Source organism: Lepus europaeus, chromosome 5 (assembly GCF_033115175.1).
Source record: "Lepus europaeus isolate LE1 chromosome 5, mLepTim1.pri, whole genome shotgun sequence".
Classification (NCBI taxonomy): domain Eukaryota; kingdom Metazoa; phylum Chordata; class Mammalia; order Lagomorpha; family Leporidae; genus Lepus; species Lepus europaeus.
Genome location: NC_084831.1, coordinates 31,946,292 through 32,057,586, shown reverse-complemented (window position 1 = coordinate 32,057,586; position 111,295 = coordinate 31,946,292). Strand labels below are relative to the sequence as shown.

The following is a 111,295-nucleotide window of genomic DNA, read 5'->3' as shown; positions in this document are numbered from 1 at the left end:
CTTTACCCACTATGCCACAGTGCTGGCCCTGTGGTGCGGTGTGTTCAGCCTCTGCTTGTCACTCCAGCATCCCATAGCAGAGTGCCAGTTCAGGTCCCAGCTGCCCTGCTTCTCATCCAGCTTCCTGCCAATGCACCTGGGAAAGCAGCAGATGATGGCCAAGGTACACCGACCACATGCCACCTATGCGGGAGACCAGGATGGAGTTCCTGGACTCTCATCAGCCTGGCCCAGCATTGGATGTTGTGTCCACCTGAGGAATAAACCTACAAATAGAAGATATTCTCTTTGCCTTTCAAATAAATTATTCTTAAAAAAAAAAATGAAAGAATAAGCTGATGGAGGGTGCTGAGCAAATGACAAGTCTGTTTACTGTGGTGAGCAAATGTAAAGGAAGACACATTGGAATCAGAGGGCCCAGTTAGGAGGCCTCCAAGTATGCAGGTGAGAGGCAATGGCTTGGACTAGGGTGGTAGTGTTACGGGCGCTACCCGTAACGGCGGCAGAGAAGATATCTTTAACCTCGGTTCTTGTCTTACATGGAAGAATCTCCAAGAGGACAAGCAGAGAGACTGAAAAGCAGGACTTTTTAGAGTCAAAGACCTCCAGCCAGAGTGGCATGGAGGGGGCTCGAAGAGAGGAAAAAGCCCGAAGTGCCCCTTGGCAATCGAGATTTTAAGCACAATTTTGATTGACATTCAGTTACAAGGCAGGGACAAAACTCATCAAAATACTTGATTTGCAATCCTTTTTCCTGTCTGGCTTGCTCAAGGTAAAACAAAGAGCCTGGGCAGGTGCTATGGCCCAGTAGGTTAATCCTCCACCTGCAGCACCAGCATCCCATGTGGGTGCCAGTTCTAGTCCCGGCTATTCGTCTTCCAATCCAGCTCTTGGCTATTGCCTGGGAAAGGGCCCCTGCATGGCTGTGGGAGACCCTGAAGAAGCTCCTGGCTTCAGACCAACGCAGCTCTGGCCATTTGGGGAGTGAACCAGAGGATGGAGGATCTGTAACTCTATCTCTCAAATAAATAAATAAAGCCTTAATTAAAAAAAAAGAGCCATCATCTTTTGCTAAAAGAAAGTGCTAACAGAGGGGCCAGTCTGTGGAGTCTAAAAATAGCCTCAGAACAGGTTGTTGGGGGCAGGTGCTGTGGTGCAGTGGGTTAATCTGGCATCAGCAGTACTGGCATCCCATATGAGTGCTGGCTTGAGTCCCAGCTGCTTCACTTCTGATCCAGCTCCCTGCCAATACACCTGGGAAAGCAGTGGAAGATGACAAAATCCTTGGGCCCCTGCACCAGGGAGGAGTCAGACCAGCTAGTGGGCAGTCAGGGTGGTCTTGGTGGAGGTTTAGGTTACAAAGTGCTTGCTTTCTCTGGAGGCTGTCTTTAGCAAGGTCAAAAGTGCTTGCCTGCCCACTCCTCCGAAGCTTCCAATCTTATCACGAGAATAGCAAGGGGGTGGTAGATTGCTTCTGAGCTCCCAGTTTACTGGAAAGCAAATTAGGTATCCCACCCTTCTGATGGTTCATTTTTATCCGGAGCAAGCAAGAGTAAAAGATTGCAAATCAGGTCTTTTGGTAGGTTTTGTCCCTGCCTTGTAACTGAATGTCCAGTTTATTTCTTCCCCAAAATTGTGCTTAAAAATCCCAGTACCACCAGCCCATTTGGGTTTTGTTTATCCTGGAGCCTCGCTCCATGCCACTCTGGCTGGAGGTCTGTGACTCTAATAAATCTTGCTTTTAAATCTCTGCTTGTCCACTTGGAAATTCTTCTTCCATGTGAGACAAAGAACCACGGTAATAATATTTTCCCCACTGCTGTTTCACCTGTAACACACCCACATGGGAGATCTGGAAGAAGCTCCTGGCTCCTAGCTCCTAGCTTCAGTCTGACCCAGCTCTGACCATTGCAGCCATTTGAGGGTGAACCAGCAGATGAAGATCTGCTCCCCCCATAACTCTTTCAAATAAATAAATGAATAAATCTTAAAAAACCACGGTGTTGGCAGGATTTGCCAAGGGAGAAAGGCTGAATTTGGAGGATCTAGACTGGCAGATGCTGCTGTAGGAGTGGTAAATATCCCCCATTTGATCTGAGTGCTAGAAATACCTCTCAGCCCTTCCCATGTCTTGTGTTGATTCTCTACTTATGGAGCATTCAAGGTCCCTTAATTGAGACCCTGGTTCCAAGTGCCAGAAACATCTCCAGAAGAATACTGCCCCAGCCCCAAGTAGGACTGAATACTTGGCATCCATTTCTTATGACTATGCTGTGAACCACACTTCCCTTCTCAGAAGAGAGGCAGGAAGAAGGGACCCCATCAGTTTCTACCACATTGCACACCCTAATGGGAGTGGCCAGCCTGCTTCCTCTTTTGTTAACTAGCTAATTTTACCTTCTCCTTCACAGGCTACTAAATCCACATTACTTCCCTGTTAAAAGAAATGTAATGGGGGCCAGTATGGTGGCATAGTGGGTAAAGCCACTGCCTTCAGTACCAGCATCCCATATGGACACCAGTTTGAAACCTGGCTGTTCCACTTCTGATTGATCCAGCTCTCTGCTGTGGCCTGGGAAAGCAGTGGAAGATGGCCCAAGTCCTTGGGCTCCTGCACCTGCATGGGAGACCCAGAGGAAACTTCTGGCTCTTGGCTTCAGATCAGCTCAGCTCCAGCTGATGCGGCCATTTGGCGAGTGAACCAGTGGATTAAAGATCTCTGTCTCGGCCTCTGCCTCTCTGTATCTCTGCCTTTCAAATAAATAAATAGATCTTTAAAAAACAATCTGTAATGGTCCTTTTCATTCATTACCTGACTTCAATCTACTCAAGGCCTTCTTCTTTCTCTCTTTTTAGAGCTTTATTATTTATTTATTTTGAAAGACAGAGTTACAGAGAGACATAGAGACAGAGGTCTTCCATCTGCTGGTTCACTCCCCAGGTGGCCGTTTTACTTCCCAGGTGGCCTCAATCGCCCGGAGCTGTGCTGATCTGAAGCTAGGAGCTTCTTCCAAGTCTCCCACGTGGGTGCAGGGGCCCAAGGACTCAGGCCATCTTCTACTGCTTTCCCTGGCCATAGCTGAGAGTTGGATCAGAAGAGGAGCAGCAAGGAATAGAACCAGCACCCATATGGGATGCTGGCGCTTAAGGCCAGGGCATTAACCCACTACACCACAGCGCCAGCCCCTGTCTCTCTCTTTTTAAAAATTTGTTTATTTGAAAGTCAGAGTTAAACAGAGAGAGAGAGCCTCCATCCACCAGTTCACTCCCCAAATGGCCACAATGGCCAGGGCTGGGCCAGGCCCAAAGCCAGGAGTCAGGAGCCTTCCTGGGGTCAGCCACATGTGTGCAGCAGCCCAAGCACTTGGGCCATCTTTGCACCGTCTTCACAGGCACATCAGCATGGATCTGGACCTGAAACAGAGCAGCTAGGACTCAAATCAGAGCCCACAAGAGACACTGGTGTCGCAGGAGTTGGCCACAACACCAGCCCAAGGCCACATTCTAACACTTTCCTTTGTAATATCCCAAAGGGTAACCAAGACAAGATGACTGCAATAAAATTTAGACAGCACAAAAACTGAGACATTGACTTCAAAAGACTGGCATGGCACAATAACTTCTCACCTAAACTGTCAGATAATGTATGTTGTTAACCCCCATCTATTCTGTTCACATCACGATGGATAAGGGTATAGAATCAAAATCAAAATAGAGTGAGTGTGGCTAAAAGCTAATTGCAGATGTTTTGCTTCTGTACATATTAGCTTTGCTTACTAAGAGCTAAGGGTGTATCTTGTGACACTATGTGGGTGCAAACTCCCAGGAACTAGGTTGACAGAAATGTGTCCTTCACTGTTATCTTACAACCATATCTTGGATCTGTTATTGGGTTTGTTATTGTTAAGTTATCTTACAACCATATTCTGGCTTTCCTCTTTATTGTTCATTGCATACCAAGGGTTTGGTTTGAAATTGTGAGCCCTAGTGGACAGAATACTATAAAAAGCTGTGTAACTCGCTGTTGGGGGCCGCACTCTGGTAAGGAGTGTTGGTCCCAATCAATTGCCTTGCCTCTCATTTGTCTCTCATTTTCAATAAAATTCATGTGTGACTGTCACTGATTTTTGTAATACTCTTATTTTAGCCAAAGAGTGGATACAACAAGAGCTGATTGGAAGAGGAGGTTAATGTGCCTTACCCTGGAGCCAATATCCATCCCTGAAGCTCTGCAAAGAGCCTGTGCATCCACCACCCTGAAACTCTGCTTGTTCCCTGGGCAAGCTACCCTGCACACCCCTGATGGTGCCACCAGGAGGAACACCTTCCGTTTCCTTATGGGCCAACTCAACGTCACTTCCTCTGCAGTCTTTCCTGGCCCTACCTTCTATTCATCCATCTGTTTTGGCACTTTTTACGCTGTACAGTGAAGTCTCATCTTACAAAGGGGTTGCATTTGATAGCTGGGGCATCACACAGAGATTCCAAGTGGTCAAAATCACCTTTGGAAATCCCTTTGGAAGATACCACGTGGGTGCTCCCTATATTGTCCCTTGTTGAACAGCATAGCCAGTGGATCTTCAACATGCTAACAATTTCTTGTTTCTACTTTATTTCAAATGACCATGACCACATTTATTGTGGCAAAAATGCACACACTACCATGTCTCCCTTTCTCTCCAACTCTGGAAAAATGCCTTGTGGAATCTGAAACCTGCTGTCATCTCCCGTAGGCCACCTTGCTCATCCTGCCTTCCTCCCTCACCAGGGTGAGGGTACACACAGAGTCGAGCACCTCCCTTCTTTTCTCCCTGCCGTGAGAGGACTCACACAAGGAGAATTCACCTAGTGTGAGATGATATGACTCCACCGTATTACAATTTCCCTGTTCTAAGTACTGGGGACAGATTCCCAGGGGTTATCACAATGCTTAGCACAGAGTAGGTATCAGTAAAAGCTGGATAAAATTAAATAATTTATGCCAGTCTCTTTTATGTCCACTCCCATTCTTGACCACCTTTGAGTAATTAGTGCAGAAGACTCCTGGGCTGCATGTTCGCTTTTTGCCAAGGACTGGCTACAGGCATGGCCCTCAAACAGCACTTTTCTGCTTTTTATTGTATCCAGTCCAGCTTCTGCAGCATGGACCTCAAAGGCCTGTGACTGACCATCCTCCCTTCCTCTTGCTCACATCCGTTGATTCCAGGCTAGCTCGCCTTTCCTATATGCTGATGGTCTCCAGCGTGCTGAGTGAGCATCACAATCCAAGAAACATTTCTAACCCCCAGGATTCCCCCCCAGTTCACCCCACTGCGCACACACATGTAGAAGCTGGGCCCTACTGCATGGAGAGCCAGTCCGTGCAGGGCAATTTCAATATAGCTCTCTAACTTTATTGGTATGCTGCCACACACAGAAGGGAGCCGGTGCTTCTCCGGAAGTGTGGAGTCCGTCACATTTCAGACGTAGACGTAAACCCCGATGTGAACAGAGGACTCTGGCAGTCTGAGCAGCTGCAGTAGGGCTCAGAGGAGCACTCCCTCTTCGTGGCAGGCTTCTGGGCAATGATCATCCCTTCCAGGTCCTTCACTTTGTTTTCCACCATCTGGAGTTTCTTCAAAATTTTCTCTTGAAGACCCAAGGATAGGAAGAAATTACTATTTTCTTTAAGTTGACCACTCCCTTCTGGGTTGGCTAGCAAAGCCTGAAAAAAATCTGAGCCCTTCTTGTAAAGCTGGTAGAGAGTGATGACAAACAACAGTATTTTCTAAAACGAAACAACAGAAATCGAGCATTACTTGTTTATCCATGTGAAATGCCGCAGTTTACTACAGAGGTAAGACAAAGCAGAGAACAGAACCGCAAAGGCAACAATACCCCTCATTTCCTATGCCAAGCCTTCCCTTTAACAAGGTAATTGCTAAATAAATGCTTATTATTTGCATTAAAGATAATAATCCATGCTTTTTTGCTGCAAGTTTGCCACATGCTGAGCCCTGTGCTAAAAGTTACTTTACCTATATATGACCTATTTTTGCAGGAAAGAAACTAGATAACCATTTATATACTTCCAATTTGAAACCTGACGTTAAGATCAGCAGAACTGGAATCCAGGAATTCTCCTTTCAAGTATACTTCTAAGACCCAACAGTTTGAAAAACTAGATTTCCAGGTTATTAAAAAATATTTTTTAAATACACTAGGACAGGTTACTACCAGGATAAGAAAAAAAAAATCTTTTCCCCTATTGTAATAACTAGTGCTGCTTATTAAATATTTATATGCTAAAGTTTATATGAGGGATCTTTACCAAAAATCCAAAGAAAATGGCTTATGAAACAATTATGCATGGATTTCAAAAATTTTTGTACCAAAAGAGAGTTATCTTTTCATTCCATGCTTTCACAAGCTTTTTGAAGTACCTTTGTATCTCTGGTTATGGTCAGGAAAACCTAGCAAGCTCACTTGAGATTAGGGAGCTGGAGCTGAGGTGTCACCTTCCAAGAGGTCTCTTGCTCTGGAGTACCACAGCGTGTGGCAACGGAGATTTAAGCCCCCCCCCCCACACCATTAATACTGTTATACTGCCTCTTTTTCTTGGCTAAGGTGACTGTGGGTTATCTGTCTACTTGAGTTTAAACTGGAATTCAGTAAAAGTTTGTTTTCTTGCCTTACGTTCTATTAGCTAATTGAAAGTTGTGTACATATAGGTAAATATGTTTCCTGTAGAGGATTTAAATCAGTTGGATTATGTTAAATGAGATTCTGGAGAACTGAATATGGAATCCTAAAAATTGGGTTCAGATCTCCATTTCTCCAGCTCTCAGAAACTGCATGAACTTGGGCAGGTGACAACCCCATAAAATGGAAACTGTCATCCCTGCTTTGTCTACTAGGCTGGCTTTAATAGGCTTAGAGATTACATGTGACCATGATTCCTAAACAATAGAAGCACATTAAAATAAGTGAATGCTACAAAATGATCCAACAATAACTTCTCTCTGTATTTGTCTTTAAGCAAACCATCTTTAAATCCTCTTTGATGTTCTCACTGAACCTCTGCACACCTCATTTTTCTCATTTGTCATGTGAAAATGATCTTGATCACATTATAAATAAGCTATTATTACTGGTGATTAAACAAAAGTATGTAAAATCCTAAATATTTCTCATAATCCAAGCCAGTTCAACTCCTGATTTAACAAGGTGTATCTTGTTAATACACAGTAATGAAAACATTGTGATATTTTAATAAATACAAGCCTCCTTATCAGTAATAGACCAATGGCCCCAAAGAGGATGGCCATAGCCAGGACCCCAGTTAAACCATAATGTCTATTGTACAAACACAGTATGTACTAAAAAGATGAGTAAGTGATCAAATAAATTTATGGGTAAAGCTCCCTTCTCAAATTATGGACTTGTTTGACCCATATTCTTATAGCAGGTAAGCCAAAGGCCATTGTGAGAAAGAGTATTCTTATTCAGAAAACCTAATTAGTAGAGGTTTTCAAGGACACCTGGTTTCAACCAACTTAAGAGACAAGGGTTTGCCCTTGCTCATCCTGCGTGATGTTAACACCAGTGGCAGAAAAATGGGAGACAATGAATACAATTTCAATATATAGATATCTAAATATCTCTAGAACAAAAGAGGATAACCTGAATTGACCGAACACTTCGTTTCCATAAGGAATATAATCCTATTGCCAACAAAGCCAAAAAGCAAATCCCCAGGATGACTTGCACAGCCGGAGCAAGATTATCTAGTATCCCCAAACTGTCTGTCTGAGGCGTACTAGTCTCTCCAAGAAAAATTGCTTGTAGCGAATTCCATATTGTGCTGAGAGAGAGAGAATCTAAGAGGTTGTCCCAGGTAAATGAAGGTGAAGATGGTGGCATTTTAATGAAACAGCAGCTCCAGGAATGACATGTGTAGAGGCTTCAGGAATCCAGTTGTGAGTTAGGGAGAGCGGCCTGGGAGCCCAGGTGGAGCCATTGTGAGCTGTGCTTTGTGATGTCACCATTTCAAAGGTCAGCTTGCTTCCTGTCACCCAGTGAACCTCCTCACTCAAGTCAACCAGGTGCAGAGCTCGGTTTTTCCACTCAACAGTCTCTGATCTCTGGCTAGTTCTAGCTGTAGCACAGCACTGTCCAGCAGAGCTTCCTGCAACGACGGCCGATCTCTGCTATCTGTTTTGTTCAATATGGCAGTCACTCGTCACTGGAAATGTGGCTAGTTTAGCAGAGAGGCTGAATTTTAATTTTAATGAAAGTCACATGTGGCTAATGGCTGACCTCTTGGATAACTAGATGTAAAACGTGTCCAACAATTCCACGAAATGGACAGTGGTTATTTTCACATGGCAAATGAAAAATCTGAGGTGCGCGGAGGTAGCCTGGAAATTTGTGGACAGTATTTTAAAAGGGTTTTCAAGAAGAGTGGTTTACTTGGTAAATGTGGAAGTAGGGATACTACCAGATCATCTTGTAGTATTCCCTTTGCATGCTACTGTTGAGAAATCGTGATCGTTGGGGAGGCTGTTCATATATTTGAGCCTCATTTTGTTTATCTACTTGTAGATGGGGATTCCACTTCCTTCACAAGCCTTGCATTATGCTATGATCTTCTAAGAACTTTGTAACCAGGAGCATGCTACGCTTGTAACCTCTATGACTATGACAGGCTATCAAGTTACTGACCAGTACTTACCAGCAAGGAGCTATGTATGATCTAGTCCCAAAAAGCTTTCATGAGAAAAAGATAGCTCGTATACAATGGGTCATATATAATTCAGATTGCTACTACAAACAGCTAGAATCCAGGAATTTTTCTAAGAGAAGGGGACAATAAAGAGGGAGAGAAAGGGTTAGGACAAGTAAAAAAAAAAAAAATATTGCCTGCTTCTGTAAGAGATGAAGACACCACAGACTCCAATCTGTTCATTCTGTTTGACTGAAAGATCAGAACAGAGAAGCCTGGGGAAGGAATAACTTCTTGGTACATGCAAGAGAGGAGTTGGGGGGAAAGGGGTCTGGAATGCTGTTGGAAATAGAGCAAAATGACCAGTGGCTGACTCAGCTAGAATTCTTTCTAGCAACAAATAAAAATTACTTAGCCAAGACTTAGCTAAGTTTGACTACAAGGCAAACATAGCTCAGAAACCACTGAAGAACGGTAGCCAGAAAGTTTTTGAAGGAAGGTAAGAGTTGCGACAATTGAATGATTTCCCAAGACTGCCTACACTACATTTGATAAGTTGAGGGACTACTTGGCATTTAGTACTCTCAAAGCACATAATACAATATCTGCAATTTCTGGCTTGTATGCTTTCCCTGACTGTTGTTAGGGCAGGAACCATGGCCAGTTTATTGACTATTGTACCCCTAGTGCTTGGCACATCATCAGCCTTCATATATTAAGTGAAAGCAAATACCTTTAGAAGCAAAACTATTCATCAAGTCTCTGTACTTGTTTGTATAAGATTAATTTGCGGGGCTGGCACTGTGGCATAGCAGGTAAAGCAGTGCCGGTATCCCATATGGGCACCGGTTTGAGTCCCGGTTGCTCCAGTTCCAATCCAGCTCTCTGCTATGGCCAGGGAAAGCAGTGGAGGATGGCCCAAGTCCTTGGGCCCCTGTACACGCATGGGAGACCTGGAAGAAGCTCCTGGCTCCTAGCTTTGGATCAGTGCAGCTCCGGCCGTTGTGGCTCTCTGGGGAGTGAACCAGCGGATGGGAGACCTCTCTCTCTGCTTCTCTGTAACTCTGCCTTTCAAATAAATACATCTTTAAAAAAAGAGATTAATTTGCACAAAGATGTCACATGTACACTTACGATCAACTATTATTTGTAACGCTGATGACCAAATATAAAGTATGATAAATCTTGAGTATAAGGTCCTTCTAAGATAATCTAGTCTAAATGCAACCCACTCATTTGACACCAGCCCTCCTACCTGGACACCTGAACACCTTGAATGATGAACTTAGAACTCACAGCAGTCAACTCACCACCTTTGATAGTTACCCATCCATCCATCACTGTCACTTGCATTCAACAGTCTTCTCCATCACAGCCTGTTAGGACTTACTGACTTATGTAAAATACACTTTTAAGCCTTCAATTGTTTTTTAAAGATTTATTTATTGAAAGTCAGTTAGAGGCCGGTGTCGTGGCTCAATAGGCTAATCCTCCGCCTTGCGGCGCTGGCACACCGGGTTCTAGTCCTGGTCGGGGCGCCGGATTCTGTCCCGGTTGCACTCTTCCAGTCCAGCTCTCTGCTGTGGCCAGGGAGTGCAGTGGAGGATGGCCCAAGTGCTTGGGCCCTGCACCCCATGGGAGACCAGGAGAAGAACCTGGCTCCTGCCTTCAGATCAGCGCGGTGCGCTGGCCGCAGCAGCCATTGGAGGGCGAACCAACCGCAAAGGAAGACCTTTCTCTCTGTCTCTCTCTCTCTCACTATCCACTCTGCCTGTCAAAAAATAAAAAAATTAAAAAAAAAGGCCGGCGCCGTGGCTTAACAGGCTAATCCTCCGCCTTGCGGCGCCGGCACACCAGCTTCTAGTCCCGGTTGGGGCGCCGGATTCTGTCCTGGTTGCCCTCTTCCAGGCCAGCTCTCTGCTATGGCCCGGGAAGGCAGTGGAGGATGGCCTAAGTCCTTGGGCCCTGCACCCCATGGGAGACCAGGAGAAGCACCTGGCTCCTGGCTTCGGATCAGCGCGATGCGCCGGCTGCAGCGGCCATTGGAGGGTGAACCAATGGCAAAAAGGAAGACCTTCCTCTCTCTCTCTCTCACTATCCACTCTGCCTGTCAAAAAAAAAAAAAAAAAAAAAAAAAAAAAGGTCAGAGAGAGAGATCTTCCAATGCTGGTTCACTCTCCAGATCGCTACCAATGGCTAGGGCTGGGCCAGGCCAAAGCCAGAGGCCAGGATCTTCTTCTAGGTCTCCCACATGGGTAGCAGGGGCCCAGGCACTTGGGCCATCTTCCACCGATTTCCCAGGCCATTAGTAAGGAGCTGGATTGGAAATGGAGCAGCTAGGACAAGAAACTGTGCCCATATGGGATGCTGGCACTGCAGGCAGCAGTTTATCCTGTTATGCCAGGGCCAGCCCATTCAATTGGTTCTTTATTGCCTTACAAGCAAAATCCACAATCTAAAACAGGGCTATAGGGCCCTAAAATACCTTGTCCCTGCTTACCCATTAAACTTCTTTCCCTTCCCTCAATTATTCTCCCAGCTCCAGCTTTGGCGATCTGGTTACTATCACTAATATTCCATGCACTACACCTCACCACACAGTCTTTGCCCCTAATTGGATTACCCTCTCTCTGTGTAACTTCTAGTGATTCTTCATGTTTCAGTTTAAACAGCACTTCCTTAAGGAAGCTTCTGCTGTGCTTTTTTAGGTTCCTAAGTCAGATTTTTTTTGGTAGCAATTTTACATGACTAAATCTTTCCAAGAGTTTCACGTCTGTCTTTTCTGCTAGACTCTATTCTCCATAACACAGGAAACTTGTTCACTTACCACTCAGGAGCAAGATCGGTGCTGAGTTAATAGCTGGCTTCTTGCTAATGACTCAGTATCCTTCCCGAGCCTTTGGCCTTCTAAACCTACCAAATACACACTGACCCGTACCTACCCATTACCGTTCTCAAGCCGGTTCTCATCTTCAAATGCAGAATCCGTTCCTGCAGGGTAGATCAAGCAGGTGAGAGCACGGCAGGCCACTCTTTGGAGCCCTACCTTCACATATTAAGGTACAATTCAGTGAGCAGGCATCACGGTCTACCTTGGGGAGGATAGAGCAACTTCTCATTTAGAAGTTTCTCTCAGAAAGGAAGCAAGCTGGACCTTTCCATAGGTTACATGTTACTCACAGAAACACTATGCACACTTTCCATCTGTTCTTAACATGGGATCTATGGCTGTGAGGTTGATCTGCATGACTCGGCTTCTACTTAACCCTTCAAACTTTATTTTCACAAACAATACATTGTTGTAAAATCTATTTATTTAAAAAGACGTGACAAAGGGTGAGACAGAGCGAGCTCTTCCATCTACTGGTTCACTCTCAAGTGCTGGCAACAGTGGGGCTAAGGTCAGGACAAAGCCAGGAGCTCCATCCAGGTATCCTACATGGGTGGCAGTAACTCAACACACTTGAGTCTTCAACTGCTGCCTCCCAGGGACATCAGGAGCAGCTGGAGTACCTGGGACTTGAATCAGGCATTCCAATATGGAATGTAGGTGTGGCAGGTGGTGGCTTAACCTGAATCTCTACTTGGTTTTACTACAGAGCAGTATCTCTGGTACTTCAAAGACCACCTAAACTTTTTTGTTCACATTCATTTCCCCCTCTATGATATTCTAGTAAGTAGAGATGGAAAAATAGGCTCTGTTCTTGTGTCTGCCAGCCAGGCCAAACATTGCATTTCTACCTCAAGTTCTTTGTCAAAGAGGATAGGGACAGTCTGTATTTCATGGCATTATGAAAATACAAGATAAATTTTATGTTAGTGCTAAAATGTGTAATCACCCTGAACTCTCACACCACTTCCTTCTTGGGCTTACATGTCATTTAGTGTCCCCAGAACTTTTCTGTACGAAGAATCTGGAGATCCTACTGAACCGCAGACCTTGGCGGTGGGTGTAGTGGCAGTGTGTTTAGGCACTGCCACCTGGGGTGTCTGTGTCCCTCACTGGAGTACCCCTATGCTTCTGACCCAGCTTCCTGCTACTGCATCATGGAAGGCAAAGCAGATGATGGCTCAAGTACTTCCTGGCTCCTGGTTTTGGCATGGCCCAGCCCTGGCTGTTGCTGGCATTTGGGACATGAACCAGCAGATGAAGATCTGTCTAACTGCCTTTCACATAAATGAAAACATATAGACACTTTTTTTGGCCAGTAGATCTGGAGTGGAGCTTGAAGTTCTGCATTAACAAGCTCCTAGGTGACACCCATACTGCTGATCCATTTCCAATATCCTGGGGCAAGTGTTCTGCTGGCAGTTCAGATGCTACCAGGAATATCTACATCCTGTATCAGGGTACTAGGTTCAAGTCCTAGCTCAGCTTCTAATTTCAGCTGTGAGTGTGCACCCTCTGAGGAAACAGGTGATAGTTCAAGTGGCTGGGTCCCTGCCACCTACATGAGATCACCCAGATTGAGTTCCTGACTTCTGGCTTTGGCCTGACCCAGCCCTAGCTGTTGTGGGCATTCGGGGAGTGAATCAGTGGACAGGAGACCACTATCTGTCACTGCCCCTCAAAGTAAATATTTATAATAAATATTTACAAAACCAAAACAAGGCTCTAAATTACCCAACCCCTCTGTTTACCTTATGTTAAAGTTCCACAATGGCTTAAGCAAATTTGGTAACTATCTCCCAAAGCGTCTAGACCTGTTAAGTCTGTAAGTATGTGTGTACTTAAACATCTGGTGAATGATCACGCCCTTGACAGTGCAACCTAGAAGCAAGTGATTTGGGATTGAGGGAAGACAGACTGGGGATGGAATATCCCTAGGATGGGTAACATAAAGATCCCTTCTCCGTTGTTTTCCACCCTCTCTAAGTACTCATGAAAATGAGGGAAATCACTGAAGCAAGAGAATTCTGTGGAAAATGCCAAGGCTACAAAAATAACCCTTGGTAAGCATGATTTGGTTAGTGGGCCGGCATCCCACGTGGTTTGAGTCCTGGCTGCTCCAGTTCCAATGTAGCTTCTCTGCTACAGCCTGGGAAACAGTAGAAGATGGCCCAAGTGCTTGGAAGAAGCTCCTGGCTCCCAACTTTGCATGGGTCCAGCTCTGGCTGTTCTGGCCATTTGGGTAAGTGAACCAGCAGATGGTAGACCCACCCCACCCCCACTCTCTCTGCCTTTCAAATAATAATAAATCTTTTTTTTTTTTTTTTAAAGATTTGCCTAGTAAGATAAGAAAAACTACAGGGATAAAACATGAATGCACACTACAAGAAATTACTAGTGCAATTTCAGTTTACATGTGGCATGAAAACTCAGTATGAGTAAACAAGAAATGGGTGAAAAATTGTAATTTATTGAAACTCAACTCAAAAAATATAAGATGCTGTAGTGTACAATATATTACACAAAGCACCCTCAGGCGCACATTCAAGTCAAGTAAGAACTCCATATCCCTTTCCCTAGCCCTCCCACCCTGGGACCTTAGTATTTGTTCCATATACAATCATGCACATGTAATTTGAAAAAGGAAGCCCCAGTATATTTTGATGTATTAATTAGCACCAAACAAGAGTACAGTTCCATTTCTTTTTTTAATAAACAAACAAACAAAAAACCCAATCAATAAACCAACTGGAGAGCTAATGGACTCAGCCAATACTGCTGACATAGATATTATACATTCATGTAAATACACAGCCTATTCTACCCTAAACAACAGTGGGGCTGGTTCTCAGCCTTTGTTCAAGTTGGCAATTGTCCCATGTTGCAATGTTAGAGCCAGTCTGTTTCTAAAACAAAATTGCTATTTAGGAACTTCCTACACAAAGCTCATCTGTTTTTTTTGCTGGAAATAAGTCTAAAATTGGTGTGGAAAACTTAGATCTTTCAAGGACAACCACTGGCCGAAGATAATGAAGCTGTTTTAAGGCAAGCTCTCCACAGTCTGTTAATGCTTTGTCCAAAACGACCCTCAGGTTCTCCAAGGAAGGAACTGTTGTGGTTTCAGCTACTATTAAAGGTGGGATTGCAGTCAGGTTCTCATGAATTGCAGAGTCACTGGAAGAATGAGGTATGTTAACATCAGGGTCATTGTCATTCACCAAATTATTTGCCATAACACTCCCTGTTAAGTCATTGCTGGGCTGTGAAGAATTACTTAATGTTAAGTGCTCTGAAGGCTCCCAGTCATCAAAATCATCTTCCTTCTCTTCACTTTCCTGAATAAATTTCAGAAACGAAGATTCAAATCCCATAGGCTTGTAAGTCTTCAAATCAAATGACCTGGGCTGTGAATGCTTCCTAAAATTCTCTTTTGGGACATGGGTTGCATTTTTTACAGTGTTTTCTTGCCCTGAATTATGCTGCCCAGTTTCTGAGTCTTTGATTCTTGGTAAAGGCAGGTGGAAACTTGCAAAGTAAGTCCCACTTTCAGTCCCACTGGGATTAGGTATGGAATTTTCTATTTTACAAGAAGGAGGCTGAACTATATTACATTGTTCCAAAGAAGTGGTTTCTGAACTATGGTTACATTTCAAAGTCCCCCTGTAGTGCAGAGTCTCTGCATCAAATACTGGTTTGCTTTCCGTACACCCTTTCTGACCGCCATCCTTTTCAGCTGGGTGAGAGGAGGAATCAGTGTTCTGGAAGGGTGTACTACTGTCACCTGGAGGGTGGCTGTGCTGTGTGTGCTCTGGTTCACAGCTTCTGCTGTCTTCTTTCTTTATACAGGGCTCTGATTCAGATGGGGGCTCCTCTTTAATTTTGGTACCATACTTAACACAGACAACGAGGTTTTCCATCTGTTGCTCTAAGTAGGCACTACTCATCTGATGGGTACGTTTGTAATGCCTCACTATGCTGCTCTCCAACTTCACCACAGATAAGCATCCCTGAACCATGCAAGGATACTGCGTGTGTTCAGACTGCTCTACACACATGTGCAGGGCTTCAGCTCTGGTCTTAAAGCTAATTGGAGCTTTCTTTTCTTTGATTAAGCCACACTTCTTAGCCTTAGTATTAAAAGATCTCCTGGTAGTCTGATGTTCATGCCCCTGAGTGTGAGCTGTTGGACACACTTTTTCACTCCTTAGCAGCCTTTCATTTGCTACTTTCTGACTTCTAAACAGATCATCGTAATAGTCCTTATGTCGGTAATACACGTGTTGTGAATAATTGCCATGATGGGTGAAAATCTGGCCGCAGCCATTAAGATCACAATGAATTTCATAATCTGAATGTATTTCCCCTTCAATATTATGCTGTTCCATCAAGTGGTGTTTCAGTTTGCTGAACGTATAGAAAACAGCAGGGCACTGGGGCTGGTTACAGGAAAACCTTGCAGCAGACTCAGCTTCAGAAAGTACTTTTGGCTCTGCAATATGATCAAGGTTATGAGAGTCACTACAGTGCTTAGCAAGAGCTTTGGAACACAGGAAGCGTTTGTTACATTCCTTATATTTGCAAGCAAATATCTTTTTACATTTTACAAGTTCCCTTTTGGTTCTTGCTTTGTCTTTCTCTAAACATAACTGTTCTTTGTTGTACTGATGTACAGTTCTGTAATGGCGAATCAAGCCTTTCAGATTGGTGAATGAGGAGTTGCAAGTTTTATGGATACAATGGAATGGTTTGTGGTATTTATTCAAAATATAGCATAGATTTCCTTTAGCAACAGTTCGCCTGCTACCTCTCCCTTCTCTTCCTTCTTGTTCTTCTCTGTGGCTGCCTATAGGTGATGAAATATCAGACGTTTTGCTTTCTGTTTCTTCACAAGATGACTCCAAATCTGTTTCTGAACTGCACTCATCCTTTTTGGAATGACAGTGTGGCTTCTCAGAATTACTGTTGGGATCAGCTCCAAGTTCTGCAGAACAATCACCTTTCAACCTGTCTACTGAGCATGGGCCTTCATGATCACACTTCTCATTATCTAACAGTTTGTGAGTTGCTCTGTCACTGCCAATCTGATGTTTATTTTTATAATGAATTCTAAGGTGTGTTTTCCTTGTAAATGACCTTTGGCAAATATGACACTGGAATGGGGAATACCGATGTTGGAACATAGTTAATTGAAGGACTTTTTCTTTTGAATAATTATGTTTTTTAAGATAATGCATTAACAAAGCCTCTCGGGTCACAAATTCGTATTTGCATCCTTGAAGCTCACAGAAAAAAGGCTTAGCTGCCAGCTGTGCAAGGTACTGACTTGGCACATTTTCATCTTGATTCTGAAAATTAAGGTCTGAGATAGTAGATGAAACCGACTGAAGAGACTTAGCACCACTGGATGGATACCCCTGCAACGACCCTGAGAAAGATCCATGTGTAATCGAGTTTTTCAAACTTAAATGTTTCAAGCGTAACAGAAGTTCTAACATGGTATCCTCTGTACATGGTCTTTTAGGTGCACAAATGGAGGGCTGTGAGGCATAACCTTGATGTTCTCGCTTACATTTAGTATGAATATTGTGATCCAGACCTTCATCTGGGGAGTCACTGTTTGTATCTGAGCTGGGTTTTGGTTCTGCTTCAAACTTTTCAGTTGTTTGGTTGTGTTCATTACCCAAACAGGGAAAGAGATCTTTTGTCTTTATCTTTTTGGGTTTGCAATGGTATGGATGGACCTTCCGGAGATGCTTTTGCATCCCTCTTGCATTTTTGTATGTGGAACCACATCCATCAAAACCACAGGTAAACTTAGTCCCATCAAAGCAAACTGCCACAGTGGAGCATTTTTCTTTTAAATTGGAGGGCACAAAGACTTTCTCATGAGATAATAATATATCCTGCATGGTTTCGGAGTGATCCAGTGTGTCAATTAGCTCTTCATTCATCGAAGCTGAAGAGCTGTGACTTAGCTGATCACTAGAATTACTGTCACTGTTTTCTTTCAGGTTGTCTGCAGTTTCTGTATCTGTCTGAGAATTAGCTGATCCTCCACAGAAAAGAAGATCCTCAGATAAATGTGGTTTATCAGTTTGGTCAAGTAGATTGGGCTGACTAACAGAATCTTGCTTTTCACCTGCTGCAGGCTCAAGTTTCACTGATTTCTTTAGGTCTCCATTTGAACTTTCAACATTATGCATTGAGAGGTGATTCTGGTATTCAATTTTGGAATAATAGAACTTTTTACAACCAAGAAAGTTGCATGTATAAGATGCATCCCTAAAGTGTTGTGCTTCATGGTGGTAAAGCTGTCCCAAGTCACTGAAAACAACATTACAGCCATTTAATTCACATTTATAACGCAGATCATCGTGTTTTTGTTTATGATTGAGTAGTTCATTCACTGATCCGAAACGAGCATAGCAATCTATAGATACACACATATAGGGCTGAGGCCCACAATGCACTTGCTCATGCTCTCGCAGGTGAAAAGCAGACATGAAATGTCGTCGACAATAAGTACACTTCTCTCTTCTGTTTTTCATAGCTAGGTAGTGCTTGGCATTTTCATCGTTATTTTGGTGTTCAGCTTTAAGATGCACACTTAAGTATTTAAACTGCTTAAACACACGGGAACAGTCTGTACCAGGACATGGGTATAAATCTCTGTCCTGCAGGTGGCAATCTTCTAATTTGCTGAATGTAACATATTCATGAGATTCTCCTTTGGCTTCTTCGTTCAGTGACTGATTTTGCTCCAGGGTTGCAGAGGGGCTCTTGGGACAAACACCCTTTTGAGAGCTTTTCAACAGTAATTTCTTTCTAGAGCGGTCCCTTCTGCTTGGTGGCATTTTAACATGCTCCATCACATGAGGAACAAATATTTCTTTCCTCTTGAATTTTTTAATACAAACTGGACAGGTATAAATTCCATCTTCCATATGCATCTTAGAATGATGAAGAATCCTGGCCTCTATACATTCCCGCTTACACAACAAACAGAAAAACTTATACTGAAGCCACCTCTGGTATCTTTCAGAAGAACCAATGGGCTTTTTGTCTCTTTTCTCCTTATGCTGATCTGTCAATTCTCTTCTTCTATATTGCTTATCTTCTTTACTTTCATCATAGTCACTGAGAAAGGACTCTAAAACATCCGTGTCATTAATAGACATTTCATAGCCACTTAAATCATCATCAGAATCTGAGGCTTCTTGTCCTAGGAGTTGGTGACAGTGTCGTTTTAAAGTTTTCCAGTCCCAAAATTCAGGATCAAAAGGCCAATGGGCTTTTAAAGCTAGTAAGAGCTCACATCGGAGAGAATTTGGAACTGGGGCATTTTCTTCATCAAATTTCTGATCTGGTTGCAAATACAATTCTTCCAACATATTAAATCCATCCAAACTGGGTTCAATTAAGAATTCTGTAAGCTGACAGGCTCGTCTGACTTCCAAATCTTCTGGTAAAAGACAGGAAATTGTTTTACAAACTGATGCCTTCATTTCCTCATCCTCACTTGATCTGAGTTGAAGAGCTCTGACACACAGTAAAATTGACACTCCAAGACCAGCATCCTGTGCCTGTAGGATACAGAGCAAAGAAATATTATCTTTTTCACATATAGAAAGACTTAAACATTTATACAAGACAAATGCATAAACAATAAATGCACATGAATTCAAAGGAATTCAGGATAAATAAGATCACTGAAAGATTTAAAAACAAAACAAAACACACACCCAATGGGGGCCAGCTCTGTGGCTTAGCAGGTAAAGCTATCAGAAAATCTCTCTACAGCAGTACCGTCTGAGGAAGTAGAAAACTATGAAAACTTGGTTGAATGGACAAAAGATTAGTGCATACAAAATAACATCTCAGAAATTGAATGGAATGTGAAAACTGGATCATACAGCAGTGTCGGCACTCTATCTTCATTATAGTGAAGTTCTCTGTTGTGCTCTTCCTTACAAATGATAATCTTATACCACATTATGTTATTAAATCAAGAGAATCATGGTTTAGACTCTGCTGTGAAGCAGGTGTAGGATCCTTACAGGTCACATACCTGTATGTGAAGGAGAAGGGACTAAACCAGACAAGGTAGTGTTTTCCAAAACAGTAATACCAAAATATGCTCCATCAAAAAAGGGCTCTTTGGAAAAATAAAATGGATTCAAAATAATTTCCTTTTCTTATACCTTTCACCTCAAAATATAATCACATCTATATTCAGCCTCTCATACTAATTTTAAAGTCTTGATAAAAACCATGGATTCGGCTGGTGCTGTGGCTCACTAGGCTAATCCTCTGCCTGCAGTGCCAGCACCCCAGGTTCTGGTCCCAGTTGGGGCGCTGGATTCTGTCCCGGTTGCTCCTCTTCCAGTCCAGCTCTCTGCTGTGGCCCAGGAGTGCAGTGGAGGATGGCCCAGGTCCTTGGGCCCTGCACCCGCATGGGAGACCAGGAGGAAGCACCTGGCTCCTGGCTTTGGATCAGCACACAGCGCTGGCCAATGCGGCTGCTTGGAGGGGTGAACCAATAGAAAAAGGAAGACTTTTTTCTCTGTCTCTCTCACTCACTAACTCTGCCTGTCCAAAAAAAAAAAAAAAAAAAAAGTTTTATTTCTCAGACATTAAAAAAAAAACCAACCGTGGATTCTTACAAGTCAGCCCTTCCACTTATGACTTTCTTGTCACTAAGTCAAAGTTTTAATAACTCTAAGCACCTTTTACTGAGCAGCTGGTTTAAGTTCTTTATTTGCAGAAAACTGAAGCCCAGAAAATAAAGAGGTACAATTACAAAGAATTCTCCATTATGCACTGTTACCTTCTGCAAGTAACCAAGTAGTACCCATATAGTATCTTCAGTATCATTAACTTTTCCACCAAAAAGGCTATGTGTCTAGTTGCTACTTATCTCCCAATATCCTTTCCCCACTTTGGGGGGAAAAAAAAATGGATTTTTAACTGGTTATAAGGTCACCTGCAATAATGACCATAACTCCTAGCCTCTCCTGTAGCTAGAAATAGCCACATGTATTTATGTATGTGTCTTGGGGACAATATGTGTCATAGTATGATCTGCTCTCCCCCTATCTTTTCCTTCTTGTTATCTGGAATTGAAAAATCACAGCTGGGATTGAAATAGGTCTTAGAACATACGTGAAAGCTATCTATTAATGGGAGAGAAAAGGAACTTGGGTAAGTGGAGTCACTGAAGCAATCTTGCTTGTCTACCTAGATTACAATACCATATGAAAGAGAGAGTAACATCTATTTACTTTAGGTTACAACTAGTGCAAGGTACCCATCATTCACAACAGAGCCAGATTCTAGCTGATATAGGCTAGATCACCTTTCTCAATTTGAAGGGGGTTCTACACTCACTACCCTTTTACCTACCAGTCTGTTTCTCTTCTACTCTTCAATTCTTACTCATTATTAAGTAAGGATTACAGCAGAAAATACTCTAGACTTGAATTCAAGAAAAATATTTCTAGTTCTACACATGGACAGCAAATTCTGTAATCTGTTTCAGAAACCCACTTCCCCTAGTCCTCTAGCTGCTTTCTTATTTTTTGTGGTTCCTTATGATAAGCACAATTTTAAAATAATCTCCGGCAACTCTCACATCTTTGCATAATTTCCTTTTCTTGAGTGTGGATAAAATTTGTAAATATAACATCCTTGTGATTATGTTAGGGACTTTGTGAGCCCTGGATAGAGTTCTCAATTGCTGGCTAAGCCTGATCCAGCCCTAGATGTTGTAAGTATTTAAGGAGTAAACTAGCAAATGGTAGTTTCTCTCTGCCTTTCAAATCATCTAAAATATTAAAAGAGTGAGAGAGAAAGTGCACGTGTCTGCTTAGAAGTGGATTTTCCAGAGTCTTTGATAACACCTTAGCCTGGGCAACACCTTGATTTTAGCCTTGAGATACTGTGATCTACAAAACCGAGCTAATGAAGGTAGCTGCTGTTTTAAGTGCTAAGTTTAATTTGTTACACAGCAACAGAAAGAGGTATAAAGAAAATTTTCTAAAGAAAAAGATTTATTTATTTAAAAGGTAGAGTTACAGAGAGAGGGAGAGTCAGAGAGATCTTCCATCTGCAGGTTCACACCACAAATGGCTGTAACAGCCAGGGTTGGGCTGGCCCAAAGCCAGGAGCCTGGGGTTCCATTCAAGTCATTTGTGTATACATACATACATACATACATACATACATATACAATATCGATCAGAGGCCCAGGTACTTGAGTCATCTTCCCTGCTTTCTCAGGCACATTAGCAAGGAGCTGGATAGGAAGTAGAGCAGCTACAACTTGAACCAGCACTTGTAGGGGATGTCAGGACAGCAGCATCACAGGCAGTGGCTTAATCTGCTGCACCACAACATGGCCCCAAAAGAAAATCTGTTATTTTTATTATTTTTTAAAGACACTTATTTGAAAGGCAGGGTTACAGAGAGGAGAGACACAGAGATCTTCTAGCTGCTGGGTCACTCCAAAAATGGCTGCAACAATCAGGACTGGACCAGGAGTCAGGAGCTTCCCCCAGTCTTCCATGTGCATTCAGGGACCCAGGGACTTGGGGCCATCTTCCTCTGCTTTTCCCAGGCAAATGAGCAGGGAGCTGGATCAGAAGTAAACAGCTGTGACTTGAACTGGCGCCCATATGGGATGCCACCACTGCAGCCTGTGGCTTAATCCACTGTGCCACAGCAACAGCCCCAGAAAACTTTTTAATAGCCAATTGTAAAATTATTTTTTTTTAAATCAGGAAGTTTCTGTAGTTACTTGAAAATGTTCTTTCTGTGGCTAGAAACACATTTATTCATAGTGATTAGAAATAACCTATTTTCTTTTTTTAAAATCAGTTGAAAGGCAGACAGAGACAGAGAGAGAGACAGACAGATCTTCTATCTGCTGGTTCACTCCCCAAATTCTTGCAATAGCCAAGTAGGGGTGAGGTCAAAGCCAGGAGCTTTGATCTCAATCTGGGTCTCCCATGTGGTGGCAAGGATCTAAGTGAGACATCACCTGCTGCCACCCAGGGTGGGCATTAGCAGGAAGCTGGAAACAGAAGCTGAGCCAGAACTGAAGCGTTCTCACACAGGATGCAGGCATCCCAAGCAGTGTTGTGACCACTGTGCCAAGATGACTGACTCTCATCTTCACTACAGAAAACTAGATCAAGATATTTGAAATAGAAGTACAGGATTTGAAAGGTTACTTTAAAGGGAGAAGGAAACAGAAACAAAGATAGATGTGTGCTTTGAACTTAGTATACACAATCCTTGGATGATGTGAAAAAAGTAACCCACAAAACACCAAACACACTATGAGCTCTTATAGATATGGACATATGAAAGGCTCGGTCACAAGCTGTTGCCAACACCAAAACAAAAACAGAGCACAGTGTAAGACTCACACCAGACACTGTAAGGCTGAACTCACAGAACAGTTTTATATGTGACACTTCATTTCCTTCCAGGAAATACACATTCCTTAAAAGTATCTAACTTGGCCGGAGCCGTGGCTTAACAGGCTAATCCTCTGCCTTGCGGCGCTGGCACACCCGGTTCTAGTCCCGGTCGGGGCGCCGGATTCTATCCCGGTTGCCCCTCTTCCAGGCCAGCTCTCTGCTATGGCCCGGGAAGGCAGTGGAGGATGGCCCAAGTGCTTGGGCCCTGCACCCACATGGGAGGCCAGGAGAAGCACCTGGCTCCTGGCTTCAGATCTGCGAGATGCGCCGGCCGCAGCGGCCATTGGAGGGTGAACCAACGGCAAAAAGGAAGACCTTTCTCTTTGTCTCTCTCTCACTATCCACTCTGTCAAAAAAAAAAAAAAAAGTATCTAACTTATTTCCTTTTTGTTTGTACAAAAGAATACAATTTGTAAACAGCTGATTCTGGAACTGTTCTATAACTCCAAAATCAAGAAAAGTTACTACTCCACCTCCAAGGAATACTGGTGAAAACACACTATTTCTGTTATAGTTATTATCATTAGTAAGCAAATATATGTGTATAAAATACAGAACTTTATTCTAGGAAAAGGAGTTATAGGTGACAGCCAAGAAACATCATCTTTCTTTCCCCGAGGGGAGATGGCCTATCGCTTCAACTCACTGTTTTTCATTAAGCAAAACTGGATTCCTAAGAAGTCACTCTGCAGAAATAGCTTGATACAGCCAATCCCATAATTTTATTAACTCCTATTTTCCCTTATCTTCAATGAGTAAATGGAAGTTATCTTTCCACTCATTTCTTCCCTCTGGCCACAATCAACATAGAAAACATATATTACTCACTTCAGTTTGTATAACTCTAATCAGGCAAAATAAATGCTGCTGTGTTTTAGCTATGACACCAAACTGACGACATCGCTCCAGAAAAGTATCTAAAGAAGGGTCGATTCTTCTTTGCAGTTTACTCCAAAAGAGTGTCAATTCCCTATTAAAAAAAATAGATTATGGTAAAACATTTAAAGCAACTGGTTATTTGCTGCCATACCCCATAATCCCATTTTTGGTTTGTGGAAGTGAGTTGATGGTAGAGAAAATAAAAACTAGAAGGAAAACGTTCTGTATTCACTACTGCTTTCTCTTAAACTCAAAATTGTTATGAATCCTCCCTGTAAATTCTCTAATTTCTTTATTAGATTTATTTATCTGGGAGGTAGAGCAACAGACAGAGAGAAAGTTCTTCCATTTGTTGGTTCACTCCCTAGATGGCTGCAATGGCCAAGGCTGGGCTGATCTGAAGCAGAGAGCCAGGAGCTCTTCTAGGTTTCCCACATGGGTGCAGGGGCCCAAGCTTTTGGGCCATTTTCTACTGCTTTCCCAGGCTATAAGCAAAAAGAGCAGAAGAGGAACAGCAGGGACACGAACTGGAGCCCATATGGGATGCCACACCACAGGTAGAGGATTAACCCACTATGCCATGGTGCTGGCCCCTAAAACACTGATATTTATAATATACTGAGAAGTAATCATACTTAACATAATTAATTTTCTTCATATTTCTCAAGTTAACTAGGGCTCTCAAAAGGAGAAATTCTTTAGTAGGTATAAACCTGCCTCAAAGATTCAAAAGGTCTATGATTAAAGTTTATAATATTTAATAATAGCAAGTTTGAGATATAACAAAAATTAACTGAAAACAGCTTTGGGGAAAGGTATTTGGTATAATGGTTAAGACGATGCTTGGGATGCTTGCTTCTCCTATTAAAGTGTCTCCTATGCAGTCCTGGCAGAGCTCCTAATTCAGCTTCCTGTTAAATATGCACTCTGGGAGATGGTGAGCTGGTTATGGGCTCAAATAGTTGAATCCCTGACACCCACGCGGGAAACCCAGAATGAGTTCATGGCTCCCAGTTTTGGACTGGCCCAGCTCCTGCTGTTGCGGGCATTTGGGCAGTAAAATGGGGTGGGAGATTTCTCTTTTCCTGCTTTTACAAAAATAAACAAGAAAACCTGACAACAATTAACATTTTAGGGGCAGCTCCTTGGCTTGGTGGTTAAGATATACCTACATCCCACTACTTCTGTGTGAACTGTTTGGAATAAGCTTATTTTTAACAATTATGAAGTGATGACGATTGTCCTTCCCCTTTACTAATTATAACTCTTACATAGGCCATCAAGAGGGAAATCCCTGTTAATTCTTTGCTGCAGGGGAAGCTCACTAATCCTAGAGCCGCTAATAGCTTTGGAAGAATGAATGGCACCTGACTGAAGAAGGGAAGAAAAAGTCCATGGGGTACTACAAAAGAGAAGTTGTATCAGGAATATTAAAAGAAAATATGTGAGTACCTTTTTTTTTAATTTTTTTTTTTTTTGACAGGCAGAGTGGACAGTGAAAGAGAGACAGAGAGAAAGGTCTTCCTTTGCCGTTGGTTCACCCTCCAATGGCCACCACAGATAGGCGCGCTGCGGCCAGCGCACCGCGCTGATCCGATGGCAGGAGCCAGGTGCTTCTCCTGGTCTCCCATGGGGTGCAGGGCCCAAGCACTTGGGCCATCCTCCTCTGCACTCCCTGGCCACAGCAGAGAGCTGGCCTGGAAGAGGGGCAACCGGGACAGGATCGGTGCCCCGACCGGGACTAGAACCAGGTGTGCCGGCGCCGCAAGGCGGAGGATTAGCCTAGTGAGCCATAGCGCCGGCCTGCATATGTGAGTACTTTTAAAAAACACATTCCATATGTGGTGCAATTTATTTTTTGCACTGAAAATGTAGCTCTAACTAGAAGATTCTTTTTCATTATGAACAAATAAATCAATATAACTCTAAAAAGAAAAATTAGGGGCTGGCGTTGTGGTGTACTGAGTTAAGCTGCCACCTGTGACACAGGCATCCCATAGGCACTGGTTGAAGTCCCAATCTAGCTCTGTGCTAGTGTGCCTGGGAAAGTAGTGGAGGATATAGCACAAGTGCCTTGGACCCCTGCCACTCACGTGGGTGACTGGGAAGAAGCTCCTGGCTTCACCCTAGCCAAGACTCAGCCCCAGCTGTTGCAGCCATTTGGGGAGTGAACCAGTGGATGGAAGATACCTCTCTCCGTAACACTGCCATTTAAAAAAATGATTTATTTGAAAGGCAGAGTTATACACAGGCAGAGAGTGGGAGGGAAGGTGGGGGAGAGAGGGACAAAAAGAGACAGATCTTCCATCCCTGGTTCGCTTCCCAAATGGTTGCTGCAATGACCAAAGCTGGGCCAATCTGAAGCCAGGAGTCAGGAGCCTCTCCTGGGTCTCCCATGAGGGTGCAGGGACCCAAGGACTTAGGTCATCTTCCACTGCTTTCCCAGGCCATCAGCAGAGAGCTGGATCAGCAGTGGAGCAGCTGGGACTGGAACTGGCACCCATATGGGATGCCTGCACCTCAGGTAGAGGTTTAACCTACTATGCCACCGCACTGGCTCCTGTCTCTCAATAAATAAAATAAATAAAAAAAGAAAAAGAAAAATCAAGAGTTTGCTCTTAACTAAATCTGTTTTAATGTTGTTAAAATCTCTGATCTCGGCCGGCGCCGTGGCTCACTAGGCTAATCCTCCGCCTTGCGGCACCGGCACACCAGGTTCTAGTCCCAGTCGGGGCACCGGATTCTGTCCCGGTTGCCCCTCTTCCAGGTCAGCTCTCTGCTGTGGCCAGGGAGTGCAGTGGAGGATGGCCCAAGTGCTTGGGCCCTGCACCCCATGGGAGACTAGGAGAAGCACCTGGCTCCTGGCTTCGGATCAGCGCGCTGCGCTGGCCGTTGGGTGAACCAACGGCAAAAGGAAGACCCTTCTCTCTGTCTCTCTCTCTCACTGTCCACTCTGCCTGTCAAAAAAATAAATTAATTAAAAAAACAAACAAACAAAAAAAACCTCTGATCTCTAGATCTTTCCCAATGGAAACAAATTTTCTAATTGATTTCTTCATAATTCTTTTTGCTTACCATCATCGCTTTTATTTCTTAACAAAATACCCACAATGATTATAGAAAATATATTTAAGTTTCAAGCCCACTATCTTCTTTCTCATGGGAGATACAACTTTGGCAAAGTGAACTGGGTAGTAAAAGACTGCAATCTGAATTTTGGTCTCTGTCAAAAAAACAAACGTATAGAAGCAAAGTACTAAATTACAAGACAAATGCACTGTACTTGAATTTTAGTTCTACCATTTTAGGCTCAAAACTGGGGATAATCTCAAGTATTCTCTGACCCCTGTGATACTCTACTGTCTCATCATATAATGAATATTAAGAGTACTGGGAGATAACTTACAATATTTCGATCTAAAAAAGCAAACAAAAAGAAATACAGGGGGCCGGTCCTGTGGCATAGCGGGTAAAGCCGCTGCCTGCAGTGCTGGAACCCATACAAGCGCCAGTTCAAGTCCCAGCTGCTCCACCTCCGATCCAGCTCTCTGCTGTAGCCTGGGAAAGCAGTGGAAGATGGCCCAAGTGCTTGGTCCCCTGTGCCCGTGTGGGAGACCCAGATGATGCTCCTGGCTCTTGGCTTTGGATTGGCATAGCTACGGCCACTGCGGCCATCTGGGAAGTGAACCAGCAGATGGAAGATTTCTCTCTGCCTTTCAAATAAATAAATCAATAAATCTTAAAAAAGTAAAAAAAAAAAAAAAAAAAATACAGTAACATATAAAACGGCAACAACAAACTATACAGACAGACACAGCTGCTCCGGAGAGAGCAAGGAAGACTGAAATTATAGGCTGCTTCTATAAACAAGGCACTTATTTCCAACTTCTAGCTACCCTTAGTTTTTTTTTTTTTTTTTGACAGGCAGAGTGGACAGTGAGAGAGAGAGAGACAGAGAGAAAGGTCTTCCTTTTTCTGTTGGTTCACCCTCCAATGGCCGCTGCGGTTGGCGCGATGCGGCTGGCGCACCGCGCTGATCCGATGGCAGGAGCCAGGTTCTTCTCCTGGTCTCCCATGGGGTGCAGGGCCCAAGGACTTGGGCCATCCTCCACTGCACTCCCTGGCCACAGCAGAGAGCTGGACTGGAAGAGGGGCATCCGGTGCCCCGACCGGGACTAGAACCCGGTGTGCCGGCGCCGCAAGGCGGAGGATTAGCCTAGTGAGCCGCGGCGCCGGCTAGTTTTTTTTGTTTTGTTTTTTTAAAGACTATTTATTTATATGAAAGGTGGAGTTACAGAGAGGCAGAGGCAGAGAGAGAGAGAGAGATATCTTCCATCTACTGGTTCACTTCTCAAATGGCTGCAACGGCCAGAGGTGGGCTGACCTGAAGCTAGAAGCCAGGAGCTTCTTCCAGGTCTCCCACGAGGGTGCAGGACCCAAGGATTTGGACCATCTTCTACTGCTCTCCCAGGCCATAGCAGAGAGCTGGATCGGAGGTGGAGCATCTGGGACTTGAACCGGTACCCATATGGGATGCTGGCATTGCAGGTAGAGGCTTTTACCTGCTACACCACAGCGCCAGTCCCTACCCTTAGTTTTTTTAAATACTTGGGACTCCTCACTCAAGACCATGCAAATCCAACACGTTCTTCAAATTAAAGCTCAAATACCAATTCTTCCTTCCTTTCTTAAATTCTTGGGTGTAATGAGCCCTTTTCTCTAATCTCTATAGCATTATCCATATAACTAATCTGATAGATATTGACAGAGTCTTGTATTTTTGAGGTTTCTCATATATCAGGTTTGTTTCTCTGGCCTAAACAGACCCAAAACTGTTAGAGCCACCCTATTTAACTTGATAGTTTTTATTAATGGGTTTCCAAATAAGAGGAGGGAGCAACTATCAGAATATACTAAAAAATGAAAAGGAAAACTTTCACAATGACACAATTTTATCTTTAACATGGGAGGCACACATTGGGAGTAAACAGAGAACCATCTGTATGATAAGCAAAAAGAATCTTTTACAGTTTGACTTGATTAAACCAATGATAATTTTAATTTAATGACTGCTCGGAGGCAAGATTATATGTTATCACTTAATTTGCCTAGACTTTAAATTTGAAAGAAAACAATGTCATACATAAATCTTAAGTACAATAGTATATGCTAACAAAGAGTATAAAAACTATACTTACCAGGAACAATATACACTTGCAGTCTGGAGCTGCTGGGTAAGGTAAGTTGTGCAAAGAACAAATGCTGTGTTATCCTGACCCTCAGATTCCAGATTACATATGATGTCTAGTACTTCTTTGCAGTCAACTTTCGCAATCTATTAAAAATAAGATGACTAAGTCAGAAAGAAAATGGTGACTTTCCTATAAACTTTGTTATATATGATATTTTTTATAGCATTTTCTATCTTTAATAACTGATGAGGTAAACATTAGAGATACATAATTTTCCTCTGAAGACTAATGACTACATCTTGTGGAATGAATAAACATTTCATATAAGAAAATATTGAAGAGAGAAGAGAACAGTCACTATATAAATATAGTTTTAATACAGCTTAAAGAGTTTTTGTATCATTTACAAAATATTGATGAACACTGCTACCATATAAATGAGTCAAAGTATGAGTAATAACCTCAGGCTACTTTCATTTTTAGTATGTCTATCTTTCTTTCTTGGGGCTGGCATTATGGCATAACAGGTAAAGCTGCTGTCTGTGGTGCGGGCATCCAACATGGGCATGGGTTCGAGTCCTGGCTGCTCTATTTCCAATCCAGCTCCCTGCTGATGGCCTGGGAAGAGTAGCAGAGGATGGTCCAACTATTTGGGTCCCTGCTGCCCATGTGAGAGACCTGGGTGGAGCTCCTGGCTTCAGTGCTGGCCACTGCAGCCATCTAGGGACTGTGCCACGCTGGATGGGAGGTCGGTCTTTCTAACTCCTGGTTACTCTATTTCAGATCCAGTTTCCTTCTACTGCAGGAAATGGGCAGCAGATGATGGCTCAAATACTTGGGCCCCTGCCAGCCATGTGGGAGATCTGCAGGGAATTACTAGTTCCTGACTTTTGCCTGGCCCAGTCCTTGCAGGCATTTAGGGAGTAAACAGACAGATGAGAAATCTGTCTCACACTCTGTCCTCCCCCTGTGGTACCAGCATCCCATATGGGCAGCGGTTCTAGTCCCAACTGCTCCACTTCTGACCCAGCTCTCTGATATGGCCTGAGAAAGCAGCAGAGATGGCCCAAGTGCTCGGGCCTCTGCCCCTGTGTGGGAGACCAGGAAGAAACTCCTGGTTCCTGGGTTTGGATTGGCTCAGCTCTGACCACTGCCACCCATTTGGGGAGTGAACCAGCAGATGGAAGACCCTTCTCTCTCTTCCTCTCACTGTCTGTAAACCTCTCTTGAATAAAAAAAAAAAAAAATTAAAACAACAACAACAACAAAACAAGTAGGGATAAGCCACGGAAAGGGGAGAGTAAAATGAGGAAAACATTCCAGAGAGGAAGAAAAATACAGTATTTCAATATAGCTAAGGATAATCCAGCCTTAAGGGAAGATGAACTTCTTTTTCTAGTATCTCAGTGCCTTCTGAGTCTACTATAAGGTTTACTGGTAATCACGTTCTTGCACTGCCCAGTGTAACTTTCTCTACCACCGTCTGAAATTAAGTTTAGCCTTAACTTTCTTTTTTTGATTTAAAGATTTATTTGAGAGGCAGAGCTACAGAGAGAGGTCTTCCATCTGCTGGTTCACTCTCCAAATGGCTGGAATGGCCGGAGCTGAGCTGATCTAAAGCCAGGAATCAGGAGCTTCTTCTGGGTTTCCCATGTGGGTGCAGCAGCCTAAGCACTTGGGCCATTTTCCACTGCCCTAGCCTTAACTTTCTCCAAATGTTATACATCCCCAGCAAGACCAAAATATTGACATTCTTTTAGTTAGCATTTACTCTTTTGTTATAATCTATTTTCCAAAAGATTTGGTAGGCAGAGACAAAAAGTGAAGAAGAGAGAGAGAGAGAGAGACAAAGAAAATGAATCTTCTAGTAGCTTACTCCTCAAATGTCCCCAACAGCCAGGTCTGAGCCAGCCCAAAGCCAGGACACAAGTACTTGGAGTCATCATCTGCTGCCTTCCCAGGCACATCAACAGGAAGCTGGGTTCAAAGTGGAGCATCTGGGACTTAGACCAGAACTCCATAACTGAGCTGATAAGGGAACATCTCTCTAGATTCATTTTACACTTTCACTTTATACTAGGTAAGACATCTGATTATTTTCATATGTAAAGAAACTGAAGCCAGAGCTTCTTTAAAGTCTGTTATCTGCCCTTCCTTGTGGACTCTTAATCCCTTGAAAACAGAAAACAGACTTTTAAAAATATTTATTTATTGGAAAAGCAGAGTTACAAGGAGAGGGTGGGAAAGACAGAGACCTTTCATTCCCAAATGACCACAACATCCAGGACCGGACCAGGCCAAAGCCAGGAGCCAGAAATTTGATCTTGGTCTCCCACATGAATGGCAAGGGTCTGAGCACTTGGACCATCTTCTGCTGCTTTCCTAGGCACATCGTCAGGGAGGTGGATCACGTGAAGCAGCCAAGATTCGAACTGGCACCCATATGGGATCCCAGCATTGCATGCAGCATCTTAATTCTCTGTGCCACAATGCTGACCCCAAAGATTTATTGATTTGAAAGGCAGAATGACAAAAGGAACAGGAAAGACAGGGAGACAGGGAGACAGGGAGAGAGGGAGAGAGAGAGAGAGAGAGCGCACAAGCGAGTGAGCGAGCTTCCATTTGCTGGTTCATTTTCCAAATGCTTGCAGCAACTGGGGCTGGGCTAAGCCAAAGCCAGGAACCCAGAAACTCATCCAGGTCTCCCACATGGGTAACAGGGACCCAAGTACTTGGGCCATTATGTGCTGCCTCCTAGGAGCATTAGCAGGAAGCTGAATAGGAAGTAGAGTTAACTGAGACTCAAACCTGCTCTACAATGCAAGATGCAGGCACCCCAAACAGCGTTGTTTTTTTCTTTTTTAATATTTTATTTATGTATTTGAGAGGTAGAGTTACAGTCAGAGAGAGAGACAGAGAGAAAGGTCTTCCTTCCATTGGTTCACTCCCCAAATAGCCGCAACGGCCAGAGCTGCACCGATCCGAAGTCAGGAGCCAGGTGTTTTTTCCTGGTCTCCCACGTGGGTGCAGGGTCCTAAGGACTTGGACCATCTTCCACTGCTTTCCCAGGCCACAGCAGAGAGCTGGATTGGAAGAGGAACAGCTGGGACTAGAACCGGTGCCCATATGGGATGCCGGTGCCATAGGCGGAGGATTAACTCACTGTGCCACGGCACTGGCACCCCAAACAGCAGTTTAATCTGCTGTGCCACAATGCCTACTCCTTTTATACTTTCATCTCCCTTAAGTGTCTGCCTCAGAATCTTCACATCAGAAATAAGCACACATCTGACATTTGTTTTGTTGAAGAGGATTTCGGCATTATGCTCTAAATATCTGTTCCTTCTTAAATATAAAAAAGATATGAAAAAGAAATAAAATTAAATAGCTAATATCACACTAAAAATCAAATCTATGCTAAGAAACTTCTCACCTGAAGTAAATTAAAATGAAGGTAACTGATGAGCTTTTGAGTTTCAAGGACTATCTAGGAATTTCCTTGTGTTGGATTGAAACCAACCAATTCTCTGTTTTCAAATATGATTTATATCCTGAGGATTTATACTGTATAGCTATTGAGACAAGTGTGGAATATATACACCAAATAATCAAGTATTAATTTACATCTGTCTTACACTAGATATAAATTCCATAAGGGCAAATTGTTTCTTTCATTATTGTATCTTCAGTGGCTACAACAGTGCCAGGCAAATAGGGAACATCAATAAATATTTCTTGGAGTGAGCGACAGCAAGATAAATCACTTAGTGGCCACAAAATGAATGGCAAGAAAAATACATGGACCAGGAGTCTGAAGAGATTAGTAATAATACAGATTGTAGTACATAAAGGAGACTTCAAAGAAAATTGCTCCCCAAGAGATTACCAGAGTCTAGATGAACAAGGTAGGGTGTGGTTATCTGATGTAACTGTAAAGCAGGATACCATTTAGCTGGCAGAGAATGGAAGGGAAAATTAAATAATATCAGAGCCTTAGGATAGAACTAAACTGCACACTATCTGGAAGACATCCTGAACAAGGGTTGTGCTGCTTTGCATGGCACAAAAACTGGTGCAGACTGACATTTAGGCAGCTCAGCAAGCCCTAAAGTTTGGCACGGGGCTCTTCCCCTCTAAAAAAGACAGACCTCTGGGGGGGAAAAAAAAAAAAACACACATGAAAGAGGAGACAGGAGGTATGGTACTTTTTGCTGATTTGCGTAAAGGTACCTTATAGGCTAATGGTAATAGAATGAAAGACACGGAATTTATCCATGGAGTTTTAGGTGGAAATTCAAGCATTTGTTATTGTTTTCATTTGACTACATACCCAAAAGAGATCCCTTGAGATCAGTATTTAGTTTGATTAACTTCTATTTATTAGATTTCTTCTAATTATAAAAACGTTCATGATATAAAAGTGAAAAATACTGATAACAGGGTGAATTTTCTTCTAGTATTATGTTTATACATATCTATAGCACATAATGGGTTCAATATGATACTGAAAATAATATATATTTTAATGAATGGAGGCATTTTGTTGGCTGAATATTTCTTCTTTACTAATAATGCTAATTGTATTTTTAACATTCCTATAGCTTTTCCTGGCACCCCTTTTTTTTTTTTTTTTTTTTTTTTGGACAGGCAGAGTGGACAGTGAGAGAGAGACAGAGAGAAAGGTCTTCCTTTACCGTTGGTTCACCCTCCAATGGCTGCTGCGGCCGGCACGCTGCAGCCGGCGCACCGCGCTGATCAGAAGCCAGGAGCCAGGTGCTTTTCCTCGTCTCCCATGTGGGGGCAGGGCCCAAGCACTTGGGCCATCCTCCACTGCACTCCCGTGCCATAGCAGAGAGCTGGCCTGGAAGAGGGGCAACCGGGATAGAATTCGGTACCCCGACCGGGACTAGAACCCGGTGTGCTGGCGCCACAGGCGGAGGATTAGCCTATTGAGCCATGGCGCCGGCCCCCATTACATCTTTCTGACAACCCTACAAAATTAAGTACACCATCGGTGTCCCCATTTACAAACAAAACCCATGGCACAGAAAAGTAATTTGCCAAGGGTTATACAGGGAGAAATGGGTCCAGGATCTACCTCAATCTCGTTCCAGATTCCATACTCTCAGCTACCATCTGTATTGAGATGTTATAAAAGCAGATTTGATAACACATTATGATTATATAAAAAAGAAACCCATATACTTTTTGATCCCCCCACCCTGCTGTGTGTTCACTGAAGGCAAGGAGTATGTTGATTGCTTATTTCTACGGGTAGTCAATGACATTTACTGAACTGAAACAGTGAATAGCACCAGCCAAGAACTTAAAATAAATCTTAAAAAAAAAAAAGAGAAGAATCTGAAAAAATATTCAGGATCATCCATTCTACACTCTCTTTTGACTTTCAGCGTCTTCCAAAACCCAAGTCGCTCTCTCACAGTTGTCCCTTCTCAAAATCTCTTTCATAACAAAAGTCTGATGAATTTAAGGATACTAAAGTATAAATCACACATAAACACAATCAATGGCATCTGAATTTATCAATGTTAAAAATGTTAGTATAAAGGCATGAGGTGCTAATGCCAGAAATTTGGGATGGCAAAGATTAAAACATATCATCTCATCCTCTGAATTCCAAATGTAATGGTTACATACCTTCCTGCCAGCCCTGGGTATGAATGAGGAATAAAAACAGAGTTGTATAAGAATCATACCTGAAAATCTCCTGAGGCAAGGTACTTAGAAACCCCGGGTGAAACATAACAAAAGTACACAGCTGAACACTCAGAAAAGTAAAAGAAATCACAAGGGGGGAACAGTGTGACTTGGAAATGGCCCTAACTTGCTCAATCACTGATAATTTCATTAAATAAGAGGCTAGGTATTTTTTGTTTGTTTTTTTAAAGATCTTATTTCTTTGAAAGGTAGAGTTACAGTCAGAGAGAAGGAGAGACAGAGAGAAATGTCTTCCATCTGCTGGTTCACTCCTCAAATGGCCCCAATGGCCTGTGCTGGGCCAATCCAAAGTCAGAAGCCAGAAGCTTCTTTCAGGTCTCCCACGTGGATGCAAGGGTCCAAGAACTTGGGCCATCTTCCACTGCTTTCCCAGGCCATAGCAGAGAGCTGGATTGGAAGAGGAACAGCTGGGACACGAATTGGTACCTAAATGTGATGCCAGCACTGTAGGCGGAGGCTTAGCCTACTATGCCACTATGTGGGCCCTGGGCAGGGTTTTTATGTCTTGAACAGAAGATAACAAAGCCTGGACCTGAGGACAGGAAGTTGGCACTGATGTTTTCCACAAAATGCTGGGACCCCCAAAGGGGTAAAAATTGAGAGACAGGGAAAACTACAAAAATGGGTAGACTCAGAAAGGCAACAGAAAACTCTTAGCGTGTGAATCTCAACCTTGATTCTGATGGGACAAGGACAATTTTGAAAATTTATAACCTTAGTTTAACATAACACTAAAATTCTCAGACATAAAGCACACTCTATTCTAATTTGTCCACAAAACTGAGCTCAGGGGCTAGCACTGAGGCACACTGGGTTAAGTCCCTACCTGCAACACCAGTATCCTATTATATGCATGCCAGTTCAAGTTCTGGCTGCTCAGCTTCTGATCCAGCTCTCTTTTAATGTGACAGGGAAAACGGCAGAGGATGGCCTTAGTGTCTGGACCCATGCCACCCATGTGAGGTCAGGATACAGTTCCAGGCTCCTGGCTTCGTCCTGGCCCAGCCCAAGCCATTGCAGCCATTTGGAGAGTGAACCAGCAGACGGAAATTGTTTTTCTGTCTCTCCCATATAAAATAAGTATAAAATAAATCTTAAAAAAAATCTTCATATAAAATAAATCTTAAAAACAAAGCCTGAGCTCAGGAGCAGGCAAAGTGGCGCAGTGGATTGAGCACTGCTTGGGGCACCTTCATCACATATCAAAGTGCCTGGTCCTCACAACTATAGACTTCCAATCCAGCTTCTGTTAATGTTCCTGTGAGGCAGCAGATGATGGCCAAAGTACTTGGCTTCCTGCTACCTAGGTGGGAAACCCAGATGGAGTTCCTGGTTCCTGCTTTTGGTCTGGCCTACTGCTGGCTCTTGCAAACATCTGGGGAGTAAATCAGTAGATAGAAGATCTTGCTCTGTCTCTCCCCCCTCTGTCACTATGACTTTCAAATAAAAATAAATCTTAAAAAGCAAAACAAAATAAAACTTAGGGGGTCAACACTGTAGTACAGTAAGCTAAGCTGCCACCTGTGATGCCAACATCCCACATCAGAGTGCTGGTGTGAGTTGGGTTGAGTGTTTGGCACAGCAGTTAAGGTGCCTGCATCCCATTTCAGAGTGTCTGTGTTTGAGCCTTAGCTCTGTTTCCAATTCCAGTTTCCTGCTAATACATACCACAGGAGACAACGTGCCATGGCTAAAGCACTTGAATTCTTGCCACCCACGTGGGAGCTCTGGCTGAGTTCCAGGCTCCTGGCTTTCACTGGCGCTGAACCAGAATTTGGGGAGTAAGCCAGCAGATGGAAGATTTCTGTCTCTCCTGTCTTTCAGATGAATAAAAACATTTAAATTCCTTGAGGTTTATGGCCTACCCATATAGCTTATCCTGAAGGTTACTCCATGTGAATTTGAGATTACATATCCAGCTGATGCTGAGTATCCTATAAATGTCTGTTGGTCTGTTGGCTTTAAAGTGTTCAAACCTTCCATTTCTTTGTCACTTCCATTTCTTTGTCTACCCATTATTGAAATTGCGTATTTAATAAGTATCCAACTATAATATTTATAGATTTTCCCCTTCAATTCTGTCAATTTATGTATTTTGGGCTCTATATCCCTCAGACTGGATAACCTCAACTCACCTGCTCCATTCAAGTCTGTTGTTTGTTTCTTTTGCTAATACCCATCTGATGAAGAACTTTTCTCATGAATTAACTTTAGTAATTGTATTCTAAAATTTCTATTTGGTTTGTATTTATAATTTCTTTTTTTTTTTTTTTGACAGGCAGAGTGGACAGTAGAGGGAGACAGAGAGAAAGGTCTTCCTTTTGCCGTTGGTTCACCTTCCAATGGCCGCCGCGGTAGGCGTGCTGCGGCCAGCGCACCGCACTGAGCCGATGGCAGGAGCCAGGTGCTTCTCCTGGTCTCCCATGGGGTGCAGGGCCCAAGCACTTGGGCCATCCTCCACTGCACAGCAGAGAGCTGGCATGGAAGAGGGGCAACCGGGACAGGATCGGTGCCCCGACCGGGACTAGAACCCGGTGTGCCGGCGCGGCAAGGCGGAGGATTAGCCTACTGAGCCGCGGCGCTGGCTGTATTTATAATTTCTACCTCTTTACTGGTATGCTCTATCTATTGACATGTTGTTCTCATACTGCTTAAAACTCTTCAGACATGTTTACTTTGGTTCTTCAAATATACAGTTTGACCTTATTATCTGTAGTCTGTATATGTGAATTAGCTGACTTACTAAGTCAACACACCATTTTTGTGATCATTCATGAACATACACTGAGTTGTGAAAAATTTGAGTCACCTGATGTGACATTACCAGCGGAAGTCAACAAGATGACATTCTACTTCAATTTCAGCTGTCACACTGTAAATAATGGTTCTTCAGTGCATTTTATTTAATGCCATGTTTTTCTCATTTCTATGCTTTTCGTTAGTGATCTTGCCACTTAAAACAGACTCCAAATGTACTGCTGAAGAGCTAATGTTCCTACATACATGACTATGATGCACTTTATATAGAAAACATGTGTTAGACAAGCTTTGTTCATGTATGAGTTATGGGCTCACGAGTTATGAGTTGTCCATCAGTTCAATAAATAAAGCAGCAATATACATCAAATAAGGTAGTTTTAACCAGAAATACACATAAAGTTCATATATGGATTGGTTGAAGGACAAAAGCTCACAATACTCTAATTCTGCATTTCTGTTGGAAGCAATGGTTCATTATTCACTAATTCAGGGTTTGCAGTCCAAGAACTGACTGCATTATAGTAACTTATCTAAATTCTTTATCCAGGAGCAGGCATCTGGCACAGCATTTAAGACACTGGGATGTCTGCTTCCCATATCAGAGTGCCTGAGTTCAAATCCCAGCTCCATTCCCAATTACAGTTTCCTAATACTCACCCTGGGAAGAAGGTGATGATGAAAGTATTTGGGTGCCTGTCACTCATGTGGGAGAACTAGAATGAGTTCCTGGGTCTCAGCTTCAGCCTAACTGGGAAGTGAACAAGCAGATGAGAATGCTGTCTGCCTATGTCTCTCTGCCTTTCAAACAAGCTTAAAAAAAAAAAAGTTCTGTGTCTACTGAATCCTGGGTGAGGGCTTCCTCAAAAAACGTTTCTACTGGCTGCTTTTTTTCCTGAGTAAGAATTATCATGTTTCTTGTATGATAGTGGGATTTTTTATTTTCTTTGGAGCAGCCGGGACATTAACCAGCATCCATATGGGATGCCAGTGCCACAGGTGGGGGCTTAGCCTACCATGCACAGCCCCATGATAACTGGATTCAAAGAAAAATTTATTTATTTGAGAGGCAGAACCATATAAAGACACAAACAGAGGAAGCATCTCCAAATGCCTGTAATAGTTGGAGTCAAAGACAGGAGCCATTAACTCAATTCTGGTCTCCCAAATGGCTGGCAGGAACTTAATTACTTGTGTTATCACTGCTCCCATCAGGGTTCACATTAGCAGAAAGGTGGAATCAGGTGCAGAGCTCAAACTTGGACCCATGCACATCAATACAAAATGTGGATTTCCCAAATAGCATATTAACCACAAGACTGAACACTCACTCAAATGACAATATTTTAACTAATATTAAGAATACTTCAATAACTTTGTGGAAAATGGAATTAAAAGACATTTATTTTGAAACCCATGCATAAGGCTCTTCAGAAAGTTCACGAAAATGTTATTATAAAAAAAATCTATGCATGGGTTTCAAAATTTTTTGCACCAAAATAATGTTATCTTTTGTCCATTTTCTCATGAACTTTTTGAAGTACCCTCATATATTAGGACAACTATAAAAACGAGATTTCACTCATTTCTCTATGGTTTGTTCTGTGACTTTTCTGGAACAATTCTTTTTTTTTTTTTAAGATTTATTTATTTGGGCCAGCACTGCAGCTCACTAGGCTAATCCTCCACCTGAGGCACCGGTAACTCCGGGTTCTAGTCCCGGTTGGGGCGCTGGATTCTGTCCCGGTTGCTCCTCTTCTAGTCCAGGCCCGAGAAGGCAGTGGAGGATGGCCCAAGTCCTTGGGCCCTGCACCCGCATAGGAGAACGGGAGGAAGCATCTGGCTCCTGGATTCGGATTGGCGCAGCGCGCCGGCCATGACGGCCATTTGGGGGTTGAACCAACGGAAGGAAGACCTTTCTCTCTGTGTCTCTAACTCTGCCTGTGAAAAAGCAAATTTTATTTATTTGAAAGTCAAAGTTACACAGAGAGAAAGAGGGGCAGAGAGACAGAGAGAGGGAGGGAGGGAGGGAGGGAGAGAAAGTCTTCCATCTGATGCTTTACTCCCCAACTGGCCGCAATGTCCAGAGCTGCACTGATCCGAAGTCAGGAGCCAGGAGCTTCTTGCTGGTCTCCCATGTGGGTTCAGGGGCCCAAGGACTTGGGCCATTTTCTACTGCTTTTCCAGGCCATAGCAGATAGTGGATCAGAAGTGGAGCAGCTGGGACTTGAACCGGCCCCGATATGGGATGCTGGCAATGCAAGCGGCAGCTTTACTTGCTACGGCACAGCAGTAACATCTGTATATTCATCAGGTGTGGTCACTGTAGTCTCTGCTCAGTTAGCTTAATGACTGGCGCTATATATATATACACACACACACACACACACACACACACAGACATTTCCTTAAATGCCTTGAACAGATAAGTCTTTCTGTTGAGATGCTCTGTGTGTGGTGGGGCATGCTTTCAATATTTAAGACAGTTTACAACTCTGCCTTGCCCTTACTCCTCCACTAAACCAGAGGTGAGGGATGAGGGCCTTTTTAGGCAGAGAGCTATACACGGAAACACCTTCTAAAGTCTCAAAAATAAGTCAGAGCTTTTGCAAAAATGGTATTCCACATCAGAGTGCTGGTTTGAGTCCTGGCTCTCAGCTTTCTTATACAGTTTCTGGCTAATGTGCATAGGAAGGCAGCAGAAGATAGCCAAAGTACCTGGGCCTTTGCCACCCACATGGGAGACCTGGATGGAGTTCCTGGCTCCTGCCTTTGGCCAGGCCCAGCTCTGGCTGCTGCGGCCATCAGGGAAGTAAACCAGTGGTTGGAAGATCTCTGTCTCTCCCTGCCTTTCAAATAAATGAATGAATCTTAAAAACAAAACAAATCAACAAAAAAATCAAAATTGCCTGTGGACAACTCAAATCCCAGTTTTTCCTTTTTTTTTGGTCAACATCTTATTAATCTAACTGGTGATATGCCTCCTCAGACAACTGTTATGTTAAATAATTACCAGTGATTATTTCTGACAAATATCCTGGGCAGACAGTTTCTGGCACAAGTGAGCTCTAAGTCAAACAAACAAAAGTCCTGATGATGGAGCTTTGGGGCAAGAACAAATAATTACAATTTTCTAGGAATGAACTTTTGGGGGAACTCCAAATCTATTTATTCTGCCTCCTCAGATAGCTGCTAGGTTGCTGTTTTACACAGGTAATATAGTTGCAATGCTGATCATTTTCAAGGGTACTGTGGGAGTTTTAGAAAAGAGGATGGGGGCCGGCGCCATGGCTCACTAGGCTAATCCTCCGCCTTGCGGCGCTGGCACACCGGGTTCTAGTCCCGGTCGGGGCACCGATCCTGTCCCGGTTGTCCCTCTTCCAGGCCAGCTCTCTGCTATGGCTAGGGAGTGCAGTGGAGGATGGCCCAAGTCCTTGGGCCCTGCACCCCATGGGAGACCAGGAGAAGCACCTGGCTCCTGCCATCGGATCAGCGCGGTGCGCCGGCCACAGCGCGCCTACAGCGGCGGCCATTGGAGGGTGAACCAACGGCAAAAGGAAGACCTTTCTGTCTCTCTCTCTCTCTCACTGTCCACTCTGTCAAAAATAAAAAAAAGAAAAAAAAAAAAAAAAAAAGAAAAGAGGATGGGAAGTAAGACAAGTTAAAATACCACCAAGCTCCCTGTTCTTACTGAGATTTTTTTTTTTTTTTTTTAAATAAAATCTCCTCAGGTTGTTGTAAGCTTTTCGTCATTCTAAAGAGTTCCAAAATGTTATTCTGATTCACTTCCTGGTTTCCAATAATGACTCAGAACTCTTAATTTCTATATCAAACCTCTCCCTAAGTCTCTTGCCCTTGTGTCTTGTCCATCTTTGTAGCCCTAGTGCCCAGCAAGTACTCCAGTGGATACATTTTGAAAGACTGTAAGGCATTTCTGTAGTATTTCCAACTATTACACATGAATCTAAACTTCTCTTAAAAGAAAATGTCTATCTTCAATATAAAAGAAAGGAAGGGAAACACCAATGGTGTAAAAGGAAGCCAGCTGGCATAAGAGAAGTTGGGTAGAGGCAGCATATTTTTCTGCTTAAGCTATCAATATAAGCGAGTCTTCTGCCAGTGTCATTAATGATATATACTGCCAATAACTTTCTAACAGATTTTGAAAAACTGAAATTGGTGTTTTATTTTTTCAAAAGTGAATCAAAAAAGATTTCAAGTTCTTCATATAACAGTCCTGACTTCCATGCTTGTAGAATGGAAAGGTGGGAGTTACAGTTAGCAAACTTACATTTCAAGTATCCTGGTCCTACTTTTAGAAAAAACATCAGATTCACAGACATCACATTAGTTTTTAAATGTCAGCCTTTGGGGCTAGCACTATGACAGTGGGTAAAGCCATTGCCTGCAGTGCCGACATCCCATATGGGTGCTAGTTCGACTCCCAGATTCTCCACTTCCATTCCAGCTCTCTGCTATGGCCTGGGAAAGCAGTGGAAGATGGCCCAACTCCTTGGGCCCCTACACCGATGTAGGAGATCGGGAGGAGGCTCCTGGCTCTTGGTTTTGGATAGGCACAGCTCTTCTCTCTCTCTCTCCTTCTCCCTCTCTGTCTGTGTAACTCTGACTTTCAAATAAATAAATCTTTAAAAAATAAAAGAAAATGTCAGCCTTCTTGGGGCCAGTGTTGTGGTGTGGTGTGGTAAGGTTATCACCTGTAATGCCAGCATCTCACACTGAGTGCCAGTTCATGTCCCTGCTGCTGCATTTCCAAATCATGGTTCCCTCATATAGGCCTGGGAAAAGCAGCGGAAGATGGCCCTCGTGTTTGGGTTCCTGCAACCCACACGGGGAAGCCAGATGAAGCTCATGGCTCTAGCCCAGATCAGCTCTGGCCGTTGCAGACATCTGGGAAATGAACCATTTTTCTGTCTCTCTCCCATTCTGTAACTCTGATTTTCAAATAAATGAATCTGACATGTCAGACCACAGATAAGCAATATATCTCACATGGATACTTGCACTTTTTTTTTTATTTTAGAAAAGATTTATTTATTTATTTGAAAGTTAGAGTTATGCAGAAAGAGAGAAGGAAAGAGAGGTCTTCCATTTGTTGGTTTACTCCCCAACTGGCTGCAATGGCCAGAGCTGAGCTGATCTGAAGCCAGGAGCCAGGAGCCTCCTCCGGGTCTCCCATGTATTTGGGCCATCTTCTACTGCTTTCCCAGGCCACAGCAGAGAGCTGATAGGAAGTGGAGCAGCCAGGACTCGAACTGGCGCCCATAAGGGATGCCGCCACTGCAGGCGGCGGCTTTACCCACTACGCCACAGTGCTGGCCCCTGCATGTTCCTTAAAGAAATAAATGGTCATTAATGCTTCTACATAAACTTTACTACTGTGTATCTGAGAGACGCCTAAAATGTCCTATGAATTCTTCAAAATGATGTCTCTGATTGACTCTCTATAATGACCCTACAGTGTAATTATATATATATATATACACCAAAATACTCATACATAATCCATTAAACTGTGACTAAAAGTTAAATCCAGATGCGTATTAACTCCTGGAAAGACATCTCTTCAAAGCTATTTTTAAAAAAACTCTGTTTTAGGAAATAAAATATTTAAACAGGCAAGTTGTCATACAGCCTTTCTACCATTTGTGTATTTCTTAAGCATGCATGTTACTACCTGTATGAGAACACAGTAAAAATATTAAATTGCAATTTTAATTAAATACTTTGTAGTTATTCCTTTTCAAAGATTCATCTTAATACTGATTCTTATTTAAGCTACAGCTGGAATTTCTAAGCTCTTGTTTACTTTTTCTTCTATTCCCAAACTGAATTCCCCTTGGGTCCCATTTCAATGTATTTGCTCTGTTTATCGTTTATTCCTAGTGACTGTGTAATTCCCAAAGGTGTTACACTAGTGAGTAAATTAGATCCTATTTGTCTTTCCTTTCTCCATCAAAAGAAAAAACAAGCCTTTGCTATTGTCTCTCAAACACATCAGGAACTGAATACAGAGGCTCTTCAGGAATCAAGACTAAACTGAATCCCTATCTCATCAGACAAGAGCTCTCATGACAGATATTTTGGCTCTTTAAAATAAATAAGTGCTTCATGCTTAAAACATTATTCTTCTTTCATATGTGGAAATTCTTATTCTTTACAAAAATATTCCCTTTAAGAAATATTCATTTGGAACACCAGGCCACTGTCAAATTTGTAAATTTCATAAAAAATTTCATCTCACTCAATTCTGTATTAATCAAGTATTAAAACCTTGAACCCCAGGATTCCAAGGAACTCTTCTACCTTCTAGACCTACATTTCTGAAAGGACTCACTCTTTATACATTGGGTTCTGAATCTGGGCTTTCAGATGACCTAGTTAATTAATCTTAATTGTATGTGTCTAGCTATACTTCCCCAGTAGAGGTTTCCCATTACAGACACCCGCTACTGGGAGACCCACAGGTGCCAACATACAAAGTATCTTTATTCCCAGCTGTTGCTGAAGCTAATTTAACTCTCCTCCTGAACTCAGCTGAAGTAGACAGTAAATGTGTAACTATGCAACCTCTGAACACATGATGACTTTAAACTCCAATTAAAGAACATTTAGTGATTCCATAGTACTTTCCCAAAGTAAACTAAGGATTTTCTTTAATTCTGTTGTCACGTGCAAAAGAAACTGTCACTAGATCAGAGACAAATGAAATTATGATGGTGTCAATGTCTCTTTTAAAATAAATGTGTTAAATGTTTTTACATTGATGTATTTAACAAATTAATCCCAATCATGATAAAAAATGTTTTAAATTATACTTGTATGTATATATAACTATGAATGCAGTGACTTACTTACTACCAATATATTCCAAGTCACAACACGGCTCATCAGTGCCTATCAAATAGAAATAAGTGGTACAGTGGGAAAAGGACTAGGCTGGCCAAGGAGCCAGGTGTCCTGCACTCTAGCCTGGACTTGTTATAAACAACCAGGAAAGATTACATATAAAATAATGCTGATTCTCTTCCCATATCCTCCCTATCCCTTCACTCCTTCTCTGTCATCTTAGTCAGTAACAGAACAACAGTTCTTCTAGTCTTCCAGGCTACAAGCCTTGGAAGCCTCTGCAAGGTATCTCTGTACATCCTTCTCTGCATTTGTCCTGTCAGCTAGTCCTCTTTGCTCTCCTCTTGCTCACTCCCAATCTCTCGTCCTAAACCTAATGTATACTACTCTCTCTCATGTTCCCAAAACATCACTTTAGTCATGCCACTTCCTACCTTCAAAGCCTTCCTAATTCCTACTGTATCAAATGTAAGCTCTAAATGCTCTACAGCTTCTTAGGTTTTCTTTTTGCCCCATCTAACAGATCTTTCTTCTTATAAGACTTCAATACCATTCTGTCTTGGCAGGGTATTCCCTAGTGGGCCCCTGCAAAATACACATTAATTTCTTTACCTATCAGTAAATCATCCTTTCTACCCATCCAAACTCCACCATTATTTCAAAGTTCAACTCGGGCCAGCGCTGTGGTGCAGTGGGTTAAAGCCCCGGTCTGCAGGGCCGGCATCCCATATGGACACTAATTTGAGTCCTGGCTGCTCCACCTCTGATCCAGCTCTCAGCTGTGGCCTAGGAAAGCAGTAGAAGCTGGCCGAAGTCCTTGGGCCCCTGCACCTGCATGACAGATGAGGAGGAAGCTCCTGGCTTCGTATCGGCATAGCTCTGGCTGTTGCAGCCATCTGGGGAGTGACCCAGCAGATGGAAGACCTCTCTCTCTCTCTGCCTCTGCCTCTCTGTAACTCTGCCTTTCGAATAAATAAATAAATAAATCTTTTAAAAAAAGAAAAGTTCAACTCAACAATTTTTCTGTCAAGTCTTATATGTCATACAACATGGATATTCTCTGTCCCTACAATTCTACTGAACTTAGAGGCAGCAGCATATACCTTAATACTTATTTTCCTATAACCATTTCTGGCAAAGAAGGTCATACACATTGTTCTGTATCTGCCAATGCCTAATACACTAGAAACAAAGCAGTTTTAAATAAAGGCTGAGAGATAAAAGGGAAAGTTTTGTTGTTATAGGATGAGGCGGTACTAAATTCAAGGCGTAGCATTTTTGCTGTTCCTTCTTTTTCTGGTACGTATCAGGTGCTGAGAACAGCCATTACTACATGTTAATCTGATTACATTTCCCAAACACATAATAATCCAGCTATTACTAGAGGTAAGCAGTATGTATCTCATTACCCTACTCAATAACTGCAAATAAATAAATTAGTATACAGGTTTATAGTTAGCCCCTCAAATTCTTTAAAAAATACGAACAGATTCATAGGAGGCTATCTCTATGTATAGAACTCTTCTGTCCAAATTTAGATTTCATCTCTGATCAATCTTGACTGCTTCTCCCTAGTTCTGTACCCTAGGCCTAAAGAATTCTTGCATCAAGGCCTCTATTTATAAATGACAGGAACTGTGTTTGATGCTTTAGTTATTTTCACTTTTGAACTACCCAGTTATCCTGTGAGATAAACTATCATTTTGCCCACTTTACGGATAAAGAATGAAGCTACCTGCCTAAGGCCATATGGGTACTAAATGCCAAGATTCAAGCCTACATATTCTGACTACTGCTTGTACTTCTCTAGACATTTTGTGAAAAAGCACACTTTGCCTATGTTCTCTGGCCAATCTAGTCTCGTAATAAACCAGCCAGCATGTTTCCTGACTTAAGAGTCACAAATGCGACTGCTTAAGTTTCCTCTCTTAGCAAACAAAACAAGAGAAACCCTTCTGTGAAAGAATTCTATTCTAATTAAGAACCAGAACTGGGGAAGAACCAGACACTCATAACAGAAGGTTTGGAAAAACTTAAATAAGAAGATGTGTGTGGCTGAGAATGATTTGTGCAAAGCAAAGCAAACTCTGGGTCCACCATTTAGTGGGTCAGTTATATAATCTGAGTCTCAGTTAATTGCTATCCTATTCGTAGGATTATTATAAGGATTAGATGCCAACAAATTTAAAACACATAGCACAGTGCTTAGAATAGGCAAGTGCTCAATAAATGTTTTCTATAACTATTTTTAAGGTTGAAGTGGGAAGTCTGAAAAGAAAGGCAGTGCTAATTATTTTATCCTTTGATTTCTCCATGGTAAGAACACCCAAAAAATTATTAGTGAGGCTGTGAGGCATAGCTTCAATCAATGGTTGGGGAAACTACCTACTCTTGCCCACCTTATAGGCAACAACTGGCTATTACATGGCTGTATCCTATATCAGGGGCTCCTCTGTATGGCCATTTCCCAACACACAGACAACCAGCATTCTGCAATTCTATCCACATACTCTCTGCCTACACAAACCCTTCACTTCAAATGATGACTAAATCTCAATGTGCAAAGGCTACATGGTTTCCCAGTGGGATGCTGCTAACCCAAAATCCTGGAATTAAGAGTTTGTGAGAACTTACAGACCAAAGTTGATACAAAGGAGAGGATACCAGGAGCCAGAATGGAATCACAAATTCCTAGAACCATTTTGGCTACTGAGAAGTATCTCAGATTTCAACAAAGAATCTGACTAAAGCTTCTCACAAAGGGTAGACATGACTCGGGCTAAGCAGGGTATCAGACATCTAGAACAATCACCCACTCAAGCATCAATCTATGATTCAATCAGCTACAGAAATCTGAATCCTAAAGCTATACTTAGTTTCACCATGGCCCACAATTTATAGAGAAAAATATGAACTGCAATTTTAGGATTCAAAAAGATCTCCATAGGCAGGCATTTTGATTTAACAGGTTAAGCCACCACTTGGAACTTCCGCATCACGTATCAGAGTGGTAAGTCCTGGCTCCTGCACTTACAATCCAGATTTCTGCTCATATATCACCGGAGGCAGCAGATGATGGCTCAAGTGCCTTGGGCCCCTACGGCACATGTGAGAAACCTGAAGGGAGTTCTGAGATTCTAGCTTCAGCCCAGCACAGCCCTGGCTGTTGTGGGCATTTGGAGAATGAACAAGCAGATGGAAGAGCTCTATCTCCACCACTGCCACCTGCCCTGCACCCTCAGCACTCTACCTTATGGCTGCCATGCTGCGCTGATCCGAAGCCAGGAGCCAGGTGCTTCCTCCCGATCTCCCATGCGGGTACAGGGCCCAAGGACTTGGGCCATCCTCCCCTGCCTTCCCGGGCCACAACAGAGAGCTGGACTGGAAGAGGAGCAACCAGGACAGAACCAACACCCCAACCAGGACTAGAATCCAGCGCCACAGGCGGAGGATTAGCCTCGTGAGCCACGGCGCCGGCCTATTTATTTTTTTAAAAAGATTTATTTACTTATTTGAAAGTCAGAGTTACAGAGAGAGAGAGAGAGAGAGAGAGAGGTCTTCCATCTGCCGGTTCACTCCCCAGTTGGCTGTAACTGCTGGAGCTGCACCGATCCGAAGCCAGGAGCCAGAAGCTTCTTCTAGGTCTCCCACGTGTTTGCAGGGGCCCAAGGATTTGGGCCATCTTCTACTGTTTTCCCAGACCATAGCAGAGAGCCTGGATTGGAAGTGGAGCAGCCAGGTCTTGAACTGGCACCCTTATGGGATGCCAGCACTTCAGGCCAGGGCGTTAACCCGTTGTGCCACAGCACCAGCCCCAGCGCTCTACCTTTTAAAAAAAAGAACTCCTGAGATTAGCTTTGTGGTGTAGCAGGTAAAGCTGCCAGCTGCAAAGCTGGTAACACATATGGACACTGGTTTGAGTACTGGCTGCTCCATTTCTGACCCAGCTCCCTGCTAATGGCCTGGGAAAAGCAGTGGAAGATAGCCCAAGATCCTGGCTCCTGGCTTCGGCCTGGCTCAACTCTGATCATTATACCTATCTGGGAATCAGTGGATGAAGCACTTTCTGTGTCTCCCCTTCGCTCTGTAAACTCTTCCAAATTAAATAAATAAATAAATAAATAAGTAAATCCTTAGGGAAAATAAAGCCCTCCAAGTGAAATTTTAAAATCTGCAAAGCATGAATGGAATGTTTCAGCTTTACATTCTGGTCATAATTTATGTAATGAAGCTAGAAATCCTTGTAAGAAAATATCAAGGGCTGGGGCTTAACTTTTTATTCATTCAATAAATGAGTACTGAGTGCCTACATGGCTAAGAGTTCTTCTAGAACGTAGAGATACAGCAATGAACACTGTGTTTCCATTCATACACAGTTTATAACTGGGTAGGAGGAAACAGAGAATAAGCACAAATAACACCCAGGGGAAGTAGTAACATGTGCTATGAAGTCATTTTAGGAGGCTTAATATCTGTAATAATTACAGAAGATATTTACTGAACAGAGGGTATAGCAGGAAGTAGGGCATTATTTTAGATGGGACAATGAGGAAGGTTTCACCTTGTGGAAGGACATTCTGGGCAGAGAAAATAGCAAGTATAAAACTCTAAGCAAAAATCGTACTTGGCTTGTTCTAAGGACAACAAAGGTGGCTGGAGAGCAGTGAGTATTAAGATATAGTAGCCCAGGATCATGGCACACAGAATAAAGATTTCAGGATTCATTCTGAGGAAGATGGAAAGCTGCTGGATGGTTTCAAGTAAAGGAGTGGAATGGTCTGACTTAAGTTTTACTGGGACTACTCTGGTTAGTTTTGAGGAGAAAAAAATATAGAGGCTGTAAGTGAGAGCAAGTATGTCAGTTCACAGGCTTCTGTATCCATCTTACATCCAAAGTCTAACACGGCATTTGCGATATGAACACTTCTGCACTCAGAAATGAGGGCAATATTCATTATTTTGTGTCTTTAATATTACTGGTAGTAAAACTCAGGTCTGAACCTCAGCTTAATCATCTTAACTTTGTAACCATGAATGTATTACTGAATCCGAACCTCTCTTTCCTCATTAATACAACGGAGTTACCTCAGAGTTGCTGTAAAGATTAAACATGACAAAGCACATAAAGTAGTTAGCACAGTGCATAAAACACAGTAAGGACTAAGAAAAAAAGTGGTAGTCAGTTATTCATTACCCCTTCTACCTCCAACACAGAGAACACAGTTGGAAGGCAACTGACTAAATAGACAACTCATAAAAACAAAATCCTAATACCAGGAGTAATAGTTATGTTATATGTTATATATAACATGTTATTAGCCACATAGGCAGAGACAATAATCAGGCAATAGCTATGAGCCTTGAGTTAGGAGGAGAGGTAGGGGCTGGAGAGAAAACATTTGGGATCGCACCACAGTAGGTATTGAAAAACCACGAGACAAAATGAGATCAATGAAGACAGAAAAAGAGGTAACCTATGGGTCAATGTTGTGCCCACCACCTACAATGCCAGAATCCTTTATCACAGGATCAGTTCAGTCCTGGCTGCCCCTCTTACAATCCAGCTCCCTGTTAATGTCAACTGGGAAGGCAGCAGAAGATGGCCCAAGTGTGTGGGTCCCTACCAATCACATGGGAAATCTGGCCTAGGTTCAGCTGCTGTGGCCATTTGGGGAGTGAACCAGCAGATGGAAGACCTTTCTCTCTCTCTCGGCCTCTGCCTCTCTGTAACTCTGCCTTTCAAATAAAAATACAACTTTTTTTTAAAAAAAATTTTTTTTAAATTTTTCTTTTTTTTGACAGGCAGAGTGGATAGTGAGTGAGAGAGAGAGAGAGAAAGGTCTTCCTTTTTGCCGTTGGTTCACCCTCCAATGGCCGCTGCGGCCAGCGCATCTCGCTGATCCAAAGCCAGGAGCCAGGTGCTTCTCCTGGTCTCCCATGCGGGTGCAGGGCCCAAGCACTTGGGCCATCCTCCACCGCACTCCCAGGCCATAGCAGAGAGCTGGCCTGGAAGAGGGGCAACCGGGATAGAATCCGGCGCCCCAACCGGGACTAGAACTCGGTGTGCTGGCGCCGCAAGGCGGAGGATTAGCCTGTTAAGCCACGGCGCCGGCCAAAAATACATCTTTAAAAAAGAAAAAGATGTGACCCAATGACAGAGTCATTGAATATTGTAATATTTATCAAAGAGCAAAATAGAAATGAAAAGGAGCTATCAGTGAAGAGTGAAGTAGACCCTAGAAACCAAGTGAAAAGCTTTGTCAAGGCAACAAACTGAAAGTTAACATAGGATTTAATGATCTAGTAGACTGACGGGGCAAATGTCATATTATAATGTCTTAGGGGAAAAAAGTCCAATAGTAAACGTGGCGGGGGCATTTGGTAGTACTAAGACATCACTTGGGATGCCCACATCACAAATTTGATTGCCTCGGTTCACATTTCAATTCTCTCTCTCTCTTTTTAAAGATTTATTTACTTATTTGAAAGAGTTACACAGAGAAAGGAGGAAAGGCAGAGAGAGAGAGAGGTCTTCCATCAGCTGGTTCACTCCCCAACTGGCTGGAATGGTTGGAGCTGCACCGATCCAAAGCCAGGAGCCAGGAGCTTTTCCAGGTCTCCCACATGGCTGCAGGGGTACAACGACTTTGGCCATTTTCTACTGCTTTCCCAGGCCATAGCAGAGTTGGATTGGAAGTGGAGCAGCTGGGACTTGAACCGGCACCCATATGGGAAGCCAGCACTGCAGGCATTGGCTTTACCCACTACATCACAGGCCAACCCTGTCCAATTCTCTCTTAATTCCAACTTCCTGCCGATAGGTATCGTGGAAGGCACCAGGTGATGGCTCTAGTACTTGGGTTCCTGCCATCCACACAGGAGACTCAGACTGAGTTCCCAGCTCCTAGCTTCAGCCTGGTCCAGCCTGACTGTTGGAGGCACTTAAGCAGTGAAACAGCAGACAGGATACCTCAGTCTGTTTCTCCCTCTCTTTAAAATAAATAAGTAAAAATTTTAAAGAATAGTAAATTTAGAAAATCCATTCAAGAAACAATACTGAGAAGGTTCTAAGAGAAACAGGACAGTAACTGGAAGAAGAAGCAGGCTGTACTACTGATGAAAGAAGTAACAGCTGTGGGAGGTTACAGAAATTACATAAATATAAGTGTTGTGGGATGGTTACAACAGAGAGGGAGAAATTGATGACACAGTAGAGAAAAGAGGAGCAGATAGAGATTTATGGATAACCAGGACACTGGTAGTTAAACAAGTACAATCAAGCAGAGGAAATAAGAGTGTATGCAAAGGAGAGATAATGATAATTCATGTATCAGTTCTCAATGGCAGGTGAGGGAATTAAAGGCTGATGATGAAATAAAACTAAAGCCTAGGCATTCCTAATTTTTTAAAATAATTTACTGAAACTATTAGAGAAAATTAGTTCCAACTTTTCTAAGAGAAATGATTCACGTTTAAAGAAGGTTACTGTCAGACTGATAAAATAGCTTTTTAAAAACTCAATCACTTTGTTATTTTCCATGGTATCCAGTTTTGGCTACTTAAACATTGGTCAAACTATAGTCCTGGGGTCTAAAGTCCTATACTTGCCTGCATACAGAGTTAAATGTATGATAGAGTAAGTTAGACTAAAACAAAGTGCCGCTCTCTTTAGCTTACCCCTTGACACCACTGTTAACAATTTCTGCACTTCTCAAACATAGTGAAATCATTAATCTAAGAAGAAAAAACAACTTTAAGGGGCCAGCACTGGGGCACAGCAGTTTAATATGCTGTTTGTGATGCCAGCATCCCCTTTGGGTCCATTTGTTTGAGTTCTGGCTGCTCCCTGCTGATGCACCTGAGAAAGCAGTAGAAGACTGTTCAAGTACTTGGGGCCCTGTCATCCATGTGGGAGACACAAATGGAGTTCTTCAGGCTTTGGCCTGGCACAGCCCAGCCATTGTAGCCATTTGAGGAATGAATATGTGGATTGAGGAATTCTTTCTTTCTCTGTCTCACTCTCTCTGCCTTTGTTTTCTTTTAAAGATTTATTTATTTATTTATTTGAAAGGCAGAGTTACAGAAAGAGAAGAGAGACAGAGAGAGAGAGATCTTCTATCCACTGGTTCATTCTCCGAATGGCCGCCAACGGCCAGGGCCAGGGCTGTTCTGGGCCGAAGCCAAGAGCCAGGAGCTTCTTCTAGATCTACCAGAAGGAACTCAGACAGTTGGCTCATCTACTGATGCTTTCGCATTAGCAATGAGCTGGCTCAGAAGTGTAGCAGCCAGGCCTCAAACTGGCACCTATATGGGATGTTGGCACTGGAGGCCACAGCCTAAGTCACTGTGTCACAGCACCTCCCCCTACTCTGCCTTTCAAATAAAATAAATCTTAAGAACAACTTTCACATTCAAAGACTTCACAACCTACCATTACTCAAATATGTAACATACATTTGTATATCCTTTAATTACCTGCTTTTCAAATCCTCTGATAAAACCTAACTTTATATTCAATCTATATAATAGATATATAACTGAAATTGTACATTTTGGTAGCCTAAAAAAAAAAAGGGTCTTAGTTTTCATTCAGATGGGAAAAAATAAGTCATAAAACATTATCAAAATCTGTTAATTTTCACAGCAGGCATGAATGGTTAACAGTTACTTACTTACCTCCTTAATAGCATCTTCATTAGGGAGCATGGAACATAAACATGTGATATAGGCTTGCTGAAAAGATGATACATTTGAAATTTCTTTAGATTCTGCACACAGTTTTGATAAAGCAGTAGCCTGGGGGATGCAGTTAGATTTCAATAAATGTTTTATTCGCATTTGCAGAAAGGAAGGTCCTTCTTGTGCAATCAATTTATTGACTAGAAAAAAGGAAAATTAAAATAGTTTGATAACATACCATATAACATGTCAGACTTTTTAAGATGAGTTTGATATCATTTCTTATTGATTTAATAAAAATTCAGTAGATATAAATGAGTTTATTCACACTCATACATGAGAGGAAAAGAAAGTAACTTTGCTAATGATTCCCCATATCAATTAGTAGTTTTATTTTGAACATCAAACCTTTTAATAAAACTGCCAACATTTTATATCAGAATAAATTATTTGACCTTCTCCTCTCTCTCTTTCTGATGAGAACAGTAAGGAAAGGTGAAATGAACTATAAGCATAACTGAAGTACATGAAGCATATAACCTATGTAATATAACTATCAATTGAACAGTTATTAAATACCAAATTTTAAGCTAAACTTTTTATATACCTCTCATTATTCTTCACACCACCACCAAGGCAAGTATTATTATCCCCAGTTTAAGGTTAGGAAAACTGATATTTGGAGAAGTTAGGTAACTTGCCAAGGATTCCAAAGCCAGTGGTGCTCTTTCCTCTAAATCAGGCATTTCTCAAAGTGTGTTCCACCGACCAAAAGACCTGAGAGATAGTCCTAGAAAAAAAAAGGATTCCTTGGTCAAATCTCTGAACAGTCCTGCAATAAATAAAACTGTTCACTTTCATTTAACTCTATGTTTCCCAAATTGATTTGACCAGAGAAACCTTTTACAGATATTATTAGTACCCTCTATAACATAAGTTCCTGGTTCAGTGCACACTTTGGAAAATGCTGCTTTGAACAGTAGTGAGTATTAAGCACCTAGCAGCAAATGTACAGTGCTTTGGATTTCTGAGTAACAGGTACAACATGTATGTGGTAACATTACTAGTATTACTTAAAAGAACATAGAAAGAATATTGCATGTCAAGCCAAGTGGTTGAGTTACCTAATTGCTTTAGGTGGTTGATCTAAAATATGGTTTCTCAGACTTGAAAGTGCCTTTTGAATCACCTGGGAAGCATATTAAAATGCAGATTCTGAGTCATTAGGTCTGGGATAGAAACCTTAGATTTTGCTTTCCTAAAAAGCTTCCCAGTAACACCCATGTTGCTAGGCCTGTAGGCCTATGAATATTTACAGATGTGGAACACCAATGATCTATGAATAAACCACTGGCCAAATTTTAACTATGTATCAGAATCAACTACAGAATTTTTAAAATAAATATTTATGTAGGTATACACACACACATATATATATAATCACAAATTTCAAAAGGTACACAAAAATGTATGCAGCTGACAGCTGTTTCATTGTAGCCTAACCTCAGTTCCCTATAGTTTCCCTCTCTGAGAAACTGCAACTGCTTCCAACTTCTTGTTTATCCTTCCAAAAATAATCTGAGTACAGAAAACATTTCTTTTCCCACTTAGTATACCGAACAAGTCATTCTGTCATCAGTACATTTAGAGCCAGCCCATTATTTTTAACAACTAAACAGTATTCCAGGAGGAGACACCAAGATAGCAGAATAGGGAGAGAGCTTACCGCTCCAGTCTAGGGGACCACAGTTAAAAAAAAAAAAGTGAAGAGAGTGTAACCTCAGGGAAGATTTAAGGAGAGAACAGCAGAGCAAACTCCACGCAAATTAGAGGGACACTTCAGATCTATGTGGAGGCTGTGGGCACACACGGTCCAAGACCCCAGGAGTCAAAAGCCTCAGCACCAGCTTTGGAGAGTGAGGTGAGACCAGACTGCAGCAGCCCAAGCCACTGGCGATAAAGCTGCAGGAAGATCCTGGTGTGAGTCTGGCTTGGAGCCCTGTGGGGGACAGTATACCTACCAACCTACATGGAATAAAAGGGGGACATATTTCTTTCTTCCTGATCACCCAGCACTGGTGTCCTCTAACTGAGGCTGGGTAGGCGCCATTTTGGACATACATTACAGCTATACCAGCTTGTGTCTGTTTGGGAGAATTGATGGGGGCTGGAAGCTCACAACTGTGGGAGTCTTGTGTGCTAGGTCTGTGGAAACACTGTGGCTGTGTGGGAGAGCACTGGGTGTGGCTGGGTCTCTGGGTAGTCACTGTGGGCGGCTCCACACACTCCAGGCTCCCTGATTCCCTGAGAGGGTCACTGCTTCAAGATGTGCTCACACCAAGGGCTGCACAGATCTTTTGTGTGATTCTTGTGCCAGCATGGATGTATACTGTATCCACTGGGGATAGCGCCCAGGCATTGGTCTCCATGGAGGAGAGGAGGTAAGTATGAGACTACCTCAAAGCTGAACAAACCTCCCCTCTGGAAAAAAAAAAAAAGAGAGATTTACCACGCCCAATTTGTGAGTCAACTTAGACACTCCCCTCACCCCGGAGCACTGAACAGAGCTCCCTGCCACATCCAGCACATGCCTCAGGGTATTCACTGAAAGAGCACACACTCCACTAAGTCACAGAGGCATAGTCCAAAGATAAAAGCCATCACAGGGGAAAAAAAAAATAACAAGTATTTCCACAAATGCCTAAAAATAAATGCAGCAATTCAAGAAACAACAATAAGGAAGACAACATGATGTCCTCAAAGAAACACAAAACTTCAATACTAAGATGTGAAAATAAAGAGATTGAAGAAATGCCAGAAATGGAATTAAAAAAATTGATCATAGGATTACAGTAATTAGAAGCAAATCCACGAACTAAAGAAATCCATACATAACAAGAAAGAAAAATTTTCTCATGAAATTGAGATTTTAAGAGAAATCAAAATGAAATATTGAAGAATTCAACAGAACAAATAAAGAATGTGGTGGAAAGCCTTAAGAGGTGACTCAGTGAGACAGAAGAAAGAATATCCAAGTTGGAAGACAAATCTCTGGAAATTTTACAGTCAGAACAAAAGAAAACTAAAAAACGGTGTTGGGGATCTAAGGGATACTATCAAATGACCAAACATACAGGTCTTAGGAGTTCCTGAAGGCATGGAAAGAAAGAATGGATTAGGAGGCCTTTTAGTGAAATAATTACAGAAAACTTCCCTAATTTGGAGAAAGGGGCATCCAAGTACAGAAAGCACATAGAACTAATAGACATGACCAGAAAAGCTCTTCACCATGACACACTGTAGTCAAACTCTCCACAGAAAACACAAAGAAAAGATTCTAAAATGTGTATGAGAGAAATGCCAGATTACTTTCAGAGGATCTCCAATTAAACATAGCTGACTTTTCTTCAGAAACCCTACAGGCTAGCAGAGAACAGCAAGATATATTCCAAGAGGAAAAAAACAAAACTGTCAACACGTAATACTGTACCCCGTAAAGCTCTCTTTTATGCATGAAGGTGGAATAAAGACCTTCCATAACAAACAAAAATTGAAAGAATTTGTCACCACTCGTCCAGCCTTACAAAAGATGCTTCAGGATGTGCTACACACGGAAACACAAGTCATCACTATGAAAGAAGGTGAAGGCAGAAAATTTCCCAGTAAAAGTACAAAAGAAATCCTAAGTAAATAATAGGAATATTTATGGAAAAACAGCAAGGCCATTGATATTACTTATCAATAGTCACCTTGAATGTAAACGACCTCAACTCTCCAGTTAAAAAATACAGACTGGGGTTGGTGCTGTGGCGCAGGTTAATCCTTCACCTATAGCACTGGCACCCGATATGGGCAAAGGTTCTAGTCCTGGCTGCTCCTCTTCTGATCCAGCTCTCTACTATGGCCTGGAAAAGCAGTAGAAGATGGCTCAAATACTTAGGCCCCTGCACCCACGTCAGAGACCTGGAAGAAGCTCGTGGCTCCTGGTCTTGGACCACCCCAGCTCTTACTGGTGGCGACCTTTTGGGGAGTGAACCAGCAGAGGAAAGACCTTTCTCTCTGTCTCTCCATCTCACTGTCTGTAACTCTACCTCTCAAATAAATAAATAAATAAAATCTTAAAAAAAAAATAGATTGAATGGATTAAAAAATAAGACCCATCTATTTTCTGCCCACAAGACACACATCTCACCAACAAAAATGCATGCAGACTGAAGGTGAAAGAATGGAAGAAGACATTCCATGCTAATAGAAACCAAAAGAGTTGATGTTGATGTAGCCATCCTAATATCAGACAAAACAGACTTTAATACAAAAACTGTTAAGAGACAAAGAAGGGCACTATGCAATGATTAAGGGATCAATTCAACAAAAATATGTGCCTATAATAAACATATACGCACCTAATTACAGGGCATCTGGCTATTTAAAAGAAATGTTGGTGGATCTAAAGGGAGACACAGACTCCCTTTAGACTTCAATACCTCACTTTCAGCAATGGACAGATCAACTAGGCAGAAAATCAGCAAGGAAACAGTTAATCGATACTATAGACCAAACGGAGCTAAGGGATATTTATAGAACTTTTCATCCTACAGTTGCAGAATATATGTTCTTTTCACTAGTGCATGGAACTTTTTGTAGGATAGACCACAGGCCAGGCAATAAAGCAAGTCTCAAATTCAAAAAATGAAAATCATACCATGCATCTTCTCTGACTACAATGGAACAAAACTGGAAATCAACAACTCAAGAACCTCTAGAACATATGGCAAACACATAGAGACTGAATGACATGCTTCTGAATGAACAGTGGGTCATAGAGGAAATCAAAAGAGAAATAAAAAAACTGTTGAGGAACAGTTTTTTCCCCATACTATTTGTTGAACTCTTTACTTAGTAGAGTTAATCTTTTGTGTATAAAGTTAATTGAAAATAAATCTTAGTGAAAAATAAGAATGGGCATAGGAGTGGGAGGAGGAAGAAGGGCAGGAGGCATTGTGGGAGGGTGGGCACAGTGGGAAGAATCGCAATTACTGTGTTCCTGGTTGTATTTATGAATTGCATGAAGTTTGTAAACCTTAAATAAAAGTTTCTGGGGAAAAATTTAAATTGTATTTATGAAACAAAATTGTATTCCACTGTGTTGATACACTGAATTTAATTAACCAATCCTCCTACTGATGTGCTTACAAGTTGTTTACACATCTTTGGCAATCATCAATAACACAATTTACAACACTGTACACAGGTCATTTTACACATTAAAACATCTACAGAACAAACTTCGAGAAATGGTTAAAGGCTTCATTCATTTGCAGTGTTGACATATAAATTCACATTGCTCTTTAGAAATTGTACCACTAGCAACATGAGTGTCCATTTCCTATGGCACTTTAGAAAGTTCTGGATCCCAGAGATCCAGCTCTGGAGATTTAGCAAGCGGAGTCTGCAACTTGGTAAATCTATTTTTTTTAATTGAAATTCCATGGATATCCTAAAATGTAGCCAAGGTCAAAAGGCTGCAGGGAATATTCATTTTCTTCACATAATCACTAAACTCCATAAATAAACTTACAGTCATACTCCCTACTCAAATAGCTTCTCCTTACTTAGTTCTATTTTCAGTACTAGTATTCTCTCAATTACATAAAAATAAAATTTGAGATAATCCTTCCTCACCACCTCCTTTAAGAAAATTAAGTTATTATGTCCTAGCAATTTCTTAACTCTCAATGATTTAATTTCTCCATATCACTTCTACCACATCTCCCCCTGTACCCTACCCTACCTAACATAAGATTCTGCTCTAGGGGCCAGCACTGGGGTGCATCAGGTTATGGTGCTGCTTGTGACACCATGAGTGAGTACTTATCCACTTCTGGTCCAGCTCCCTGCTAATGTGTCTGGGAGAGCAGCAGAAGATGGTCCAGTTTATTACTTGGGTTCCTGCCACCCAAGTGGGAGACTCAGATGAAGCTCCTGGCTTCAGCCTGGCAGAGCCACAGCTGTTGCAGTCTTTCTGGGAGTAAACTAGTGGATAGAAGATTATCTCCCTCCCTCCCTCTCTCTTCTGTAACTCATTCAAATTACTCTTAAAAAAAAAAAAAAAAGATTCTGCTCTGCTTATCTCCCTATAAAGTTGTAAGCATTACCACAGAAGATAACACACTTGAAAACAAGCATATTATCTATATAACACATCCCCTTCTAAGTCTCCACAGCATTTACTTCTTTTATCACATTTAATTTTCTCTTTACTTTTTTTTTATTTATTTATTTTTTTATTTATTTTTTTTTTTTATTTTTGACAGGCAGAGTGGACAGTGAGAGAGAGAGAGACAGAGAGAAAGGTCTTCCTTTTGCCGTTGGTTCACCCTCCAATGGCCGCCGCGGTAGCACGCTGCGGCCGGCGCACCGCGCTGTTCCGATGGCAGGAGCCAGGTGCTTCCCCTGGTCTCCCATGGGGTGCAGAGCCCAAACACTTGGGCCATCCTCCACTGTACTCCCTGGCCACAGCAGAGAGCTGGCCTGGAAGAGGGGCAACCGGGACAGGATCGGTGCCCCGACCGGGACTAGAACCCGGTGTGCCGGCGCCGCAAGGCGGAGGATTAGCCTGTTGAGCCACGGCGCCGGCCTAATTTTCTCTTTAGATACAGAGATAAGGGATTATAATATATAAGGTTAAGATACAGGTTTTGGAATGCCTGATCTCAGGTTGAATCCTGATTCTGACACACAGTCATGAAACCCGATACATTACCTGACCTCTCCAAACTCAAGTTTTTTTTCACCTACAAAATAGGTTAGAAGGGCCTGGCGTCATGGTACAGTGGCTTAAGCCACTTGGCCTTTGATGCTGGCATCCCATATGAACACCAGTGAAAGTCCTCATTTGTCTACTTCTGATCCAGCTCCCTGTTAATGCACCTGGGAAAGCAGTGGAACATACTTCAAGTACCTGGACCCCTTGTCACCCATGGATGACCTGGATGAAGTTCTGGGTTCCTAGCTTTTAGCTGGCCCAGCCCTGGCTGTTGCAGCCATTTGGAGAGTCTCTGTATGTGTCTCTACCTCTCTCTTTTCTCTCATTAAAAAAAAAAAGAAAAAAAAATTGAGAGTAATACCCACTTTACAGAGATCAAACAATCACAAACAAAATACCAGTGATACAGCAGTCCAGCAGGTTAAGCTGCCGCCTGTGATGCTGGCACCCTCTATGGGCGCCAGTTTTGAGTCCCAGCTGCTCTACGCCAGATTCAGCTCTCTAATGTACCTGAGAAAGCAGAAGACGGCCCAAGTGCATGGAACCCTGCACTCATGTGCAAGACCTGGATGGAGTTCCAGGTTCCTGGCTTTGGCCTGGCTCAACCTTGGCTGTTGTGGCCATTTGTGCAATGAACCAGCAGATGGAAGATCACTCTCTCCATTTCTCTCTCTGTAACTTGACCTTTCAAATAAATCTTTCTTTAAAAGTTTAAAATTTGGGTGGCTAGTGCTGTGTCACTGCAGGTAAAGCCACCAGCAGCACTAGCATTCCACATGGGTACCTGTTTGAGTCCCAGCTGCTCCATTTCCAATCCAGCTTCCTGCTAATGTGCCTGGAAAGGCAGTGGAGGATGGCCCAACTTCTTGGGCCTCTGCACCCATGTGGGAGACCTGGAAGAAGCTCCTGGGTCCTAGCTTCAGCCTGGCCCAGCCCCAGATGTTGCGGTCAAACTTTGCAGCCATTTAGGGAATGGACCAGAGGATGAAAGATTTCTGTCTCTCCCTGTAACTCTGCCTTTTAAATAAAAGAAACCTTTTTAAAAAAGCTTTTTAAAAAAATTTTCAAGTAGTATATTTATTTAAAGATTTATTTTTTATTTAAAAGGCAGAATTAAGAGAAAGAGAGATCTTCCAGCCACTGGTTCACTCTCCAAATGGCTAGCATGGCTGGAGCTGGGCCAGACTTAAGCCCACATGGGTGCTCTCACGTAGGTGCAGTGTTCCAAATTCTTGGGCCATTCTCTGCTACTTTCCCATGCACATTAGTAAGGAGCTGGATCAGAGTAAAGCAGCTGGGACTCAAACTGACGCCCATAGGATACCTGGCAGCGTAGACAGTGGCTTAACCCAGTACACCATAGCATCAGCCCCTTTTAAAATACTTTTATGATACCAATGTTAAGTTTACTTTTTAAAAGAAAATCTACCCATATCTACAATATTTAATATAATTAAACATACACTGAGAGGTAGGCATGTAACCTAGCAGTTAAGATGTGGATTAAGAGGCCCACGTCCCATATCAGAGTATCTGGATTCCATCCAAACCTGGCTCCAGTTCCTGACTCCAGCTTTCATCAAATACAGACCCTGGTAGGTGGCTCAAGATGACTGGGTCCCTGCTACTCACACAGGAGACCTGTACTGAGCTCCTGACTCTCAGCTTTACCTTGGCTTGGTGCAGCCCTGACCATTAAGGGTGTTTGGAGGGTTAAAGCAGACCGTCCTTCCTGCTATCTGCCTCTCAAATAAACAAATAATTTAAAGACACCAACACTCATTGAAAAATCTCCCTAATTTGTGAGTCTTTCTGTATTTTATTTTTTCAAATACTTTAATATAATTAAAAAAAATTCTATGCCCTCCCTCCCACCTAGATTCAACAATTAAACTGTTTTGAAATTTTGTTTACCTAGGTTTTCTTCTAAAGCATTTATAACTAAGGTGCAAACATCATGACATCTTATATATACATCATAAGGTAAAACAGTAACAATTAAATGTTTACAGGCTTTTTTAATAAAAAAAAAAACCACTAAATTGAAAAGCATTCCGTTTTTGGAGGTTGAAAACTGTACTTTCACAATTCTGATTATGACTTTATTGAACAAAAAACAATGAGATGATAATTACCTCTTTTTTTTTTTTTAAGATTTACTTATTTATTTGGAAAGCAGAGTAAAAGAGAGACAGAGAGAGAGAGAGAGAGAGACACACACACACAAAGAGAGAGAGGTCTTCCATCCGCTGACTTACTCTCCAGTTGGCCGCAACAGCAAGAGCTGCACTGATCCAAAGCCAGGAACCAAGAGCTTCTTCTGAGTCTCCCAAGCAGGTGCAAGGGCCCAAGGACTTGGGCCATCTTTTACTGCTATCCCAGGCCACAGCAGAGAGCCGTATCAGAAGTGGAGTAGGACCGCACCGCGGCTCAATAGGCTAATCCTCTGCCTGCGGCGCCAGCACACCGGGCTCTAGTCCCGGTCGGGGCGCCGGATTCTGTCCCTGTTGCCCCTCTTCCAGGCCAGCTCTCTGCTATGGCCCGGGAAGGCAGTGGAGGATGGCCCAAGTCCTTGGGCCCTGCACCTGCATGGGAGACCAGGAAAAGCACCTGGCTCCTGGCTTCAGATTAGCACGATGCGCCGGCTGCAGCGTGCCAGCCGCGGCGGCCATTGGAGGGTCAACCAACGGTAAAGCAAGACCTTTCTCTCTGTCTCTCTCTCTCACTGTCCACTCTGCCTGTCAAAAAAAAAAAAAAAAAAAAAAAGAAGTGGAGCAGCCGGGACTTGAACCGGCTCCCATATGGTGTGCTGGCACTGCAGGCAGTGGCTTTACCTGCTAAGCCACAGAGCCAGCTCTGATAATTACCTCTTTGTGATGTCAAGTATGCTAATATCTATACAGGGGCAGTGGATACAAAAGAAACTTTGGGGGAAGGCACTGTAGTGCAGTGGGTTAACACTCTGGCCTGAAGCGCCAGCACCCACATGGGCGAGGGTTCTAGACCCGGCTGCTCCACTTCCTGTCCAGCTCTCTGCTATGGCCTGGGAAGGCAGCAGAAGATGGCCCAGGTCCTTAGGCCCCTGTGCCTGCGTGCAAGACCCAGAAGCAGCTCTTGGCCCCTGGCTTCAGATAGCGCAACTCCGGCCATTGCGGCCAACTGGGTAGTGAACCATTGGATGGAAGTCCTCTCTCTCTCCTTCTCTCTGTATAACTCTGACTCTCAAATAAATAAATAATCTTTAAAAAAAAAAAAAAAAGCAGCTCTGTTCTCCAATCTACTGGTATGAAATTAGGTTAAGGCCACAGGTTGCTGTCCATCACTTATTCTGTAACCCTTATTCCCTAGATATGGCAGTACTTAAGAGTCTTAAAGATCAGCTTAACTGATCTTTACTGAGAGAATACCATTGTATTTTGGCTAAATCATGATTCTCTCCATTTTTTGATTTTTTATGTGAAAAAAAAAAATGAATTACTAATAACTCCAGAGGTGAGGATATTTGATTAGTGCACCAGAAGAAAATATACTGAGGATACTTAACTCAATTTCATGTTTTTTTACTCCCACACTTGGACCTGCCTATATACAACATGCATTCTTCCCTGCCCCAGTCAAGACTTATTTGTACTGTGTAATTCTGGGATGCTGTTGAAACTACTTGGCTTTGCCCTCTACTACTTCTATCAATACAGTTGGTATTATAACTTTCATTTGCCTGAATTTACAAAGGGATGTCATTTATTGAGGACCTCAATACGAATCTCATTTCTATTTAACAGCCTTTTCCCTTGCTCTTTGTCAGTGCAATAAGCAGAATTACTAGAGAAGAAAATCTAATTGCCCCATGCCAATCTTCTTGCTGTACAGAAAGGCGCAAAAGGCACATATATACCAGCAGGTGGTAAAACTTGATGCATATTTTAAGACACTAGCATTCAAACTGTTAATGACTTAAAATATATAAAGACATCTAAATTAATGATATCTCAGTATAATAATTGTTCTGAAATCTGTTTTTATTTCAGAAATAAAATTTAACAGAATGTGATTCTTTGAACTTTCCATTCACTAGAAGTTAATGAAGTTACAATTGTTGGCTGTATCAAATGAGTTACGATTAGTGTCTAAATTGCAAATACTAACTCAAATCCAAATTTTTCTGGTCTCAAATTGACAACTTTGGGGAAAAAACTTCCTTCTTAAGATGGTTAAGATGCTTAGCTTAACTTCTTAGCAGTTACTAGAATGCTCTGGTCAGATCATTGTCCCTCCACCCATCCTGAACTTTTGGGGCTAATGTAATCCCATACAACTCTTGCTTTATTAAAAAAAAACAAAAGGAGGGAATGTTAGTAAAATGGTGGTCTTGGAGCTGGTGCTATGGCCCAGCGGGTTAATGCCTTGGCCTGAAGTGCCATACGAGTGCCGGTTCTAGTCCCGGCTGCTCCTCTGCTGATCCAGCTCTTTGCTATGGCTGGGAAAGCAGTAAAAGATGGCCCAAGTCCTTGGGCCCCTGCACCCACGTGGGAGACCTGGAAGAAGCTCCTGGTCCCTGGCTTCAAATCGGTGCAGCTCCAGCTGTTGTGGCCAATTGGGGAGTGAACCAGCAGATGGAAGAGCTCTCTCTCTCTCTCTGCCTCTCTTCTCTCTGTGTAACTCTTTCAAATAAATAAATAAATCTTTAAAAAAGAAAAAGAAAAAAATGGTGGTCTTATTTGTGGCGCCAAAATCTATGACCCATACGCCATCTTAGGCCCTGACTTCTGTCGCCACATTGCATAGTAGGCTTTGATCCTAAACCTCATGGTCTAACCACTGGTGTCAGTTCCATCCCCACCCTAATTGGAGTCACCACTTCTACTTCCCTACCCAGCCCCTGACAAAGGGATATTATGACCATTTCCCGGACATGTGTTCTCTTTATCCTTCTTCACCCCTTCCCTCCAGTCTGTTGGGTTTCCCCACCAATAAACCCTTCCCCTTAAAACACACACACACACACACACACACACACACCGATGCTCTTGTCCCTTATAGGTTAGATTCCTACCTCTGGCTCCTGACTCCAGCTTCCTACCAGAAATGTTAGATTCTGGGAGGCTGCAATGGGTAACTGAGCTCCTGCCACTCACTAGGGAGACTTGAATTGTGTTCCTGGCTCCAGCTTTGTTTTCAGCTGAGCCCATCCATCGCAAATATCTGGGGAGTGTACTCATGGATAGGAGATCTCTCTTTTGTTTCTCCCTCTGTGTTTCAAATAATCATTTTTAAAAAGTTCTATAGGGTTGGTGTTACACAGTGGCTAAAGCTGCCACCTGCAATGCTGGCACACCAGTTCATACCTGGTTGTTCCACTTTTCATCTAGTTCCCTTCCAATGGTCTCAGAAGGCAGTAGAAGGTGGCACAAGTGTCTGGGCCCTAACACACATGTGGGAGACAAAGATGAAGCTCCTGACTCCGGGCTCTTGGCTTCAGCCAGGCCCAGCCCTGGCCTCTGTGGCCATCTGGGAAGTGAACCAGCAGATGAAAGATATCTCTCCTGCTCTCTCTGTAACTCTTTCAAATAAATAAATCAATCTTTAAAAGAAAAAAAGTTTATTAAAAAACTTCATTCTTTGTATTTCTCTATAAAATATATAATACCAATGATTTCATAAGTATAAAATTAAAAAGCAATTATTTTTCATGGCCCTAAACTGGTGCAACTAGTGGTCAAATTATAAGCAAGACAGTGCCATGTACCAAGGACTAAAGTAGATTACAGATTTCAACTTCAGGAGTTTTATATGAATGTTGTTACAAAATGCAACATACAAAGGGAAAATTAAAACAATACCTAAAAACACAAGAATCTCTACTTAAAAAACTAAATCAATAATGCAAATAGTTAAATTTTTAACCACAGTTGATTTCAATCCCCTTAGCACTAAATCCTTCTCTAATACAGTCAATAAAGTTTTAAGACTTACCTTCTTCTGTTTCTACTGGCTGTTGAGACAGAATCTTAAGAAGAACTGGGTTTTTCCATACCCCTTCCTTGGTAACATGAACCAATATTTGTAGGTTATTATTCCCAAATTCCAATAATGCATCATGTGACTCCTAAAATAAAAAAAGTACATCCAGAAAACAGGCTAATAACTATTAAAAGTAGTTTTTGGGGGCAGTCATTGGCACAGTGATTAAGACATCTACATCTCATTTTAGAGATGCCTGTGCTCAAGCCTTGGCTCTGCTTCTGATTCCAGCTTCTTGCAAATGTGCACAATAGGAGGTGATAGCTCAGAAGTTGGGTTCCTGTCATTCACAGGATTGAGTTCTGGTTCCAGAATTTACCCTGGCCCAATCAGGAGCATTAGGGAGTTAACTAACCTGTCTGTCTCATTACCTCTCAAATAAAGAAATGTTTAAAATCAATTTGCTTTTGTTCAATATATCTAAACATTTATGAATTGAAAAATCTATAACTTGGATCTTTTAAAAATTAATAAGCAAAAAGACTATATCCATAAAGCACCTCTGAGGGGAAGGCATTTGGTGCAGCAGTTAAGATGATAATTGGGAACCCAACATCCCATACTGGAGTGACAAGGTTTGAGTCCAGGCCCTGCTTCTTTTTTTTTTTTTTTTTAGAGAGAGAGAGAGAGAGAGAGGAGCTGTATCTTTTTATTTGTTTTTATTTTTTATTTTTTGACAGGCAGAGTGGACAGTAGAGGGAGACAGAGAGAAAGGTCTTCCTTTTGCCGTTGGTTCACCCTCCAATGGCCGCTGCGGTAGGCGCGCTGCGGCCGGCGCACCGCGCTGATCCGATGGCAGGAGCCAGGTGCTTCTCCTGGTCTCCCATGGGGTGCAGGGCCCAAGCACTTGGGCTATCCTCCACCGCACTCCCTGGCCACAGCAGAGAGCTGGCCTGGAAGAGGGGCAACCAGGACAGAATCCGGCGCCCCGACCGGGACTAGAACCCGGTGTGCCGGCGCCGCAAGGCGGAGGATTAGCCTAGTGAGCCGCGGCGCCGGCCCAGGCCCTGCTTCTAATCCTACTTCCTGCTAATGTGCTAATGTACTTGGGTCCAGGCTACTCACATGGGGAAACCTGGATTGAGTTTTAGGCTCTTGGCTTCAACTTGTGCCAGCCTTAGCTGCTGAAAACGTTTGGGGAATGAACCAGTGGACAGACAATTTCTTTGTCCATCTCTGTCTTTCAAATAAAATGAAATTAAATACTTAAAAAAAATTTATTTTAAAACTTTGTTGCTACTTTAAAAAAAAAATAAACTGAGATGTTTGTACTAAGTTAAATAGAACCTTTAGTTCTAAAATTTCACTCAAAATTATCACCACAATTCAATTTTGGCTACTGTGTTACTACTAGATATCTGGAGTAACCTAATATTAAGACAGTTTGTTATTAGAAGATAGTATTAAGATCTGACAGTCCACCTAACAGTTTACTTAATTATTTTAAAGTCACTGGTACTAACAGATCTATGGGCAGTCATCAAAAAGTTAAATCTATATGTGCACTCCTAGACACATGCCCATGATAATTATTAAAAAAAGAAGTTGTGGGCCGGCGCCGTGGCTCACTTGGTTAATCCTCTGCCTGCAGCGCCGGCATCCCATATGGGCATCGGGTTCTAGTCCCGATTGCTCATCTTCCCGTCCAGCTCTTTGCTGTGGCCTGGGAGGGCAGTGGAGGATGGCCCAAGTGCTTGGGCCCCTACACCCGCATGGGAGAACAGGAGGAGGCTCCTGGCTCCTGGCTTTGGAACGGCACAGCTCCGGCTGTAGTGGCCATTTGGGGGTAAACCAACGGAAAGAAGACCTTTCTCTTTGTCTCTCTTCCTCACACTGTCTATAACTTTGCCTGTCAAATAAACAAAACAAAACAAAACAAAACACAAAAAGAAGCTGTGGGGCTGGCACTGTGGTGTAGCGGAAAAGCCACCATCTACAGTGCCGGCATCCCAAATGGGTGTCAGTTTGAGTTCTGGAGGCTCCACTTCTGATCCAGCTCTCTGCTATGGCCTGGGAAAGCAGTAGAAGATGGCCCAAGTCTTTGGACCCCTGTACTGCATGGGAGACCCAGAAGTTCTGGCTTCAAATTAGCCCAGCTCTGGCTGGTTCAGCCATTTGGGGAATGAAGCAGAGGATGGAAGACTTCTCGCTCTCTCTCTGCCTCAGCCTCTTTGTAACTCTGCCTTTTGAATAAATAAATCTAAAAAAAGTTGTAGGGAAAGGCATTTAGCCTAGTGATTAAGATACCAGTTAAGGGTGCCCATGGCCCCACATGGTAGTACCTGTGTTTGATACTGACTCAGGCTCCTGACTTCAGCTTCCTGATAATACAGACCCTGGGAAGCAGCAGTCATGGTTCAAATAGTTGAGTCCCTGGTTATCTATGCAGGAAATCTGAATTGAGTCTCCACGTCACAGCTTCAGCCTTAGTCCAAAGCCATCCACTGGAGGCATGTAGGGTGTAAACTAGCAAATAGTAGCTCTCTTTCTCTCTCTGCCTGCCTCTCAAACAAATTTTTAAATTAAAAAGTTTTGGGCCAGCACTGTGGCATAGCTGCCTCCCAAAGTACTGGCACCCCATACTGAGTGCAGGTTCAAGCCCCTGCTGCTCTACTTCCAATTCAGTTCCCTGATGGTGGCCTAGGAAAGAAAAAGCATCAGAGGATGGCCCAAGAGTTTGGACCCCTGCTACCCACATGGGAGACTTGGAAGAAGCTCCTGGCTTCAGCCTGGCTCAAGCCCTGGCCATTGCAACTGCTTGGGAAGTGAACCAGCAGATGGAAGACTTCTCTGTGACTCTTTCAAATAAATAAAATCTCTAACAACAACAGCCAACAACAACAAAAAAGTTGCAAGGAACTGGTGTTGTGGCACAGCAGGTTAAGCCACCATCAGCAGCACAGGCATTCCATATGGGCAGTGGTTCAGGACCCAGTTGCTCCACTTCTGATCCAGCTCCCTGCTAATGAGCCTGGGAAAGATCCAATGCTTGAACTCTTACCACCCATGTGGGAAACCAGAAAGAAGCTCCAGGCTCCTGACTTTGGCCTGGCCTAGACAGGTTGTTGTAGCCATTTGGGGAGTGAACCAGAGGATGAAAGAGATAGATCTCTTTAATTCTGACTTATAAATAAATAGATTTTTAAAAATAATTGTAAAAATTAGGTTCTCATTTTTTATTAAAAAATACATTTTAGATCATGTATTTTCATATCCATAGGAAAAGACATGGAAGAGTTAGACAGCTGTAAGCAGTGACTGAAAATGTTGTGACCTAGTCTGATACTATCCTCTTATCAAAAATATTCTCAGTATTGCTCTCTGCCTTGTCCACTTATCATCTAAAATAAGAAAAACTGATTTTTATCTTTCAGATTTCAATACAACCTGTATCATTTTTTCTTTTCTTTTTTAAGATTTATTTATTGAAAGGCAGAGCTAAGTAGGGTAGGAGGGGCAGATATCTTCTATCAATTGGTTCACTCCCCAGATGGCCACAAAGGCCAGAGCTGGGCCAGGCTGAAGCCAGAAACCAGGAACATCATCTAGGTCTCTCACATGGATGGCAGAGCCTAAGTACTTGCGCCATCTTCCGCTACTTTCCCAGGCACATTAGCAGAGAACTGGATTGGAAGTGGAACAAACAGGACAGGAACCGGCACTCATATGGGATGCCAGCATTGCAGGTGGTGGTTTAACCTGCTACACTACAATGCCAGCCCCCAGAGTCTGTATCGTATATTTATCTATATCCCTGATGCATTTATTTTACTAAACACATAGTCAAATATATATCCTATATTTCTGATAAAAACTGAAAATATACAAATAGAAGAAAAGGCAATTATTTTATTCAGGCAAACAATGTAAGAAAAGAATAAATAAATAGGGAATTTTTTTCAAAAAACATCTGATAAAAATAATAATATGGGTCCTAATAAGTAGATGTGTCTTTCAAGAGTGCCATGTATAAGGACGAAAGTGCTGTCAGGCCTCAAAACACAGGAACAAAAGTCAATGTGCCGGCTGGCGCCGTGGCTTAACAGGCTAATTCTCCTCCTTGCGGTGCCGGCACACCGGGTTCTAGTCCCGGATGGGGCGCCGGATTCTATCCCGGTTGCCCCTCTTCCAGGCCAGCTCTCTGCTATGGCCCAGGAAGGCAGTGGAGGATGGCCCAAGTGCTTGGGCCCTGCACCCGCATGGGAGACCAGGAGAAGCACCTGGCTCCTGATCAGCGAGATGCGCCGGCCGCAGCGGCCATTGGAGGGTGAACCAACAGCAAAAAGGAAGACCTTTCTCTCTGTCTCTCTCTCTCACTGTCCACTCTGCCTGTCAAAAAAAAAAAAAAAAAAAAAAAAAAAGTCAATGTGCTTCCTCCGCCTGAGGCGCCGGCACCCCGGGTTCTAGTCCCAGTTGCTCCTCTTGCAGTCCAGCTCTCTGCTGTGGCCTGGGAGGGCAGAGAAGGATGGCCCAAGTGCTTGGGTCCCTGTACCTGCATGGGAAACCAGGAGGAAGTACCCGGCTCCTGGCTTTGGATTGGCGCAGCGCCGGCCATAGCATCCATTAGGGGAGTGAACCAATGGAAGGAAGACCTTTCTCTGTCTCTCACTGTCTATACCTCTCTCTCTCACTGTCTAACTCTTCCTGGCAAAAAAAAAAAAGTCAATGTGCCATTCATGGACCATGATTTCAGCAGCTGTGAATATGTGAGAAATTAGGACTCCATTACAGAGACTAAAATAGGCCAAGAATATGAAAAAGAATCCTCTTCCCAAAGAGAAAAACATTAACATTTTATCGTTACATTCTGGGTTATGTATTCTAGAGGAAAGAAACTTCTAGACCATACAATGTGTCTGTTAATATACAAATCTTTATTTGTGCTTACATCAAACAGGTCTAAGCTACAATGGAGTTTTGTTCTCAAGGAAGCGGTTAACAGAATACGGTCTGGGATTAAATCTGTGCCTATCTCCTCATCTGAAAATGGAAATTCAAATAGTTCTCACATTAAAAAGTGGGTAATTTTATTAAGAGATTTACGCATAAAAGGTATGTGAAGCAGTGCCTGGCACATAATCAGTGATGAGTAAATGACCGCTAACATCTTTTCTTTAGATAATTTTTCTGTCCCCCTCAGAACAAACTTTCTTCCTGTTGGCTGGCATTGGACTTGCTTTTCCTCCTATCCTGTACTCCCCACTTCCTAACTTGTTAAGAAAAGTTCACCTACCAAGAAACATGATAATCATGCCAACATGAGGGCCCAAAAAGTTCTCCTCTCATGAACAGAATCTGTAATGACCAAGTCGGTAGGCAGTTTGACATATTTACAATGCTTAGCACATGCCTGAAATGCTGGGAGAAAAAACTGAATCCTAGATGTGATAAAATATTTTGTATACTTAAGTTTACCATATAAGTGTACTATGAGCAATCCTAATACTGCTACCTTATAACCATGTATGACTTCAAATTTTGAGTGCATAATTCTGCCTAAGCTATATTTTTAAATAATGAAAACCAAATTAAACAAAAAATCTATTTTTAGTATACCTGCATGTGCTGAGTCTGTTTTCTCATTTCAAGAAGGCAGTAATACCAATATATAACGAATTGTTGTTATTCTAATTTTTCTATTTTAATATGCTGACAGTAATTAACTAGGACTCTCGGGCCTAATATAGAGAATGTTTTCAAGTTAAAATCAGCTTACCTGTAGAGACTGAAGGAATGGTACCCAGACTTCACATGGCAGTTCGGTTTCAGGCACTGAAAGCAGCAATTCAAAACAACTCCTATAATACAAATAACTAAGTAAGTAAATGGAGTGGTTACAGTAGTAAGTATAGTATGCTGACAACACTGAATATGCATTTTACTTTTGTTTAGACTATTTAAAAATCTTTTACTCTTCAAAATTTTCTTCCAAGTAACTTTGTTGACTTTTTAACTTTAAAAAAGGGTAGAAAAACAGAAAGAATTTTATTTACACTGTTGTTTTAATATATTTAGTAAAAATATAAGATTTTTAGAAATCACATTTCAAGCAGTTTTATCTAGTTTATTTGGGTATAGAAAGATACTATATAGAACAATTCTGGTTCAAGAAGACAAAAACAAGAGCTCATGATACTGTCAATCAAGTTGATAAAGTGACAAATAGATTTATTCTGCCACTTGAAGAGGAAGCAGAATGATTGGCAGTCACTTCTTTACCTCTAAGAAACCAAAGTTTCCTCTTTCTACCCTAACCATTACCCAGAAGCACAGAAAATAACAGGAAGAATTTTTTTAAATGTAAATGCTTAAAAACATAAAGATCAACTCAAAATACCAATCAAGCAACACCTCCCTAAAATCTTGCGAAGTATTACTTTATCTGTTAGAGATCAGCCTAGGTAATATGGGAAGTGGGACTTGGTAGGAAAAACAATGGGATTCAGAACACTTGTCTTACATAAAGGTATGGTGTTAGAGGGCTTGGGCTTTGGAAAACAGAGGAGACCAGAGAAAAGTAAAATGAGCAACCACCCAAGTTATTCCCCTAAACCATCTGCAAGCTGTGTAAGATATCCAGCTAAAACAGAATTAGTTGTTGTCTTTTTTCAGCTTCAGATGAAAAGCACATTAAGGGTATAATTTTGTCTGCTGCTAGGCAGCCAAATGATCCAGGACTCTTTAAGTGATAATCTTACATTGTACACTGATACTTTCTACTAGTAAAATTATTCTTGGTTCACACAATATAATTTACAGAATTTCATGGTGTTCTCCCTCCAAAGGATTTAGTGTTCCTCAAAGACCATCAAAATTTCCAGATACTTTATCATTAAGGGACCAAGAGAAAATGTATCATTCGCAGATTCTGAGTTTAAGTAGCAGTTAAAGACTATGTTACTTGGCTGAAGGTTTCACTAGGACTCTATTCCTCAAGGAACCCCAGCATAAAGTACTCAGAGAAGAGGAATTTTCAAAGGTATGGCTCTAGGGTGTTTTGAAGAATCAATGTCAAAACCACTGTAAAGAGAAGTTAGACAAACATTAAGACCAAGGTTCCTCAATTTTAAAAGTGGTTTAAGTCCTTAAACTTACAGTACTAATCTGCCAAGCACTAAGAGGACATCTTCACACTCAGTAGTTAAATATGGACGCGCACTGGCAAAGCTTTGGATGGCCAGTCGATACACCTCCAGAAGATACACAATATGTTCTGATGCATTCTTGTTGCTTGCATATTGCAATAAGGTCTAAAAAATAAAATTAAAGATTTAATTACTTTACAAATAAAAATAATGAACCAAATAGATTATCTTTCTCAAATGCATTATCCTTTTTTCCTAACAGATGCATATATCTCTTATGTGCCTTTTCAGGCTCTAGTTTGTCTACAGAATTCTACATCATCACTTCATGAATTGTTTTCTAATGAGTAAAAGGCGGAATTGCTCTTTTAACATGAGAATAAATCTAAGTAGAGCTATAAAATACCTCAATTATGCTTACTACAGTTGGAGTTTCATCTTGAAATCCAATATTAAGCTTCATTAAAGTAAGATAAATTGAGCATAAATCATGAGGTGCTCTGGTTATAAAGAGTAAGAGTATGATACCTGCCTTCTTCAAGAGACTTAAGTCCTGTTTATAGCCTTGAGCTCTACAGCTATACAAACTCCATTTTCTCCGAATACACAGTATTGATTCGGCTTCCAGGGATTAATTTATGTTAACCAATTTATAAAAGGTTACTGCTATGTTTTTCTACTTTTTGGTTTTTTGAGTTTATTTAAAAAAAAAAAAAAAAAGACTAGTAGGCCAAGTAACAGTTCATTTGTTCATAATGGGGATATAGTCACGACCACCCAGAGTACCCCATTCCCCATATTGTGGTATCCGGAAAAATTATCTGGTTTAGTATGGAATCTAAACCAAAAGAAAATGGAACCATGATAAAGCCTGATAGATTACATGTATCCTATCACTAACAATTTATTCAAATGATGGTTCTAGAAAGCTGGCTTACCAGTATGTTCTCCCTGGACAGTGCAAAAAAAGTCATTGTCAAACTCTTGTTTGGGGACCCACTGCATACCATAGAGTTATTCTCTCCCCTGTTAATGTATTTCTTTATTCTGACAATGGATTAGATTTTGCCCATGCTCAACTGATTTATCTGGGTAAGACTTGAATTATGTGATGCAGCATAACACAGGCAGTATATAAGGTTCTTCCCCCCCCCCAAAACAAACAAACAAACAAACAAACACATTCATTCTGACTGGGTTAGGGAGTTCCTAGTAGGCTTCTTGTTAGGACTACTCCTAATAGGCCATTCTCATTTTGAGCGAGTACCTTAACTTGAGAGAAATACAATTGATTTGAATTCACTGCCCCAGAATAATCTTTTCAGATTCCCAACTTCCTGTCTTCACTTTGGTTTTTCTGCCTATAGAACTACAAATAGCTATGGTACCACTAAAAGATTCCACTGGATTTTCTGTATCTTTATTTTCCACATTAGTGGTCCATTTATCTGCTTGGATAATTGAGAATGGACTTTAGCATGACCTTGATTACTTTAAAATTTTGCAGGGACATATATTATTTATAAAAACCATTAAAACATATACAGTAAAAGCTATCTTGACTAATAATTTGGATTATCATATCTTTGTATAAATCAAAGTCAAGTTATTTTAGTATACTTATTCAATAAATAAATATCTTGCTACTTGATCATAGTCACTTCAGGTAAATGGGCTGCTTCTCTTAAATTCAGAAGAGTACCGTGCTATTTAATCAAAACCAAACTTTAATAAAATAAAAGCTGAAAATGAGAGGATAATAAAACTGACCCCCTACACAATCCTGCTTTCCAGCCAAATGGGAAAAGACAAGCAAAGCAGAATGTGTGCTTATCTTATGCAAACAAGATTTCATCTGATCTTAGTTTATCAGAAATCTACATTACAAAGAAATTCTGGTTTAGGCCAGGGAACCACTATTGTCTGCATCAGCTAATCTAATGATCAGGAAACTTAAAATATTTATATTCACTACCAGATTTTATGTTCCTTTAGATTACTGTGTTTTATTAATTTTTATAGGCCTACACATTTCAACCCCCATAGGATATTCTCAAGGCTCAATGTTTGAATACAGTTACCATTTTATTCATCTGATAAATATTATTATTATTTTTAATTTTTGACAGGCAGAGTGGACAGTGAGAGAGAGAGACAGAGAGAAAGGTCTTCCTTTTTGCCGTTGGTTCACCCTCCAATGGCCGCTGCGGTTGGCGTGCTGCGGCCGGCGCACCGCGCTGAGCCGATGGCAGGAGCCAGGTGCTTCTCCTGGTCTCCCATGCGGGTACAGGGCCCAAGCACTTGGGCCATCCTCCACCGCACTCCCTGGCCACAGCAGAGAGCTGGCCTGGAAGAGGGGCAACCGGGACAGGATCGGTGCCCCGACCGGGACTAGAACCCGGTGTGCCGGTGCCGCAAGGCGGAGGATTAGCCTGTTAAGCCACGGCGCCGGCCAATGATAAATATTATTGACAGCTCACTATATATATTGCTAACTGCTGGAAAAAAAGACATGAAACCTATCCTCAGGATACTTTTGGAATGAGTCAACACAACATGATAGCTGAAACACAATGCAAACTAACCAACTGCTAATTACAGTATGCAAAGAGAAGGGCATAGAGATGGGGTCTATCCTTCCATAATCCACCTGCCTATTTAGAATGTCCCAACCACCAATCCAGTATCTTCTGACACAGACACTACATTAAGACTTCGATGAGGCCGCCTTTGTGGCACAGTGGGTTAAGCTGCTGCCTGCAATGCTGGCACCCCATATGGGCCTGAGTTCGTATCCCAGCTGCTCCACTAAAGATCCAGCTCCCTGTTAATGTGCCTGGGAAAACACAGAGGATAGCCCAACTGTTTGGGCCCCTGCCACCCATGTGGGAGATCTGATGGAGTTCTGGGCTCCCAGCTTCAGCTTGGCATAGGCCCAGACGTAGCAGCCATGAGGGGAGTGGGACTAGAACCCGGTGTGCCGGCGCCGCTAGGCGGAGGATTAGCCTGTTAAGCCAAAGGCAGAGTTACAAAGAGCAGAGGTGGGGGAGGGGGGAGCAGAGAGAGAGAGAGAGAGAGGGGTCTTCCACTCCCCAGATGGTCACAACAGCCAGAGCTGGGCCCATGCGAAGTCAGGAGCCAGGAGGTTCTTCCAGGTTTCCCTCGTGGGTGCAGGGGCCCAAGGACTTGGGCTATCTTTTACTCCATTCCCAGGCTATAGCAGAGAACTGGATTGGAAGTGGAGCGGCCAGGAATCAAACCGGCAGCCATATGGGATGCTGGCACTGCAGACGGCGGCTTCACCCACCACGCCACAGCGCCAGCCCATTCTATAACTTTTTAAAGAATGCTGGGGTCGGCACTGTGGCACAGTGGGTAAAGCCACTACTTGCAGTACAGGCTTCCCATATGGGCGCCAGTTCAAGTCCCAGCTGTTCCACTTCCGATCCAGCTCTCTGTTATGGCCCGGGAAACAGCAGAAGATGGCCCAGGTCCTTAGGCCCCTGCACCTGCGTGAAAGACCTGGAAGAAGCTCCTGGCTCCTGGCTTGCGCACTCTCTCGCTCTCTCTGCCTCTGCCTCTCTATAATTCTGACTTCCAAATAAATAAATAAATCTTAAAAGAAAGAAAAAAGAATGCTTATTTTTTTTTATCTACATGAAAAGCAGAGAGAGAGGTCTCCCATTCCCTGGTTCATTTCCCAAATGTCAGCAACAGCCAGCGCTTGGTCAATCAGAAGCCAGGAGCCAGGAACTCCATCCAGGTCTCCCATGTAAGTGTCAGGGGCCCAGATACTTGAGCCATCATCCGCTATCTCCCAGGACACATTAGCAGGAAGCTGTACCAACAGCAACTAGGACTTGAACTGGCACTCTAATATGCAATGTGTGGGTAACCCAAGCAACAGCTTAGCCCACTGTACCATAATATTCACCCATGTAAAACTATTTTAAGTGTGCTTTTACATTCTGCTTTTTCTCCCTAAGTATTATCTTTAATATTCTGTAACAAGTAGTATTATGGCCATCATTTGGCCCTCTTTCTAAAAAGTTTATAACATCTAGCCTCCATTTTAAAGTGACTGCTTCTGGGGAAAGTTTTCCAGAAATGGCTCTGGCTGACATTCTGTACTTTAGAATGCTGGTGGTTCATACAAAACTGACAAAACACAGCTGATACATAAAGCAAGAAGCCCTATCTGATTTAAATTTCACATATTAAATTCCTACAATTATAAAATTGAGTAAACTGTGTTTGTATTATAAGAGGCAAACGTCCAGAAGGGAACGGCACAAGTATAGGCTTTAATTATTTGTTTTTATTATTTAAGAGGCAAAGAAAGGTGTGAGGGGGACAGAAGGGAACAGGAGGGAGGGAGTGAGCAAGTGCAGTCCCCTTTAGGGGTTCACTCCCTGAAAGTCTGCAAGGGTCAGGGTTGAGACAGGTCAAATCTGGGAGCAGGCCTCAATCAATACAAGCCTCCCACTTGTGTGGCAGGAACTCAATTACTTGGACCACCACTGCTTCCTCCCAGGGTCTGCATTAGCAGAAAGCTGGGTAGAATCAGGAGCTGAAGCAGGTAGGAACTCAGGTACTCTCATGTGGGACAGGGTATCCTAACAAGCATCCTAACAGGATGCCAAACACCCACCATGGATAAAGTTTTAAAATGCAAAGATGAGGGGAACAGGGGCCAGTGCTGTGGTGTAGCAGGTAAAACTGCCTCCTACAGCGCTGGCATCCCATATGGGCACCAGTTCGAGTCCTGGATGCTTCACTTCCAATCCAACTCTCTGCTATGGCCTGGAAAGCAGTAGAAAATGGCCTAAGTCCTTGGACCCCTGCACCCGCATGGGAGACCCAAAAGAAGCTAGCTCCTGGCTTTGGATTGTCTCAGCTCTGGCCATTGCAGCCAATTGAAGAGTGAATCAGCGATAGAAGACTACCACCCCCACATCCACCCCTGCCTCCTCTTCTCTCAGTACAACTCTTTCAAATAAATAAATAAATAAATGTTTTAAAAAATGCGAAAAAAGATGACAGGAACAGAGGGACCCCAAAAACAGAACAACTTGAATGAAGTCAGCAAAGTCAAATAAACAACCAGTAGACGAGATAAATGGCGAAGAGACTTAAAAATCAGTCCATAAAGAAGAGACTAAGGGCCAGCGCTGTGGCGCAGTGGGTCAAAGCATTGCCTGAAGCTCTGGCATCCCATGTGAGTGCCAGTTCTAGTCTCGGCTGCTCCTCTTCTGATCCGGCTCTCTGCTGTGGCCTGGGAAAACAGCAGAGGATGGCCCAAGTCCTTGGGCCCCTGCACACATGTGGGAGACCCGAAAGAAGCTCCTGGCTCCTGGCTCCTGGCTCCGGATCAGCACAGCTTTGGCCATTGTGTCCATCTGGGGAGCGAACCATCGGATGGAAGACCTCTCTGTGTCTCTACCTCTCTCTCTAAGTGTCTTTCAAATAAACAAAATAAATCTTTAAAAAAAAAAAAAAAAAAGAGAGAGGCTGGCGCCGCGGCTCAATAGGCTAATCCTCTGCCTGCGGCACCGGCACACCGGGTTCTAGTCCCGGTCGGGGCGCCGGATTCTGTCCCTGTTGCCCCTCTTCCAGTCCAGCTCTCTGCTATGGCCCGGGAGTGCAGTGGAGGATGGCCCAAGTGCTTGGGCCCTGCACTCGCATGGGAGACCCGGAGGAAGCACCTGGCTCCTGCCTTCGGATCAGCGCAGTGTGCCGGCCATAGTGCGCCAGCCGCAGCGGCCATTAGGGGGTGAACCAACGAAAAAGGAAAACCTTTCTCTCTGTCCCTCTCTCTCACTGTCCACTCCGCCTGTCAAAAAAAAAAAAAAAAAAAGAGAGAGAGAGAGAGAGAGAGACTAAGGGGCCAGTGCTGTGGCGTAGCGGGTGAGGCCGCTGCCTGCAGTGCTGGCATCCCACAGGGGCGCTGGTTTGAGGCCCAGCTGCTCTACTTGCAATCCAGCTCTCTGCTATGGCCTGGGAAAGCAGTAGAAAATGGCCCAGGTCCTAGGGCCCCTGCACCCACGTGGGAGACCCGGAGGAATCTCCTGGCTCCTGGCTTCGGATTGGCACAGCTCCAGTTCTCTTTTCAATTGGGGAGTAAACCAGCAGATGGAAAACCTTTCTTTCTCTCTGTCTCTGCCTCTCCTTCTCTCTCTGTGTAACTCTTTCAAATAAATCTTTTTAAAAAAAAAAAAAAAAAAAAGAGAGACTAAGCTAGGTATGAGATGAAACGGAAAGGGAAGAGAACAGCTGGTTGCTTATGTTGAGAAAATGACTAGGGTAAATTAAACTCCTATGTCTTAGGTATGTTTCCACTACACCCTAAACTCACACTTTCTATATTGGTCATATTTAATTTTTAAACCAGAAATATGATTTAGTTATTTTTCCATCTATCTTTTTTTTCTTTTTCATATATCCTGATTAAATTTCACTGGATTCAGTCCATTAGCCCAACCTACAAAGATTACTTTTAGATACTGATTCTTTCATGGGATTTAACTGTAGTTTCTAGCTTAATTTCATTTTCATTTTTAAAAATACTGTTTGTTGTTTTGTCATAGCAGTAATATCCTTTACTCTTAAACGTATATGTAAAAATACAAAGTTTCTGGGGCCAGCACTGGGGCATAGCGGATTAAGCCACTACTGAGGTCGCCAGCATTCCTACTGGAGTCCTAGCTGCTCCTCTTCCAATCCTGCTCCCTGCTAATGGCCTGGGAAAGCAGCAGAAGATAGCCCAAATGCTTGGGCCTCTGACATACACTTGGGAGACCCAGATGAAGCTCCTAGCTCCTGTGGCCACTTTGGGAATGAGACAATGGATGGAAGATCTCTCTGTCTTTTCCCTCCCTCTTTGTAACTCTGCCTTTCAAATAAATAAATAAATAAAATCTTTTAAAAAAGTAAGCTTCAGTAACACATAATGCCAACACCCAGAAACAGATCACTGTTAAGAGGTAATATTAAGTTTGAGAGTTCCTTTAATGCCTAAATTGAAGCATTTTAACAGAATCATGTCTTTCCACTTACTTAAAAGTTTTCTTTAACATCAGTATTTTTATGACTGTATAAACTTGTGTGGTTACCACAATTTAAAAAAAAAATTACTTATTTTCATCTTGTTTAAAAGGCAGAGAGAGAGAGAAAAAAAAAAAAGGCAGAGAGAGAGAGAGAGACATATTCAATCTGTTGATTTACTCCCAACATATCAGCCAAAGCCAGGAGCCAGGAACTCAATACCAGGTCTCCCATGTGGGTGACAGGGACCCAAGTACTTAAGCCACCACCTGCTCCCTTTCAGAATCCATTAGCACAAAAGTGGAAGCAGACTCAAACCCAGGTACTCTGAAATGGAATACGAGCATCCCAACAGGCATCTTAACTGCTGTGCCAAATATCTTCCTCAGATACCACAATTTAATACTCAATTCTCTAATTACAGACATTAAGGTTTTCAACTTTATTAAACCTATCACTGAGGTGAGTATCCCTAACTTCTTCCATGTATCCATGACAATTTTCTTAGACTAATGTTCTATAAATGAAATTTCAGGATTCAGAATATTTAAAACTTTATAACTAATAAAAAATTCTGCTCCAGAAAATCTGTTTCAATTTATAATCCTATTATTAGTGTAAGATGGTGATAGATTGAGGAGTTGTCATTATTATTAAATGTTATAATTTAAATATAAATTTTTAAAAATTTGAAAGGCAGAGAAACAAAAGAGAGACAAAGAAGAAAGCAATTTCTCATCAGCCAGTTCACTCCCCAAACGCCCACAACAGCCAGGGCATTTTTAACCAGGGCTAAGTCAGGCTAATGACAGGAACCATGAGCCAGGAACTCAGTCAATCAGGGTTTCCCAGCTGGGCAGTAGGGACCCAACCACTTGAGCCATCACCACTGCCTACCAGGCTGCACATAAGCAGGAAGCTGGAATTGGGAGCAGAGCCAGGACTTGAACCCAGGCACTCCAATATGGGATATGAGTGTCCCAAGTAGCATAATTTACCCAGAATTACACAGCCACTGAGTGGATGAGCTAAAATTCAGACTGATGTCTTCTCATCAAACCTTGCTAACTCTAACAGATAGGCAGGGCTTCAGTTCCAGAACAGAACCTGGACACTAAGCATGTTTACAGAACAGAAGGACTGAGACTTAGGGAAATGAACATCAAAAGGCAACTCAAAGAATGGAGAAAAAAACATTTGCAAATTATATATCTGTTAACAGATATGCATCAATAAAAGAAATTAACTATTGATATACATGTGAAGTAATTTCAAAATATATCAAAAAAGCTAAACAAAAATAAAGACTATGATTATATCCATAAAAATTCTCAAACTGTAATCTGATCAACAGAGATAAAGTAGATCAGTAGTTGAGTGGGAATGGGAGGGAATGTTAAGTGGGAATAAAAGGGGGTAGGGAAGAAACTTCCAGGCAAGATGAAGATAAGTCGCTACTCTGATTATAAGGATGGTTTCATGGGAATAAAGATATATCAAAGCCCATCAAATTGTACATTTTAAGTGAGTACTCTGTTATATGTCAACTGTATCTCAATAGAGCTATTTTTAAATTAAATAAATGAGTCACAGAAAGCAAAAAAAAAAATCAGAAAAGTAAATTTTGTACTTCAACTTATTTTACTGTTAAGAAAATGTAAAACTCCTGTGCATCACAATATAAACCGAAAAGATAAACTAGGAAGAGGACAATTCCAAAGCGTATGATCAACAAAGATTAATGTCTAGAATACATAACAATTTCCCAAAAATTGTTTTAAAAATAACTCCTGAAATAGCAAAAAAATAAGAAAAAGGCAATTCACAGAAGAGGAAATTTGGGGGCCAGCATCGTGACAAAAGCAGGTTAAGTAGCCACCTACAATGCTGTCATCCCAAATGTGGGTGCTGGTTTTAAGTCCTGGCTGTTCTACTTGTGATTTAGTTCCCTGCTAATGTGCCTAGGAAAGCAGTGGATGGACGATGGTGCAAGTGCTTGGATTTTAGCCACTCGTGTGGGAGACCTAAATGGGATTTCCAGGCTCCTGGCTCCAGCCTGGGCCAGGTGTTTTGGCCAGTTGGTAAGTGAACCACAAGATGGTAGATCTGTCTCTCCCTATCTTTGTAAATTTGCCTTTCAAATAAATAAAATTTTTTTAAAAAAATTTTAAAAAGAAGAGGAAATCTGAATAGCAATAAATACATTAAGAACTTAGGGACTTCCTAACAATAAACAGAAAATATAAACTAAAACTACAATGAGTTACTACAGTCTACCCACTGGAATGGTTAAAATTAAACTGACAACATGAAGTATTTATAGGAATGTTGTACAATATAACCTTATGCAAAAATAACTGGTATAAAATAACTTCATGCACAAATAACTAATAAAATACTCTAGAGATTAACTTGGCAGTATTTATTAAAATTGAAGATAGGCCTATAAATGAACCCAGCCTTTCTACCATAGATGTGTACCCTAGAGAAACTCCTGTACATATTTATTAATATATACTGGCAGGACAAATACTTCATTTAATATGTCTCTAAATCCACCAATAAAAGAAAAAAAGCATGACAGATATATATATATAAATGTATGTATATTTAGATATATAAAACTACACAACTGAAAGATTAATGTGCCCAAATTACACATAAAGTACAGACATAAATTTTTAAATTTAAAGATGAAAAATATATAAAACAATACATGTTTTAAAAAATAAGAAAGCAGTACTGGCATGTGGCTCAGTGGGATAAGCCACCACCCAGGACATCAACATCCTATGTTGGAGAGCTACTGGAGTTCCAACTGCTCTACTTCCAATCCAGCTTCCTCGTGATGAGCCTGGGAAGGCAGTGGATGATGGCCCAAGTACTTGGACTCCTGCTACCAACATGGGAGAATCAGATGGAGTCCCAGGCTCCTAGTCCAGTCCTGGTTGTTGAGAGTGAGCCATTGGACAGAAGATCTCTGTCACTCTGCCCTTCAAATTAAAAAAAAAAAAAAAAAAAAAAAAAAAAGCGCTTGGCTCATTTTGGTATAAAAAATATCTGAAACCCTGCAAAGAAGAAATTATCAGTGAGTTCATGTAAAATATACATTATGAAAAAATACGCAGATTTCAATTTTTTGCACCAAAATAAACTTGTATTAATCCATTTTTCCATGAGCTAACTGAAATATCCTGGTACAAAGTAAAGAGATTCAGGGGAATGATTAAATGCGAAAATCAGGACAGTTGTAGAAGGTAGATGATACCGTGAGTGAATACGCAGATAGTTTCAATTGTTTTATTTCTTAGGTGATGTTTACTATCATATAGTTATTACTATTTTGTATGTATGTTGGAGACACTTAAAAAAATCATATACCCTTCAAAGTATTTTTTAAAAAATATATTTATTTATTTATTTGTAAGGCAGAGTTACACAGAGAGAAAAGAGGCAGAGAGAGAAAGAGAAAAAGAGAGAGAGAGAAAGACAGAGACAGAGACGTCTTCGATCCAGGCTCACTCCCCAAGTGGCTGCAATGGCCAGAGCTGTGCTGATCCGAAGCCAGGAGCCAGGAGCTTTTTCTGGGTCTCCCACGCAGGTGCAGGGGACCAAGGACTTGGGCCATCTTCTACTGCTTTCCGAGGCTATAGCAGAGAGCTGGATAAGAAGTGGAACAGCCAGGATTCGAACTGGCACCCATTTGGGATGCCGGCACTACAAGTAGCGGCTTTTACTGGCTATGCCACAGCACTGGCCCAATACCCTTCAAAGTTTTTTAGCAAAATCGATTTAAACCTAACTTACTATTTATCTGTATATTTATTAATTTGAACCAGAGAGATGAGAAGAGAGTTGCCATCCACTAGTTCACTCTCTAAATAGCCACAATGGCTGGTACTCAGCCAGACGAGCTGGGAGTCAGGTACCCAATTTAGGTCTCCCATATGGTTAGCAGAGACCCAAACTACTTGAGCCACCACTGCCACCTCCATGGTTTGCCATAGCAGGACACCGGAATCAGGAACTGGAGCCAAGTACTCCAAGACAGGGGCCACTTCTCAACCAGCATCTCAACTACTAGTCTAAACACCTATCTCCGGCAGGCGCTGCGGCTCAATAGGCTAATCCTCCGCCTGCGGTGCCGGCACCTCAGGTTCTAGTCCCGGTCGGGGTGCCGGATTCTGTCCCAGTTGCTCCTCTTCCAGTCCAGCACTCTGCTGTGGCCCAGGAGTGCAGTGGAGGCAGTGGAGGATGGCCCAAGTCCTTGGGCCCTGCACCCCATGGGAGACCAGGAGAAGTACCTGGCTCCTGTCTTCCGATCAGCGCGGTGCGCCGGCCGCAGCAGCCATTGAGGGGTGAACCAACGGCGAAGGAAGACCTTTCTCTCTGTCTCTCTCACTGTCCACTCTGTCCAAAAAAAAAAACAAAAAAATAAAAAAACAAAAAACCTATCCCCAATCTAGATTCTATGCTCAGCCTGTCTAACCTTGCGAGAGAAAAAAGAGCCCTCCACAGGAAGTTACGGGATGGTATCTGCCAACACACGGCCAAAAAGAGTAAACCAAGAAAACAGATGAGCCAGGAAACAGATATGACAAGAGAGAGAAGCAATGACAAGTACAACTAATAAAAATGGGGGAGGGGGTCAGCACTGTGGTGTAGCGGGAGAGGCCGCCGACTCCAATGCCGGCATCCCATATGGGCGCCGGTTCAAGTCCCGGTTGCTCCACTTCCGATCTGGCTCTCTGCTATGGCCTGGGAAAGCAGTGGAAGATGGCCCAAGTCCTTGGGACCCTGTACCCATGTGGGAGACCTGGAAGAAGCTCCTGGCTCCTGGCTTCAGATCAGCGCAGCTCTGGCTGTTGCAGCCAATTAGGGAGTGAACCAGCAGATCGACGACCTCTCTCTGCTTCTCCTTCTCTGTATAACTCTTTCAAATAAATAAATAAATCTTAAAAAAAAAAAAAAAAAAAGGAATTCCAGCAGGTAACATACACATGGTAAAAAGTACACTGTATAAAAACAGAAGAAACAAGCATCCCACTAATTCTTCGGTGAAATGTAGCAAACAATATTTTAGTGATCTGTCTTTCAAAACTTTAGACATCATTGCCGTATAATGGAATAATAGTTTTCAAGAGATCTTAAATTTCTTTACATAGTAATTCATATAGCAGTGTCTGCCTGTTCAAGTGCCCAAGCACCTGGACCATCCTCCACTGCCTTCCCAGGCCACAGCAGAGAGCTGGACCGGAAGAGGAGCAACCAGGACAGAATCCAGCGCCCCAACCGGGACTAGAACCTGAGGTGCCAGCGCTCGCAGGCAGAGGATCAGCCCAGTGAGCCGTGGTGCTGGCCTCTTCTTAATCAATAATTTGCTCAAAGTTTAAGTTTGACAACTAACTAACACCAATGAAGCTGATTATAGAAATGTAGTACAGATAAGCATCTAAATCTAAATCTGAAAATCTATACTAACTAGCTTATTCAAAAACCTATGGGGTTTGCACTGTAACGTGGCAGGTAATGCTGCTGCCTGCGATGCCAGCATCCTATATGGGCACCGGTTCTAGTCCCAGCTGCTCCACTTCTGATCCAGCTGTCTGCTGTGGCCTGGGAAGGCAGCAGAAGATGGCCTAAGTCCTTGAGCCCCTGCACCCACATGGGAGACCCAGAAGAAGCTCCTGGCTCCTGGCTTGGGATTGGCGTAGCTCCAGCTGTTGCCGCCAGTTGGGGAATGAATTGACGGATGGAAGACCTCTCTCTCTGCCTCTCCTTCTCTCTCTGTCTGACTTTCAAATAAATAAATAAATCTTTTTTTTTTTTTTTTTTTTTTGACAAGGCAGAGTGGACAGTGAGAGAGAGAGAAAGGTCTTCCTTTTTCGTTGGTTCACCCCCTAATGGCCGCTGCGGCTGGCGCACTACGGCCGGCACACTGCGCTGATCCGAAGGCAGGAGCCAGGTGCTTCCTCCGGGTCTCCCATGCGAGTGCAGGGCCCAAGCACTTGGGCCATCCTCCACTGCACTCCCGGGCCATAGCAGAGAGCTGGACTGGAAGGGGAGCAACCGGGAGAGAATCCGGCGCCCCGACCGGGACTAGAACCCGGTGTGCCGGCGCCGCAGGCGGAGGATTAGCCTACTGAGCTATGGCGGCGCCGGCAATAAATAAATCTTTTAAAAAATATATAAGAGGGGGGAATTCTTCCAAATTCATTCTATGAGGCCAGCAATAACCTTGATCAAAACCATACAAGTATACAACAAAAAAAGAAAGCTACAAGCCAATACTCTTCATGAACACAGGTGGAAAAATCCTCAACAATGTACTAGCAAATAAAATTCAACAATAGATGAAAAAAACATTCAATATGATCAAGTGAGATTCATACCAAGGACCCAAGGATGGTTCAACATATGCATATTAATAAATGTAATACACCCCATCAACAGAATGAAGGACAAAGTCATAAGATCATCAACAGATGCAGAAGAGGCAGCTGATAAAATTCAACATCACTTCCTGACAAAAACTCACCAAAACAGGTACAGAAGGAATAAACCTTAACATAATAAAGGCCATATCTAACTAGAAAATAGCTAACATCATATTGAATAGGGAACCAATGAAGACTTTCTAAGATCTGGAACAAGACAAGGATGCCCACTTTCACCACTTTTATTCAACACAGCACTAGAAGTCCTAGCAAAAGCAATTAGACAAGGCAAAAGGGGGGGGGGTGGTACCCAAATGGGAAAGGAAGAAGTTATTATTTACAGATAACACAATTTATATATAGAAAACCCAAAAAAATCACCATAAAGGTGTTAAACAAATTCAGCAAAGTTGCAGCATACAAAATGTATGTTTAACATACAAAAATCAGTAGCATTATCACATACCAATAGTGAGTCAGTTGAAAAAATAAATCAAGGAAGCAATCTCTTTTCCACTAGCTACAAAAATATAAAACTAAACACCTGGGAATAAATTTAAGCAAAGACATGAAAGACCTCTACAATAAAAACTGTAAGTCACTGATAAAATTAATTGAAGGTAAGAAGATATTCCTTGCTCATAGACTGGATGAATCAGTATCACTGAAATGTGCATACTACCCAAAGGGATTTACAGATTCAATGCAATTCCTATCAAAAATCCCAGTAACATTTTTCCACAGAACTAGAAAAAACATTATTAAAGTAAGATGCCAAAAGGCCAAAGTGATCTTCAGCAAAAAGAACAAAGGGAGAAAGGGTTCTACTACTTAACTATAAAATATATTACTAAGTTATAGTAATTAAAACAGCATGATATTGGCATAAAAACAGATCCACAGACCAATGGAACACCATAGACTCTAGAGGTAAACCCACACATCTACAACCAACTGATCACTGATACAGGTTAACATGTATTGGAAAGAAAATAGCATTTTTAATAAATGGTGTGGGAGGGCAAGCAATGTGGCACAGCGGGTTAATGCCTTGGCCTGAAGCACTGGCATCCTATATAGGTGCCAGTTCCAGATCCAGCAGCTCCACTTCCAACCCAGCTCTTTGCTATGGCCTGGGAAAGCAGTAGAAGATGGCTCAAGTCTTTGGGCCCCTTCTCCTGCGTGGGAGACCCAGAAGAAGCTCCTGGCTCCTGGCTTCAGATTGGCACAGCTCCAGCCACTGTAGTCAGTTGGAGAGTGAACCAGCGGATGGAAGACCGCTCTCTCTCTCTCTCTCTCTGCCTCTCCTCTGTGTAACTCTGACTTTCAAATAAATAATAAATCTTTAAAATAAATAAATGGTGTTGGGAAAATTAGAGATCCACACAGAAGAATGAAACTAAACCCCTCTCACCATGTACAAAAATCAACTCAAATGGATTAAAGACCTAAATATGATACTTGACACCTTAAAACTATCTGAAGAAAACAGAAAAAACTTCAGGACACTTTAATTGGCAAGGGCTTTCTAGATCATAGATTTTCTATGCAAAAAGCATAGAAAGTAAAAGCAAAAATAGATAAATGAGATTTCATCAAACTATAGAGCTTCTGCAGAACAAAGAGACAGAGTGAAGAGACAACCTACAGAATTGGAGAAAATATTTGCAAGCTATGCACCTGACAATGATTTAATATCCAGACTATATAAAGAACTCAATAGCAAAAAATAAATTTTAAAAATGCAATTAAAAATGAACAGGCATCTAAGCAGATATTTCTCAAAGGAAGACATACAAATGGCCAACAGGTACAACAGGTATGAAAAAATGTTCAACATCACTAGTCATCAGGGAAATGCAAATTACGCTAACACCTCACTTTAGTAAGATTGGCTATGATCAAAAAGACAAAAAAAAAGCAGATGTCCGCAAGGATATAGAGAAGAGAGACACTGTTAGTGGAATGTAAATTAGTACAGCCACTGTGGAAAACAGTATGGACATTCCTCAAAAAACTAACTACCATATGATACAATAATCCCACTCCTGGATACATATCCAAGGAAAATAAATGTGTCTGTAGAAGAGACATCTGCACTCTCATATTTATTGCAGCACAATTCACTATACCCTAGAAACAGAAACAACCTAAGTGTCCACCCATCAATGAATGGATTAAAAAAAAAAATGTGGTACAGGTACACAGTGTCATATTACTCAGCCATAAAAAAGGGTAAAATCTTGTCATTTCCAACAATATGAACAGAACCAGAGGTCACTGTGTTAAGTGAAATAAGCCAAGCACAGAAAGACAAATATCATACAACCTCACTAATATGTGGAGTCTCAAAAATTGGTGACCTCATCAAAGTTAAAAATATAATGGTGGTTTTACCACAGACTGCAGGAGGAAGTGGGAAAGGAGAGTTGGGGAAAGACTGATGGGCACTAAGCTACAGTTAAAAGTTCTGGGGTTCTACTGCATACTAGGGTGACCATAGATAATGTGCTATATATTCTCTATTTTTAAAAAACCTAGAAGATAGGATTTTTGGATGCTTTCACAATAAAGAATTGTTAAATGCTTGAAAAGATTAACAAATTCATCCTGATTGTTAAAATTTTCTAATAAAAATACTTGTCAAAATTAAAAAATATACATAGGTCCACGGACACTGATCAGAACTGTTTTTGAAAAGGAGAAAGTCAAAGGAGAAAGCTCCTGTTGCACACACCCTTATACTACAGTCTACATCCTGGCCAGAACTGGGCAATCTTCTAACTTCAAATCTATGTATATGTTCGCCCTTCATACCACAATAAAATAGGAGACTGATCCAAACATTTTATCTACATTCACTGTTAGAATTTCATGTGATAATTTACTCTAGATTTGACATTTTCATTTCATTTCAAGATTTTACTACAAAGGAAAAAAGCCAAATAAAGAGAGTGAGTTTAACAACTAATATAAACAAATAATTTTGGTTCAAATTAGCAGAGTGATTTCCACTGGGATGGGCATCTACCCTAGAGAAGCAAATGATAACTCATCAGGGTATAGGAATATAATATTAATATATGCATTTAAATCAGTTTTTAAAACCTCATTCCTTTTATGTATTTCTATGTTCACTTTATCATTTATTTATACCATATTCGGAATAGTATAAATAAAACTTATAGTCATTTATTTCAATTAAGAATACATAAAACAAATGCTTGGAAATGTTAGAAAATAATCCTTAGTAAATACTTTTAATAGATTATATTTTTTTGGCCCAGAATCAAACCTTAAAGCATTAAGCAACCATTTCAATCCTCAAATAACAAACCGGTTTGGCCCATGGTCATACATCCATTCCGTGGCACTCTATTTCAAAACACGTAACAGTCACAATATAAGAAAAAGTTAATGAAAAGACAAAGTTTTTCCAGTTATTCAGCTATGACTTAAATCTTCCCAGAATCTAGTAGCATTGATTGTTTTTAAAATAAAAGATCAATAAATGGCTCCAATGACAAATCTCTCAGCCACAATCACTCACTAAATTGTATCATACTTCTAATGGTTTCAGGTTAAGCTGCAGCTCTAATTATAATTCTTTAGGATATGTTCTGCTTCTTGAGAACAAAGTGACATGGAATCTCAAGATTAAATGGTCATAACTTGATGATTAGACAAAAATCTAGTTGTAATGAATGACTTAACTAACAGTTTTCAAAGTTATATATATATAAAAAAAACATCTAATACAGATGAAAATATTCAAAGGTTATTTTTATTTTTTTGACAGGCAGAGTGGACAGTGAGAGAGACAGAGAGAAAGGTCTTCCTTTGCCGTTGGTTCACCCGCCAATGGCTGCTGCAGCCGGCGCACCGCACTGACCCGAAGCCAGGAGCCAGGTGCTTCTCCTGGTCTCCAATGCAGGTGCAGAGCCCAAGGATTTGGGCCATCCTCCACTGCACTCCCGGGCCACAGCAGAGAGCTGGCCTGGAAGAGGAGCAACCGGGACAGAATCCGGCACCCCGACCGGGACTAGAACACGGTGTGCTGGTGCCCCAGGCGGAGGATTAGCCTATTGAGCTGCAGTGCTGTAAATAAATGTAACCACAAGAGACCAGCGCTGTGGCATAGATTAAGCCTTCACCTGCAGTGTCGGCTTCCCACATGGGCACCAGTTTGAGTCCCAGCTACTCCACTTCTGATCCAGCTCCCTGCTAACTAACACGCCTGGGAAAACGGGAAGATGGCCAAAGTACTTGGGCTCCTGCCACCCATGGGGGAGACCCAGAAAAAGCTCTTGGCTTCAGCCTGACCCAGTCCTGGCTATTGTAGCCATTTGGAGAGTAAACCAGCAGATGGAAGATCTTTGTCTCTGTTGTTCAAATAGATAACTCTTTTAAAAAATAAATAAAATAAAACCACAAATTTAAAAAATGCCTATTTTACCTAATGGTTAAGACACTATTGGGAACCCACATTCCTTATCAGAATGCTTGGCTTCAAGTTGGGGCTCTGCTTCCAATTCCAGCTTCCTTCTAATACACAACATGACTCAAGTGGTTGGTCCCTGCCCCCAACCTGAGACACCAGGATTGAGTTTCCAGGATCCACCTGGCCCAGCCCCAACTGTTGCAGGAATCTGGGAAGTGAATCAGCAGATGAGAGATCTCTGCTTTTCAAATTAAATAAAATAAATAAATTTAAAGATATGCCTATTTTATACAAGAACATATAATAAACATGCAATTCCCATCCTTTTTATTAATCTGGTAGTAAGTCACATTAATAAGACATGGGGCCAGCACTGTGGTATAGCGGGTAAAGCTGCCTCCTGCAGTGCCGGCATCCCATATGGGTGCCAGTTTGAGTCCCAGCTGCTCCACTTCTAATCCAGCTCCCTGCTATGGCCTGGAAAAGCAGTAGAAGATGGTCCAAGTCCTGGGCCCCTGCACCCATGTGGGAGACCTGGAAGAAGCTCTTGGCTCCTGGCTTTGGATCAGTACAGCTCCGGCCATTGAGGACAATGAGGAGTAAACCAGAGGATGGAAGACCTCTCTGTCTCTCTCTGCCTCTCCTTCTCTCTCTATGTAACTCTGATTTTTCAAATAAATATATTTTTTTTAAAAGTAAGACATTATGTTGGCAAATGTGAATATCTAGGGTTATTTCTTTGAGAATAAAAACACTATGAAGTCATATGCTAGCACCATAAGCTACTAGGCACCTCCCCCCAAAATTAAGAAAGGCACTCAAAAAATAAAGACATTAGTGAAACTAGACTTAACACAAAAGTGGATAGAAACATATATAAACCTAGAGGTACCAATTTTGAACAGATATTTCTGAAATATAATTCATTCTAAATTTTCCAAAAATTGTGCTTTTATATATAACAGTCATAATAATTTATAATCTGCAAAAAAATGTGGATGGGAAATTTTGTCATAAAAAGCTCTACCATGTTTTTGGCTGAAAATAAATAATCAATAATCAAAACCCAGCAGTGGGAGGGCACTGTGGAGCAGCTGGTTAAGCCATCACATGGGAAGCCCACACCCCTTTATCAGAGTGCCTGGTTCCCATCCCAGCTACTCTACACTTCCAGTCCAGCTTCCTCTAATACTCCTGGGAAGGTAGCAGATGATGGCCCAGGTACTTGAACCCCTGCCACCCATGTGGGAGATCTGGATGGAGTTTCTGGCTCCTGATTTCAGCCTGGTTTAATATTGGCTGTTGCAGGCATTTGGGCAATGAACCAGCAGATGGAAGACGTGTGTGTCACTCAACCTCTCGAGCAAATAAATCTTTAAAAAAAAAAAAAAAAAGAGGCAGTGGATGTGCAGAACAACAAAGTAGTTAACTCCTACCATTGTGCTTTGCTTTACCATAGTGGGGGAAAAAGTATATCACTTTTGAGCCAATACAGGCTTTAGAACATGGCAAAATGTTTTGAAATCTGGACAAGTTTGGCAAATGCTGCACAATACCTAATGTCACTCCAGGAGATTCACAATGCATCTTAATATATAAAAGACACACTTAAAAAACGTTCATCCCAAATTATCTGAACATAAAACTCTTATTTCAAGAAGTACTTATTAATGTAAGCACATATATCTTGTTGAAGAAAACCCGATTTAGTAAACTTTGATACAGGGGAAAAAAGTTTGAGCTCTGGGATCTAAAGACCTTGCAACTGCTTCCTAACCATGTGACTCTGGGAAAGTTAATTAACGAAATCAACATCACTCACCTGAGTGCTCGACACACAGAAGATGCTAAGTTACAGAGCCTTTCTATTTTCTCATATAATGGTTTGTATATTGGCATTGTACCAGCAGTTGAGTTTTATTATGTATATTTGTAATTTATGTTAAGTTTTTTATGAAAGAACATTATTTATATGAAGCTACATTAATTTTTGTTTGTATAAAACATAAAAATCAGGGGCAGGCATTTGGTGTGGCAGCTAAGTTATTGCTTGGATGCTGGCATTCCATACTGCAATGCCTGGTTCAAGTCTTGGCTGCTCCACTTCCAGTCCAGCTTCATGACGATGCATTCTGGAGGCAGCAAGTAATGGCTCATGTTCTTGGGTCCCTGACACCCAAGTGGGAAACCAGGATTGAATTCTGGGCTCCTGGTCTTGGCCTAGCCCAGGCCTGACTTGCAGGCATTTAGGGAGTGAACAAGCAGATGGAAGATCCTTCTTCTGTCTCTCTGACTTTCAAATAAAATGATAAATAAGTAAAATAAAATAAATAAAAATGAAGTTCTATTCTTAGGTGATCAAGGCAAAAAGAACATGTGGTCCTTGCGGGTCAGCAGCATAAACTGGTTGGAAAAAAAAAAAAGTATCCCAATTTCGTGAGAAAGACTTGCCTGTTACCTCAAAAAGTTTGGGGGTGGGGGCAGAGTTGTGGCACAGAAAGTTAAGCTGGTTCGAGTCCCAGCTGCTCCACTTCTGATCCGGCTCCCTGCTAATGAGCCTGAGAAAGCAGTGGAAGATAGCCCAGGGGCCACATGGGAGACCCAAAAGATGACAGTCCCTGCACTCCCATGTTGATACCCAGAAGAAGCTCCAGACTCCTGGGTTCAGCTTAGCCCAGCCCTGGCTGTTGCAGTCATTTGGGGAGTGAACCAGTGGAAGGAAGATCTGTCTCTCTTACTCTGTAACTCTGCCTTTCAAATAAATAAAAAAATAAAAAATCTTAAAAAAAAAAAAAAAGATCTAGGGGATACTTAGGGGAGGGAAACAACAAAAATCAGCAAGTATTTACTGGAATACTTTAAGTGCCAGGAACTATTCTGCACTGGGTAAACCAAACTGTCCACATTTTCATGGCATTTACATTCCAGTTGGGGAGGTAGACAGGCATATCAGATAGTATTCAGTTATGTGATGAAACATTACAGCATTGTTAAGGAGGTAGAGGGCCAGTGCTGTGGTGCAGTGGGTAAAAGCCCTGGCCTGAAGCACCAGCATCCCATATGGGCACTAGTTCTAGTTCTGGTTTCTCCTCTTCCGATCTTGCTCTCTGCTATGGCCTGGGAAAGCAGTAGAGGATGGCCCAGGTCCTTGGGCCCCTGTACCCATGTGGGAGACCTGGAGGAGGCTCCTGGCTCCTGGCTTCAGATCGGTGCAGCTCCGGCCGTTGCGGCCATATGGGGAGTGAACCAGCAGAGAAGACCTCTCTCTGTAACTCTGTCTTTCAAATAAATAAAATCAATCTTAAAAAAAGGAGGTCGAAGGAAATGGGGAAGTGCTGTTTTAGGTAAGTAAGGTCTCTGAGAGAGGTGACAGGTGTCTAGAAGTGAGTAAAAACTAAACATGTTAGTTTACCAATGTCTTTGCAGTGCTGCAATAAATGGTGCTTTCTATTTAAATTTTTTATCAACACTATTCAGAATAGCATGATCCATAGGAAGAAACAAAATCCACTAGGAGCCATAGTATATTGCTTCTCAGGTCACATTTATACTGCTTTGGCCCTAATCACTATGCAAAGCTAGGTTTTACTATGGTAACTACTTGTCAAGCAGTTTAGACCTCTTGAAAGAGAAAGTAGCACAAGAAACTAACGCATTAGAAATTCTGAGAGACACGAAAGAGGTTGTCTTGGCCACCAACCTCAAGGAGTTAGGGAAACTGATCCTCCCCATCTCAACATCTTCAAACTGTTGTCCTATTATGTGGGTACGTCTTCTCCAGTACCATAATGCTTCCCATATTCTCTCTCCATCAATGCTACTCCTCATTGTACATGTTATTAATAATAACATATTATTACTGTTATATGAGTGTAAGTTTAAGTTGATAAGTAATGTCTCTAAGAAATAATAAAAAACCTCTACCTTATTTCTTTACAGTAATTTTTATGGTTAAAATTGCTTTATATATACTAGATGTTTTATTAGATGTTCCTTTTAAAGTATATGTCTCCTGAGTATATCATGAAGTCCCTACAACATAATTCATTCAATAAATAATTTTGAGTACCAGGCATTGTATTAACTCCTAGGTACAAAGTACACAACAAAGAATCAACAAAATCTTTGTTTTTATTGGGTTATCAGCCAATACAAAAGATAAATATGGAAACAAATATTTAGGTAATGTTTTATGCCCCCAATGCTGATAAAATATTCTGGGTCAAAGAATCACCTAACTCTGTCTGCTTAAGTTGGAAAAAAGTCCTGAAAGACTCTACTAGTTGAGTCAGGTCTTGAAGGATGAATAGGCAGATCAGCTAGGGAGGACTCCAGGGTTAGCGGGCAGAGTAAGAAATGGACACTGTGGTGAAGGTGGACCGAAAAGCAAAACAAAACAAAAAAATGTAAGGTGGGAGCTGGCGGCACAGATTCTAAAGGCTTTGTGTGCTAGGCTAATGAATCTAAACTTTATCTTGCCTTGAGAAAAGAAATCATCTAAGTATTTTATGGAACAAAGTGACTAACAAGATTATATTACAACTTAAGACTACAAAAATGAATTGTAGATAAGTCCAGCCAGAAGGTAAAGGAGATTAGTGAAGAAGGTGGTACAAGAGAAAGCCTGAACTAAGACAGTGACAGCAAGAAAAGTAATCATGAAAATTACAGATATTTACAAAGTGTCAAAAACAATCAAATAAGAGCAAACCTATCTGGTGAAATCACAGAAAGCTTCAGAGATGACATTTGCACCGGGCCCTAAAGAAAGAAAATCTGCCATACAGGAAATGAGAGAAAATGACAGAACAGTACAATGAAAGGAATGCTTGAAAACATAGACCTCACTAAAATAGTAATTATATTCTTCTGGAAATCTATCAGTAAATATTAACTGAAAACCTAATATGTGCCTTGGATCTGGAAGAATCAAATGAAAAGTAATCTTTTCAAAAATAATGTACTTGAAAATTCAGATAAAATTTTAATCATGGAAATAACACTACATTTTGGTCTTGACTCAAAATAAAGAAGCCTTGAGTCCAAGTTAAGAGTAGGATTGGGACATTGTGACCGGTAGGGAAGAGATGAAAAACAAGCTGGAGTCATAATTGTGAAGCCTTTTCATTCCAAAGGTAAGAAATCTGGATAATTCAGATAATTCCAGACACACTGCTTTTAATAGACATTGTCATACTCATTCCTTACAACAATGTATTTACATGTAACTATGATTCCATACATAGTACATAAGTATTATTATTTGGGGCTAGCACCATGGCTCACTTGGTTAATCCTCCGCCTGCGGCACCGGCATCCCATATGGGCGCCAGTTCTAGTCCCAGTTGCTCCTCTTCCAGTCCAGCTCTCTGCTGTGGCCTGGGCTAGCAGAAGAGGGCCCAAGTGCATGGGCCCTTGCACCCCCATGGGAGACCAGGAAGGAGCATCTGGCTTGTGGCTTCAGATCGGCTCAGCTCCGGCCACTGCGACCATTTGGAGAGTGAACCAATGGAAGGAAGACCTTTCTCTCTGTCTCTCTCTCTCTCACACTGTCTGTATTTCTGCCTGTCAAATAAATAAATTATTTTTAAAAAAGTATTATTATTCAATTTTTAAATGAGAAAATTAAGGATTATAGAAAATAACGTCTAAAGTCAACTGGTTTGAGTGGTGAAGCTAGTACAGTAGCTCCTGCATATCTGCAGTTTCAGTTACCCACAGTCAAACATGGTCCAAACAAATTGGATAGAAAATTTCAGAAATAAACAGTTCACAAACTTTAAATTGCATGTCCTTCTAAGAAGCATGATAAAATCCCTATCTGTCCTGCCCATCATGTCCCACTCAGGACATGAACCATCTCTTTGTCCATATTACCCACACTGTACAGGCTATCCTCTTGGTCACTTAGTAGAGATCTTGGTTATCAGATTAACTAAAAGTTTCACAGTTGCTTTTGTTGAAGAAACCCTAAGTAGCCTAAAGTTAAATCACAAGGCCTGTATCATTCATTTTAATCACAAATAAATTGTATCATCTCCTATCAACACGAAATATTCTGAAGGAGACTACAGTTACATAATTTTTTTAAAGATTTATTTATTTATTTGAAAATTAGAGTTACACAGAGGGAGAAGGAGAGGCAGAGAGAAAGAAAGAGAGAGAGAGAGAGAGAGAGAGAGAGAGAGAGAGAGGTCTTCCATCTGCTGGTTCATTCCCAAATTGGCCACACAGCCAGAGCTCCGCCAATCCGAAGCCAGGAGACAGGAGATTCTTCCAGGTCTCCCACATGGGTGCAAGGGCCCTAGTTCTTGGGCCATCCTCTACTGCTTTCCCAGGCCATAGCACAGAGCTGGATCGGAAGTGGAGCAGCCAGGACTCAAACTGGCGTCCATATGGGATGCCGGCACTGCAGGTGGCAACTTTACCTGCTATGCCACAGTGCTGGCCCCCGGTCACATAACTTATTATAGTATATGATTAAACTGTTTTGTTATTGGTCATTGTTAATTGCCTACTTGTCATCATTTTATCATTAAGTATGTGTATATATGAAAAAAAAAACAACATATGCATAAATAGGGGTTAGTACTATAGCAGGTCTCAGGCACCTACAGGGTATCTTGGAATATATCCCCTGCAGATAAAAGGTAACTACTACATAGCCTATCTGACTCAGAGCTCTTTGCCCTCAATCAAAATCTAGGAAAAGCTTAAATATATGCTCTACTTATTTTAATTATTAAAAATCTACAAAATGTGGGGCAGGTGTTTATTCTAGCTATTAAAACACCAGGTAGGGTCTGGCACTGTGGTGTAGCGGGTAAAGCTACCATCTGCAGCGCTGGCATCCATTATGGGCGCTGTTTCGAGTCTCGGCTGCTCCACTTCCGATCCAGCTCTCTGCTATGGCCTGGGGAAACAGTAGAAGATGGTCCAAGTCCTTGGGCCCCCGCACCTGCATGGGAGACCAGAAGGAAGCTCCTGGTTCCTGGCTTCAGACGTGCGCAGCTCCGGCCGTTGCGGCCAATTCGGGAGTGAACCATCGGATGGAAGACTTCTCTTACTCTCTCTGTGTAACTCTGACTTTCAAATGAATAAATAAACCTTAAAAAAAAAAAAACACGTAAGACACCCACACCCCACATCAGAGTACCTGGGTTGGTGTCCCAACTCTGGCTCCTGACTAGTTTCCCACTCATGCGGATACTGGGATGCAGAAGCAACTGGGTTCCAGTCACCCACAGAGGACCTGGACTGAGTTCCCAGTTCCTGGTTTCAGCCTACCTGGCACTGGCCATGGAGGGGAGGGGGAGGTAGGGGCCAGGAGATAGGGGGAGGGGAGTGCTCTCTTTCTCTGTTCCTCTCTCTCACTGCCTCTCAATTTTTTTAGATCTACAAAACTGGGGCCAGCATTGTGGCACAGCAGGTTAAGCTGCTACCTGCAATGCTGAAATCCCAAGTAAGTCCTGGCTGCTCTGCTTCTGATCCCGCTCCCTGCTACTACACCTGGGAAAGCAGAGGAAGATGGCCTAAGAATCTGGGTCCCTGTCACCCACACAGGAGACTCAGATGAAATTCCAGGCTCCTGGCTTTGGACTGTCCCAGCCCTGGCCATTGTAGCCATTTGGAGAGTGAACCAGCAGATGGAAGATCTCTCTCACTCTCTAACTCTGCCTTTCAAGTAAAAAAAAAAAAAAAAAAAAGTTTAAAAAGACAATCTACAAAATTGCTGTCACTCTAGAACCTAAAAATGCCCCACATACACATGCGTTATTCATAAAATTACTTTGCCTGGTATTCTCAAGGTATAATCATTCACCCAATAATTTAAAGTTTATTAAAGTTTTCTTTAAAAGTCTTCAAAATTTGTGTTCCAAACAGGCACTACCAGTTGTAAAACTTTTGGAATCTTGGTTCCCAAAATACAGCAAAAACTTGAGAAGACATCATCAATTTTTCAGCAACACAAAGAAAGTCTGTTTTTCTGAAGTTAATCTTATCCACACTGTCTGGCAGGCAATGTTTTCAGAAAATGAACTGAGGGAAAGGAAAAAAATAAAATAAAATAAAACATATTCCATAGACACTGAATAGAAATAGTCACTGAATACAACAGGATTTAAACAGCATTTTCTTAGCAACAATTACTTTTGGAGTTTCATTTTCTCATCTTTACACATTTAATAAAACTGAATATATGCCTAAAATAAGAAAAATTTCTCTACTCATTCATGTGTCCATTTATTTCTTGATTTAGTGCAATTCCCAAGATGGAGACATTTAGGTAATGTAAGAAATGGAGCGAAGATGGTCTCAGCACCATGTAGAAGGGATTTAAGCGAGTACAACTGATGCTGCTAAGACAATTTTTTGAACTAAACACCTGATGAAAAAAAATTCATGGTAGTTAAAGCATCCCCTCAGCACAGGCTTTTACAGTAATGCAATGCTTGTTACCTGTCTTTACACAGTGTGTATTCCTCTCTTACAGCACAGGAATCCTGTGTCTAGTGAAGTTCCTATCTTCAATACTTAGTCATAGAGAGTTTTCTTAAGTGGATGAATATATCTTATTTAAGTCTTTCAAAAGCAATTAAACTCAATTAACTGATAGTGAAAATTTTCCTGGTTTCTCATAAAAATTTATTTTTTTTACCTGTATCTGATGATCAAGGACAAAATTTATGTTATCTGAGTTGCTGGGAAAATGTGATAGAAATATTATGAAAAAATTTGTGAAGACTTGTACATAAAACTTTCTATTATACTGTTTTATAAAAAGCATTATAAGAAGATAAAGTCAGGAAGCAAGATAAAAGTTTCCAAGTCAGTTTGTCCAAGGTTACAAGCTAAGAAGTAGTAGTGTCAAAATTAGGACCCAACTAACTCCCAACTGAATGAATATGCTAGAGCTCTCTACCACAGCATGTTACAGGAATCTCTGTTCTTTCTTCATTTATTAGTCAAAAAAAGTTTTTGGAAAATTCTCAGGGTAAAAAACTGCATATACAAGACAAATTACAAAAGCACTTTATTTTTAAAACTCTTCTGGGCCCTCACATCTGTAAGTATTACCAAGACTCATGACATTAAAATATTCCATTAAAATCAAATTGGAACTACAAGCATTAGACATAAAGCAGAATACACATCTATGGCATCATTTCACAAGCTTCAGTCTGACTGGCTACATTCACTTGTGTTATCTTTCCAGGAAGACAACTCAGAACACCCAAAACCCCCAGTTGCTCTATTGCCTGGGCTCCTTCCCTCCTCCAATTAGCTCCCCCATCTCTCACAGCACTCTGGCCCTAGAATGCCATTCCCCTCGGATCTACAGGGCTCAATTTCACCCTTTCAGCCATAGGATCTACCCTATTTAGCGTGGCCTCTCCCAGTTACTTCTTCCAAATGATAATACTTATATGTATATTATAATATATCTTATAATTATAATTAACCATTTTAAAATTTAATTTTCTGAGTTCACCATCTCTTCCGCTAAGAAGTCCCATGAGGGGTCGCTTCTCACCACTGTCTCTACAGTATCTTCTTTTCCATCATTACCAAAACTGCACTGGAAATTGTTCCTTCTACCAGCTCCCTTCAACCATATGTTCACAAAGGAAAGTGCGTGTCTTTATGCTTCCTCAACATACACATAAGTGTCTGGCATCAACCAGTCAGTAAAAGTATGTAGAATAAAGGACTGTACTAAGAAAGAATGATCATTATTAATTAATAAGTAGAGAAAATCGCATCTTAACAGTGCAGACAAATGCTCCAAGTTGTGCACACAAAAACTCGTGTAATACAATGTATGGAAAATATTAACAAGAACAAAATTCCATTCAAAATGAGGTGCTTCTGGCTCAGCAAAGGGGGGAGGGGAAGAAAAGCAATCAAGCAAAGTCAACTTCTGATTCGGCTCTGGGTCAATCGGGCAAACTGCCCGCCCCAAATTACAACTTTGGGATGCCACAATTTATGCAGCACACTCACTACTCATTAAGAATCCAAGTAAAAACACACTACCATTATTCTACCCTCTCTGAAGCAAAGAAGGTGAGCGGCAGAGACCTGACAGAGCAAACATCAGATGTCAAAATAATAATGGCAAATACTTACATTCGTAAAACACTTTAAAACGTTGAGAAAAATCTCCAGTACACCCATAAATATGTAATCAGAGGCTGGAGCCCACCATGGCACAGAAATAATCATACGACTGCCAAAAGAGGCCACACTCTACATCTCTCTCTCTCTCGATCCTCTCCTCAATGTGATCCTAACCGCTACTGCAAGGCTCACCAGCCTCATTCTTGGTAGCACAATCCTCGAAGGAATACCGAAGAGGCGAACGAACAGCTTAAACGTCAAAAAATTTAAAAGGGGGAGGGGGGTTGTAAAACCGAACGACCGGCCAGCTCCGCAATCCCTAATCAGAAAGCCCTAGATGCCTTTCAGAGCCAACTGTCAACCTTTTTTTTAAGGGCCCAGGAGATGCTGACTCCAAAGATTAAGGGCTCTGGCTCCAACACACCGCTCCGGATTATCCAGAAGAGAGATCTGCACTCTCCTCAAAAAAGGATCTCCGGGCAAGAACGAACAACCATCCCTCAGGGGGCAGTGGCGCTCCAGCCGCCCGGCCGGGACACAGGCAACGGTAACAGGGCACGGCCCTTCCTGGGAGCCGCCGCGTCCTCGAGGCTCTCGGTACAGCCCAGCGCAACCCGCCCCGGCGGTGGCCGAAGTCAGGCAGTGACGGAGGGGGGCCAGCAGTCGAGCTTCCGAACTGGGCCTTCCCAGCTCGGGGGCGCGGCAAGACATGGAGGTGGTGCCTCTTAGTCCCGGCCCTTCTGCTGCAACGGAGCCGGGCCTCTTCCCCTGGCCTCCCCGCCCCGCCGTCCTCAGCCAGCCAGTCAACCCCTCACCTGGCAGAAGCTCCGGCAGTAGTTCAAAGATGAGCCTTCCGAAACCTCCTGCTCCCTCAGCTCTGTTTCCAGCTGCCAGAGACAAGGTCGCAGACCGGGGGCTCCTGGCGCCGGAGATGTGGGGCGATGACCCCGAGCCATTGACTCAGTCTCGGCTCCGGCTCCGGCTCCCGCCACCGCCGGAGCCTCAGCCCCGGCCCCGGCAGCGGCGGCGGCGTCTCCCTTTCCGTCCGCCATCTTCCCACGGCCCAGCAGCGCGTAGGCAACCAAGCCACGTGACTCAGCCCTGGCCCCGCCCCCAATCGCCCGCGCACGGTGACGCACTCTCCGGCGACGCTGGCGCCCGCTTGATTCCGTCACGAGGGCGCCGAGTGTTCCTCCTCTCCGCGGCCTCCGCAGTCCTCACCCTAGCAACAACCTAGCAACGACCGGCCGGAGGCTCTTGCCCACCTCCGACCTGGTAGCCTCTTTGGAGTGTCGCAGCTACGCAGCCAGAAACTCCTGCAAACAATCCAGCTACGAGGGGAATGACATCGGAGCTCCGATCTGAAGAGCGAGAGGAAGGTAGCCCTGAGAGGAGCCTAGAGCAGAGCATCCCTGGTAGAAGGGGTATAGGAAGCGAAGGTTGTGAGCTGGAAATGAAGGCCAGCTCCAAGGAAATTTGGTTTATGACAGAAATGGCATTACAAGTAGTGGGGAGAGGGTGAGCTCTTCAGTAAATGGCACCGATACTTTTTTTTCCAAAAGGAAAAAAAATTCCGATTTTTACCTCAAACCACATCGAAATATAAAATCTAGATAGATAAGACTCAAAACAGTTTTTAGAAAACAAAGGAGCTTTATGAAAAATAATGAAGAATTTCTTAAATAAGAAGCCAAAGCACAAACCACTAGGAAAATATTGTTAGTTACACGGTATTATGATCTGTTCCAGGGACCGGCAGTGCGGCACAGCAGGTTAAAGTCCCAGCCTGCAGTGCCAGCATCCCATATGGGAGGCGGTTCGAGTCCTGACTGCTCCTCTTCCGATCCAGCTCTCTGCTATGACCTGGGAAAGCAGTAGAAGATGGCCCAAGTCCTTGAGCCCCTGCACCGCATGGGAGACCCGGAAGAAGCTCCTGGCTCCTGGCTTTGGATCAACACAGCTCCAGCCATTGCAGCCATTTGGGGAGTGAACCAGTAGATGGAGTACCTCTCTCTCTGGTTATACCTCTCTCAGTAACTCTGTCTTTCAAATAAAATAATTCTTAAAAAAAAAAAAAATGTGTTCCAGGGCTAGTGTTTGCCACAGCCGACAGCCACATCCCATATGGGGCTGCTGGGTTGCAGTTCCAGCTTCCTGCTAATACATCCTGGGAGGCAGCAGGTCATGGCTCAAGTACTTGGGTCCCTGCCACCCGTTTGGGAGACCCAAATGTAGTTCCAGGCTCCTGGCTTCAGATTGGCTGAGTCTGGCTTGTTGTGGGCATTTAGGGGAGTGAACCAGTAAATAGAAGATCTCTCTCTGTGTTTCTGTCTTTCAAATAAATAAATTTTTAAAGCTGTGTTACTTCTGTAGTAGTTTTTTTAAAAAGATTTGTTTATTTATTTGAAAGTCGGAGTTGCACAGATAGAGGAGAAGCAGAGGCAGAGAGAGAGAGAGAAAGAGGTCTTCCATCTGCTGGTTCACTCCCCATTGGGCCGCAATGGCTGGAGCTGCGCCAATCTGAAGCCAGGAGCCAGGAGCTTCTTCTGGGTCTCCCACGTGGGTGCAAGGGTCCAAGGGCCTGGGCCATCTTCTACTGCTTTCCTAGGCCACAGCACAGAGCTGGATTGGAAGAGGAGCAGCCGGGACTCAAACTGGCACCCATATAGGATGCTGGCATTGCAGGCGGTGGCTTTATCCACTACACCACAGCGCTGGCCCCTGTAATAACATTTAAAAGATGGTATACAAAGACAAGCCAAAGACTAGCTGATAGGCACCACACATATAACCATCATTTGGATTAATATTTAAAACAGTTTTCAAATCTAAAAGAAAAAGATATAAAACATATAAATAGGCAGTTTACCAAAAAAAGAACACTGAGGCCCAATAAACACAGGACAAAAATGTTTAATTTCACTGTAACTATGAAAATACAAGTAAATCAATGAGAAGTAATTTGTACCTGCCAAATTGGCAGAAATTTTTTGTTAGTACCATGAATTACTATTTAGGAAAACAGAACTCAATACTGCTGATGGAACCCTTGCTACATCATTTAGGAGAACAATTTGTTGTATTTAATAAAATTGAAGTTGTTTATATTCTGTGACATGGTAATTCTTAATTGATGTCCATTGAGATTTAATATGTACTGGGCACTTTCCAAAGCTCTTTATATATTTACTCATTTAGTTACCCTCATTTTACGATTTATGGAACTGAGGCACAGAGAAGTTAAGTTAACTTGCCCAAAGTGATAATTAGTAAGCAGTGGTGCCTGGGATCTAGTTCCATGCAGTCTGATTCCAGAATCTGAGCTTCTAACTATTATGTTGCTAAAATTCATTGCAATACTATATGTAGTCATAAAATGTTGGAAATGACCTAAATATACAACAGTAGGAGATGGATAAACAAATTATGAAATCTATAGCCAGTAAATGAATAAATTAAAACTGTATAGGGGCCAGCGCTGTGGTGCATAGGTTAATCCGCTGCCTGCAGTGTCAGCATCCCATATGGGTGCTGGTTCAAGTCCTGGCTGTTCCACTTCTGATCCAGCTCTCTGCTATGGCCTGGGAAAGCAGTCGAAGATGGCCCAAGTCCTTGAGCCCCTGTACCCACATGGAAGACCTGGAAGAAGCTTCTGGCTCCTGGCTTCAGATCAGCTCAGCTCCAGCCATCACATCCATCTGGGGAGTGAACCAGTGGATGGAAGACCTCTCTCTCTCTCTCTCTCTCCCCCCTCTTTGTAACTCCGCCTTTCTAATAAATAAACAAATTATTAAAAAATTTTTAAAAACTATATATCAATGTAATAAACATAAAGACGTAAAGCATGGCGAGCATTGTGTTTGGATTAAGCCACCACTTGGCATGTCAGCATTTAGAGTGCCTCGCTGGAGTCCTGGCTGCTCCACTTCCAGTCCAGCTTTCTGCTAAAGGCAGCAGAGATGGCTCAAATGCCTGGGCCTCTGCCACCCATGTGGGAGACCTGGATGGAGTTCTAGGCCCCTGGCTTTGGCCTGGTACAGCCGTGGATGTTGTACACATTTGGGAAATGAACCAGCTTATGGGACATAGCTCTCTGTGTCACTCTGCCTTTCAGGTAGATGAAAATAAATAAACATCCAAAAAAAAAAAAAAAAAGAAAGAAAGAAAGGATGCATAGCAGTGTTATTCAATGTGTGTAATAATTGATATTAACCCTTTAAGTTCCGTTATCCTATATTATGGGACACATCACCTATACTTAAATGAGCAGTAAATATACCACGTATGGTAATTTTGCAATATATGTCACTGAAATATTGTGACTTAATGTTTTTTTCAAAGATTTATTTGTTTATTTGAAAGGCCAAGTTACAGAGAAGCAGAGGCAGAGAGAAAGAGAGAGAGAGGGGGGGGGGGGTCTTCCATCCGCTGGTTTACTCCCCAGGTGGCCGCAACAGCTGGAGCTGAGCTGATCCAAAGCCAGGAACCAGGAGCTTCATCTGGGCCTCCCACGTGGGTGCAGGGCCCAAGCACAGTGCTTTCCCAGGCCATTAGCAGAAAGCAGGATTAACCGGCGCTGTGGTTTAACAGGCTAATCCTCCGCCTTGCGGCGCCAGCACACCAGGTTCTAGTCCCAGTCGGGGTGCCGGATTCTGTCCCGGTTGCCCCTCTTCCAGGCCAGCTCTCTGCTATGGCCCGGGAAGGCAGTGGAGGATGGCCCAAGTCCTTGGGCCCTGCACCCTCATGGGAGACCAGGAGAAGCACCTGGCTCCTGGCTTCGGATCAGCGAGATGTGCCGGCGCAGCGGCCATTGGAGGGTGAACCAACGGCAAAAAGGAAGACCTTTCTCTCTGTCTCTCTCTCTCTCACTATCCACTCTGCCTGTCAAAAAAAAAAAAAAAAAAAAAAAGCAGGATTAAAAGAGGAACCCATAATGTTGGTGCCACAGGCGGAATCTTAATCTACTATGCCACAGTGCCGGCCCCTCTTCTTTTGTTTAACAAATACTGAGTGCCCATGATATTTTAGGAACTACTGTACCAGACTTTAGGGATATAGCAGTGAATAAAGCAAATCACCCTACCTTCAAAGAACTTACATTCTGGTGTGAAGAGATACAAAAAACGATGAAAATGTAAAACAAAATTATACATATCTATATATATAAAGTATTTATTTATTTGAAAGGCAAAGTGATAGATCTTCCATCTGCTGGTTCACTCCCCAAATGCCCACAATAGCCAGAGCTAGGCCAGGATGAAGCCAGGAACCAGGAACTCCATCTAGGTCTCCAACAGGGGTGGCAAGAACCCAAGGACTTGGGCCATCATCCATTACCTACCAGATGCATTAGCAGGAAGATGATTCGGAACATAGAAAATCCATTACTCAAACCAGGCATTCTAATAATAAATAAATAATAAGTGCAGGAGGTCCAATTGGTAGCTTAACTGGCTGGACTACATCACACATCCCCAAATTATATTTTTTAATTGAAAGAGGAACAAGAGAATAAAGAAGTCTCTTTCAGAAAAGGTCATCATTGTACACCTCTCTGAGGTGATACTTGAACCTGAATTAAATTAAAAAAATAAATAAATAAGGATTTCCCCAGGCAGGGGGAAGAGTAAATGCAAAAGTCACAGGGCTTGTTCACTGTGTTTAAGAATGACCAAGCCAATGTGTCTGGTAAGACAGAGTGGTGAGAAGTGAATTGAGAGAGCATGTTTATAGATGTGTAAAACTGGTACAGGACAATGGGGAAAGAGTAGAATGTGGGAGGGGTCAAAGTACTGCAGGAGAAAAGTCCTTGAGAAGGCAGGAGGTGAGGACACCCAGACTGTAAGAAGAGGTTTTGTCTGGGATAGAAACCAGAAGATGTGGTGCAGCAAGTTAAAGCCCTGGCGTGAAGCACCAGCATACCATATGGGCACCTGTTCTAGTCCCAGCTGCTCCTCTTCTGATCCAGCTCTCTGCTGTGGCCTAGGAAAGCAGTAGAAGATGGCCCAAGTCTTTGGGCCCCTGCACCCACATGGGAGACCTGGAAGAAGTTCCTGGCTCCTAGCTTCTGATCAGCGCAGCTCCAGCGTTGCGGCCATCTGGGGAGTGAACCAGCAGATGGAAGACCTCTCTCTCTGTCTCTACCTCTCTCTGTAACTCTTTCAAATAGATAAAATAAATCTTAAAAAAAAAAAAAAACCAGGGGTGTGTTTTCATTTCAACAGGAGGGAAGCTAGAGAGTGTGAGGACAGAGTGCAGCCAGGTGTGTAGATTTTGTTAGAGGGTGGGGGTTAGAGAATAACTGCTTGAAAGCTTATTTTTTCTTTTTTTTTTTCTTTTTTTTTTTACTCACTGAGCTGAAGTTAAGGTCTCCCAAGATTCTGGGGAAGAATTAGTCTCCTTGGCCTTCCTAGTTTCTTTCTTTTTTTTTTTTTTATATATTTTATATATATATTTTTTTATTTTTGACAGGCAGAGTGGACAGTGAGAGAGGGACAGAGAGAAAGGTCTTCCTTTTTGCCGTTGGTTCACCCTCCAATGGCCGCCGCAGTAGGCGCGCTGCGGCCGGCGCACCGCGCTGATCCGATGGCAGGAGCCAGGTGCTTATCCTGGTCTCCCATGGGGTGCAGGGCTCAAGAACTTGGGCCATCCTCCACTGCACTCCCTGGCCACAGCAGAGAGCTGGCCTGGAAGAGGGGCAACTGGGACAGGATCGGTGCCCCGACCGGGACTAGAACCCGGTGTGCCGGCGCCGCTAGGCAGAGGATTAGCCTAGTGAGCCGCGGCGCCAGCCTGAAAGCTTATTTTTTCTTGGTGAAGCATGAGATAAAGTCATCAGCTGAGATGGAGAGGAATGAGGCAATGGTTGACTTTTGAGGGGACAGAAAAGTTTTTTAAGACTTGTGTCTGAGTGAGCAGAAAGATCACAGGGCCAGAGAGAGTATCACTTGGTCATTTGCTCAAGAACTATTCATTGATCGTCTATCATGTCTCAGGTACTGTGCAAGGGCCAGAAAATACATTATGAAAAAAACAAGCCCTGGGTTTTGTCTTCTTTTCTTTCCCTAGGAGTTACAATACAATTCATTTAATTGCAACTTTCTTTAAAAAAAAAAAAGATTTTATTTATTTACTTTAAAGGCAGAGTTACAGAGTACAGAGTACTCTTCCATCTGCTTGTTCACTCCCCAAAAGGCCACAACAGTCAGGGCTGGGCTAGGATCCAGGAGCTTCTTCCAGGTCTCCCACAGGGGTGGCAGGGGCCCAGCTATTTGGGTCATCTTCTGCTGCTTTCCCAGGCACATTAGTAGGGAGCTAGATCAGAAATGGAGCAGCCAGGACTCAAACTGGTGCCCATACAGGATGCTGGCGCTGCAGGCAGCAGCTTAACCTGCTGTGTTCCAGCGCTGGATGCTGATTGCAACTTCCTTGAGTCATAGTCCAGTGGTATGGCTCCTCCCAGTCCCCTCTGATTGAACCTTGATATTTCTGAATGCACCATAAGTAAGACATTTACAAGTGGTGACTCACAGTAGTTAATGTTTGGAGAGTCATCTATTCAGATCCAAAAAATATTGCAGACACATACTATGACCATGGTAATATTTTTTCCAGTATGGGTTAAAATCTCAAGGGTCCTTTCAGGTTAAGGATCCCAGCTCCAACTGCTTATTAGTTGTATGCCTTTAGCTTATTTGATTTCTTCAAGCTGTAGGTTCTTCCTCTTAAGATGGACCTTGTAATAGCATTTATCTCATAGGAATGTTATGAGGTCTAGCGGAACGTACCCAAAGTGTCCAGAACAGAGCCAGACAGGATAAGTAAGTACTCAAAAACTGGCATTACTTCTACAAGGGTCCATTTCAGAGGATTAATGTCCCTCATTGTAGATGTTCGGCACATCCTGACTGGAAACCAGTACTTTGACAACATTGTCCTGTGGATGACAGAATGATCAGAGGACAGACCCATATTGTAGATCACTAAAGGAGCTGATTAGGCTCCAATTTCTGATTTGCAAGTTTAAGAACTCAATTCTTTCATTTCACCAAGGTGGTGATTAAGTCACAAGAGCCCAATTTACTAATTTACCCTAAGAAATATAATAGCATCCCCACATAACAGAGAGCTTGTGAAACAAAATTAGCGCCAGAAGTTTGCTGAGGGAGGGTAGAATTGGCATAAAGGGAGTTAGAAGATCTTCAATCACCATCGTTTCAACACTCAGTTTTCTCTCATGGTTATTTTCTATTCTTTCTCTTTCTCTTCTTCAAAATATAATAACGTTGAATTCCAAGTTCTATCAATGTGTCCTCAGCAAATTTTCTTCCCTATCCACTCTTACCCATTTCTACTTGCCCATGTCTGGAGAACTCACAAATCACACAGCGTGGTGGCCCCTAAAGGTATGGGTGGAACCGAGGGCTGAGAGCAGCTGCCAGGGGAGGGAGATGATGTGCTCACCTGGAGTTCTCATCCCCCTGGGACTTCATCCTTAGACTTGTTGACATCACATCGCTGGGGTCCCTGGAGTATTCTGTTTCTTCCTTAGGAGCTTAGTGTTCCTCTTTGGGAGACTTTGTCACTGGGTTTGGATCAAGGAAAGGGGGACCCAAAGGCAGAAAACCCCCAAAGAAGGTGGAAACTCAAAAACCCCACAGGACACTCTCAGCCTTTCCCCTCCTGCCAGAGGTGCCCACTGGGAGATTGTGTATTTGGCTGGTGTGAAGAGAGGAGTCTGGGATTCAATAGCCTTAGATGAAGCCTGCTTTATTCTTGCTTGGATTATCCCAACAGCTTCCTGACAGGTATCCCTGCTTCTAGCTGATGCCTTCACTCCCTGAGATTTATCTTTCTAAATTTAACTCCATTGTTTAAGGTTATTCAACCCCGTCTTGCTTCAAATAGAATCAAAATCTTCAGACTGCCTTTTTTTAATGTAGCCTTTTTTTTTCTCTTAAGATTTTATCTATTTATTTGAAAGGTAGAGTTACTGACAGGGGAAGAGAGAGAGAGAGAGAGATCGATCCTCCATCCACTGGTTCACTCCCCAGATGGCTGCAACTCAGCCTTCTCTCATAGTTATTTTCTATTCTTTTTCTTCTTCAAAATATAATCAGGTTGAGACCAAGTTCTACCAATGTTTCCTCAGCAAATTTTCTTTCCTATCCACTCTTACCCGTTTCTACTTGCCCATGTCTGGAGAACTCACAAGTCACACAGCGTGGTGACCCCTAAAGGTATGAGTAGAACCGAGGGCTGAGAGCAGCTGCCAGAGGAGGGAGGTGATGTGCTCTACAAACTCACCTGGAGTTTGGCACCTAGCTGTGCCAATCTGAAGCCAGGAGCCAGGAGCCAGGAGCTTCTTCTGGGTCTCCCACATGGGTGCAGGGGCCCAAGCACTTGGGCTGTCTTCTACTGTTTTCCCAGGCCATAGCAGAGAGCTGGATTGGAAGAGGAGCAGCCAGGACACAAACTGGCACCCATATGGGAGGCTGTTGCTGTCGGCAGAGGCTTAGCCTACTATGCCACAGTGCCGGCTCCCAGACTGCCTTTAAATACAACCACCCAGCCTTATCACTTGCTATCCCAAAGAGCACCAGGGTTCCTTCTAGCTCCCCAAACATGTTGCTACCCCACTCTCCAACATCCACACTTTTCCTACCTTAGTGTCTGCTCGATTTATTATCTCTTGCTTGAACTCCCTCCTGTTTGTACTAAATGTAGTTAAGGAATAGTATCATCTGGTCAGGCAGAGTGGTCCTGGGTACAGTGGCCTTTCTTTAGCCCCCTCAAACCCTGACATTTTTTTCTCACTTCATAGTCTTCATACTTGCTCTTCCCTGCCTGGAACATTCTTTACTTATCCAGTTTCTTCCCAACACTTAGGGTCCTTTCTCAATTTTCTGTCTTCTAACATCATGTTCTTTAAATATAATTACATTTTTTAAAAGATTTATTTATTTACTTGAAATTCAGGGTTACCAAGAGAGAGGAATAGAGAGAGCTCTTCCTTGTGCTGGTTCACTCCCCAAATGGCCACAATGGCCACAGCTGGGCCAGGCCGAAGTCAGGAGCCACGAGCATCATCTGAGTCTCTCCCACTTGGGTGGCAGAGGCCCAAGCACTTGGGCCATCTTCTGGTGCTTTTCCCAGACCATCATCATGGAGCTGGATCAGAAGTGGAGCA

General features: G+C 42.5%; 2 protein-coding genes across 3 annotated transcripts; both read right to left on the bottom strand.

Annotated features, from left to right (window-relative positions):
- Positions 1-5,452: 5,452 nt before the first annotated feature.
- On the bottom strand, positions 5,453-7,902 carry TMCO2 (transmembrane and coiled-coil domains 2). Its single transcript, XM_062190058.1, has 2 exons — positions 7,663-7,902; positions 5,453-5,767 (listed from the first exon to the last, which is right to left on the bottom strand). The coding sequence occupies exons 1-2, from the start codon at positions 7,900-7,902 to the stop codon at positions 5,453-5,455; spliced, it is 555 nt and encodes a 184-aa protein (XP_062046042.1).
- A 6,151-nt stretch (positions 7,903-14,053) lies between these two features.
- Positions 14,054-102,158, bottom strand: RLF (RLF zinc finger). Of its 2 annotated transcripts, XM_062191049.1 has the most exons (8): positions 101,922-102,158; positions 73,073-73,227; positions 71,694-71,775; positions 65,930-66,062; positions 53,188-53,390; positions 29,155-29,291; positions 23,906-24,047; positions 14,054-19,177 (listed from the first exon to the last, which is right to left on the bottom strand). In XM_062191049.1, the coding sequence occupies exons 1-8, from the start codon at positions 102,156-102,158 to the stop codon at positions 14,519-14,521; spliced, it is 5,748 nt and encodes a 1,915-aa protein (XP_062047033.1). In that variant the 3' UTR covers positions 14,054-14,518. The 2 variants fall into 2 exon arrangements, with proteins under 2 accessions (XP_062047033.1, XP_062047034.1); XM_062191050.1 differs by lacking the exons at positions 65,930-66,062; positions 71,694-71,775; positions 73,073-73,227; positions 101,922-102,158 and adding an exon at positions 53,798-53,880.
- Between the last annotated feature and the right edge of the window lie 9,137 nt (positions 102,159-111,295).

What these genes read in the sequence shown, in the direction of transcription:
- RLF (XM_062191049.1), bottom strand. Translation starts at nt 102,158, where the DNA reads ATGGCGGACGGAAAGGGAGACGCCGCCGCCGCTGCCGGGGCCGGGGCT. An exon ending in GCAAGTGTATATTGTTCCTG is followed by an intron (nt 24,048 to 29,154) that starts GTAAGTATAGTT and finishes TTTTTTTAATAG; the next exon opens with GGAATTGACACTCTTTTGGA. An exon ending in TTAGAGTTATACAAACTGAA is followed by an intron (nt 19,178 to 23,905) that starts GTGAGTAATATA and finishes TGTATCCTACAG; the next exon opens with GCACAGGATGCTGGTCTTGG.
- TMCO2 (XM_062190058.1), bottom strand. Translation starts at nt 7,902, where the DNA reads ATGCCACCATCTTCACCTTCATTTACCTGGGACAACCTCTTAGATTCT. An exon ending in GAAGTGTTCGGTCAATTCAG is followed by an intron (nt 5,768 to 7,662) that starts GTTATCCTCTTT and finishes GTTTCGTTTTAG; the next exon opens with AAAATACTGTTGTTTGTCAT.